At 41.9% G+C, this 144179-nt stretch overlaps 27 non-coding genes and 1 gene segment (V, D, J or C); 16 read left to right on the top strand and 12 right to left on the bottom strand.

The window, feature by feature from the left end:
* The first annotated feature begins 1962 nt into the window (after positions 1-1962).
* trnaw-cca (transfer RNA tryptophan (anticodon CCA)) lies at positions 1963-2034 on the top strand. The gene has a single exon. It is a non-coding gene; the product is annotated as a tRNA-Trp (tRNA).
* An 8096-nt stretch (positions 2035-10130) lies between these two features.
* On the top strand, positions 10131-10203 carry trnar-acg (transfer RNA arginine (anticodon ACG)). Its single transcript has one exon. It is a non-coding gene; the product is annotated as a tRNA-Arg (tRNA).
* A 570-nt stretch (positions 10204-10773) lies between these two features.
* On the top strand, positions 10774-10846 carry trnah-aug (transfer RNA histidin (anticodon AUG)). The gene has a single exon. It is a non-coding gene; the product is annotated as a tRNA-His (tRNA).
* A 14823-nt stretch (positions 10847-25669) lies between these two features.
* LOC132895744 (U5 spliceosomal RNA) lies at positions 25670-25784 on the top strand. Its single transcript, XR_009655826.1, has one exon. It is a non-coding gene; the product is annotated as a U5 spliceosomal RNA (small nuclear RNA).
* Positions 25785-25978: 194 nt separating this feature from the next.
* Positions 25979-26170, top strand: LOC132897772 (U2 spliceosomal RNA). Its single transcript, XR_009656376.1, has one exon. It is a non-coding gene; the product is annotated as a U2 spliceosomal RNA (small nuclear RNA).
* A 17690-nt stretch (positions 26171-43860) lies between these two features.
* Positions 43861-44309, bottom strand: LOC132886948 (T cell receptor alpha variable 19-like; the record flags this gene model as incomplete). The annotated part of the segment is given in 2 exon segments: positions 43861-44153; positions 44270-44309. Coding segments are annotated over 2 exon segments (333 nt in total), but the record flags the coding sequence as incomplete, so codon positions are not given.
* Positions 44310-59811: 15502 nt separating this feature from the next.
* On the bottom strand, positions 59812-59883 carry trnap-agg (transfer RNA proline (anticodon AGG)). The gene has a single exon. It is a non-coding gene; the product is annotated as a tRNA-Pro (tRNA).
* A 490-nt stretch (positions 59884-60373) lies between these two features.
* trnap-ugg (transfer RNA proline (anticodon UGG)) lies at positions 60374-60445 on the bottom strand. The gene has a single exon. It is a non-coding gene; the product is annotated as a tRNA-Pro (tRNA).
* A 942-nt stretch (positions 60446-61387) lies between these two features.
* LOC132896433 (U5 spliceosomal RNA) lies at positions 61388-61501 on the top strand. The gene has a single exon (XR_009656043.1). It is a non-coding gene; the product is annotated as a U5 spliceosomal RNA (small nuclear RNA).
* A 198-nt stretch (positions 61502-61699) lies between these two features.
* On the top strand, positions 61700-61886 carry LOC132897366 (U2 spliceosomal RNA). Its single transcript, XR_009656306.1, has one exon. It is a non-coding gene; the product is annotated as a U2 spliceosomal RNA (small nuclear RNA).
* Positions 61887-63364: 1478 nt separating this feature from the next.
* On the top strand, positions 63365-63479 carry LOC132895908 (U5 spliceosomal RNA). Its single transcript, XR_009655877.1, has one exon. It is a non-coding gene; the product is annotated as a U5 spliceosomal RNA (small nuclear RNA).
* A 2350-nt stretch (positions 63480-65829) lies between these two features.
* On the top strand, positions 65830-65902 carry trnat-ugu (transfer RNA threonine (anticodon UGU)). Its single transcript has one exon. It is a non-coding gene; the product is annotated as a tRNA-Thr (tRNA).
* Positions 65903-75424: 9522 nt separating this feature from the next.
* Positions 75425-75537, top strand: LOC132896152 (U5 spliceosomal RNA). Its single transcript, XR_009655949.1, has one exon. It is a non-coding gene; the product is annotated as a U5 spliceosomal RNA (small nuclear RNA).
* A 272-nt stretch (positions 75538-75809) lies between these two features.
* LOC132897233 (U2 spliceosomal RNA) lies at positions 75810-76001 on the bottom strand. Its single transcript, XR_009656287.1, has one exon. It is a non-coding gene; the product is annotated as a U2 spliceosomal RNA (small nuclear RNA).
* A 6274-nt stretch (positions 76002-82275) lies between these two features.
* On the bottom strand, positions 82276-82348 carry trnaf-gaa (transfer RNA phenylalanine (anticodon GAA)). Its single transcript has one exon. It is a non-coding gene; the product is annotated as a tRNA-Phe (tRNA).
* Positions 82349-94279: 11931 nt separating this feature from the next.
* On the top strand, positions 94280-94352 carry trnat-agu (transfer RNA threonine (anticodon AGU)). The gene has a single exon. It is a non-coding gene; the product is annotated as a tRNA-Thr (tRNA).
* Positions 94353-100555: 6203 nt separating this feature from the next.
* LOC132896312 (U1 spliceosomal RNA) lies at positions 100556-100719 on the bottom strand. The gene has a single exon (XR_009655997.1). It is a non-coding gene; the product is annotated as a U1 spliceosomal RNA (small nuclear RNA).
* A 2017-nt stretch (positions 100720-102736) lies between these two features.
* On the top strand, positions 102737-102851 carry LOC132896082 (U5 spliceosomal RNA). Its single transcript, XR_009655927.1, has one exon. It is a non-coding gene; the product is annotated as a U5 spliceosomal RNA (small nuclear RNA).
* A 191-nt stretch (positions 102852-103042) lies between these two features.
* Positions 103043-103225, top strand: LOC132898421 (U2 spliceosomal RNA). The gene has a single exon (XR_009656511.1). It is a non-coding gene; the product is annotated as a U2 spliceosomal RNA (small nuclear RNA).
* A 6315-nt stretch (positions 103226-109540) lies between these two features.
* trnam-cau (transfer RNA methionine (anticodon CAU)) lies at positions 109541-109612 on the bottom strand. Its single transcript has one exon. It is a non-coding gene; the product is annotated as a tRNA-Met (tRNA).
* A 2773-nt stretch (positions 109613-112385) lies between these two features.
* On the top strand, positions 112386-112458 carry trnat-agu (transfer RNA threonine (anticodon AGU)). Its single transcript has one exon. It is a non-coding gene; the product is annotated as a tRNA-Thr (tRNA).
* Positions 112459-117164: 4706 nt separating this feature from the next.
* On the bottom strand, positions 117165-117328 carry LOC132898494 (U1 spliceosomal RNA). The gene has a single exon (XR_009656538.1). It is a non-coding gene; the product is annotated as a U1 spliceosomal RNA (small nuclear RNA).
* A 1543-nt stretch (positions 117329-118871) lies between these two features.
* trnad-guc (transfer RNA aspartic acid (anticodon GUC)) lies at positions 118872-118943 on the bottom strand. Its single transcript has one exon. It is a non-coding gene; the product is annotated as a tRNA-Asp (tRNA).
* A 393-nt stretch (positions 118944-119336) lies between these two features.
* On the top strand, positions 119337-119451 carry LOC132899160 (U5 spliceosomal RNA). Its single transcript, XR_009656653.1, has one exon. It is a non-coding gene; the product is annotated as a U5 spliceosomal RNA (small nuclear RNA).
* Positions 119452-119639: 188 nt separating this feature from the next.
* Positions 119640-119829, top strand: LOC132898375 (U2 spliceosomal RNA). Its single transcript, XR_009656501.1, has one exon. It is a non-coding gene; the product is annotated as a U2 spliceosomal RNA (small nuclear RNA).
* A 7506-nt stretch (positions 119830-127335) lies between these two features.
* trnam-cau (transfer RNA methionine (anticodon CAU)) lies at positions 127336-127407 on the bottom strand. The gene has a single exon. It is a non-coding gene; the product is annotated as a tRNA-Met (tRNA).
* Positions 127408-129106: 1699 nt separating this feature from the next.
* Positions 129107-129299, bottom strand: LOC132897589 (U2 spliceosomal RNA). The gene has a single exon (XR_009656346.1). It is a non-coding gene; the product is annotated as a U2 spliceosomal RNA (small nuclear RNA).
* Positions 129300-129493: 194 nt separating this feature from the next.
* LOC132895635 (U5 spliceosomal RNA) lies at positions 129494-129608 on the bottom strand. Its single transcript, XR_009655794.1, has one exon. It is a non-coding gene; the product is annotated as a U5 spliceosomal RNA (small nuclear RNA).
* Positions 129609-144179: the final 14571 nt, after the last annotated feature.

Genomic DNA, 144179 nt, shown 5'->3' with positions numbered 1-144179 from the left:
ACTTTCAGGTTCAACTGATTGTACAGATGAGACCCTGGAAGAGAGTGAACCACTTCATGAGGAACAAAGCGAAAGAGAACATGCTTCAAGAACTGGTGACGAGTGCTTTGGTGACGATGAAACTTCTGAAACAGAGGATACAGATACGGAGAATATTTCTGATAGTGACATTTCTGAATTTTTAACATCTGAGAGTGATGACTTTACTGATCTTGACATTAGTGATTAAGGAGACAGTGCATATTCATAGTTAACAGATGGAATATCCCAAAAGAATGGTGTACTGAATACTCAACGGCCTTTGGACTTTTAATAGGACAGCAATGTTAGGGCTATTTTGTGCATAAGGTGTCCTATGATTACAAGAGCACTGAATAGATATTACCCACTTTTTGTTTTTTGTATCAGTTGAATCAACAGGTCGTGAGTATGGTTGAATCAACAGACTGCGGCAATAGCCCCAATCAGGGGCGTATCAAGCTTTCCAAAAGTGGGGGTGTTCTGGAATGGGGAAGCCATATCATTAGAAATCGGTTTATGGCTATATACACGCCTGGCGTGTACACTGTGATGTACTGTCAATGACCGATATGGAACTTTTTCATACCCATGGTCCATGGATGCAAATGAAAGGGAGGACAGCAGAAAGCCTATAAATCCAGTTGACTCCAGCCAAGTTCTGCATTTCATGCAGAGATCTATCATGTTGGGTTTTGGTGTTGTTACTGCCAGGGCTATGTAATTATTCAGTAAGTGAAGGCAAAAAGTATTGAGTGATAATTCTAGGTAACAGGATACTGTTCTATAACAGAGATGTCAGTATTGCTACCTACACTGGTATACACTGATATAAACAAAACCAAAAACTTCACATAGCCCAAGAAGTCATACACAGTGTATAGATCATACACCATCATGCATAACAGTTTGGACTGGGATCGCTTTGTGTGAGCAGGAGGCATGGCTAATCAGTTCATGTTGGAGAAGCGCAGCATCCTGGAAGGACCTCTTTAGTATAGCATTCAAGTAAGACGGGGCAGTTCCTGCTTTTAATGTCTTTAATTATTCAAACTCGTGTACAAAACTTGTTTGCATCATGCATTACATCAGGTTTAATGCATAAAATTTGAAAATGATGCCATAGACTACACATACAACAAACACTTAATGGCCAAATAACATTACTGTACAACAATTATTGAACATTCATTCGATTTGAAATGCCTTTAAATCTCAATTGAAAAACTCTTCTAAAAAGTGATAAACAGTAATAATGCATGAAAAGTAGACTTGGTACAAACACACACACTCGTAATAAAAAACTTGCCTCAACTGACTTTACAACTAGTAACTACTACTATTTAACATCACTGTCAACAAATCCTGACAACCTTACTTTACCCTGACACACTATTTGTGTTTGAAACAACCAAATGTGTTTTTTCTTTGCTCCTTATAAGAAACAAATTGTTGAGCAATCATTTGTCTGTCCAACAGGTCAAGTTTGTTCTTCTGAACATGACACACAGCTACACTATTAAGACGTGTTTGCTACTTCGCAGCCATGTTTTCAGCCATCTTAGAACAGATCATTCATACATTACTCACTTTTTAATATTATACAGACATTTAAGTGCACATGTCAAGCAAACCTATCCAAGTTGCTTTGGATAAAAGTGTCTGCTGCTACTAAGTATAATGTAATGGAACTTAACATTTTTGGATGACATAATCAAGAGCAGTAATATAATCAATGTAGGTTCATATAATCAATCAAGGTTTTGGAGGTTGTTGATATAGACATGCATCATTAAAATGGTGTACCCCTACTTCAAAAACAGAAAGTTAGCCACTCACAGGAGATTGAGGAGGACTCAATATGGTTCTACAAAATAGCTTAATTATCCCCAACGTGATCACACAAAAGCCTAAAAACATGTTCTACTTCTCCATGTACTCAGGGACTTTGTGGTGCAACGGTAGCGCGTCTGACTCCAGATCAGAAAGCTGCGTGTTCAAGTCACGTCAAGGTCAAGCTTATTTGGACCTTCTGGCAAGATGGCGTGCTGAGAAGTTGAGCCTTTGGTATGCTCTGCAAGCCTAGTCCCAAATTGCAACAAAATTAAAATATTCTCCCAACGTTTACCTCGTTTTTAGTCAGCCGAAGCCAGAAAAATGATGTTCGAGGAAGTTAAAGCCTCGGGAAGTGAAATAAAGTTGACGCTGGAAATAGGGGCCGAGGTGAGCCTAGCATCGGCTAACGAAGCTAACGTTAACGTTCGCCAAGAAGAAACAGAGGATATGGAGGCAACTTGCTCTGTGGTAAGAAGAAGACAACACAGCCCTCCATCCAATGTCACTGTCTCTGCTAAGAAACAGAAGGGAATGCCGAAACTACAGCCGGAATTCGTGTCTAATGTGGACGTCCTAGCTGCTATCCAGAACTTAACGGCATTAGTAGAGGACTTCGGTGCACAGCTAAAACAGAACAACATTATGATAGCTAATGTCGCAAAGGCAGCGGAGTTTAACGCTGCGAACATCAAAGAGGGACAAGAAAAGACTAAAGTGCTTGAAAATGCGGTGCGGGAGCTTCAGAAGGAGAATTTGGAGCTGAAAGAAAAAACTGAGGAATTGGAGCGATATCAAAGAAGATGGAACCTCCGTCTAAATGGGCTCCCCGAAACTGAGGGCGAGAATACCCGACAGGAGGTAGCAGAGCTAATAACAAGGATGATACCAGAATGGTCACACAAAATGGACATAATTCTGGACACTGTCCACAGACTGGGGAAACCGAAACCAGGAAAGACTCGTCAGATCATCTTACAATTCACCTCAAGAACCCACCGCGACGCACTTTGGAAACAAGCGAAGGACGACAGGGTGTGCGCCGAGAGGAAGGTACGCTTCAAAGAGGACCTCACCACAGCGGAACGAGATGCTCGCAATGCGCTCTGGCCAAAGATTGAAAGAGCGAGACAGCAGGGAATGAAGGCATTCTTCAGAGGACCCTTCGGATTCATCAACGGACAACGCATTCAGGAATAGGAAAGGTGATCGGGTATACCAGCTGACTACGATAAAATGTAAAGGGAGGAAAATGTTTATTAGGGGCGTTGCTGAAGTTAAAAACTTACCGTTACTTTTGACGGCAGGTGCTTGATTTAAAGCCACTAGAGTAGCCTGTTTGGCTCTTTTCTTTTATTTTTTTGTCCATCGTTCTTTTATTTATGTCGTTGTTTACCACAGAAGTTTCAGTTACATCTCTAAATGTAAGGGGTCTTAAAGACAACACAGAAAGGAAAGCTTTGTTTTTGTTTTGCAAAGGGCAGAAAAATACTTTCACGTTTATGCAGGAGACACATTCTATGAGGGAGGATGAAATGTTTTGGACACAACAATGGGGAGAAAAGATTTTTTTCAGTCATGGCACAGAACGGTCAGGAGGAGTGGCAATTTTGCTAAATAACTGTTCTGGGAAACACTTGTATGTGAAGGCAGATGAACATGGACATTGGTTGATTGCAGTGATGGACTTAGTAAGTAAGTAAGTAAGCTTAATTTGTATCGCACATTTAAACACAGCATGCACTGACCAAAGTGCTGTACAGAGTCAGTATTAAAAGACAAATGATCAAAAATAAAAATAAAAATAAATAAATAAAATAAAACTATAATGATAACAACAATAACAATAAGCTGATGGTTAGGGAAAGGCCAAGGAATAGAGATGGGTTTTTAGCCTAGATTTAAAGGCAGAGATGGAGGGAGCAGATCTAATGTCCGGTGGGAGCTGATTCCAGAGACGTGGAGCAGCAACAGAAAAAGCTCTGTCACTTCTCTGCTTCAGCCGCGAGCGAGGTACATGAAGAAGCCCTGTGTTAGAGGATCTTAGAGACCTTTGGACTGAGTGGGGCTGTAAAAGGTCATTGATGTAGGCTGGGGCCAGCCCACTGAGTGCTTTAAAAACAAATAATAAGACTTTAAATTGTATTCCGAAAAAGACTGGGAGCCAGTGCAAGGAGGCCAGAATGGGAGTGATGTGCTCACGTCTCCTGGTGCCAGTTAACAGACGTGCAGCTGCGTTTTGGACCAGCTGTAAACGTCTAAGTGAGGTTTGAGGGAGGCCAAGATAAAGGGAATTGCAGTAATCCAGTCGTGATGTGATAAAAGCATAGATGACTATTTCAAGATCGTTATGAGATAGGAAGGATTTGAGGCGGGAAATCACTCTGAGTTGGTAAAAACTATTTTTGAGTCACTTAAATGACTCAAGGCTCATTTTGCTGAATGTGTATGGGTACAACAACAGACAGAAGAATTTGGACTTGTTAAAAGACATGACAAACGAAATAGAGAGATGCAAACTATCTTACCAATGTGAAAATTTATTAATAGGAGGGGATCTTAATTTGGTAAATGATGAATGGTTGGATAGGTCTCCCCCAAGAGGCCATACTTATTCACCGAATAAGACATTTCAAGAATTCTGCCATTCAAATGCGCTACAAGACGCCTGGAGGCACTACAATGGTAACAAAGTACAATTTTCTTGGTTTCAACCAAATGGGAGTCATCTGTCTAGGTTGGATTACTGGTTCCTATCAGACCCTCTTTTAGGACTGGTGTCTGATGTAAGAATGTCAGCAGCTCCGTTAACAGATCATTCAGTTATCTCTCTGGTACTAAAACCCCCGAACCACAATTTCATTCTAAGGGTTATTGGAAATTCAACTCAGAGTTACTTTCATATGATTGTTACTGTACGGGTGTCAAGCAACTTATAAAAGAGGTTATGGATATGGAGGATTTTTCCTCATACATACTGAAATGGGAATTCTATAAGTATAAAATAAGACAATATTCAATCACTTACAGTAAAAATCTTAAAAAGTCTCAAAGACAAGAGGAACTGCAGCTCATTAAGGAGCTGAATGCCACATGCAACAAGCCCACACTTACAGATAATGATAAACAAACTCTATTGACTCTGCAGACAAAGTTGGATGATATGTATGCAAGAAAAGCCAAGGGTGCTTGTGTTAGATCTCGGGCTAGGTGGATAGAAGAGGGGGAAAAAAACTCAGCATATTTTTGTCGCCTTAAAAAAAACAGACAGCAAAGGAATGAAATACGACCTTTACTGATTGATAATAACCTATGCAAGGATCAAAGGGTTATTTCTAAAGAGATTCTAACCTTCTATAGCCAACTGTATACTTCCAAGTTCTCAGAGAACGAGACACTCACTTTCTTTGAAGGTATTAAACACCACATTCCACAAATTACAGAAGTATTCAGGGACACTTGTGATGGAGAGTTACAGATTCAAGAAATGGATGCAGTTATCAGTAAAATTAAAATTAACAAATCCCAGGGGGTTGATGGCTTAACTGCCAATTTCTACAAACATTTTTGGCCAGACGTGCACCATTTTCTTTTCCATACATTCCTTGAAATATTAAACAGCCACACACTTTCCCCATCCATGAAACAAGGTATTATAATACTAATTCCCAAACCAGGGAAAAATTCACTGGTTTTAGATAATAGAAGACCTATTACACTTCTCACAACAGACTACAAGATTTTAACTTATGTTTTTGCAAACCGTCTTAAAACAGGTATTGAACAATGTGTTAGTGAGTCTCAGTCAGGCTTTATGAAGAATAGATCTATTCATAATAACATCAGGTTAATTCTGGACATTATAGATTACAGTGATATGATAGAAAATGAAGGTTTTATACTGTTTATAGATTTTTTCAAAGCATTTGATACTTTAGAACATAACTTCCTCTTTCAGTCTCTTGAATACTTTGGTTTTGGGAATGGATTCTGTAATTTTGTCAAGACATGTTACAAGGACATAAATAGTGTGGTTGCTCGACCCAGCGGAACAACCACACATTTTCCAATTCAAGTAGGGGTAAGACAAGGCTGTCCTATTAGCCCATACCTATTTATCTTGGCAGTAGAAATGTTGGCTATTCATATTAAAAATTACACAGAACTAACAGCACTCCGTGTGCTTGATACAGATATAAGTCATAAGTCAATTAGCGGATGACACAACAATTTTTCTGAAGGATAAACATCAAATCCCAGTGGCGATTAAAGGGATTGAAATGTTCTCCAAAGCCTCAGGTTTATGCCTTAAAGGAACAGTCCACCGTACTTCCATAATGAAATATGCTCTTATCTGAATTGAGACGAGCTGCTCCGTACCTCTCCGAGCTTTGCGCGACCTCCCAGTCAGTCAGATGCAGTCAGACGCGCTGTCACTCCTGTTAGCAATGTAGCTAGGCTCAGTATGGCCAATGGTATTTTTTGGGGCTGTAGTTAGATGCGACCAAACTCTTCCATGTTTTTCCTGTTTACATAGGTTTATATGACCAGTGACATGAAACAAGTTCAGTTACACAAATTGAAACGTAGCGATTTTCTATGCTATGGAAAGTCCGCACTATAATGACAGGCGTACTAACACCTTTTGCGCGCTTCGGCAGTGCATTGATACGGAGCTCAGATATCAATGCACTGCCGAAGCGCATAGAAGGTGTTAGTACGCCTGTCATTATAGTGCGGACTTTCCATAGCATAGAAAATCGCTACGTTTCAATTTGTGTAACTGAACTTCTTTCATGTCACTGGTCATATAAACCTATGTAAACAGGAAAAACGCGGAAGAGTTTGGTCGCATCTAACTACAGCCCCAAAAAATACCATTGGCCATACTGAGCCTAGCTACATTGCTAACAGGAGTGACAGCGCATCTGACTGCGTCTGACTGACTGAGAGGTCGCGCAAAGCTCGGAGAGGTACGGAGCAGCTCGTCTCAATTCAGATAAGAGCATATTTCATTATGGAAGTACGGTGGACTGTTCCTTTAATATCACCAAATGTGAGCTCATGCCTATCAAACAATGTGAAGAGTTGGTCATTAATAGTATACCAGTTAAAAGGGAAATAAAATACTTGACAAACAGAGAAGAATCAAGCTTAATATAACAGACACCATTCAGAAAGGGAAAACGAGGCTGGATATATGGCAGCAAAGAGACTTGTCTGTTTTTGGCAGGGTGTACCTAACAAAAATGGAATTTTTATCTAGGTGCATCTATCCTTCACACTCCTTAGCCATCCCAAAAGATGAAATTAAAGCTGTTAATCAAGCTAATTTCAGCTTTATATGGAGGAATAAAACTCACTATTTACAGAAAGCATACATTGTCAAGGACTTTAAAGGGGGGGGGGGGGGGTTAAAAGTTATTGACTTTAATTGTTGAAATGGCATGATTAAACTTAACTGGATTAAGGAGTACTTGAAGAAGAGTGAAGCCTTTTGGTACTGTATACCCAGACTGATCTTTAGTAGAGTTGGTGGCTTGCCTTATCTCCTGTCATGTGACTTTGCCATTTCAAAATTACCAATCAAATTGTCAGACTTTCACCAGCAAGTTCTAATGTACTGGAAACTTATCTACAAGCACAATTTCACACCCCATTCTTCCTCTATTTTGAACAATAGATATGTTACGTTGAGTCGTAAATCCTTGTACATAAAAGAATGGAAAGAGAAGAATATTTGTTCCATATTGGATATTTTGGATGATGAAGGTAACATTTTTTCTTATAATACATTTTGTGTTAAGTATGGTTTTACCCCCCCGAAACGACAATTTCATAATGTCATTAAAGCTATCCCTGAAGGTTTTATTAAAACTATCCAAAACTATTTGAAATATGACAGTTTACAACCCAGGTTGCCTGATTTAATTGTGAAAGGTGTGCATCTACTAGATATTAAAAGTACAAACAAGTTTATAAGAGAATGCTTACGAGAAGAGTTTCACCTGGTGAGACCAATAAGAAATACAACTTCTTTTACTGAAAGCCAGTTAGTCTCACTCAGAACTAAATATTTGAAGTTCCCAATTCTACCAAAAGCAAAAGAGGTGCATTTTAAAACCATTAATAACGTATATCCATCAAAAGAATTGCTACACCACAGATTTAATATTGATTTAGAGCTATGTGTGTTCTGTAAGAAAGAAATAGATGCAACTGTACACATTTTCAGTGATTGTTTGGGAACACAAAGTTTTTGGGTTGCTGTGAAGAACTGGTTGGCAATATCTGGACCTAGACTTACAGCTGAAGAAATTCTTTTTGGCACCACAAGGGGAAACTCAGAAGAGAATTACATGGTGAATGTTGTTATAATTTTAGGTAAATTCTTTATTCATAAAACCAGATATCTAAAAACGTTCCCTCACTTTATAGTATTTAAAACAGAATTTAATACATACTGGAATTCACTTAATAAAATGACAAGTAAGAAAGCAACTGTCCTTAAAAATATTATCTGCAATTTTATCTAACAGCCCTTGTACATGTAGAAATGAAATTACTGTCCTATTTTTATTGTCTGTGGTAGTTGTGTTAGTACAAAGAGACTTGGCTATGTAGATGGCAGTGTTTTTTTTCTTTCTTTGTTCTTTTCTTTCTCTTTTTCTTTCTTTCTTTGTTTTGTGTTTGTCTTGTTTGTTTTATGTTTTTTGACTACATGTGAGATGTAAAGTTAAGTTCTTTAAAATACTCTTATATGAGCATGTAACATGTACTGGGTTATAATCTTAAGTGTACACATGCTTTGTATTGAGATTGAATTTCAATTAAAAAAAAAAAACCTTCTCCACGTACTCGATTGGAATACTAAATACTGGCCTCTAGTGGTGACACAAACAAGCCAGTTTTGGTGACTGAGCGAGTCAGCCAAGTTCGGGTGAGAAAAACTGTTTTGAGTCCGTTGCGTGGCTGTTTTTTGTCTAACGTTATGGCAATAGTTTACTTCCTTGTTACACATTTTATAGTAGCTGTATAATTTTCATAATGATGTCATTTTAATCTGACAAAAGTGCGGGGGATGAAATTGTGTTTCAACAAAAGTGGGGGGGATGAAACCAGGGCCGTTGACAGCTTTGGCTGGGCCCGGGACAAAATAATCTGAGTGGGCCCCCCCAAATAATCTGAGTGCCCCCCCCCCCACACACACATACGCGTGCACGCACATCGCCACACAGCAACCACCCACACCCAACCCCTCTTTTCACAGTCTCCATTCACTCCAACCCTTAAATAACAGGTATTCCAAGCCCATTATAACAGTCAACCATTTTATTTCAACATTTCAACATATTTTACAGTTTGAACATTTCCTTAGTCTGCAACTATTCAGGTGCGAAATGCAATGCGCCGAACTTTTGCTGTGGCAAAGTCGTCAATAAGGTCATTGAAGTCCAGCTTCTTTGCAAGTTTGCGCTCTATAGAGAGCATAGCCAGCCCATTGAGCCTCTCCTGTGACATGTTTGAGCGCAGGTAGTTGATGAACCAAAATGATTGTTTACGGGATGGAACTGGGCCTCAATGAGAACGGAGTTATGGCTTTCCCAAAATCTGAACATAGAAGCATCGCCACTAGTCACACACGGACTGGCCATTGGGAGTAGCGGGAGTTTTCCCAGTGGGCCGGTGGTTCAGCGTGGGCCGGCGGAGAAAAAAAAAAAAAACAGTTGCACGCTGGCCTTTAATATGATAAGCAATGTTAACAGTTTCTTTAAGAGGAAACTCTTAAAGCCCCGTGGCAGGCGAGGGCCTTTCTGTGTGGAGTTTGCATGTTCTTCCCGTGTCCGTGTGGGTTTCCCCCACAGTCCAAAGACATGCAGGTTAGGTTAACTGGTGACTCTAAATTGACCGTAGGTGTGAGTGTGAATGGTTGTCTGTGTCTATGTGTCAGCCCTGTGATGACCTGGCGACTTGTCCAGGGTGTACCCCACCTTTCGCCCGTAGTCAGCTGGGATAGGCTCCAGCTTGCCCGCAACCCTGTAGAACAGGATAAAGCGGCTAGAGATAATGAGATGAGTATTTGTTTTACTGGCAGCACTGTGACACATGTGCAGTTTTACATGTTCACCCCACATGGGTTCTTCAGTTTCTTCCCACCTCCAAAATAAACAAGACTGTAGGAAATTTGCTGGGATAAAATGTCCCTATGTGTGAATGAGCATGTGAAATGGTCTGTACATGGTGCTTTGTCAAGTTATAGTTATGCTAGCTAAGTTGTAGGGCCAGTGGCGCAATGGATAACGCGTCTGACTACGGATCAGAAGATTCTAGGTTCGACTCCTTGCTGGCTTGAGAACTTTAAAGGGTGGCATAGTGGTTAGCACTTTTGCCTTATAGCAAGAAGGTCCGGGTTCGAGTCCTGTGGCCGGCGAGGGCCTTTCTGTGTGGAGTTTGCATGTTCTCCCTGTGTCCGCGTGGGTTTTCTCCGGGTGTTCCGGTTTCCCCTGCAGTCCAAAGACATGCAGGTTAGGTTAACTGGTGACTCTAAATTGACCGTAGGTGTGAGTGTGAATGGTTGTCTGTGTCTATGTGTCAGCCCTGTGATGACCTGGTGACTTGTCCAGGGTGTACCCCGCCTTTCGCCCGTAGTCAGCTGGGATAGGCTCCAGCTTGCTCGCAACCCTGTAGAACAGGATAAAGCGGCTAGAGATAATGAGATGAGTATTTGTTTTACTGGCAGCACTGTGACACGTGCAGTTTTACATGTTCACCCCACATGGGTTCTTCAGTTTCTTCCCACCTCCAAAATAAACAAGACTGCAGGAAATTTGCTGGGATAAAATGTCCCTATGTGTGAATGAGCATGTGAAATGGTCTGTACATGGTGCTCTGTCAAGTTATAGTTATGGTAGTTAAGTTATAGGGCCAGTGGCGCAATGGATAACGCATCTGACTATGGATCAGAAGATTCTAGGTTCGACTCCTGGCTGGCTCGAAAACTTTAAAAGGTGGCTAGCACTTTTGCCTTACAGCAAGAAGGTTCTGGGTTCGAGCCCAGTGGTTGGTGTGGACCTTTCTGTGTGGAGTTTGCATGTTCTCCCTGTGTCTGCATGGGTTTCCTCCGGGTGTTCTGGTTTCCCCCACAGTTCAAAGACATGCAGTTAGGTTAACATGGGGCAGCCTTGGGTTGAAGTGCCCTTGAGCAAGGTACCTAACCCCTGGGTGCTGTCGTGTGGCTGCCCACTGCTCTAGGTGTGTGTGCGTGTGTTCACTGCTTCAGATGGGTTAAATGCAGAGGATGAATTTCACTGTGCTTGAAGTGTGCATGTGACAAATAAAGGTTTCTTCTTCAAAGTTAGCATATAAATAAATAATTGGTTTGAAAAATAAATTTTTGCATATGAATTCTGCTCCAAAATTCACTAAACTTTTCCACCATTATTAGATCGCAGTGATTTACAGGTTAGTGGTGCTGCATGCATCACGTTATGTGCACCAATGCCTTTTTCGTGTCCACATGGACTCCATACTATTCTCTGCAGTGGCGTCCGTTCTTGAAACCAATTATTTTGAAAGAGACAAAAAGGCTCTTCAAATTCGTCCTCAATCTTTGGTTGGCTGTCTGAGGATGATTTAGAACCTATAGCCACGGAGAAAGAGGTGGACAAATATACAAGCCAAGTTGCTCGTGAAGAAGAAGAGCAACAGGGGGGCAGCCAAGATGGCGTCAGTGTAATATGTGATTTGTGTAGCTCCGCAACATGATAAACGAAACCTAATGTGCTGAATTGCTAAATATGCTTAAGGGCTGATTAGAATGAACCTAATTGATAAACTAAATAGCTACTACAAGGACCTCGCTCAGAAACAATTTTTTAATCCTTGTTTTCTTTCATTTTATTCACGGTTATCCAACTAGTGCCTCAAGTTAACCATTCAGTGAACCTGCTAACTAAAGGAGAAGTGAACATATCACTATACAAACTAAACCGACAGGAGTTGGTAAGCATACTTGCGACTTTTTTCAGGTTATCCTTCAATATGGAAACAGAGGAAGATAGCTGGCTGTAATGCATTTCTATGCCAGAAAGTCTCTGAGTGAAAAGTTTGAACCAGATGGTTTACAAGACAAAAGGGAACAGTGGTTGGTGCCACTACTAGAAACTCTGAAACCATGACCAGCCAAAAGGTCGAAGACACGTGCCAGTGACGAGGATTATAAAGAGGCTGTGCCCATCTCGCTTTTGCTAATAATAATGGAAAGAATTGAAAAGATGCAAGAAGAATCTCTCAAACGGCTGCAGTCACTTGAGGCAAAGGTTAAAGATAAGACAAATTCCATTAAAAGTGTCACTGACGTCCCTGATTCTATGGGGAAACAGGTAGAAGATGTGACAAATCAAGTCATTGCCTTACAAAGTAAAGTCCACATCTTAGAAACAGAGAACAGTGTCCTCAGAAACAATGCAGTGACCTGGATGCCTATAAAAGAAGATGGAATCTATGAGTGTCTGGCATTACGGAGCAAGCAGGTGAGAAAGTGAAGAATATCATTGTTGACATTTTCAAACACGTCTCCCTGGACATTGTGAACCAGCTGGCTTACTCAGTGGACATTGCTCACAGATTAGGTCCCTGCTCTGCAGAGGTGCGCTCCAGCTGTTCCATCATAGTTCAATTCCTGTCACGAGCACACAGGGACATTGGCAGTGGCATTTCCAAAACCCAAGGGCTGTCCTGAGATCACTGAAATATGCACAACTCACAGCAAACCCAAGGAAGTGTGCAATTTGGTGGGTGGAAGTACAGTATCTGGGCTTTTCCCTAAATTGATAAGAAAGCAGTGGTTGTGGCCTGCTCAAGACCAAAAAGGGGGTGAGGCAGTTCCTGGGGCTGGCTGGCTATTACAGGAGGTTTTTCTTAATTTTTTGGACTTTACCAGCCTGCTGACTGAGCTCACTAAAAAGGGAGCACTAGAGCTTATCTAGTGAACAGATCACCTATGCAATGGAGGACGGATCAATGCAAACAGGCTTTTTCACAGATTGAAATATTGTTTCTCCAAGACCCTCAGTGTAAACATAAATACACAAACAAAACAAGCATTGATCTTAAAAAAAAGCACACACATACAATACCACACAAGCAGAAATAGTGCAGATTGTATTAGTGCAAATGGTAATAGTAACAGTGCAAAATGGCTAAGGATATGGGAGTATCTGCAATATGCAAATCATGATCCATTTACAAGATGAGTCGTGAGCAGATGTTGAGGTGAGGGAGTGTCATAAAGTGACAAGTGCTTTATTACTTGACAATACTACAGATGAATTGGAGTAACAGACTGAGTTATTTGGAGATAGGGGAGAGAGAGAGAATTCAGCATCCCGACAGCATGATATATAAAGCTGTTCGCCAGTCTGGTGGAGCTAGCTTGGAGGCTCTGGTACCTTTTTCCAGAAGGCAGAGGACTGAAGAAGGTGTGTGAAGGGTTAGTAGGTCTATGTTTTGGTTGTACATGGCTGCCTGCATCACTGTCCCAGTCTGTAATGTCAAAACAGTTCTGAAGTGCAGAAGTAGCACCTCTGGCTGCACACGTATCTCTTTCAGAACTGATTTGGTCACTTTCACCCTTGGCCTGTATGCTGGCTTTAGCATAACTGTGATGTGGTCAGAGAGTCCGAGGTGCGGGAGGGGGGCAGCCTTGTATGCTCCTTTGTTGTTAGTGAAAACAAGGTCCAGTGTATTATTTCCTCTTGTCGGGAAATCAACGTGTTTGTGTAGCTTGGGTAAAACAGACTTTGGATTGGCATAGTTAAAATCCCCAGCAAGAATAAGAAATCTATCTGGGTGGGCTGGCTCTTGCTCACTGATAGCTTGGTACAGTTCACTTAGTGCTGCCTCTCTGTTGCTGTTATTATTGTTGGGTGGAATGTATAAAGTTACAAACAAAATAGCTGTAAATTCCATCAGCAGGTAAAAAGTTCAGCACTTCATAATCATAAACTCCACCAGAGCTGAACAGTGTTTAGAAACCCCTATCATATCCCGACACTGAGCATTGCTTGGTCTTACCTCCCACTCCCCAGGCTCCGTCAGCTATGTGGCACATTAGCCAGTCTAGCTGTATGGCGGAGTCCGGGATGATGTTATTTAGCCATGTTTCTGTGAAAATACAAACACATTTTCTCATGTCACACTGGGTGGCTCTCAGAAGGTGTACATGGTCCATCTTATTGTCTATGGAACGAACATTGGCAAATATGATGGATGGTACTGCTGGTCTATTTGGATGAGTCGCTAGCCTAGCCCGTGTCCCTCTGCACTTTCCCATTTCCTGCTTCCTCTCATAATGCCTGCAGTGCCCCCTCTCCTGATAGGAAACAGTACTTGAAGTCAGTGATGTGATCTGGCAGACTAAGGCTCTAGAGATTTTGTTCTTGTGCTGCTTGTCAAGCTGTGTTCACTTGTTCTGCCAATATTCACCAGAAACTGCCAACTGTACTTGTGTCTTAACATATACAAACATGTAAACATAGATGAAGAAACATTTCAAAACACCATGTTATTGGGTTTGCGAGGGGCTGCTGCATCCATACATGCCGCCATCTTGAAACCATCTAATAACCATTAGATAAACCAACTTTTTTTTTGAGTGTGTTGCAGGCATTAAATTCTGAGTTTGTTTATATTTACAAAGTACAATTAAGTTGGTCAGTAAAATTGAAGAGTTCAGATGCAAAACCCCCTAAACGCCATCTATGTGAAAAATGAGTTAATGATGTTGTGTGAATCCTGTCTACATCTAGTATATCTCATCTCATCTCATCTTCTCTAGCCGCTTTATCCTTCTACAGGGTCGCAGGCAAGCTGGAGCCTATCCCAGCTGACTACGGGCGAAAGGCGGGGTACACCCTGGACAAGTCGCCAGGTCATCACAGGGCTGACACAGACACAGACAACCATTCACACTCACATTCACACCTACGGTCAATTTAGAGTCACCAGTTAACCTAACCTGCATGTCTTTGGACTGTGGGGGAAACCGGAGCACCCGGAGGAAACCCACGCGGACACGGGGAGAACATGCAAACTCCGCACAGAAAGGCCCTCGCCGGCCCCGGGGCTCGAACCCAGGACCTTCTTGCTGTGAGGCGACAGCGCTAACCGCTACACCACCGTGCCGCCCACATCTAGTATATGTAACTGAAATATTTTTGTAAAAAAATTACATAAAAACCACTCCCCATCTTGTCTAAAATATCGGTTTAGTATCAAAAACCTCTAAACGCCACTTCACTTTAGCAGCAAAAGCCTCTACTTTCAACAACCAATCAGAACGTGACCTGGACTCGCGTGCCATAACGTTTGTAAACAAAGTTTCGTCAGGAAAACTTTATTCACAGGAAGATTTTTGCGAAATGGCAGCTAATACTGACATGAATTACAATGGCATGAATGAACCTGTCCTCCAGACAGTGAATGGGCGGAGGAAACGTCGTGTTGTGGAAAATCATGGTCGCTATTTAGCGAAAATGAAGCGATATAGCGGCGAAAATGTTGAAAATGGAATAGTCTGCCATCACAACAGCTTGATGTGCGCCGCGGTAAGCTTAACTCAGATCAACCTGGCTTACTTCAAAAAACAGTTATACACGTCCAAAGATAAGGTTGAACAGGACGCTATACTTCTATCTCATTTGAATATTATGCTGGTTAAGCGGAGAAGAGAACAAGTTGATGACGAGGGGAAGAGACGACAAAGAGACGTGACCATCAAATTAATTATTATTATTTTAATAATAATTAAAATAATATTAATATTAATAATATTAATATTATTAATAATATATAATAATAATATAATATAAATAATATTATTTACCATAAAATCAAATTATTATTATTATTATTATTATTATTATTACAGTTATTGTGTCAATGTTGTTAATCTTACTAACTTAAACTTGCCCTTCTTGCCAGAATATTGCTTGTTGCATTTACTGTACATGTATTTGTGTTAAGATTTTCATGTTGTTTACACCAGGTTTTTATTGCACTTCAGTATTATTCCAATGTATTTTATTTGGTTTAGTACTTTGTATCATTTGCTTGGAGAGCAAAAGTCTGCTGATGTGAAGAAAATAAACCTATTGGCGTTGTTTAAACTGTGTGGATTTCGAATTTCTTAAATGTTGACATGACAGGCCTTTTGCCTTCATTTATGAAGAGGAGTGTTGGTATTTATTTAGGTATTGCTTAAAAACATGACACGATTATCTCATGATCATAGGTCCATTAACTTAGCTATGAATGTGCCAACCACACCACCATCACTATTACAACCACCCTATATGTGTGGCATACTAATTTTCAATGTTTCCAGTTGTATCTCTGGTGATTTTGTAACACTTACCCATGTCTGTAAGGAAAAAAATGGATTTAGAGGTTTTTGCACACAAAGAACCTATGGATTTAGCTGGTTTTGACGCAAAAGAAAGAAAATATTTGTTAAAAACAGTAATTTTGCTGAAGTAACATTTGTGAGATTAACACAGTGTTTTCCCTAACTAATAACCTTGTGATTTCAAATTAATCTAGGTTTCTATACTTAAATACAAAGGCCTGATAAAAAATGGCCTTTTTCTCAAAAAGTGGTCAAGTGGAGTTAGAGGGTTTTGCATCTGAACTCTTCAATTATTGAAAATCTCTTCTTTGTCCTTTTGTCAGTTAAATAAAGGTTCACATGAATTAACACATCACAGATATTTGTGTTAATTGCTTTTTGGAAAATATCTCAACTTTTCTGGAAATGGAGTTAGTATTAATCCTATTGGAGATTATAATTAGGGGGCGGGTCACTCTGTGTAATCATCTGACAAGGCTGTTCCTGATTCGCTGAGTGAATCTACAGCGCTGGGCTCATTCAGTTTGCCTAAAGCCTCATTTTATATCATTGTTTATTTTTCCTTTCTTCTTCTTTATGATGGTGCTGTTGTACTTGGCTTCACAAAAGTCCAAAATAGTAATCTTTAAAACATTTGTTAACCAAAATAAGACAATGTACTGATTTTTTTTTCTTTGAAAGACAGGAGGGCTTAGTCCTGCTCGTCCACAAGCTGCCGCTGGTGATTATACAGTTAAAGATTAGTGGGGAAAAAATTATCCTCGTCTTTCTCTCAATCTTCAACTGTCCAGTTTCAGTGAGTCTATTGCCACTGTTTCCTCAGATTCCGGTTCTTGACTGACAGGACTGGAACTTGATGTGGTTTTCTGCTGTTGTAGCTCATCCAACTTAATGTTAAATGTGTTGTGCAATTTGAGATGATTTTCTGCTCACCATAATTGTAAAATTTGGTTATTTGAATTGTCAGAGTGTAACACTTTGGCAGCTTGTGTAATTTCTAATAGCTGGAATACAGATATCACATTTCTGTATGTTGTATATATCAGATACTCACTGTGAATGTCTGAAATTCCTCGTGGTGTTTGCCATTCAGTGGGGCATAGTGGTGTTTTCTCTGTTTCAGATTAGGTCAGGAAAAAGTGTAGACATTCTCTTTTCATTTAATGTTTTGGTTTATGATTGTGCTGTTACTCACCTGAAAGCTTTTAGCATCAGCAGCTTGTTTCATTTCCCAATATATAACCAGAAAAAAATATATATCTGGTGTTTGTTCTAATTGATGTCTATTATGACCCTGTAATTATTGTTGAAATCATGTATGTTGTTTGACATGTCACCTGATATCAACAGTAAATATGCTCTGAGTAATGTAAAAACCCTGCCCCAATATGGTGGTGTGACTAACTGCCTCCTAAAGACATTTTACAGGGCCATGATACGTCATTAATTCTCTGTAGATACTGAAATACTGCATGAATGGAGGTAGATATAACATGTCTGCATAACTCTAAATAATTTACATTTAAGTCAGGTAATGTGGTTTCTTCACTGCTGTGGATGTTCATGCAGTGTTGGTTGTCCCCGTCTCTTTGTTTCTGTTTCCTTTGCAGCTGTGTGTAATCGAACCCAACCTCCTTGTATGGAGGCTGCTGTGGTTTTATTTTACACAATTCTCTGAAAGTGCTTCGAACATCCTTTACCAGATTTTAGTGTAACATAGATACAGTACATCCAATCAGATTTGGGCTCAAAAATATATTAAACAGACCTGCAAGAGACACACATAAAGAACACATTAAATCTCAGCCACAAGAAACAAACAAGAAGACAGAGTCATCTATATCCCCCGCCCTATACACCAACTATATACCAAGTTTCAAGATATTATTTGTCACAGTTTTCAAGTTCTGCTGCAGGAAACCAACCCTACCTCTTTACACAGACCTCAGCAGCCCTTGGCATTGGCCCACCAGACCTTTGGTCCAGGTGAGCTAAAAATTAAAATGTCTCACATTTCTTATTATACCTTATAAATTATACCTTATAAAACTAGACATGTTAAATAGTTTACTGTCTAAATTGCATTTTAATATGAGACCGGGAACATGTTCTGTTTAGTTGGTAAAGTTTGGCTCTTTGAATCCGCCATTACACGAACGCGTTCCTGGTAAGTTACTGTTCATTCAATTAAGTGACATCATATGCGAAACACTTGAAAGTTCGTGGCATTTCTGGCTTTGTCTGCTTTGCAAAGTCTAACAAGTTTTTAACAATTTTTTTTTTATTCTGCAACAAAACTAAAACCAAAGCATGCCTCCTCAGGGGTGTGTCCTTCAAGGCTGTTCAAGTGTAGCCAATTAAAAAAGCAGAATTTTGATCCATTGTAGCCCAAAGTCGGCAGGACACTTGCGAAACGAATGGGTTTGATTTGTACCAACGAAGAGAGGTAACTTCAAGCTGACAGGACGGTTTGGTGTTTGCTCCATACATTTTGAAAAAGATAAATTTGTCATGCAGATTCATATAGAAGGATTTGAGCAATGTCTGGTACGCGGAGCAGTTCCTACGATCTGGAAACAAAAGTCAGAAGCGCCATCCCAAAGAGCTCACCACACAGTAAGTGTCAAGCTTGCATTTAGCCTGTTGCTTGAATTTATGAGTTGTCCATCAGCATCGCCAGACCCATTTTACTGGGGCACGTGCCCCAATATATATCTGCTGTGCCCCAGTAAAATTTCCTGATCACATTTCAGAAACAGTAATGTATTTGGCACTGCGGAATCAGTTACTGCAATTACTGTCATTTTTTACTAAAACCCCGATGCTTTAGTTGAAGGAGAGGGTGTAAAGGCTGTTTGTGTTTGTGCCTGATGCAGTATTTGAAGAAGGAGGAGCTGCTTTTTGTACAACAGTAGATACAGATGATCCAGCTGTTTTGGCTATAGCACACACGGATGAAATGCCGAAAGGAGAAGAGAGAGGCTGTTGAGACAGTTTATTGTGTTTCCAGGCAGTATTTGACGGAAGATGGATATGATGTGTTAATAGTAGCTGAAGATACAGTATTAATTGAACAGCGCACATTTTGATCATGTTGTGAGAGAATCTCATTCAGAGCCTAAAAATACAGAAAAAGTTTTGTGTAGCTTCCAATAGTCTGAATGATCATGCTGCTCCACAATGTGAGTGGTAAGATGGCAGTCAGATGGTTTCACTCCAAACAGTGCTCTAAACATGATTTAGCGAGGCTAGTAGAGCTTTTGGCCACATTGCTTCTAAATTGTTGTAAACAACCCTAAAGATGCCGAGTGTCAAGCATTTGGGTGTAAAATAAACCTGATCACTGATCATTTTCTGTGACATGCTTTTGTTTTTATTCACGGAGAAATGAGATCTTTGTAGACGGCAAGAATCACACTGCAATGACAACAGGATTGTTTACTAGTATCTGTGTCAGTACTGAACATGTGTTATCGAGCCGAGTAGATTTAAGAAGAAGCCTTTATTTGTTACACGTACACTCAAGCACAGACTGAAGCACACAGTGAAATTTCTCCTGTGCATTTAACCCATCTGAAGCAGTGAACACACACAAGTGAGCATTGAGAACACAAACATACCCACAGCAGTGGCCAGCTATGCTACAGCACCAAGGAGCAGTTGGGGGTAAGGTGTCTTGCTCAGGGGCACCTGAGCCCAACCTCAGGCCATGGCTCCTATATACCTAACCACATGTCTTTGAACTGTGGGGGAAACCAGAGAACCTGGAGGAAACCCACACAGACACAGGGAGATCATGCAAACTCCACACAGAAAGGCCCCTGTCAGCCGCTGGGCTCAAACCAAGGACCTTCTTGCTGTGAGGAGATAGTGATAACCACTACACCACTGTGCCACCCTTAACATTGAAACGTTAAAAAATAATGTTAGGAACATGTAACATCACCTTGTTAACATGCATACCAAGTTTCAAATCTGGATCATGAATAGTTTTAGATATATGGTCCAGAAATGAACATTGCTCTGAGAAACTAAGTCAAAATAATTTTTTTATGTAAAAATTTGAAAAATACTTTTTTCAAAAATCCAAAATAGCAAAAGGCACCAGTTCACATGTTGCTTGATATGTATACTGGTTGATGTGTCTGACTACACTATACTATAACACTGGCCACTAGGCGGTGTGCATGACTGGTAATTACTGACACTGGCCACTAGGCAGTGTGCCAACTCATCTCATTATCTCTTGCCGCTTTATCCTGTTCTACAGGGTCACAGGCAAGCTGGAGCCTATCCCAGCTGACTATGGGCAAAAGGCAGGGTACACCCTGGACAAGTCACCAGGTCATCATAGGGCTGACACATAGATATAGACAACCATTCACACTCATGGTCAATTTAGAGTCACCAGTTAACCTAACCTGCATGTCTTTGTACTGCGGGGGAAACCGGAGCACCCGGCGGAAACCCACGTGGGCACAGAGAGAACATGCAAACTCTGCACAGAAAGGCCCTCGCCAGCCACAGGGCTCGAACCCGGATCTTCTTGCTGTGACGCAACAGCACTAACCACTACACGACCGTGCCGCCTAGGCAGTGTGTATGACTGGTAATTACTGACACCGGCTACTAGGCGGGGGCGGCACGGTGGTGTAGTGGTTAGCACTGTCACCTCACAGCAACAAGGTCCTGGCTTTGAGCCCAGCAGCCGATGCGGGCCTTTCTGTGTGGAGTTTGCATGCTCTCCTCATGTCTGCCTGGGTTTCCTTCGGGTGCTCTGGTTTCCCCCACAGTCCAAAGGCATGCAGGTTAGGTTAATTGGTAGCTCTAAATTGACCATAGGTGTGAATGGTTGTTTGTGTCTATGTGTGAGCCCTGCAATGACCTGGTGACTTGTCCATGGTGTACCCCGCCTCTCACCCATAGTCAGCTGGGATAGGCTCCAGCTTGCCTGTGACCCTGTAGAACAGGATAAGTGGCTACACATAATGGATGGAAGGGCTACTCGGAGGTGTGTATGACTGGTAATTACTAACATTGGTATGGTGGCAGGCACACACAGGACCGTAACCATCAGAAAACAACTTGATGGGTTTCTTTATGTATCCACACTCTATGCCTATGGGGCTCCACTCGCTTGGGTGCAGGAGCGCTGCTATTACGTGCATTGTTCATTTTGATAACCGTGTAATAAGGACCTGAAAAATATATTCATCTTTTATGAACAAACTCTAGAAAACTCTTTAATGGTCTTTCATAACACAATTTCTTAATATTAGTATGTTGATAATGACGATGTTGAGTGTTTTAAATATTTCCTCAATTGCACTTTTTTTAAAGAAACCTCAATTGCCTTTTCAAAGTCAAAGCTTGAAACCCCAGAGCTACATGCGCTGCATTCGGACGAGGAGTCCGTTCCCAGGAGGTTCTAATCCCACTAGGTCTTGATCCTGGGTTTTTGTACCAGGCAGGGTATTCATTGTATTATATTTTGTTTTCAAAATGATATTATTTTTCCAAGATGTTTTTTTTTTATTCTTATCTCAGCAATGTGCACGGTGGTGTAGTAGTTAGTGCTGTCACCTCACAGCAAGAAGGTCTGGTGTTCGAGCCCCGTGGCTGGCGAGGGCCTTTCTGTGTGGAGTTTGCATGTTCTCCCCGTGTCTACGTGGGTTTCCTCCGGGTGCTCCGGTTTCCCCCACAGTCCAAAGACATGCAGGTTAGGTTAACTGGTGACTCTAAATTGACCGTAGGTGTGAATGTGAGTGTGAATGGTTGTCTGTGTCTATATGTCAGCCCTGTGATGACCTGGCGACTTGTCCCGGGTGTACCCTGCCTTTCGCCCGTAGTCAGCTGGGATAGGCTCCAGCTTGCCTGCGACCCTGTAGAACAGGATAAAGCAGCTAGAGATAATGAGATGAGATGAGATCTCAGCAATGGTGAAATTGAATTTGTAAATAAAATCACTGCCCTGACTCTACTCATCAGGCCAGAGCTATTCTCTTTCTGTGTCTGTTTTGTACAACATAAGGAAACAGTATAGTAACTATAATGGTAAAGAAATAAAACAAAAGAGGCTGGCTATGATATAAGAAAATTCTACAACCCAGAAACAGATGGGAGCTCTGCTTTTAGGCAGTGCCTCAATCTATATACGGAGGCTCCAACTCTCCCGCCGCGGGCGGGAGATCTCCCGCTTTAGGGAACATTTAGAAAATCCTCCCGACCTCCCGCTGACAACATAAAAATCTCCCGCCCGCCCTTACTACACATGATTAGTTAAAAAAATATGTAACTTGATACGTTTATGTTGACAAAAATTAATAGTTGACTTTCTGCTTTTCATGTGTCTGACATTGTATGGGTGGACTCAAGTGTGTACCCCATGGTATATGCCGATTCCCCGGTCAGTACACTAATCGGTGTAACGGGGGGATTGGAGTGAATGCCGGAGGCATGCGCACGCAGATCAAGCACGCATATGAATGGAGTGGAATTTGGACGACCCTATATCTGATAAGGTTAGATCACCAGACCAGACGTCAGATTCTAATGAACTTGTCTGACTTTTTTTGTCTGATTTTTACTAACTTAGAAATAGAATATTATTAGAAGAACATCATCATCAGAGGGTCTACTATTGGCAATTTATAATAGTCATAATTGACATTAACATTGACTTTAGGCATATTAAAGTTTGGTCTATAGTCACTGGATTTATCTAGATCTGTTACTATTAATAAGATTTAATTGACACAAAATGTGGTGAATCATTCATTATACACACACACAGTGGGGCAAAAAAGTATTTAGTCAGTCACCAATTGTGCAAGTTCTCAGACTTAAAAAGATGAGAGAGGCCTGTAATTTTCATCATAGGTATACCACAACTATGAGAGACAACATGAGAAAAAAAAAATCCAGAAAATCACATTGTCTGATTTTTAAAGAATTTATTTGCAAATTATGGTGGAAAATAAGTATTTGGTCAATAACAAAAGTTCATCTCAATACTTTGTTATATACCCTTTGTTGGCAATGACAGAGGTCAAATGTTTTCTGTAAGTCTTCACAAGGTTTTCACACACTGTTGCTGGTATTTTGGCCCATTCCTCCATGCAGATCTCCTCTAGAGCAGTGATGTTTTGGGGCTGTTGCTGGGCAACACGGACTTTCAACTCCCTCCAAAGATTTTCTATGGGGTTGAGATCTGGAGACTGACTAGGCCACTCCAGGACCTTGAAATGCTTCTTACAAAGCCACTCCTTCGTTGCCCGGGCAGTGTGTTTGGGATCATTGTCATGCTGAAAGGACCCAGCCACGTTTCATCTTCAATGCCCTTGCTGATGGAAGGAGGTTTTCACTCAAAATCTCACAATACATGGCCCCATTCATTCTTTCCTTTACATGGATCAGTCGTCCTGGTCCCTTTGCAGAAAAACAGCCCCAAAGCATGATGTTTCCACCCCCATGCTTCACAGTAGGTATGGTGTTCTTTGGATGCAACTCAGCATTCTTTCTCCTCCAAACACGACAAGTTGAGTTTTTACCAAAAAGTTCTATTTTGGTTTCATCTGACCATATGACATTCTCCCAATCCTCTTCTGGATCATCCAAATGCTCTCGAGCAAACTTCAGATGGGCCTGGACATGTACTGGCTTAAGCAGGGGGACACGTCTGGCACTGCAGGATTTGAGTCCCTGGCGGCGTACTGTGTTACTGATGGTAGCCTTTGTTACTTTGGTCCCAGCTCTCTGCAGGTCATTCACTAGGAACCCCCCCTGTGGTTCTGGGATTTTTGCTTACCGTTCTTGTGATCATTTTGACCCCATGGGGTGAGATCTTGTGTGGAGCCCCAGATCGAGGGAGATCATCAGTGGTCTTGTATGTCTTCCATTTTCTAATAATTGCTCCCACAGTTGATTTCTTCACACCAAGCTGCTTACCTATTGCAGATTCAGTCTTCCCAGCCTGGTGCAGGTCTACAATTTTGTTTCTGGTGTCCTTTGACAGCTCTTTGGTCTTGGCCATAGTGGAGTTTGGAGTGTGACTGTTTGAGGTTGTGGACAGGTGTCTTTTATACTGATACCGAGTTCAAACAGGTGCCATTAATACAGGTAACGAGTGGAGGACAGAGGAGCCTCTTAAAGAAGTTGTTACAGGTCTGTGAGAGCCAGAAATCTTGCTTGTTTGTAGGTGACCAAATACTTGTTTTACCGAGGAATTTACTAATTAATTCATTAAAAATCCTATATGTGATTTCCTGGATTCTTGCCCCCATTTTGTCTCTCATAGTTGAGGTATACCTATGATGAAAATTACAGGCCTCTCTCATCTTAAGTGGGAGAACTTGCACAATTGGTGGCTGACTAAATACTTTTTTGCCCCACTGTATATGCTCAAGGGCACTTCAGCCCAACACCACCCCATGTTAACCCAACTACATGTCTTTGAACCATGGGGTTAACCAGAGCTGACACAGGGAGAACATGCACACTCCACACAGAAAGGCCCCCGCTGGGCTCAAACTCAGAACCTTCTTGCTGTGAGGCAACAGTGCGAACCACTACATCCCCCTGCTGCCCAAGTTAATACATTTTTAAAGTCTCCCCATCAGGGAATTGAACCCCCACCTTCTGCATGACAGGCATAGATACTGTCCACTATACTAACAAGGATGACACAATAGCCCTCATTAATCAATCTAACATAGAAACCAGCACAGATCAATGTGTAGAAATCACCATATGACAGGGTTCACGTGTGATTCATGAAACGTTTGTATCTTGCCAATCACAGCGTAAGAATGATTGATTGGGCATTGATAAATGTGGTGGGTGAAAACCATTGTCATTTAAATATCACAGTCCTAAATATTATCGGTTTAGAGGCCTTGCTCCTTGACTTTACGACATGGAGAGGTGTAATATGGTCAAGAAGAGAAACTTATCTGCCCTCAGAATAGAAGCTTTAACATCACAAATCCAATGGAATAAATTATTTCTATTTGGCAGCCTGAATAGTAGCATCACAGGAAGGCAGGAAAATGTGGTATGGAAAGCACTTACTGCTGGGGTCAACAGCGTTCCTGTCAATAATCAAACTCCAGCTGATGTTTTCATATTTAATTTATAGGCCTACATCCGTGATATTGGACAGATCGCACAGCACTCAACTGTTCCTTTTCAAAATTCAACACCACCACACCCTGCTTGCTTATCTATCTATCTATCTATCTATCTATCTATCTATCTTTCTTTCAAAAAAGTTCATTGGTCAGACATTTCTCTGTCTGTGTGCAATCGCTAGCAAAGCTGTAAAGGTGTAAGAGATTGGCCCAGGCCACCTTACCCTATACCAGCTTTCTGCACCTCCAATCCAGTGTCACTAACCTGATCCAGTGTTAAGTGTAGATCAGGTTTCTCTTCATTGACGCATGAATCTTTTGCCTTTTACTAAAGATTTCTGTGGAGAGAAATGTTAATGAGTTCAACATATTTTTGCAGGCTTTGCTCTGACATAGCTGAACATTTTTGGTCAACAAATGTTAGAACTATTGATCTTTATGCGTTGAAGCACTCGCCTCTCTCATACACCCCACAAGCCGATGTCTCTCTTCAAAAGGATCCAGCTGTTGGTGGCGGAGTCTACCTGTGTTTACCTTTCTGGATTTTAATATTTGGAAGTGGTATATTTAAAGCTATTGACTGCAGTAAATTATCACTTCTCAGCCTTTTGGTTCAGATCAAGTGTAGTAGGTGTTCTTATCAATTTAATATCTGATATGTTCTCTAAATAAGGATGCTATATCAAGCGATTTTTTTTTAGAATGGTTGGTTGGAATAGGGGCTTGTTCTTTTGGCTACAGCCATCAACATGATGTTATAGTACCTCCAGGAATGGTACCTTTGTTAAAAAAAGGTTTTTTTTCTTTATTTAACACACTCTTTTTAAATGAAATTGATGAATGGGTTTTTTAGAGTAGTGAGTTAAAATAGGAATTTGGTTCTTTTATTCTATATGCTCATGTGGTATTATACTAGATTTAGGAATAGTTACCTTATTTTAGAAAAGAAAGAAAAAAATCTTTATTTTACCTGCCCTAACTTTTTCCCTATTTTCTGGTTTTCTCCATGCTCAACAACACAGGTGTAGAATTGGGTGTGGGTGGTATGGGCGTGTCCCTACCAATATTTCTGATTGAAGAAAAAAATCCCGCCCCGTGCGCGGGACACAAAGGGTTACTGTAGGTTTCCACTGGGCGAAACACCACGCCCAATTCACTCATGAATATTCACTCTGGGGGCGTGGTCACAAAAACAGCAAGCCCATGTCAATTAGCAAGTGCGGTTGCAGTGCAGTGAGCGGTTGCTCGCAAGCAAACTGTCCTTGAGGAATGTAGCGTTAGATTAGCACGTAAAATGAATCCGTGAACAACAGTTCGGATTCAGTGTGTAAAAACGACAACAGATGAATATGACTGTTTTCTAAGTTTGTGTGGCATGTAAATAACAATCCGACAACAACTGGAGTTCATTAAGGTCACAAAGACATTATTAAATCATATCAGATTGTGCTAATGTTGGCTAATATTGCACTGAGTCTTGCTTGTGAAGTGCCTGCAAACTTTAGCAGCCCGCTAACCCTGAATTTAAAGCGCTTCAGTTAAGACCTGCAGAGCCCTGACCCAGTTCCTGTAACATGACACGTGCAAACAACAACAACCCGATGGTGATGTGGACATTGTTCGCGGCCCAGACACCTTTTAATCAAATCAAACATTTTCACGGAATCAGCAAAACAGCCTCCGCCTTCTTGATCAGAAATGTTTGGTTCCTCCGCCTCTCTTTTAAAAACTTTTTTAAGCGCGTACTGAATTGAAGAAACATATTTTACACAATTTCCCTCGACCAGAACACTATGTGCGATTCTGCAGAACCCTGTCCCTCCCTCCCCCCTCCACTCTGGGCTCAAGGACACAATAGAAGGGCAATAATATAACAACAACCAATCAGAATTCAGACACATTCTGTTGCCAAGTTAAATTATAACCTTCAACATATCAAAAAAGTTCTTGAGCATTCGTGCTATTTTACCGTTAGACCAATCACTATACACATAGTATACACTATACACACACCAATATTATGGTCTACCCATAATACTGAAATGTCATTATGTTGCAAGCATTTGACTTTGGTGCAGACCCAGCAAATTATTTCAAACTGAGCAAACACAAAAGAAGTTACTGTCGTGGAGATGAGAGACGGCTGAGGAACGAGACTAGCTATTTTTGAGTGGCTGCCCACTCAAAAAGTATTTTTTGCTCCTCCTACTCAAGCGAGTAGGACGCTTCTTTGCTTTGCTCCTGCTTTCTTGATCTTTATTTCTATACTTTACTTTCTCATTTAATTTCCACAATTTTTTTCATTTTATTTTTCATCTTTATAAGCTTTTAATTTAATTTTAATTTAATTTCCACTATTTTTTTTTTTTCATTTTATTTTTCATCTTTATAAGATAAGTTAGTTTTTAAAACAAAATGCCAGGGAGCAAAAAATCCTGCAGAAAATGCATGGAACTAGAACAGAGGATTTCTATTCTGGAATCAAAGATTGATGCTCTGCCAAAGACAGATGAATTAAAAGCGATATCTCAGGAAAGGAGTACAGAAACAGTGGCTGAGAATGCAGAGATTGCACTCCGACAGACCGATGGCATTGCAGATCAAGTGGATGAATTCATCAATCAAGCTGGGCAAAATGTGAGTACAGAAAACTGGCAAATGATGGGTGGCAAGCCCAAAAATAAAAACAGAAGAGTAATTACTTCAACACCAGCTCGTTCTACAAATTACAATAGGATCTACAATCCTATGGAAAATCCACAGCCCATAAGGCTTCAGAACAAATTTGAATGGCTCAGGGATGTGGAAGAGGATTTTTCAAGCGGACAAACACATCGTAAAAAGAGATCGTACCAAGATCGAAGAGCTGTGGGAAGAGGCAAAAAGCAGCTCGTAACACCACCTGATCCCACAACCCTTGTTCTTGGTGATTCCACTGTAAGACAATTAAAAGGTTATGGGATGATTATTTGTTGCCTTCCAAATGCATCCATCTCTGACACCAAAGACAGCATTTTGAAACTCATGTCCGAGCATAAAACTATTAAACGTATTGTTGTGCATGTGGGAGCAAATGATGTTTTCAGAGAACAGCTGTTTGTCCAAGATGATTTCAGAAAACTTTTTTCTGAGCTCTATAAGACTGGAATTCAATCTTTTATCAGTGGCCCACTTCCAGCGAGAGGAAGTTTTGCTTTTTCTCGACTCTTCAGTCTTAACACCTGGCTTGGAAAAAACTTGTTTTTCATTTGGTATGAACTTCATAGACAATTTTAACCTTTTCTGGAATCGCAGAGAATTTTACAAGCCAAATAGCACTGAACTCAGCTGGATTGGAGCCAAAGTCTTAGTAGACCATTACAGACTTGCAATCTTTTCTCAGCCAGCATTGAGGAAAACAGTTGATAAGATGTCGCAGACTGACATAGTTACAAAGCCTAAACAATCATCTTTGCAAGTCATCATCAAGGACACACAGACATCTGACCTGCAAGACTGCCAAGATTCAAAGACAGACTGCCAAAAATCAGAGGACTCCATTTCGCCATCTCTATCTTCTCCTTGGATGGATTTCCCAAATAGCATGAAAAAATTGCTCCCAATGGCTACACTCTCTTTTTCCAGCCCAAATCTGTCACGACAAGCAGTGTACCCAGTTCATCAAAATTGTGTTCACCCAGGACTTTCAGCTGGCTACAAATCTTTTTCACCATCCAAAAGATACATGTCATCTCCAATCCTTTCACCCTCAAACCAAATGGAACATTTAGAAAGTCTTGTTTGATGTACTCTGGGTCCCTGAAAATGGGTGTAGTTTTGAAAACCAGCTGGGACCCAATGTGCCTATGCCATTCTCTATTCCTGTGTTGATAAGAAATAGAAAACATAGAGCACATTTAACCCTGGGGGTAAACCAATCTAATCTCCTTCCTGTTTTAAAACAACATCAGAGTGCACAAGCAGATATTACTTCTAGACTTTCTGTAAAGCTAGCGCTTCTGAAGGTTAGATCACTTTTAAACAAGTCATTTTTAATTAATGATCTTATTTGCAAACACAATCTTGATTTTTTTGCTTCTAACTGAAACCAGGCTGGATCAAGCAAATAGTGCTACCACCCTTATTGAAGCAGCTCCCCCAAATTTTAATTTTTTGAATGTTACCCAACAAGGGAAAGGTGGAGGGATCGCAAATATATTCAAAGTCTCTTTTCAATGTAAACAATCCTCACTTGGTGATTTTACATCCTTTGAACACTTATGTGCACTTGTTACATGCTCTCCTAACATATTATTATTAACTATTTATAGGCCTCCGAGACATTCAGCCAAAGTCTTTCTTGAAGAGTTTGGTGAACTGTTGTCAGTCATTTGCTTAGAGTTTGATTGTCTTATTATATCTGGGGATTTTAACTTGCATGTAGATAATACTGATAACACTTATGCCAAAGAACTACTTGCAATTATTGACAACTTCAACCTAGTACAACATGTACAGGGGCCGACCCACTCTTGTGGTCATACTCTTGACCTCGTCATCACAAAGGGTCTTACTGTTTCTACTACTGTTGTTGACCTGGCCTTATCCGATAATTTCTGTGTTTTCTTTGATGTTTCTATGTCTCCTCACATTCAGAACAGCTCAACGACTATAGGTAGGAGAGTCATAAAAGATAACACATGTGCTCTCTTTGAGCAAGCTCTCTCTCAGAACTCAACCAAAATGTCAGACTCTGTAGATGATTTACTGGAAATTTTTAATTTAAATATGACCCAAATTATGGATGATATTGCTCCATTCAAAATCAAAAGAGTCAATGATAAGCAGAAAGCACCATGGAAGCAGTACCTGGCTGTTAAACTGCTAAAAAGAGAATGTAGAAAGACTGAAAGAAAATGGCACAAATCTAAACTTCACATCCATTATCAAATCCATAAAGAGATGCTTTGTAATTATAATTATGAAATTCGTAAAGCAAGACAGTCTTTCTTCTCCAACATCATCAGCAGGAATATGAACAATGCCCGTGTGCTATTTTCAACAGTAGGGAAGCTAACTAATCCCCCACCACAATTAGCACCTGAACTTCTCTCAGATAATAAATGCAATGAGTTTGCATCCTTTTTCAAAGGTAAAATTGATAAAATATGGCAGAATATTCCTCATAATATATCTCAGTTGCAAAAAATGTAAAAACTGCAATCACCAATGACAAAGATAGATAACTTCAACACAATATCAGAATTTTGTTTAATTGATTATGAGACTCTTGAAAAAGCTGTACAAAATCTCAGTTCCTCAACATCTGAATTGGACATTCTGCCCACCAACTTTTTTAAGTCTGTTCTTCATCTTATAATTACAGATGTGCTTCAAATTATAAATACATCCCTGGAGACTGGCGTTGTTCCTGTGTCCCTAAAAAAAGCCATTGTAAAGCCTCTTCTTAAAAAAAATAATCTGGATCCTTCAGTATTAAATAACTACAGGCCAATATCAAATTTACCATTCATTGGGAAAATCCTTGAAAAAATTGTCTTCAATCAATTAACTGCCTTCTTGATATCAAACAGCCGTTTTGATAATTTTCAGTCAGGATTTCGTGCCAATCATAGCACTGAAACAGCGCTGATTAAAGTTATAAATGACATACGTCTTAATACTGATGCAGGCAAAACATCGGTCCTGGTATTACTGGACCTCAGTGCAGCTTTTGATACTGTTGATCACAACATACTGCTATATCGACTTGAACACTGGGTTGGATTGACTGGTAAAGTTATCAATTGGTTAAATTCATACTTAAAAGATAGAAGCTTCTTTGTTACCCTGGGAATTTGTTCCTCAACGTCAATGTCCTTGACCTGTGGTGTGCCCCAGGGGTCGATTCTTGGACCATTACTTTTCAACCTTTATATGCTCCCACTTGGGCAAATTATCAATAACAATTCAATTTTGTATCACTGCTATGCAGATGACACCCAAATTTATTTTGCTCTATCACCTAGTGATTATGCCCCCCTTGAATGTCTCTACCAGTGTATCGATCAAATCAACAGCTGGATGTCACAAAATTTTCTTCAGCTGAACACAGATAAAACAGAAGTAATTGTATTTGGAAAAAAAGATGAAAGACTCAGGATTACCACTATTCTTGACACAAAAGGGATTAAAACTAAAGAAATGGTTAAAAATCTTGGTGTTTTCATTGACAGAGAGCTAAACTTTGACAGTCACATGAAAGCAATCACTAAAACGGCATTTTATCACCTAAAAAACATTTCCAAACTAAGAGGACTTATGTCAAAAAATGATCTGGAAAAACTAATACATGCCTTCATCTCTAGTAGGGTTGATTACTGCAATGGCCTTTTCACAGGCCTGCCAAAAAAGACCATCAAACGACTTCAGCTGGTTCAAAATGCAGTGGCTAGGGTTCTCACTCGAACAAAAAGAACAGAGCACATTACTCCAATTCTAAGGTCCCGTCACTGGCTTCCAGTAAGCTACAGAATTGACTTTAAAGCATTGCTGCTGGTGTACAAATCTCTAAATGGTACAGGGCCCAATTACCTCTCTGATATGTTGCAGCGGCCTAACCCAATCAGATCTACCAGATCGAAACAGAAAAATTTACTATTAAAACCAGTTGTTAAAACAAAGTATGGTGAAGCAGCTTTTAGCTACTATGCAGTACAGCTATGGAACCAACTGCCAGAGGACATTAAAAATGTTCCTGCTGTTGGCAGCTTCAAATCTAGGTTAAAGACCAAACTGTTTTCAGATGCTTTCTGTTAAATAATTAATATTGACTTCTTTACATTTTTTATAATCTTTACTTTCTCTGCATGTTTCAAATTTACTTTAACTTTAACTTTATTCTGTTTTATTCTGCTGGTTTCTTTTTTTTTCTTTTTCTCCTCCTATTTGAACTACTACTTCATTTTATTATTTTATTTCTACTATTGTTTAATTCTTATTATTTTCTTTTAATTCTTTTAATTAATTGTTTAATTCTTATAATATTATATATTAGAATAAGAATAAAATTATTTTATGTAATTTTATTCTCTATTGTTTACTGTTTTGTTTTTACTTCTGTAAAGCACATTGAACTGCCATTGTGTATGAAATGTGCTATATAAATAGACTTGCCTTGCCCATTTTCGTCCTGTCATGGCAGAGTGCCAGTGGCCTAATGGATAAGGCACTGACCTCTTAAGCCAGGGACTCTGGGTTTGAGTCCCATCTGTGGTGTGAGGTCAGCAGAGTGGCGCAGCGGGAGCATGCTGGGCCCATAACCCAGAGGCCGATGGATCGAAACCATCGTCTGCTAGCCTTTTTACTCCAACGTTTTCCAGAAGACAGCTATTGCAGGCTCCAGACCCACAGAAAGTGAGAGGTCAGCAGCGGGAGCGTGCCAGGCCTGGAGGTCGATGGATCGAAACCATCTTCTGCCGAGTCTACCAGCTTTTACTCCAATGTTTTCCGTGACCCAGTGATTGTGGATTCGAGACCCCTGTGGGGTGTGCAGAGTGGCGCACCTGAAGTGCACTGGGCCCAGAGCCCAGACAGTCTGCTGCTCTTTCTAGCCACTTTTCTTCCCAAAATTCCCAGCAGAGGCAATAAACGTCATCTGTCTGTCTTACTAGAAATTTGGTGGCTGGCCTCGAAAATTGTCCATCAGGAGGCCTGATTTTCAGTGCTCTGTCACTACTTTGCCATTTGTCAGTGCTTTGTAACCCAGAGGCCGATGGATTGAAACCATCCTCTGCTAGTTGGTGGCCTTTTTACTCCAACGTTTTCCAGAAGACAGCTATTGCAGGCTCTAGACCAGGGGTCTTCAATCCTATCCACAAAGGGCCAGTGTGGCTGCAGGCTTTCATTACAGCCAAATTAGAGGCTCACTTGATTGTTGATTGGAGACAAGGGTGAAATGATTAAACAAGTGAAATCAGGTGTAGCTCCTGCTTGGTTGGAATGAAAGCCTGCAGCCACACTGGCCCTTTGTGGATAGGATTGAAGACCCCTGCTCTAGACCCACAGAAAGTGAGAGGTCAGCAGCGGGAGCATGCCGGGCCCGGAGGTCGATGGATCGAAACCATCTTCTGCCGAGTCTGCCAGCTTTTACTCCAACGTTTTCCATGACCCAGTGATTTTGGGTTCGAGACCCGTGTGGGGTGTGCAGAGTGGCGCACCGGAAGCACGCTGGGCCCAGAGCCCAGACGCCAACACAGTCCGCTGCTCTTTCTAGCCACTTTTCTTCCCAAAATTCCCAGCAGAGGCAATAAACGTCATCTGTCTGTCTTACTAGAAATTTGGTGGCTGGCCTCGAAAATTGTCCATCAGGAGGCCTGATTTTCAGTGCTCTGTCACTACTTTGCCATTGGTCAGTGCTTTGTATCACGCAGACAGGCACATAGGCATTATGGGAGTGAAATAAGGCCCACCTCATCTACCAATTGTTGTCACAGTATGTTACCCATGTCTACGACTCACAGGTCAGAGCTCTTTGGGCAGAAAAGATCCTGCTCAGTGAATCAGGAAAAATCAGAGTGATTTCATGGTTTTCTAACTTTTTTCCACATGTTCTTCTTAAGCACAAGACATAAAACATAATTAATCAATTGCCCTGAATTGTACACGTACAGTCATTCATTTTCTGTACCCATGAGCTATGTCAGGGGTAACCCAGACACATTCACACCTCTGGGCTATTCAGAGTTTTGGCTTGACCTTCTGTAGGTCTTTGGACTGGGGCAGGAACCCAGTGCAAATCCTCACAGGCACGAAGAGAACATGCATGCTCCAGACATAAAGGCTGCCATTCACCCACTAGGCTCAAGCCCAGACCCTGCTCGGTGTGAGTTGACACTGCTAACCACCGCAACATTATGCGGCCTATGTAAATTCAGTACAAAGCTGTGCTTTCCAGTGTAAAATCGCCTGGCTACGAGTGGCAGTGTACGTGCTTCCAAAGAAAAGTCTTCTTATTTAAGTCGGGGTAAAATGCCTTGTAAGCAATTTGTGACTGGAAGGAGGACGTGCTGACATTAAAGCTGGACGTTGCAACCGTTTGACTTTTGTGCAGACCCGGCAAATTATTTCAAACTGAGCAAACACAAAAGAAGTTTCTGTCGCGGAGATGAGAGATGGCTGAGGAACGAGCCTAGCTATTTTTGAGTGGCTGCCCTTTTTCATCCTGTCATGCAAGAGCCCCAGTGGCCTAATGGATAAGGCACTGGCCTCCTAAGCCAGGGACTCTGGGTTCAAGTCCCATCTGTGGTGTGAGGTCAGCAGAGTGGCGCAGCGGGAGTGTGCTGGGCCCATAACTCAGAGGCCGATGGATCGAAACCATCCTCTGCTAGTTGGTGACCTTTTTACCCCAATGTTTTCCAGAAGACAGCTATTGCAGGCTCTAGACCCACAGAAAGTGAGAGGTCAGCAGCGGGAGCATGCCGGGCCCGGAGGTCGATGGATCGAAACCATCTTCTGCTGAGTCTGCCAGCTTTTACTCCAACATTTTCCGTGACCCAGGGATTGTGGGTTCGAGACCCGTGTGGGGTGTGCAGAGTGGCGCACCCGAAGCGCGCTGGGCCCAGAGCCCAGACACCGACACAGTCCGCTGCTCTTTCTAGCCACTTTTCTTCCCAAAATTCCCAGCAGAGGCAATAAACGTCATCTGTCTGTCTTACTAGAAATTTGGTGGCTGGCCTCGAAAATTGTCCATCAGGAGGCCTGATTTTCAGTGCTCTGTCACTATTGGCCATTGGTCAGTGCTTTGTATCATGCAGACAGGCACATAGGCATTATGGGAGTGAAATAAGGCCCACCTCATCTACCAATTGTTGTCACAGTATGTTACCCATGTCTATGACTCACAGGTCAGAGCTCTTTGGGCAGCAAAGATCCTGCTCAGTGAATCAGGAAAAATCAGAGTGATTTCATGGTTTTCTAACTTTTTTCCACATGTTCTTCTTAAGCACAAGACATAAAACGTAATTAATCAAGTGCCCTGAATTGTACACGTACAGTCGTTCATTTTCTGTACCCATGAGCTATCTCAGGGGTAACCCAGACACATTCACACCTCTGGGCTATTCAGAGTTTTGGCTTGACCTTCTGTAGGTCTTTGGACTGGGGCAGGAACCCGGTGCAAATCCTCACAGGCACGAAGAGAACATGCATGCTCCAGACATAAAGGCTGCCGTTCACCCACTAGGCTCAAGCCCAGACCCTGCTCGGTGTGAGTTGACACTGCTAATCACCGCAACATTATGCGGCCTATGTAAATTCAGTACAAAGCTGTGCTTTCCAGTGTAAAATCGCCTGGCTACGAGTGGCAGTGTACGTGCTTCCAAAGAAAAGTCTACTTACTTAAGTCGGGGTAAAATGCCTTGTAAGCAATTTGTGACTGGAAGGAGGACGTGCTGACATTAAAGCCGGACGTTGCAAGCGTTTGACTTTGGTGCAGACCCAGCAAATTATTTCAAACTGAGCAAACACAAAATAAGTTTCTGTTGCGGAGATGAGAGACGGCTGAGGAACGAGCCTAGCTATTTTTGAGTGGCTGCCCTTTTTCATCCTGTCAGGGCAGAGCCCCAGTGGCCGCAGCTATCAGGGATTGGACTGTATTCTTAACTGCTAACCATTCCTAACAAAATCCTAACTGTTCCTAATGAAGTCCTATTAAATCCTAACAAAGTCCAAACAATTCCTAATAAACTCCGAACTAAAGTTCTAACATCCTAACAACAGGGGCAAAAGAGCCAATCATATGCCTCCATCCAAGGGGCAAAAGAGCCAATGGCGTTCTTCACCACTCCCATGGCGACAAGACAGCCGATCACAGCTTGCAGGCCAGAGACGGCGGTTATTGTGAACAAGTTTATTCTGAGGCGATTTCTCTCGGTGGCATTTTCATCTTTCTCGACACTAATATCCGAATGACAAGTGTTTACAAGTAAGTACAATTCACCAAAATGACATAAATGAGTGAATTTAAGTTGCGTTGGTATATGACTTGTGATTTTGTTATAACTATAGCGATGTAAACAAAAGTTAGCGGTGTTTGATTAAGGTCGAGGTCTGTGATGTGATGCTGTGATGTTTAATAAGACCAGGAATATGTTGAATTTGTTATTGATAGAGAACAGGCGGTAGCCTCCTTAAATTTTGTCATAAAATAACTTTCTTTTTACCCGCGGCCAATTCGGAAGGCTACAGTAACAGTGTCAAGGTTTACAACTTAGCCTGAGAAATGGTGCTAGTTTTGTAAACGACATGACGAAACTTTGATGTGTCTCATAATGTTTTATAAGTAAGATGTTTTGTGATCTGGAGTCAGTAAAAACATTCATATTTGTAGGCTATTTTGGGGTGTAGGTTTACAATACGGCTCAGTGCATCCTGAGGTAACCCTTAACGAGACGATAGCTCCTGACTGAGGTGAAAATGCGGCACCTAAAGTAACCGGGGGCTACTAAAATCATTTTAAACACGGTCAGGTACATAGTAGTAGCAGTAATTTTATGAATACTAGTTGATCATTGATCAAACATTACACGAGTGTGTCGGATTGAAGTGTCTGGGATATAATGTAATACAATGTTGCAGGTTAGTGTCAATCGACCAAGACCTAGACTCGAATTCAGATTCATATGCTTTATTCAAGATTGAAAAAGATTAGATGTCTGAGGTATTGTTAAACACACTGTCACACAATGACGAGGAGGCTCGAGGATAAGGTTGACGTTAGTTTCTTGATGTAAACATTAGTTTACTTCAGGTACTGTCTAGAGACACATACACACAGGGTATTACTGTCCTACAGACAAGTGCATATCACTCCGCCTAAGGTAATATAGTCCCAAAACATATCACAACCCCCCCGTTTAGCTTATAGACCATACATTGCTGTGCAGCAACCATAAAGGATGAGCAAAAGCAAGACTTGTGTGTTAAATAATACTTACATGGCTAAGCTCTGTAATATGTTATTTAGTTTCATTTGATTTGAGGGAGTGTGTTCTGTGATGCGAGTTTACTTATCCTTTTACTTGCCAAGAGATATTCTGAATCCTATCAGTATCACTGGTGGTAGACGCTGAAATGTTTCAAGCCAGTAAGTAAGGGTCATTGTCAGGATTTATTCATTGAGTCCATGTTGCTTACAACAACTGTTGTCTAAAGATGTTCTTCTCTCATCCTCCTCTGCAGACATGCCAAAGTGCAGAAAACCGGATGCCCACTGGGCGGGTGTTATGACCCTTTATGCCCAGGGAAAATTCAAATTTTCAACTGGCCAGAGACCCGGGTGTAGACGATGGAGGTAAGTGATGGAGAGGATAAACAACTGCCCTCTGACCCCTGTCTTTGGCCAAGCGGTCAGAAGCATCGACATCTTTGGCAAAAAGATACCCTGCCACTGTGGATATCATAAGGTAAGTTACAACCCCCCCCCCCCCAAACCACACACACAAAACACACAGTACAGTGTTGCTCTCTCACACAGTAGTCATTGTCATTTTTTATGCAGAGAATGTGTTGTGTGGAATACTTGCTAAATTAATGCTTTTTTTCATAGTCAAGAAAACAGACAGAGGCACCAGCAGATCCACAGGTCGTACAGGACAGCAGTAGCAGTAGAGCTGCAGACACACCTAGGGCCAGTGAAACATCTGACAGTCAGGACAACTCAGCTTCTACCATGACATGTTCTCTTTGTGCTGAGAAGCTTTCACCGGACCAGTTCACACAGCACCTGTCTGACTACCATGCCCAGGAGCAGTGTGAGCACTGTGGTATGTAGGCCTGGGGTATTGTGGGACTTTCACAGCACCTTGAAAGATGTCATGGAGTGAAATCGGAGATGACGGATGTGCCCCTCCTCAGCCCCCAAGATGCTCCTGCACCAGCCTCCCTCCCCGCCAAGAAGATAACGCCTGATGCTCTAGCTCCTGCCCCTCCAACAGCACCTACAGCACCTACAACAGCTACAGTGGTGCTTGAAAGTTTGTGAACCATTTAGAATCTTCTATATTTCTGCATAAATATGACCTAAAACATCATCAGATTTTCACACAAGTCCTAAAAGTAGATAAAGAGAACCCAGTTAAACAAATGAGACAAAAAAATTATACTTGGTCATTTATTTATTGAGGAAAATGATCTAATATTACATATCTGTCAGTGGCAAAAGTATGTGAACCTCTAGGATTAGCAGTTAATTTGAAGGTGAAATTAGAGTCAGGTGTTTTCAATCAATGGGATGACAATCAGGTGTGAGTGGGCACCCTGTTTTATTTAAAGAACAGGGATCTATCAAAGTCTGATCTTCACAACACGTTTGTGGAAGTGTATCATGGCACGAACAGAGATTTCTGAGGACCTCAGAAAAAGCGTTGTTGATGCTCATCAGGCTGGAAAAAGTTACAAAACCATCTCTAAAGAGTTTGGACTCCACCAATCCACAGTCAGACAGATTGTGTACAAAAGGAGGAAATTCAAGACCATTGTTACCCTCCCCAGGAGTGATCAGCCAACAAAGATCACTCCAAGAGCAAGGCGTGTAATAGTCGGCGAGGTTACAAAGGACCCCAGGGTAACTTCTAAGCAACCGAAGGCCTCTCTCACATTGGCTAATGTTAATGTTCATGAGTCCACCATCAGGAGAACACTGAACAACAACAGTGTGCATGGCAGGGTTGCAAGGAGAAAGCCACTGCTCTCCAAAAAGAACATTGCTGCTCGTCTGCAGTTTGCTAAAGATCACATGGAGAAGCCAGAAGACTATTGGAAAAATGCTTTGTGGACAGATGAGACCAAAATAGAACTTTTTGGTTTAAATGAGAAGCGTTATGTTTGGAGAAAGGAAAACACTGCATTCCAGTATAAGAACCTTATCCCATCTGTGAAACATGGTGGTGGTAGTATCATGGTTTGGGCCTGTTTTACTGCATCTGGGCCAGGATGGCTTGCCATCATTGATGGAACAATGAATTCTGAATTATACCAGCAAATTCTAAAGGAAAATGTCAGGACATCTGTCCATGAACTGAATCTCAAGAGAGGGTGGGTCATGCAGCAAGACAATGACCCTAAGCACACAAGTCATTCTACCAAAGAATGGTTAAAGAAGAATAAAGTTAATGTTTTGGAATGGCCAAGTCAAAGTCCTGACTTTAATCCAATTGAAATATTGTGGAAGGACCTGAAGCGAGCAGTTCATGTGAGGAAACCCACCAACATCCCAGAGTTAAAGCTGATCTGTACAGAGGAATGGGCTAAAATTCCTCCAAGCCGGTGTGCAGGACTGATCAATGGTTACCGGAAACGTTTAGTTGCAGTTATTGCTGCACAATACTGAAATACTGAAAGCAAAGGTTCACATAGTTTTGCCACTCACAGATATGTAATATTGGATCATTTTCCTCAATAAATAAATGACCAAGTATAGTATTTTTGTCTCATTCATTTAACTGGGTTCTCTTTATCTACTTTTAGGACTTGTGTGAAAATCTGATGATGTTTTAGGCCATATTTATGCAGAAATATAGAAAATTCTCAAGGGTTCACAAACTTTCAAGCACCACTGTACAACAGCTCCTCCAGCATCTACAACAGCTACAACACCTGCAACAGCTACAACAGCTCCTCCAGCACCTCAGAGCCGCCGATGGCTTCTTCCTGCCTCTGCCTCTGCCCCTCCTCCAGCAGCACCACCTGAGTTCCACCTTCTGTACTCACCAAATGTAAGCCGGGCTAAGTTTTTACCCAAGCCATTCTTCAAAGTCATCAAGCCAGGTGACCTGGAGTGGATTGCCCATATCCTCTATGAGCCAAGTGGACAGCTGAGACAAGAAATCCGTGACAATTGGCACCACCCTCCAAACCCAGTGAGATCGTCATCACCTCCTAATCCTCACAATTATTTCAGGCAAAGGGTGTTTCTTTGGGCTCCGATGCATATGTGGGGTATTCCCCTGAAATGCATCAAATGCAATTCTAAGATGTACCACTCTGGGATATACCCCAAAGCGAGAGAGGTAATCGATGTCACTTCCAAATACTACATCATTGGATGTGAGTACCCTAGGTGCAGCAAGTGCAGCAACCTCACTCTCTGCCCTTGGAGCACTGACATTCTAGAACAGCTAGAACCATCGAAGCGCAACATATTCCCTGCTGTTCTCACAAAAAACTTTGCACTGGACAGGAAATGTGTAACACTTTTATGTCCTAGAACAGCGGGGAACAGCTCCAGTTACGTGCAGCAGGCCCTCCAAGAAACACACAGCGAGGAGTGGGCAAGGAGATGTTGTGATTATTTCACAGATTGTCAGCTATACAAGAAATCCTGCCTCAGCCAGCCCCAGGATGTTTATGTGCCGCCACCAGCCTTCCATCCCCTGCCCCTGGCCCAGTGGTTTGAGAAAGTGCATGCCAAGGATGTTGAGGGTCACATTGATGAGCTAAAAGGTGTCATCACCTCAACATTTGGCAGAATTTTGAAGTTGGACTCCACCAAAAAGGTAAATGTAAAACTATATCAGCTTTGAGTATTTCTTTTTTTTTGAGTTGGCTTTGAATACATGTGCTTATGAAGTATGCACTTTGTTATAATACAGATCATCAAAAAACTGGCTGGAGGGATTGAGGGCACAGCAACGTGGATGACGAATGTCACCAACGAATATGGTGAAGTCTTCAACTGTGTCCTCACAACTGGTGAGGGAGCTGGCCTAGATGACCGATGCCAAGGCATTGTCAGGCAGTACAGGGATGCCGGTGAGCCACAGCCAGATGTCATCTATGTGGACAGAGACTGTTGCAGCGACAGAGGTGGGTTACCCGTAATGTGTTTTTTGCCAGGATATTAATGACAGGCTGACTGCAAAGTATCTAATTATTTTTATGATCTTAATTATTCACTGTAAAAAAAAATCTATCATTTTAACAGGAAAACCCTGGCAGCTGGGGTGACCAGAAAATCCCTGTAAAAAATACAGCACCCCAGTGTAAACTTTACTGGTTTACAAAATTTAACAGTGATTTGAACAACAAATATATGTTTCGGGGTTTACAGTGCTGTTCTGTATGCATTTCACATAGTTTTACTGTAAATTTCACAGTCATTTTTTACAGTGTTTTTATGATCTTATGAATTTATGAAGGAGTGAGCTCTGTTCTGCACTGTTTTTGGCCATGGACCGTGCGTTTGGATGTGTTCCACTTCATGAGGCAGTTCACTGACGGTCTCACCACAGAACACCATCCACTGTATGGTACATTCTGTTCTAAATTGTCAAGCACAATTTTTGAGTGGGACAAGCAGGATGTCTGTCATCTGAAGGAGGCCAAGCAGGCAGAGCAAAAGAAGAAACATCCTGGCTATGAGCCAACAGATGCTCAGGTGTTGGCAACCATCAGCACAAGTGAGCTAGCGAGGCACTGCCGCAGGAGAACCCGGGGGGTAGAGGAGACTCGTGCACTCATCAAAAATCTGCTTGACTCCATGTGGCAGCTGGTGGACAGCACTGGACTGCACCTCATCAATCACGAGAGCATGCCTCGAGTGTGGGAGATACAGCAGAAACACCTTGCCTGCATCCAGGATCCACCAGGAGTGCAACTGTACACCAACATTGGGTCAGGGGTGGAGAAAGGGGACAAGACACTTGATGTCCTTAGATGCAGCAGAGGGTCTTCCTCTCTTGAAAGCTTTCACAAGCACCAGTGTGCATTCATTCCAGGCAAGTTTAATTTAAACCTTACATATAGTAGTACATTTTGTTATTGATTGTCATGTATTACATTGTCATAATGTCACAATGTGCTCACAATCGGTGATCTTTTTTTTTTTTGTCTTAACAGGTTGGAGATGCAATGCAAAACACACACAGATGTATATGCTTGAGGGTGTGTCGAGGTGGAATATCAACCGCTCAGCCCAAGCACTTGCCCTGACAGACACATCCAAGACAAAAATCTACTATGTCAGGTTGCTGTCCAATGTGAATATGCTGAGCAACAGTCTTGGGAAGGCCCCTCATTCCGGAGTTTGTCCCCCCCGGGAAACCTACTGGTAAGAAAAAACACTGCTGTTAGTGATGTCCAAAACTATGCTGTGACGAACCCCTGACTGCTCCCTGTGCGCTCTGGTGTGGCTGCCGACTGCTCTGAGTGTGTGCGTGTGTTCACTGCTTCAGATGGGTTAAATGCAGAGGATGAATTTCACTGTGCTTGAAGTGTGCCTGTGATGAATAAAGGTTTAAAAAAATAAATATTAACATAGGGTATATAAAATGCAATGTTAACCAACAAACAAAGGTTTAGGACAAATGTAAACACCTGTAACTGAATTCATGACACCTTTTCTAGTTATCTGTCCAAAGATACATGCTGTACATTTCTCTTAGCAGTAGGTCGCTAGTGAAGTCTGCTGAATGAGAGACTGAGTAATGAACCTTTAAGTGAATCACAACCGAGGCCTTGTTTATCATGGGTCATGTGGTTTTCTGCTCAACGATACAAAGCCTCAAAGCGGAGCTTCATCTGCCCCCTTATTCTTGATACGTGCTTCGAAGTCTCATTTCTCCATCACGATCTTTAAACAGTGATATCAATTAAAACTATGGTCAGGTTAAGGTAGGACAACAAATGCAAGTGTATGTTGATCTTTGTAGAGTTTATTAAATATATAGCTCAGTAACTGGCAAGGCAAGTCTAAAATGCCCATTATGAGTCTTGAAAGTATGTGTGTGTGTGTGTGTGTGTGTTTTGAATATATTATGAAGCCATTGACAACAATAACAAAAATCTACGAAATCATTGTACTTAGCAACCAAAAAGTGTGATCCTGAGTGTGAACATAGATTTGGAGCAGGAGACCGAGCCAAGACACCTCATCTCATCTCATTATTTCTAGCCGCTTTATCCTGTTCTACAGGGTCGCAGGCAAGCTGGAGCCTATCCCAGCTGACTACGGGCGAAAGGCGGGGTACACCCTGAACAAGTCGCCAGGTCATCACAGGGCTGACACATAGACGCAGACAACCATTCACACTCACATTCACACCTACGGTCAATTTAGAGTCACCAGTTAACCTAACCTGCATGTCTTTGGACTGTGGGGGAAACTGGAGCACCCGGAGGAAACCCACACAGACACGGCGAGAACATGCAAACTCCACACAGAAAGGCCCTCGCCGGCTACTGGGCTCGAACACGGACCTTCTTGCTGGGAGGCGACAGCGCTAACCACTACACCACCGTGCCGCCCTGAGCCAAGACACACTGAATATATATTTTATTGACTGATCTAACGCCCCATTTATTTATTTTAACTCATTATATCATTGATATTATATCATCTGGAATTATGTAACTTTGACAAGTGATCATCCTTCAATATAACATAACTGTGTGAAAGTTTTTGTACAGTGCAGTTGGATTTCCTGTCACTGTGGGCTGCAGAGCACAGTAGTATAGTGCAGAGTCTGATACAGCAGCAGAGGAGATGAGCAGATCCACTTGGTTATTCTTTTCATCAACTTCAGCAGAGAGACGTGGTGGGATTGAATCACTTTTATATCCACTTTGTGATATAAAAAGGAAGTCAGGTTTAGATTTTGGATATTGTCTGTACCAGTGCAGGTAGTTTCCTGTACCACTTGATTTGTAGCTGCAGGACAGAGTAACATCACTGCCTTCATCTATAATTGTATGAGTGAAAAGTGGCTTTATTGAATCTGCCATGGAGTCACCTGTCATAGAGAAGAGAACATGTACATTCTGATTTTTCTTCCCACCACAGAGATGAATAAATCACTAATTCAACGCTTAATATTTCTGCAATAATGAAAAGTCAAAGTTAACTCACCGAGTGAAAGCCACAGACACATGAATATAACAGTGAACATGATGAATGGTCTCAGCTGAGTGAAAGTATTCTTTCTGTACTATGATATGTTCACATCATAAAGGTTCATGAAGCTCCAGCCCACAGCACCACATGACAGTGTCACCATTGTTACTGACAGATTGTTGATTCTTACTGAAGCATCCTGGCTTTACATTCAGCCTCACATGGGGAACCTGTCTTCAACTCCGACTGTCAGCAGAATTCATATAATTATGAAAAATCAGTTATTCTGGTCTGTAAAAATATAATCAAATAAATAAATCATTAAATCTTTAAATTTCATGTTGCATTTGCTTTTAAAAGTGGTTTTGCTGCATTAGGGACTTTGGTCTTATCAGAAATTGCTGTGAATAAGTCATGATAAATAATTTAGTATAAAAGCTATTATTACTATTATTATAACGCAATTGATTTATTGACTTTGTAATAATGAAGCCTGTTATTTCACTGAGGTGAGGAACAAACCAGCTGCTGCTCTTGGTAATATTATGAAAGATGCCACCAAGCCATTAGCTTATAATCAAAGGCTCGAATTTAGCTTTTCCCTGCTATTAAAAAACACAACCTACATAGTTACTGTTATTACATTACTGCACCGACGGTTAATGGAAAAATAGTGAATTAAAGATTATTAAACTCACCTGGCACTGATGCTGCATGAAAAACTCACGAGTCTCTCGACAATCTGGTTTTCCCAGGGGCGTCAGAAGCATTTTTAATGTGGGGGGGACACACTGGTGGGGGGTCCTCCGGCAGAAAATTTTTAATTAATTAGATGCCATTTCCTGCATTCTGGTGTATTTTTAACAGGTTGTTAAACACCTAATTTTACCTACAAAAGTCACTTAATTCAATGACTATTTTAGAGACTCAACAATAAGTCCTCATTCAACTAGTCCATACATTCATCAGCCTGTTTTTAAACCCACCACTACGCCTAAGATAATGAGATGAATGTGACACAATTTATCACCAACAATGACTTTATGGGTGCATTTTACTTTTTATTTTGTGTTTTCTATTTAGTTTTAGATGTAACACAACATGCCACTGGGCCAAGCAATAGTGACACTCAACTGTATGTTTAAAAATAAGAATATTCATAATCTCACACAATGAACAGGCATGACATGGCATCATGCAAACTTCATAACAAAAAATCACACTGTGTCAAGCAACAGTGACACATAAAAAATAACTTCACACAATGAACAGGTGCAATTTTGTTCACCACCAACAGTGACTTTAGTGGGTGCATTTTACTTTTTTCCGATTTAGTGATACTCATAACAAAAATGGCATGGCATCATGCAGTCTTCATAACACAAAATTACACTGGGTCAAGCAATGACACATAAAAGATAACTTCACACAATGAACAAGTGCAGTTTTGTCAACCTACATGCAATGGTGGTACTACAGTAGCATTTACAGATTAGTATAACAAATAGATTTATAGATATAACTCCTTCTTACATTGGTGCCACCACAATTTCTACCACTTCATAACTTTTATCCCCCTTTCCTTCACAATCCACCTGGAATAACATCCATCTCTCTCCATCGCTTTCCTTTCTACTATTCCTTCCCCATACACTGATTTCCCATCTTACTTTCCAGAAAACTGGCAAAGACCAGACAAAACAAGGAATCAATAAATATCATCAGAGCAGACTTGACCTCATTCTTGGCATTACAGTAAGGCAGGCCTACTGGGTTTGAATGAAATGATAGCTAACATTAAGCTAGCTGATGTTAGGGTTTAGCTGGGATTCAAACCTGGTTCGTTGGTGTGATAATCCAGCAAACCCCCACTAGGCCACCAGGGGGATGACTCAAATGCAGAGGCGTGAGGCGGAAGTAGAAAAAGAATCAAAAGGTTTATTTAAACTATATACACTATATACAGGGCAAAACAAAAGACAAAAAAAACCAAAGAGTATAATCCAAAAGAAAAGCAAAGTGCAAAAATTCAAAAGCTAAGAAGATCATAAAACACAGTACAAAGGAAACTGGAGATAAACATAACAGCACAAAGACTCCGTGACAAGAGGACTGAACTCAGGGGTATAAATAGACAAACTAATTAAGGACACAGGTGAAGATAATTAGGCAATTAACACAAACACAAAACACAGGAACAGTGGCGGCCTCTAGAGGCCAAAATAAACACGACATGAAAAGGAAATAACAGCGGCCTCTAGAGGCCAAAACAGTCCTAGTCCTAACAGGACCCCCCCCTCTAGGAGCGTCTCCTGACGTTCCCAGGGCGATCCGGATGGGCCGAATGGAAGTCCCGACATAGTTCTTTATCAAGGACATCCCGAGCAGGAACCCAGCAGCGCTCCTCAGGACCATAGCCCTCCCAGTCCACCAGATATTGCAACCCGCCGCGGACCCGGCGGGAGTCAAGCAGGCGATTCACAGTGAACACAGTCTGACCCTGGAAGATGCGGGGGGGTGGGGGGTTCCTAGGGGCAGGGGCATACGTAGACGTCAGTACGGGCCGTAACAGGGAAACATGGAAAGTGGGGTTGATCCTCAGAGTCCGGGGCAACTGGAGCCGGTAGGAGACAGGGTTCACCCTGCGCACCACCTTGAAGGGGCCAATGTAGCGAGGAGCAAGCTTGCGGTTCTCCACCCGCAGTGGAAGGTCCTTAGTGGACAGCCAAACACGCTGCCCAGGGCGGAAAGCGTGTGCAGGTCTTCTATGGCGGTTGGCCTGAGTCTGGTTGGTTCTGGAGGTCTGTATGAGGGTCTTCCTGACCTTGCTCCAGGTCTTGCGACACCGTCTCACATATTGGTTGACCGAGGGCACCCCCGCGTCCTCCTCCTGGTCCGGGAACAGAGGTGGCTGGAACCCGAATTGGCACTGGAATGGCGACAGCTTGGTGGCCGATGACTGCAGGGTGTTGTGGGCGTACTCCGCCCATGGCAGCCAGGTGCTCCACGATGTCGGGTTATCCATAGCCAGGCCTCGCAGGGTGGTTTCCAGGTCCTGGTTGAGCCTCTCCGTCTGACCATTGGACTGTGGGTGAAACCCAGAGGAGAGGCTGGCAGTGGCTCCGATGACCTTGCAGAACCCGTGCCACACTCGGGAGGAGAACTGGGGCCCTCGGTCTGAGACGATGTCCTGTGGAAGACCAAAGACTCGGAAGACATGATTAAACAAAAGTTTCGCAGTTTCAAGAGCAGAGGGGAGTTTGCACAGTGGTATGAAGCGGCAGGCCTTGGAGAATCTGTCAACTAAGACCAAAATGACCGTGTTACCTTGTGACTCAGGAAGACCCGTGATAAAGTCGACTGCCACGTGGGACCAGGGACGCCGGGGAATGGTCAGAGGATGCAGGAGACCCTGGGGACGCTGTCGTGGGTTCTTGGTTCTGGTGCAAACCTCACAGGACAGGACAAATGACCTTACTTCCTTCTCCATGTTAGGCCACCAGAAGCGTCTTTTCAGGAAGTCCAGGGTCCTCCGAGCTCCCGGGTGGGCGGTGAGAGGGGAAGAGTGACCCCACTGGAGAACCTTGGCCCGGGCTTGATGTGGGACGTACAAGAGGCCTGGTGGCCCCATCCCAGGACCGGGGTCCTGGCGTTGGGCTCGTCGGACAGCCTCCTCAATACCCCAGCGGACAGGGGCCACAATCCGGGACACAGGGATAATAGGCCCGACTTCATTCTCCCTGTTAGTGGCAGAGAACAGTCTGGACAGTGCGTCAGGTTTGGTGTTCTTGGAGCCGGGGCGGTATGAGAGGGTGAAGTCAAACCGACTGAAAAACAGGGCCCACCTAGCCTGTCGAGGGTTCAGTCTCTTGGCTTGCTGGAGGTACTCCAGGTTCTTGTGGTCAGTCCAAACCAGGAATGGATGTTGTGCTCCCTCCAGCCAGTGCCTCCACTCCTCAAGGGCCAGTTTGACCGCTAGCAGTTCTCGATCCCCCACATCGTACCGGGACTCAGCAGGACTCAGGCGGTGGGAGAAGTAAGCGCAGGGGTGCAGCTTTCCTTCCGAACGTTGAGAGAGCACCGCGCCGACACCACTGTCCGAGGCGTCCACCTCCACGATGAATGGTTGGGAGGTGTCCGGGAGAACCAGAATGGGTGCCGTGCAGAAGCGGTCCTTGAGGTCTTTGAACGCCTTTTCTGCCTGAGGAGACCAGCCATAAGATCCACCTGTCCCTTTGGTGAGGTCTGACATGGGTGCTGCCACAGAACTGAAGTTCCTGATGAACTTGCGGTAGAAGTTAGCGAATCCTAAGAACCGCTGAACCTCCTTAACGGACTTGGGAGTAGGCCAATCCCGGACGGCCAGGGTCTTGGCAGGGTCCATTTGGAGTTGGCCTGTCCGTACAATAAATCCCAGAAAGGAGACCTCGGGAACATGAAATTCGCATTTCTGGGCCTTGGCGAACAGATTGTTCTGTAGCAGCCTCTGGAGAACCTGGCGGACATGGTGGCGGTGCTCCTGCACGGTCTTGGAAAAGATAAGGATGTCGTCGAGGTAGACAAAAACGTATAGGTTAATCATGTCCCTTAAGACGTCGTTGATTAGGGCCTGAAAAACAGCTGGTGCGTTGGTGAGTCCGAAGGGCATCACCTGGTATTCGTAGTGCCCAGACGGGGTGTTAAAGGCAGTCTTCCACTCGTCTCCCTGTCGGATACGGATGAGGTGGTATGCGTTCCGTAGGTCCAACTTGGTGAAGACGGTGGCGCCTTGGAGCAGGTCGAAAGCTGTGGACATCAGCGGAAGGGGATATCGGTTGCGCACAGTGATCTTATTCAGGCCCCTGTAATCAATACATGGTCGGAGCCCCCCATCCTTCTTGCCGACAAAGAAGAAGCCGGCTCCAGCAGGTGAAGTGGAGGGTCGAATAAACCCAGAGACCAGGGCATCTTTGAGGTATTCCTCCATGGCCTTGCGTTCTGGCTGAGAGAGTGAAAACAGTCTGCCACGAGGAGGGGTAGTCCCAGGGAGCAAGTCGATGGCACAGTCGTAGGCCCGGTGCGGAGGAAGAACGGCGGCCCTGCTCTTGCTGAATACCTCCTTGAGATCCCAGTACTCTGTGGGAACTTGAGATAACTCGGTGAGATCAGGGGGCTCGGCAGGAGACACAGGAGAGCTAGAGAGCAGACAAGAGGCATGGCATGCAGGGCCCCATTCCACAACCTGGCTTGTTACCCAGTCTATGCGAGGGTTGTGGCGAGTAAGCCAAGGAAGGCCTAGAATAACTGGGAACTCAGGTGAAGGAATCAGGTGCAGGGATATTTCTTCCTTGTGACCTTGAGACTGGAGGAAGACTGGAGAAGTAACTTGAGTGACTCTTCCATCACCTAACGCTTGGCCATCGAGGGCAGACACAGACAGTGGGACTTCAAGAGGTGCAGTCGGAATATTGATGCTTTGGGCGAAGTGAATATCCATAAAGTTCCCAGCCGCCCCTGAGTCTATCAAAGCTTGACAAGAGTGGACAGACTCACCCCAGGAGATGGAGACCGGGATGTAGATTCCTTGGCCAGGGAGTCCGGGAGAGAGGGTAGGCCCCGTCACAACCCTCCCTCGGCTGGACGGGGCGGTCCTTTTCCCAAGAGTTCGGGACATGATGCTCGGAAGTGACCAGGCTTGCCACAGTAGATGCAGCACTTGTCCCTCCTTCTGCGCTCCCTCTCAGATGCGGAGAGGCGAGTACGACCCACTTGCATGGGTTCTGGACAGTCACTGAAGGAGGTAGACGGTCTCCAGGTAGAGGTAGGGAGGCTGGGGGGGCTCAAGGCTTGATGGCGTTCTCTCATCCTGTTGTCCAGACGAATAGCATGTGAGATGAGGGTTTCGAGGTCACTTGGGCATCCAATAGAGGCCAGACCGTCCTTGATGGGGTCAGACAGACCATGGTGGAAGGCTGACACCAGGGCAGTCTCGTTCCATCCACTTACTGCTGCGAGTGTTCGGAACGAGATGGCGTAATCTGCGACGCTTCCTCCTTGCCGGATGGACATGAGCTTTCGGGCTGCGTCGGTACTGATGTCTGCCTGATCGAAGACCCGAAGCATCTCTTCAGAAAACAGCTGGAAATCAAAGCACTCAGGTCCCTGTCTTTGCCAGATAGCAGTAGCCCAGGCTCGCGCCTTACCAGCTAATAAGGTGATCACAAAGGCAATCTTGCGGCGATCCGTAGTGTAGGTGGTAGGCTGAAGCTCAAAGGTGAGTTGACACTGGGTAAGGAACTCTCGGCACTCACTGTGCTTGCCGTCATACCTCTGTGGTGCAGGAAGGCTGGGTTCGCGAGGTGAAGAAGGCAGCATTGCAGGAGGCACTGGAGCAGGAGTGGGAGCTGGATCGGGAGCAGGAACTGGATCAGGAGCAGGAGATGCAGGCAGAGATGTCAGCTGTGCCAGGGTTTTCCCAATTTGCTGAAGCAGTTCCTCGTGGCGAGCGAGGGCCTCACGTTGGCTGGTGAGCGTACGTCCATGAGCGTCCATGGTCGCTCCGAAGCGTGTCAAAGCTGCCATAATTCCCTGAAGGTTGGCCGGGTAGACAGTTGAAGCAGCCTCTGCTGAGTCGGTCATGACGGAGTCTTTCTGTTAGGGTTTTGCTGAGATTTGAACCTGGTTCGTTGGTGTGATAATCCAGCAAACCCCCACTAGGCCACCAGGGGGATGACTCAAATGCAGAGGCGTGAGGCGGAAGTAGAAAAAGAATCAAAAGGTTTATTTAAACTATATACACTATATACAGGGCAAAACAAAAGACAAAAAAAACCAAAGAGTATAATCCAAAAGAAAAGCAAAGTGCAAAAATTCAAAAGCTAAGAAGATCATAAAACACAGTACAAAGGAAACTGGAGATAAACATAACAGCACAAAGACTCCGTGACAAGAGGACTGAACTCAGGGGTATAAATAGACAAACTAATTAAGGACACAGGTGAAGATAATTAGGCAATTAACACAAACACAAAACACAGGAACAGTGGCGGCCTCTAGAGGCCAAAATAAACACGACATGAAAAGGAAATAACAGCGGCCTCTAGAGGCCAAAACAGTCCTAGTCCTAACAGCTGATACATCTAACATTGACTAGCCAGCTAACTGCACTAACATTTCCACTGGGACAAAAAACCCTGTCCTGTGGGGAAATTCTGACTGACTTTCCGCTTCTTTGTAAAGAATTTCCTCATGTCCATTGTGTCTGGGGACGGAGCAAATACTGCAAACAATTCATCATCAACCAAGAATACCCCATTAGGCTAAGCTTATTTCATTGTTTAGTTGAATATTAATTTAACGTGTCCTAGGGTTAATTTTGAGGGCATAGAACAGAAGAATAAGGTTTTAGCAAAAGCTAGACATTGTGAGGTTGCAATGGGGCTGACGTCACCTCCTCCACTCTTGAGCAGCTGCACCAACATTTCTGTGCTCGCGCTGAGATTCACTTCACTCGCGCGCGGTGAGTTGTTGTAGGTAACGCCCGGAAAACCCAGAGTGGATTTTCAGTGCTCTGTGTATTCTCTTATCGATCAAGTGGAATGGATTCTTTCACGAAGCAATAGAAACGGCGCTGGGTGAACTCATATTTTATGTTAAATGTGGGGGGGTCCAAACGAAGAATTATGAAATGTGAGGGGGACATGTCCCCTTCACATTCAATGGTGGCGACGCCCATGGGTTTTCCAGTTGCACTCAGTACAGTGTTGTATTGCTCCGCTTATTTTAACAGGCCATTGTTAGGGAAATAGTCTTCTTCCGCCGGTGGAAGAAGTCCCTTCTTGTTTACTGAAAAATGTGTATATTTTGGATAGAATTCGAAATATGACTTATCTGCAATGTATTCCCATTTTTCAATGTTGCCTTAAAGACACTGCAAACAGTTGTTTTTTTCTGTAGCTCCCATCCCCCATTCCCGCCTTATTTTTCTTCTCCTTTTTTCCAACTGATGACTTACAAACCCAAGTTCAATCAACACATACAAATCTGCGAAATTCTCAAATAGTCAACACAATGGATAGCAATAAGTTTTACTTTCTAAAACTCATAAATGTAACCCCCAGGGGGAGTACCAACCAGTACAGTTTACTATTAAATCTGAACATTAACCAAACCCACAAGCAGGGGATCCCAATGAAGGGAACAATAAAGGAGAGAGAGAGACTGGAGTATTAAAATAAACAATTTATTTTTTCAATAAAAATATAAATAAAACACACACACACATTCAGTCCTTGGGCTACACACCTTGAGGGCAACAACAATCAGAATGGACAGATCTTAATGTTTCAAACAGTTCAGCAGACAAGAAAACAATACAAAAATGCACAAATCACTGACTGTGGTTACACTGCATACCAATGGCCACACAAAGAAAAAGGAAAATAAATTTAAACAAACCAGTGAAGCAACGAAAACACAAAGTGGCCAAAACCAAAAATTGTTACCCTTCAACACTAACCCAAATGACCCACAACTTACACACCGCACACACATACACACACCATACACACAAGCATGCAAACACCCAGCCCACCGGTAGCGACTACCAAATACACACCGTGAGCCGACCTCTCACACGGACACACGGACACACGCACACACTTTAAACTAAAAATGGGGCACAGGAAAAACAGTGGCTGGGGTGGCGTAGAGTGCTCCACCTGCAAGGAAACATGGTTATAATATACCAAAATCAGGTTCACACGGCTGTCATTTTACAAACTTTGGTCACAGAGGCAGTCTGAACGGGGTAAGATGTTAAAACCTACACTACCTGTATGAATGTCAGCCACAACGTAGAATCAGGGGTTAGTCGGTCGCCTTCACAGCAAAGTTGATGCACTAGGTTTTGCGGTCCTCAGCCAATCACCAATGTTCACGCTACAATAAATTCATCCCGCATGAATGTAATGTATATAAACGCTCGACGCGTTAAAAAGAAAGAAAACCGGCACTTACGTTCTCTGGACACAGGCAGAGCACAACACGCCACAGGATTACGGCAGCACGAAGGATTACAGCAAATCACTAACGTGGATTTCTCTCCAAAGAGATGCAAAACACGAGGCCAGTGAGCAAGAGGCCAGCTCATAAGGAGGCAAACCGACCAAACGGAGATGGGGCACCACGACAGGCAGGCAAGGCAAACAAACCAGACAGAGGTGAAGCACGACGACAGGCAGACAAAGCCCCAAAAAATAACACGAGTGGGAAACGCTGCTACTCTTAAGGTGTCATGCCAATTGCCAGGGCACCTGATCTTAATTTCAACCACGTCCACTACGCTACACCACACCCATTAAAGGCACCTACTGCCAATCGAGCAACCCCTTGCCCATGTTACATAAAGTTGAGTTCAAAATCCAAAAATTGTCAGAGCTCTTTGTGTTAAAGAGAGGTAGTAAGTGGACATAACTAAATGAGGCTGCAATTTTTTTTTACAGTGTACGGTTATTCTGCAGTGCCAAATACATTACTGTTTCTGAAATGTGATCAGGAAATTTTACTGGATCACAGCAGATATATACTGGGGCATGTGCCCCAGTAAAATGGGTCTGGCGACGCCGATGGACAACTCATAAATTCAAGCAACAGGTTAAACGCAAGCTTGACCCTTCCTGTGCGGTGAGCTCTTTGGGATGGCACTTCTGACTTTTGTTTCCAGATTGTAGGAACTGCTCCACGTACCAGACATCAATCAAATCCTTCTATGTGAATCTGCCTCACAAATTTATCTTTTGCAAAATGTATGGAGCAGACACCAAACTGTCCTGTCAGCTTGAAGTTACCTCTCTTTGTTGGTACAAATCAAACCCATTCATTCTGCAAGTGTCCTGCTGACTTTGGGCTACAATGGATCAAAATTCTGCTTTTTTTCATCAGCTACACTTGAACGACACACCTCTTAAGTGTCAAAGGCTTAGATGAACACACTTTCCAAAGAAAAAGGCCGCACCTTGCATATAATGTCCTTTTATTGCACAAACGCGTTTCGGCGTGTGCCTTCCTCAGTGTGCAACAATGTAACCACAAAAACATTTTTAAATACCCACACCCATTACCACACCCCATTACAACAAACCAATGACAATGAAGTATTTAGACCATGTGTCAAAATAATCCTTCAATTGGAAAAATACATTCACAAAACATTACAAACATTATGTGCATATTTACAATTATGCAATGCAGTATAGCCATCAGTACATTATTACCTTCATAAAAAAACAAGTCAGGGATAGCTCTTCATTCATCCCATTCGGTATACACGTATTCAAATTAAAAATGTACCACGCCTCTCGCTGTAAGAGATGGTTCTCTCTATTTCCCCCTCGTGGAGACCTATAAACCATCTCTAGTCCCATAAATTTCAACATACTAGCGTCATGGCCAGCAGACTGGAAATGCCTTGCCACAGATGATTTTTCATCGTTTTTTCTTATTGAGCATTTATGTTCAAAAATTCTCGTTTTTAACTGTCTCTTCGTTTTACCCACATAAAGTATTCCACAAGGACAAGTCAAAAGATAAACGACAAAGGTAGACAAACAAGTAATTCTTCCCTTGACTTTATACGTTTTTCCTGTTTTAGAGTGCGTAAATTCTTTTTCTGTAAGCATAAAGTTACATGCTGCACAGTTAAAACATTTAAAATTACCTTGTGAAACACGTGGAGGAAAAGATAAAAACGGTTGAGTGAATGCAGGGAAGTGCGACCGCACTAGTTTATCACGCAGACTTGGCGCTCTTTTGTAACAACTGCGTGGTAGATCCTGAAAAGAATTACTAATATTTGGGTCACTCTGCAGAATATGCCAATGCCGTTGTACAATAGTTTTCAAATCATTTGAGATATGACCATACGTAGATACTAGAGTGACAGGAGGAATAATGTTAGAACGGTTATGTCTAGCACTATTAGTAAGTAGATCTGAGCGCTGAATATTGCGCACACGCTCTAAGCAATTGTCCAACAAGTGGCCCGCATATCCCCTGTCGCGGAATCTTTCGCACAATTCCCCTGCTTGTTGCTCAAATACTGCCTCGTTGTTACAAATCCTGCGCACTCTCAACAATTGACTATAAGGTAAACTACGTTTAAGAGAAGGTGGATGGTAACTCTGATAATGTAAAAAGGTGTTGCGATCAGTATCTTTACGGTATATTTCAGTATGCAAGACATTGTCAACCTTTTTTTGAACCTGTCTTCAACTCCGACTGTCAGCAGAATTCATGGAATTATGAAAAATTAATCATTCTAATCTGTAAAAATCTAATCAATACATTATTAAATGTTTAAATTCCCTGTTATATTTGTTTTATAAGTGGTTTTGCTGCATTAGGAGATTTGGGCTGATCTGAAATTGCTGTAAATAAGTATAAATCATGACAAATAATTTAGTATGACAAGTTATTATTATTATTACAATGTGATTGATTTATTTACTTTGTAATAATGAAGCCTGTTATTTCATTGAGGTGAGGAACAAACCAGCTGCTGCTCTTGGTAATATTATGAAAGATGTCTCCAAGCCATTAGGCCTTAAGAGGTGTGATGCATTTTGTGTGTGAAGTTTGCTGGATTGAGTGAAGGTTGCACAGAGAGAGAGAAAGAAACTGGGCGTTTTATTTATTTGTGTTTCTTATTTCCTCCTTCAATCCTCATTGGGGCCTTTGACAGACCTGAAGGGAGAAAGATCACGTCTCAGGTTCTGATCTAAAAATATTGGGACCTGAGAGAAGTGGTGCTTGTGAGTTCTTGCTGCTGAGGAAGGAGAAGTTTCTTCAAAACATGTTACACTTAAGTCTCTATCATCGAGCCTTTGACACCAACAAAAATACTTCAATTAAAGCTCTAAAGGATTCTTATAATGCTGTAAATATTTGTAAGTTCCTGGTTACATAGCACTAGGAAACTCAGGACAAGAACTCCATGAGATGTACATGGAAAAAGCATGAGGTTGAGAAAATTACAAGTTAAAAAAGACAAGAAGACAGAGTCATCTATATCCCTCACCCTATATACCAACTATATACCAAGTTTCAAGATATTATTTGTCACATTTTTCAAGTTCTGCTGCAGGAAACCAACCCTACCTCTTTATACTGACCTCAGCAGCCCATGGCATAAGCCCACCGGACCTTTGGTCCAGGTGAGCTAAAAATTAAAATTTCTCACATTTCTTCGTCTCAAAAGGCACATATACATTACTTAATCAACACATAAAGAAAAGAAAGAAAGCACAACTTTATTCATCATACACTTGTGAAATTTCCTCTCTGCATTTAACCCATCTGAAGCAGTGAACCCACACACATACCTAGAGCAGTGGGCAGCCATGCTAACAGCACCCGGGGAGCAGTTGGGAGTTAGGTGCCTCGCTCAAGGCCATCCCATATTAACCTAATCGCATGTCTTTGAACTGTGGGGGAACCCAGAGCACCCAGACACAGGGAGAGCATGCAAACTCCATACAGAAAGGCCCCCTCTGGCTGCAAACCCAGAACCTTCTTGCTGTGAGGCAACCATGCTAACCACTTATACCACCATGCCACCCAAAATTATGCCTACTCAGGTAGCTTTTTTTTTTTTTCTTGCCATGACCCAGATTCGAACCGGGGCTGCTGCGGCCACAACGCAGAGTACTAACCACTATACGATCATGGCAAACTACTCAGAGATGTACACAGATTAACTTTCAAGACCATACCACTCATAGTTTCCAAGTTCTGCTCTGGAAACAAAACCTCAGACTAACCTGAGAGACAGTCTGAAATTGTTTCTATGGAAACATGAAAAATTTAAATTTCTCAAATTTCTTAGTATGAAAAGGCACATCTGCATCACCTTGTTAATATGTATACCAAGTTTCAAATCCGTATCATGAATAGTTTTGGATATATGCTCCGGAAACAAACATTGCTCTTAGAAACTAAGTCAAAATCTATTTTTTATGTAAAAATTTGAAAAATACTTGAGAAAGTAGCCAGAATGTACAGTCCATTGACACACTGCATTATTTAAAATGTGTCCTTTTTTTGTGAGGCAAATAGTAATTATGATTATAAAATAAATTCATTGAAAGATGTGTAAAGTACTTTTATATAACAATAAATTGCTTAACAATTGTTGTAATAATAATTATAATTGTTAATTAATACTTAATTAAAATTATAATTATTATTACAACAATTGTTAAGCAATTTATTGTTATATAAAAGTACTTTGCACATTTTTCAATGAATTTATTTTATAATCATGATTTATTTCTTTAATATACATGTATTTATCAAAAGTGAGGTGATGTTGGGTGCGGGAGGTTTTTGCATGACCCAATAAAAATAACTTCAAAAAAGTAATATATGAGTAAAAGTTCACCAAATGCAACATCGGGAAAGTAGAAATTTTGAAAACACTTTCACAATCATAACCCCAGTGCAGGGTCTTCAAGGTTCTGCTGTGGCCCCAAGCTTCAGCAGCTGTGAAAGAGTTAAGGCTCCATGGCTCAGTGTTGCGAGCACTGATCTAGTAAACCTGGGATTGTGAGTTCAATTCTCACTGGGAGGAATGCTTTGAAGGTGGAAGGATGATCTAGGTAAAAGAGGGGATATTGAAAACACTGACACTGGAAAGTGCTGCTTATGACTTCTCATCACCTGAAGACCACTTTCTGCTGCTCAGAAGGGCCTCATAGGGACAGTTTGGAGATTGCTGAGGGTCTGAAGTTGTCTTTGGTGTGTAATTTCTGCAAAGCACTTTGCCCTCAAGTCTCCATCAATGCCCATTGTCAGGTAGTATTTGGAGGCTACTTTGCAAAATTTGCTAAGTCTTGCTTTTGGTAATAATATACAAGTTCAGATATGAATTCATAAATCTGGGCTTGTTGTAATGTTTGTAGGCTGCTGTTTCATAGTTAATTATGCAGGGGAACTTTGCGCATAAAAAGAGCCCTGAAACCACATATAGGGAATTGGTATAAAAGTATTACATAATTAATATGCAATTATTATATCCATAATAGGTGTTATTTGTGGCATGCAACCTTTTTACTCAGGTCAAAAGCAGGGTTCATACATTAGATACCCATTTAACCCTAAAAGGGCCTAAACTACTGAGTGGGATCAGTTAGAACCTCAGAGGTGGTGTGCTGCTCAGTCTATTCAACTGACATAACTTTCTGCTTTTCGGAGTTTGTTACTCTATAGATTCTTTATCTAAAAGTATGTTTGTTTCAAGATTGATGAAAAAAAGTGTTTAACAAGGTGACTGATTTTCTGTTGGGGTCCCATAACTGTGAGATTTGTTGCAAAAAATATTTCAGCAAGTTAGTCGCTTTGTTGTGTGTCTATCTTTGCCTGTCTGTACGTTTGCATGCTTGTGTTAGATGTCTGCCATAATTAAGAATATAACTCTTTCTTACAAATTGTAGATAACTAGTGAACCTGTTAGTTATAGAGTTACTGAAATGTCTGATGCTTATCTGTCCATGCACTCTCCATACAGAACAACAGACAGTCCAGCAGATACAGAGGAAACTGACATTGTCTAGTTGTGAAAGTGACATTGTTCCCTGTAGAACAGGATAAAGTGGCTAGAGATAATGAGATGAGAATAACTGCTTTTATCTTCATGTTTTGTGTTTGAATCCTTAGGCAAAGTGTTACTTCTTGATGTAGTTTGCACATAAAAAAAAACTGTGAGCAGCTTAGTAATAAATGTATCACAGAAATTTCTAAAATGAGAGATTGTGAGCTGAGTTCTGGAATGTAGATAAGCTATAAATATTCTCAAGTTCTGTAGCAATAGTGTAAAATATTTTAAAATCCGTAATGTGAGTGATGAGGTACGAACGTCCCAGCAGGCATTGAGCTTGGTGAGCCCTCATGGATGTGCCTGCAGCTGGATTGGTGCGAACACTGCGAGTTCATCAGGAAGTGGTGGAACCCAGAGCCTGGATTGCCATGGCCCATTACAGATGCTTGGGAGGGTTCGGATGTCCGGTCACAATCCGTCACATTCTGTGAGCCATTACCATGATGGTTGCGAAGAGTTTCCTCAACCAAGACTGAATCTAAAGACAGTTCAAAAAAAAAAAAAAAAAATCCACTTCCTTCCCAATGTGAGTTTCGAATTTTCGAATGAAAGACTGGGGTGAATAATCACTCCGAGGTCTTTTACTGCTACACGTGAAGAAACAGAAAGGCCATCCAGAGTGACTGTGGAAACAGAAAACTTACTTCGAGCTGCATGTGGTCCCAGGACAAGTACTTCCGTTTTGTCAGAGTTAAGCAGAAGCAAATTAATAAGCATCCAGTGCCTAATGTCCTTTACACATTCCTCAATTCAGGTGAAGAAAAAGGAACCCAAACCAATTTTTCATTTATTTGCCAACTTCACAGTGTATTCGAGCACATCACACAGGGCAAGGCAGGGATTTTCTGATGTCACTTTCATTAGACTCGCACTCCAGCGACATCCCTGACACCCCAGTCCAGATCAACCATTTAAGGTAAAGCCTGGGCTCGTCCGGGAGTTGAACCCAGGACCTCTCGCACCCTAAGCGAGAATCATACCCCTAGACCAACGAGCCAAACCATCCAAAGCAAAGGATAAATTAGGAAAAAAAATCCATCCGCTTCTTTCTCCGCGGCAAAAGGTTCGATGTCATCCTAATCCAAAGAGCCAACGATTGAGGACGAGTTCGAAGAGCCTTCGTGTCTTTTTCAAAAGTCTCGGTATCAAGAACGCACGCCACTGCAGAGAATAGGATACAGTCCGTGTGGAAACAAAAGAACGGACTGGCGCAAACGATGTCACGCGTGCAGCGCCGCCGACCTGTAAATCGCAGCGAACTAATAATGGCGGCCGAGCTTTGAGTGATTTTTGGAACAGAATTCAGATGCAAAAAAGCAGTTTTCCAAATCATTTTTTGATTTATCCGGCAACTTTACAGCGTATTTGAGCACGTCACACCTTCTGATGTAACTTTCATGAGATGAGCACTTGAAGAGCAATTCAGCCAAGTGAAATCCCTGATACCCCGGTCCAGATCGACCATTTAAGGATTTAAGGTAAAACTTGGGCTTGTCCGGGAGTTGAACCCGGGACCTCTCGCACCCAAAGCGAGAATCATACCCCTAGACCAACAAGCCAACCTACAACTCACGAAAAGGGGGGGGGAACACCACCGTCCACTTCTTTCCCAATGTGCAAAATTCACAGCTGTAATGCAGCCCCGGCTGTGTCATATATAATCACATACAGACCCAGTCTACAATAGAAACAATATAAGCAGCCGTTCGCCAATGAAAATACATTTCTAGAGAAAACAAATAGTGTTAGCTTAAAGTTTAGAGGCATCTATGATCTAATAATGATGCTCTCAATTTTATAAAATTAAACTTTGCCTTAGGATGTAGCACAAGCGAATATTTTTGCCTCGAGCCCCAGGAAAAAGTTGTCAATAATTATTTAGGTTTTCAGTCCAGTGATCAGAATATTTTTAAAGAAATATTGCTGCTGGCTCATCCAAGTTTAATGCTTCATTGAAATGTGCTTTGAGTTGTTTATTTGTATGTTGGTCACATTTGGCTTGTGTTTCTAAACTTATACTTTTGTAATGTCAGGGTTCAAAGCTCACACAGCTGCAGTCACGTGACCGCGCCTTTTGATATGACTTAGTGTTCCGACTGATTCACAAATCACAACAAAGGATAGAGGACAAGGACAGAGACTGAAGATCTTAATTCATTTACTTAAAGACAATAGAAATATTTACTAAATGAATGAATGGTGTGAGTAAGGCAATTAATCAGTAGTGTTAGACAGTGCAAGCATGTGATGATAGTGGAGTGAAGAGCTGTAACATGAAAGAAAAAACAAATACAAAACAAAGCTATAACAAATAACCAAACCCAAGCCAGCAGGTGATGAGCTCCAAGCCCCCGCCATTTCCCAAAGGCTCCTCCTTTTAAAGGAGATCCCAGGTGTTTCCGTAATGAGCTCCTCAGCCACAACTCCAAGCATCACAGCGGCAGCGCTGAGAGTCTCCCAGCCTCCAATCCAGTGTCACTAACCTGATCCAGTGTTCAGTGCAGCTCAGGTTTCTCTGCACTGACCGCAAATCTTTCACCTTTTACTAAACATTTCCGGGGAGAGGGATGTTAATGAGCTCAGCTTATTTTTGCAGGCTTTGCTCTGGTAGAGCTGGACATGTTTCATGGTCAAATGTTAGAAATATCGAACCTTTTGCATGGAACCCCCCAACACACACACACACACACACACCAAGCCGATGTCTCTCTTCAAAAGGATCCAGCTGTTGGGGGCGGAGTCTAGCTGTGTTTACCTTTCTGGAGTTTAATATTTGGAAGTGGTTTATTTAAAGCTGCTCACTATAAAATTTTATCGCTTCTCGGCCTTTTGGCTAAGATCAAGTGTAGTATTTTATCAGTTCAATATCTGATATGTTCTCTAAATGAGGAAGATATATTAAAGCAGATTTTTAGAACAGGGAGTTGGAATAAGGGCTTGCTCTTTCTGCTCCATGCATCAACCTGGTATTGCAGTATTTCCAAGAATGGTGCCCTTGTTTTAAAAAAAAGGGTAAACTTTTTTTTCTTAAATAGTTTAGTTTAATGTTTGTGTTTTCTTTGTAAAAGTAGATAATAGCAAAGAGCTACTGTAGAACTGGGGCTTGCTTTTTCTATTCCATGCATCTGCGTGATATTATAGTAGTCCTAGAAAGAGTTATTTTGTTTAAAAAGTTAAAAAAATATTTTTTTTTTTGTCTAGTCTCCTGTTTTCTGGTTTTCTCCATGTTTAACAAGCAACTGGACTGTTAGTCTGCAGTAATACTTTTTCATAAGACAGATCACATAACATCTACCTTCTGCTTTCTTTCTTTTTATTTACTTACTGGCTTATTTATTTCTCTGCCTGTTTGCAATGGCTAAGAAAGCTGTAAAGATGCAAGAGATTGGCCCAGGCCACCTTACCCTGGACCAGCTTTCTGGACTTCCAGTAGTGTTTTCACCAACATCACCAAAGCATGAAAGTTCTAGATGTGTACCATATTAGAGGTTTTGATTTCTGTAAACAGTGTTTCTATTTCACTCTAGAAAAAAAAAATCACAATTTTTATCATGGTATTGGTTAAAGAGACTTACAATAAAAAGACAGAAACTGCAAGAAAATATGTAGAAAGCCTAGAGCCCAGTGTAAGAGTCTACTATCTGGGGAAACTGCAGTTAATCAACAGCCTGGAACCATATGAAATGGGAAAGAAACCGAGTGAAAACAACGTGTTACTGCCGGCTGTAACATACCCAAACATCAACTATTTTTTTTTTTTTTTGCCAAGTCCATACACTGCTGAGGATCTGAAGTGTTTCAAGGGACTAGAAGCCTAGAACCAGATGTGCTGTGACTGGGTCAGGGAATGAAAAGCACGGAAATTTGGTGACAAATGTCTGGTGAAAGCAAAGGTGTGTACTGTGTACATTACATGTACAGTGATATACTGTAGGTCATGCGTGCACATCCCCTGTGGGCCTACCTCAGCTGACAGCAGATGGCTGAATGTGATTTTTAACTTTAGCTTACTCTCAAGAGAACATACAGAAGCACCATCACAGCTAGACAGGAGAAATATGGTGTTATGTTTAATTTTAAGACATAGATCAAAACTTAAAAAAAAAAAAACCTCATACCTGATACAAAGTGAACTGAACACACTCTTATGTTGTGCGGATTTTTGTCGGTCAGATCCTGGTTTAGTTTGGCAAGCCAGAGACGACGACACTCCTCTGACAATTTTCTGTTTTCCTCCCCCTGATTTTCAATTATTTTAGGTAATCGGTGGAAGTGCAGATGTTTCTCGCAATCTGAGCGATTGTGGCAACCCAAAACTGTGCAGTAATTCACCATTATTTGGTTTGTTTATTGAAACATTCACAAAGATTGCTTTGTTGTTGATGTGTCCAATGACTCCAATATGGCCGACTTCCGGTTTGATGACGTCATGTGAAAACACTCTATACAGTTTCACTAGCCTGATCCAGTGTTAAGTGTAGCTCAGGTTTCTCTTCATTGATGCATAAATCTTTCACCTTTTACTAAAGATTTCTGTGGAGAGGAATGTTAATGAGATCAACTTATTTTTGCAGGCTTTGCTCTGATAGAGCTGTAAATTTTTGGTGGGCAATTGTTAGAAATATCAAGCTTTTTGCATGGACCCCCCCCCCCCCCCCCCCCCCCACACACACACACACACAAAAGCCCCTTTCACCATATTTTTTTTTTATATGACTTTGATCTATAGCTGTCAAAGGCCTCTGCCTTAAAACCGATTACCGCTGTGACGTCACACACTCAGGGCTGGCTGGCTCAGCGGGGCAGCTCAAATGCCAACTTTGTGGTCAATTTTAACTCTCAAAAAATATATATTTTTATTCCCATTTATGCAGCAAACAAGGGTCAAGGACGGAGATATTATCCACTCAGAAATGTATTTAAAAATAAAGGTTCTGCGTATCTCATTTAAGCATGTTAGAGTTTTTTTTTTTTTTTAAATTAACATGAAAACATCTAGGGGGCGGCACGGTGGTGTAGTGGTTAGCGCTGTCGCCTCACAGCAAGAAGGTCCTGGGTTCAAGCCCCGGGGCCGGCGAGGGCCTTTCTGTGTGGAGTTTGCATGTTCTCCCCATGTCCGCGTGGGTTTCCTCCGGGTGCTCCGGTTTCCCCCACAGTCCAAAGACATGCAGGTTAGGTTAACTGGTGACTCTAAATTGACCGTAGGTGTGAATGGTTGTCTGTGTCTATGTGTCAGCCCTGTGATGACCTGGCGACTTGTCCAGGGTGTACCCCGCCTTTCGCCCGTAGTCAGCTGGGATAGGCTCCAGCTTGCCTGCGACCCTGTAGAAGGATAAAGCGGCTTGAGATAATGAGATGAGATGAAAACATCTACAGAAGTAAAGTTGTGCAATCTGAAACAGTGCAGGAAGTTTTAAGTTTTTTAGACAAAAAAAAAAAACACAGTCATGGTGTATTAGTCAAGGATTTTACTATTTTAGAATTGCAAAACTGTCTTCAAGGTTTTAAACAAGGAAAGTCTCCAGGAGCGGTTGGACTCCCTCTGGAATTTTATCAAACCATTTGGGATGTTTTAGCAAATGACATTTTGACTGATTTTAAAGAATTTGAAAGATTGACTCGACTTCCAGACAGTTTCAGGATAGGGATAGTTGCTTTACTGTGCAAAAAAGGTGACAAGACAGACTTGAGGAACGGGAGACCAATCATCCTTTTAAATTTTGATTGTAAGCTTTTTAGCAAACTATCACGACGTATGTCAACAGTTTTAGAAGACGTGATCCACCCGGATCAAGCCTGTGCCATCCTCCTGAGGAAGCTCACGGACAGCCGAGTGCTTGTTCGAGACGCCATCTGTTTTGCGAGGGACATAAACTTTCAGCTATTAGTTATAAATTTAGACTTTGAGAAAGCCTTTGATCGGGTCTCACACCAGTATCTTTTTCAGGTACTGGAAAAGATGGGTTTTCCAGGGAGGTTTAAAGAGTGGGTGGGTCTGCTGTATCAAGATATTTGCAGCAGAATTTTGGTAAATGGGCACTTCACAAAAGTGATTGATGTTCGCTCTGGTGTCCACCAGGGGTGCCCATTATCTCCACTCCTGTTCATAGCCTGTATTGAGCTGCTGGTGCAGATCTTGAGAAAGGACAAAAAAGTTTTCTCCAAAGCCTGCCATACAGTCACAGTTTGCGACCACGAGCTTGCCATTTTATTCACCGACAATCCACAGAGAAGTTTTTCAATTGTTCTTTGCAAATGCTTAACCTGGAATAGAACAAAGGTTGTATTCAGTCACGTGACTTTTGCTTGCGAGTTTAATTCCAGTAAAGTGGTGGTCAGACAAACTGATTTGGCTGCTGGCATGTAAAGAGTTAGTGAAACTGTCTCTGATTCTTGCTTTTTGTAGGCGTCTTTGTGGTGATTGCTAAGATGCTTCAAGTTTTAATATTGGGTGTAAACAAACCATAGCTGCTGGATTCTCAATCTTCCCTGCCCTTCTCATTCAGTAAACAATATGTTTTTTTTAATTATTTTTATTCTCATCTCATTATCTCTAGCCGCTTTATCCTGTTCTACAGAATCACAGGCAAGCTGGAGCCTATCCCAGCTGACTACAGGCAAAAGGCGGAGTACACCCTGGACAAGTCGCCAGGTCATCACAGGGCTGACACATAGATACAGACAACCATTCACACTCACGGTAAATTTAGAGTCACCAGTTAACCTAACCTGCATGTCTTTGGGGGAATCCGGAGCACCCGGAGGAAACCCACACAGACACAGGAAGAACATGCAAACTCCGCACAGAAAGGCCCTCACCGGCCACGGGGCTCGAACCCGGACCTTCTTGCTGTGAGGCAACAGCGCTAACTACTACACCATTGTCGTCGCGCCAATCATTTTGAGTAATTTTGCATGGATCAATAGAGAGGTACTTGTTTAAGGCTCCATAGCTCAGTGGTTAGAGCACTGGTCTTGTAAACCAGGAGTGGTGAGTTCAATTCTCACTGGGGCCTTTGACCTACCTTCTGAAGGTAGAGAATTGTGCCTGAAAAAAAGTGGTGCCTTATCATTTGTTGCTTGAGAGCTCTCACTGTTTCTTCAAGTCAGTTCTACATCAGTGAGTGAGTTGATATCAATGAAAAGACTGCAGCTAAAACTCTAAGGATTCTTATCATGCTGCACATATTTGTAAGTTCCTGGTTACACAATTGCAGTTTTGGACTATATAGCGCTTGGAAACTTGGGGCAAGAAGTCTATGAGATATGCATGGAAAAAGCAAGAGGTTGAGAAAATTACATTAAAAAAAAAGAACCAAAAACACTGGTTAGATTTTTTTGGTTGTAGTTCTCATCACCTGAAAACCACTGGCTGCTGCTCAGTGTGTTTAGCCAGAATGTACAGCCCACAGCCCACTCTATGATTGACACACCACATTATTTAAAATGTGTGTCCATTTTTTGTGAGGCAAATAGTAAACAGAAGCTAACTGCAGCTAGGAACTAAAGTTGTGAGTGATGTTATAGCAGTTTCTGTGGGCTCTATTGAGGATTGGCACAGGAGCTTCAAGGTTCTGCTGTGGCCCTAATCTTCAGCCACTGTGAAAGAGTCAAGGCTCAGTAGTAAGAGCACTGGTCTCATAAACTAGAGATTGTGAGTTCGATCCTTGCTGGGGCCTGTAAGGGACGCTTTGAATGTAGAAAGGTGATCCAGACAAAAGAGGGGATATTGAGAAGGTGAGCAAGTGCTGCTCATGATTTCACATCACCTGAAGACCATTCTCTGCTGGTGAGAATGTCTCCATTTGGACAGTTTAAAGATCAGTGTTATTACTGTGGATGAGACTGAGGGCTTGAAGGTGTCTTTGGTGTGCAATTTATGCAGAACACTTTGCACTCAAGTCTCCATCAATGCACAGTTGATAACATCAACAATGGACCATGTGATGATGGCTGGCGAGAAGATGTGTTTGGACAGCATGCAGTCATCTTATCAGGGAAGTTCACTCTTTTTAATCAGCTGCCTTTTTTCTTTAGTTCTGAAAAAAAAAATACTGAGGTCTGGACCTCAGTGACCGCATAGCTGGTGACGGACATAATTTTAATACAGCCTAATTCCCAATAAAGCTGTTCTCATTTACATTTTTTTTTCTGTTTCTGTTATCAGGCAATGGAACGAGTATGAAATAGTGACTAAAACATGGCCTATTAAAACAACATGTTCACCAGCAGTCACACCCAAGCCATTTTCACGCTGCTGCTCTGCACTGAGAAAATTCCTATTTTATAACCTCAGTGTCATCTGACAAAATCAGCATGCACATAATTTTAAAGAAAACAACCGTGCAGTGATAATTACTATATTTACATATAAAATGATTACTCAGAGAGAAAGCTTGAAGAGACAAGGTGTTTTCCTTATTTTTTCTCTCCCACAGTGCACAGCCTCTGTCTGCCTGGGAAACCAACCACAAGAAGGATGTTTCGCTTTCAGTCAGGGATGATTCGGCCTCATCTGCCCTGTAGTGAATAAACCTTTTAATCCTCTGGAGACAAAGATATCGTCTTTTGAAAGTAGCTAAGATTTGTCCAAAAACACAAGATTTGTCATTAGTCGCTTTTTTTTTATTTAAAAAAAGTTACTAAGTTGGCAATAACGCTTCGAGAACTGACTGTTCACTTGTTGCCTAATATTTCCCACTTCTTGTCAGGTGCCATTGTAACGAGATAATCAATGTAATTCACTTCACCTGCCAGTGGTGTTAATGTTATGGCTGATCGGTGAATATAAATGTACTATGTATGTATGACTGAAGAACAGATCGAGCCTGTATAATTGTGTAAAGTGTTATTTATATAATGACAGAAGTCTATATCTCTGGGGTGTGTGTGCAGGATCCTAGTACTTGGCCCACAGTAAGATAACGGACTATGCCATCTTGTGTAGAAAGGAGAAAGATTTTAACACACCAAGGCTATCTATCTATCTATCTATCTATCTATCTATCTATCTATCTTCTTTCACTCATCCCTTTCACTTTGCCCCATTTTGCACAGATAAAAATGGTTGCTGGGAATAAGAAGTCTTTTTTGTGGACCTTTCTGGAAAGCTTTCTAGCTCATGTAGATGAGCAGATTATTAAGTATTCTGTTAGCAGGATGGGAGGGAACATGCATAAAGTGGGTAGTTTTTTTAAAATTCATATTTTCTGGTAGCCTGGCAAGCCAGACTAAATGTGAATATTTAGTCTGGCCTCGATCCGTAGACATTTCCGACGGGGGGGGTAGGGACAACCCGCTGTCTTTCAAACTGTCTCTGTGAGTATAGGCCAACACTCTGACCAATCAGTGCAACAGTGACTGTGACGTAGTCAGAGCGACAGAAAGCAGTGGGGGAGACCTTGAAATAAATAATTTTTCAAAATGCCTATTAATTAATAAACAGGTTCTAGATATTAAGAAGTTTGGAGATAATGACCACAAGTTTGGAGTCTGTACCACATACTTAACATACACTCTTATTTTTTTCGTGTTTTTCAAGGGTTTGCTTAAACTGTTTTTGAGTTTTTATTTTTATTTAGTGGTGTTTGGTGAAATAATTTCCTTTAAATTTAAAATAACGGGAAAATAAGAAACAATCAAAAAGTAATGTTTCAAAGCTGTTTATTAATTCTTCATACTGCACAAACTAGCCCCATCCTTTTGGCTACGAGCGGAGCCAGCTGGTAGATCAGACTTTTGCCATAGCCGGTCGGCAAAACAGCGAAAACGTCCTTCTTGAAAAGGAATGAGCGAAGAGCCTCTTCCTGCTCATGTTTCAACGAAAACTCCAAGTCTAATTCTTCTAAAACTGATTCCAAAGGGGAGTCAAACTAGCGCTGTTCACTAGCCGTAGCCATCTTTCCTGCTGTGCTTTCTCCAGCATCGCACAGCCTTGTCGTCACTCCTGCAAAAGCCCGCCCAAAGAATCCAAACAAAAACCTTGCGTTATGATTGGCACGATTTGATGCCCGGGGTGTTTTTGTTTATATGGTGCGAGGCTAGACCCATTCGCTAGGCAAAAATATTTTTGGCCGCTAGGCGGATGCGTCTAGTTTACTAGGCTAATTTTCTGGTAAAGATCCTCAACTGAGGTAAGAGAAACTCTGATGATGGTTCCAGTGGTTTTCATTATGTGTTCTAGCGGCTTGTGCTTTGACACAGAATGCAGTTTTTCAGAGAAGATACTCACAGAGCTGCACAGGATGCTGTCTACGGTTCCCCTAAATGTATTGAAGCTCGGAGGGGTGAGGTTTGCTCTCCTGTCTCTGCAGAAAAGTGAGACACGGTTGGGATTTTCTGGCACAGATAAGATCCTCTGTCATGTGCACCCCAAGACTGTCTCCATGATCACACTAGCAGAAGAGCACAGATTGATCAGCGTGGGACTGTGAGTCCTACTGGGGTCAAAAATCATCTCTTTTGTTTTCCTCCATGGACTGTTGCTTCTACTGTAATCCTCTGACCCACTTCACCTTCTCTCTGTATGTTGGCTCATACAATTTAATGACAATAAAATACAATTAAATTCAGTTTTACCTGGAGAATGCTTTTAACCATGGACAAAGGTGGGGTTTACATTAGACCGTATCAGCGGATCATCAGATTAACGTTTTTAAAACGATTAGCGTGCACACAGCAACGCCAATACACGATTTGAGTGCACACAGCAACGCCAATACACGGATACGCTCAGCTCCGCAGGCATCCTGCGCTCCAAATCACTCCGCCCTGAACAGCGAGTGCCCTCTGGAGGGTGCGCACTCCGGCCCTGCGCAGCTCACAGAGCGCGCGAGTGAAGCGCACGAGCAGTGATTCGGGACTGAGCCGCTGTGTGTGTTATCCTAGTGCATATCGGGTATGCGCGTCACTTACCACTTGCAAGTGGAAGGATGGCAAGCCTAAAGGCAATCATAACTACACAATGGGCAGTATTTGCATCAGTATTTTCAGTATTTTCATACTTTTATACTCTTTAATGAAAGGTGATACAAGGCGGAAGTCCGCGCCGTTTTTCAGCAGTCGCGTCACATGACCAACGCCAGCGAATCAGGAAGGTGGATGTCACAGTGACGTTGTCCAATGACGACGCCAGCTAGAGCTCAGCACAGCGTATCCGCGTATCCGTGTATTCTCAATGTTTACACAGCACCGGACCAGACACGATCTGGATTAAATACGTGGACCCTGGCGGATTCCCGTTTCCCGGCGTTTCCAGGCGTTTTAATGTAAACGGACAGTGCATCCGCGAAGAAAACGAGACAGATACGGTCTAATGTAAACTTGGCCAAAGTGAGAAATAAAGTCTGTGTTAACATCATAGGATAGAAAGGAGGGAGAGAGTGAAGAGAGGGATCTCTCTTGACCAGAGCACGTGTGTATGAGTGTGTGAGCGAGTGAATGAGATTAGTAAAGCTGAAAAGGAGCCCAAAGTGAGAAATAAAGTCTGTGTTAACATCATTTCCCGCCTACAGCACTCCAGTATTCCACTAATGTCAGAGACTTACATTATTACTTTTATTATTATTATTACAGAAAAGATTAACTAAACACAATTAGAGTGGCGGCCTAACAGTTCCTATGCAGAGAATTGTCACTCACTCAATTTTTTGTTTGTTTGCTTGTTTTTCTCACCATCCTGTGTAACCTGTAGAGACTGGTGTGTGTGAAAATCCCAGAAGATCAGCAGTTTCTGAAATACTCAAACCAGCCTTTCTGGCACCAACAACCATGCCATGATCAAAATCACAGACATCACACTTTTTCTTCATTCTGATGTTTGATGTGAACATTACCTGAAGCTCTTGCCCTGTATCTGTATGATTTTTTTTTTTTTTTTGTATTATGCTGCTGCCACATAATTGGCTGATGAGATCATTTCAAGAATGTGCAGGTGTACCGGTGTTCCTAATAAAGTGGACAGTGAGTGTATAGGACATTTAGTGTGACCAGTCCACCTAAATGCATGTTTGAAAGTTTGAATCACAGAATAAACTGAAAAAAAACAGTGCTTGATGAAAGTTTCGAGTCATCATCCCCTAATCACAATTTTGTTTTACATGATATACATGACCCATATTCATCAAAGTTCAGTGTAATCAAATCATGCAGTGGAAAAAAGGAAAAGCAAATTCCACTGGAAATTTTCTTATTTTTCTATTTCATTTTTTTTTTTTTTTTTTGTATCTGTATGATCAAAGTCAAATCTGTTCATACATATATACCTACATCAACACATGAGCAAATTAATGAGTGAGTGAATGAACAAATGAAAATTAATTACAGTAGGTTATGGGGAAACCCAGAAAAGAGTTCATTAGTTTTATTCCAGTAGTGCACACCAGCAAAACCTGACACAATGGATCTGGAAGTGTCATTAAAATATTTTGGAGAATGAAACATGTAGGTTTGTGAATTCACTGTGATTAATGTGGAGTTGTTGCATTTACATATCTCTCATTATTATTCTGTTCTATTTCCTCCAGGTGCATGTGTTACCACAAATGCTGTTTGTGTCTGCGGTTAACTGACAAGTTGGTAAAGGGAGTATCTTTAATCTGTGGTTTTAGAAGCTTCATGTATACCATTTGTATGTTTTTGTACAGCCTTTCATTGACTCTGTATTACTGTGCTACTTGAAGAGCACAGTGATAGAGCGCAGAATCTGAGAGCTTTAGACCTCTGATAGTAAGTTCAGTGGAGTCTCTGGTTGTTTTTGACTCTAATTGGCGATCATCAGGAGTGGTCTGGTAGGTTCTTGACCTCGCACCTTTATCCAGTAAATACTGTGGTGCGCTGTTTGGATATTGTTTGTACCAGTAAAGATAAATGTCTTCACTGCTTGACTCATATGAACATTTCAGAGTAACAGTGTCTGTTTCGTTCCTGACAATGTTGGCAGCTTCATCTGTCGGCCAAATTTTGTCTGCAAAACTGCCTGTTGTAAAAGAGAATATAAATAAATAAATCAGTGAAGTATTTTTTTAAACCAAATACAGACTTAAGAAATTACTAGATGAAAACAAATGTGTATTAATTAATACAATGATTTAGCAGTTAAAATGTATTGTAATAATTAATGATTGTACTAATTAATGTAATGATGAGCTGATGAAGGTTAATTACCTGTAGCGACAGTGAGAATCAGTGGGATGTATCTCACTGTGTACAGTAAATTGTATGGTTGAGCCATTTCTGAACTCTGTGAGGACTCTGTATAATAGTGCTGTATGTGCTGAACTTTCCACATGAGGGAACACATCTGTAAGAAGTGCACACCCAGGAAGTGCTGCTGTCGAACACTGTATGGACTTCTTATTGGCTCATTAATATCAATAAATAAAGTTTAAATTAAATCTGACTTCAGCCTAATCTGACCGAGTTTGGAGAAGGCCGTCTGTTTGAGTTTTGTGTCACTGTGAGCTCCAGGGTGCAGGACGACAGTGCAGAGTCTGATACTGCAGCAGGATTACAAAGCTGGAGTAACAATCCATTCATTAAAACAAATATTAAATGGGGATAATATAGTTCATGATGTATGTTAATTCTGTTAATGTACATGTTTTGCTGAATTTTGTGATAATATTGTTGACTAATATGAGCCACTATAATATATTCATTTATTCATTCATTCATTCATTTTCTATACCACTTATTCATTGCAGGTGTCGGGTGAGCTGGAGCCAATACCAGCTGACAGTGGAGGGGTATACCTTTGACAGATTGCCAATCTATCATGGGGCTAACACAGAGAAACAGCCATTCACACTCACATTCACACTTATGGGCAAGTTAGAGTCCCCAGTTGACCTAATCTGCATGTCTTTGTACTGTGGGAGGAAACTGGAGCACCCAGAGGAAACCCACGCAGGCACGGGGAAAACATGCAAACTCCAAACGGAAAGGTTCAAACCCATAACCTACTTGCTGTGAAGTAACAGTACTAACCACTGCACCACCATGCCACCCCATAATATATTTATTTTGATAGAATAAACAAAAAGTCATAAGTATAGATTCCGATAAAGAATTACAGCAAAAGATCGCTCGACAAAGTATTGACTTTTTTTTTTTGGGGGGGGGGGGGGGGGGGGGGACCTATGTACACTCCAGATTTCTGTTTTTTTTAAACTTAATTATTGTTTGTGCCAACAATTTTCACCTTTAATGTGGTAGGCATGTTGTGCTAATCAAATGGTGCTAACCCTCCAAAAATCCATTTTAATTCCATCTTGTAATGCAATAAAACAGGACAAACACCAGGGGGATGAATACTTTTGCAAGACACTGCATCTGAGAGCTCTTTTCTATTTAACAAGGCTTTGTGTTTACTGAATTCGATAGTGTGGCAGCGGAGGCGTGGCCAAGCATCAGTTTATGCATGGAGGGTGGGGTCAGGGAAGGTGAGTGGCCACGTCATTACACCTGTTGTCAGTGTGTGTGTGTGTGTGTGTGTGTTTGTTGCAGGGATGGCGAAGCATAAAATGAGGGGATGAGCAGAGAAGGGGAGCTCTCTCGACCAGAAAACGTGTGCATTGTGTGTGACTGCATGAGATTAAAGCTAAAAAGCAAAGAAAATAGGAAAAATAAAGTGTGTGTGAACATCAACTCCCACCTGCTGTGCTTCTGTGCTCCAGCCACATCAGGGACTGTTACAGATTGCTTGTTAGCTGCTAACTTGTGCTGCCAGTTCTTCTTCTTCAGACGTCAGATCAATAGGAGGAACAGACAGCTGCCTGAGAAAGCTGACTGCTAACATCAGCGTACTGGATCAAGTGCTATTTTATAACCTGTTAAATAATGAGGGTGGAAACCATCGTGTTAAATTATGAATCTCAAACTATTTCTTCATATTAAGGTCTGAACATTGTGTTACATCGTCATAGGAAGTGTAACTTTCCCCCCATTGATTGCTCAAAGAAAGCATTACCAAAGATGATGGTTGTAGATATTCAAAGCAAATAAATATCAAACTTTGTGAACTCAGACAGAAAACTGTATTTGAATGAAACAGGTAAACAGCTCTCCCTCCTGAGGGGAAAAAAATCAGTCTGCACTTTTTGTACAGTGTGTTTGAGTTTTGTGTCCCTGTGGGCTCCATGGCGCAGTAGTACAGTGCAGAGTCTGATACTGCAGCAGGAAAGATCTCCACAGCTACTTTCTTTTCCTTTTTACGAAGTCTGATAGACAGTCTTGGGTCAGGTTGTTTAGCTTCAGTGACATAATTTGAAGATATAATAATCATCAGAAGAAACTCTGGTCCTGATTGAGGCTTTTGTCGTTACCAGTGGAGATCTCTAGCCGAGTCATCATATGTGCAGGTCAGTGTGGTTTTGCTGCCCTCAGCTGAAGATATAATGGTTTGGTCTGGTGTGATGCTGCTGTCAACAGCATCTGCAGTAAAGACATTGCAACAACGTAAACATTTCTATTTTCATTATTTAAGGACTTCTTTTTTGAAAACCAACTAAATCATCATGTTTAGGTGTCAGTACAAAAATCTCTAGCATCCACCTGAAGTTTGTGTATAATATAAATGACTTACCAAAGGTTTTAATGACTAAAAAAACAAAGAATAGTAACATGATTGCTGTGTCTCTCTTGCAGTCGATATAAATGGCAGTAACTCTGTGTAACTGTCTAAACTGCATCTCACCACATCTCGCTCCACCTACTTTCACAGCCATATCAATTCTGGCATCAGTCTCTCAGTGAATAATCTTGTACATTCTGCCATCTTTTAATTAGAAATTAAAAAGATGGAGTCATAATTATTTAAATCAAATCATTAAAACAAACATTGAATGTAGATAATACAGTTAATCATGTGTGATAATTCCACATGTTGCTGAATGTTCTGATAATATTACACAGTTCATGAGTATAAGGACCTTCTGTAGTTTATGTAGCAGACAGTGCGATAATTTTCTTCTCTATGGAACATTATAGGCTCATTAATGCTACACATGCATTGAACTAATAAACAGTTAATTAATTCAAATATACAGTAACTGTTTATTTTCACTTTATTTAACAAATGTATTTCATTACATATCAATGGAATTACATGGAATTTCCTAAGGCATGACATGCATCACTCACAAACAAACAAACAAATGGCAACATATCAAATGCTGAAACTGAGGGTTTTTTACATTTTTTTATTAAGTATACAGTATATATGCCCCTTTTGAATTTAGTGCCAGCAATTCCCTGGTTTTCTCCATGCTCAACAAGTAACTGGAACGTTAGTCTGCAGTAATTCTTTCCCCTACTTTTTCCTTAGACAGATCACACAACACTCAACTGTTCCTTTTCAACATTCAACACCCCCTACTTATTTATTAATCAAAAACACTTGTTGGTCAGACATTTCTCTGTCTGTGTGCAATGGCTAATAAAGCTGTAAAGGTGGAAGAGATTGGCCCAGGCCACCTTACCCTATACCAGCTTTCTGCACCTCCAATCCAGTGTCACTAACCTGATCCAGTGTTAAGTGCAGCTCAGGTTTCTCTTCATTGACGCATAAATCTTTCTGCTTTTACTAAAGATTTCCGTGGAGAGGAACGTTATTAGTTCAACTTATTTTTGCAGGCTTTACTCTGGCAGAGCTGTATATTTTTGGTGCTCAAATGTTAGAAATATCGAGCTTTTTACATGGAAACACACCCCCGCACCCATGATGTCTCTCTCCAAAAGGATTCAGCTGTAATTTTTGGAACAATAGAACTGTTATAATACCATGTTGATGCATGGAAGGGAAGGAGTAAGCCCCTATTCCAGCTCTCTACTCTAAAAAATACATTTAATACATTATCATCATTTAGACAAGATATCAAACATTAAATTGGTACACCAAAAAAAAAAGTTTTCCTGTGTTTTGGAAATAAGTGCACCATTCCTGGAGGTACTACAATAGCAGGTTGATGTGTGGAGCAGAAGAAGCAAGCCCCTATTCCAGCTCCCTGTTCTAAACATCTGTTTAATATAACATCCTCATTTAGAGAACATATCAGATATTAAACTGATAAAAACAGATACTACACTTGATCTTAGCCAAAAGTGCTAAGAAGGTTAACATGCTTCTAGTCTGGTGACACCAATACAGATTTTCTTTAGCTAAATGTGGCAGCTTCACACGTAATGTAAGGCAATCAACAGAATGATACTCTCACTGTGACACTAACAAATCAGTAAATTATTGATGCTTATCATGATACAAGGTCGATCTACTGGTAACAATGAACCAAAAATATATGATGAGTGAGCAATGACTGTGAGTCTGGTAGCAACTGCTGGATGTGAATTGCAGGTCAAAATGTCCGCACTGCTCCGTGACTGGTTGGACAGCATCACGTGGTTATCACTGCTGCTGACTCGCGTGCAATGGTAAATGTTACTAAGCCAATGGGAAACTGTTACTAAGCCACAGAAACTTGCAAAAAAAATCCAATTGGTTGTCTACATCAAAAAACGTTCATGAAGTTCTTTAAGCGCATATCCAACCTGTTGATTGCTTTCACAATTTCTGTTGATTGCTTTCACAATCTTTTCCTTTGTGTTGCAGTAAAAGTTATACCGTGACAATGCATTAAACACCTACAATAAATAAATGAAGTAGACGTAGGTTAGGGTGTAATTTCGTAGGATTACAGAAGATGTTTTCTGACATTAAAGTAGGCTACGTTAAGTTTTTTTCCTTTTCGTAGGCGCAAATGGAAAGGAAAATGCTTAACATATACTGCGTCCATAATATTTGGTTTTGGTTTTTTGATTTTTTGAGTGATGTGAGTATGTATGACTAGAAATGTCCACGAGAAGTTTGGTGATGATTGATCGCTGTGTTCGGACATAACGCTATGTTAAGCCTTTTACTTTCTTGGCCTATAGACGTCAATGGATAAATAGCTTAATGCTGACATCTTGGATTCTATTAGGACTTCGGCTTTGATTTTTTGGCAGCTGTCAGTGTAGGTAAAAAGGGGTTTCTGAGCGAAATTTGGCGATGATTGATGGATGTTTTCTGACATTAAAGTACGTTAAGCTTTTTCTCTATAGTGGGCGCCTATGTAGAGAAAAAAGTTTCATGTTGACTGCGTCCACAAAAATGGGATTTCAGCTTTGATGTTCATAGAGATGGGAGACGGTATGAGTAGAGATGTGCAGGAGAAGTTTGATACTGATTGGTCGCCGTTATATGACATTAACCTACGTTAAGCGTTTTCCTCCCCATAGACGCCTATGTAAACGAAAAAGCTTAACGCAGACTACGTCCATAATATTTGGATTTCTGTTTTGATATTTAGTGTGGTCGTAGTGTGTATGACAAGAGATGTTCATGAGAAGTTTGGTGATGGAGTCACTTTGGAGTCTACTTGGTAAGATATACAGAAGGAACTCAGGTTTAGAGTTTGGATATTGTCTGTACCGGTACAGGGTGGCCACTGTGCCACTGAATTTTTTGTAGTTGCAGGACAGAGTAGCATCACTGCCTTCATCTATAACTATACGAGTGAAACGTGGCTCAATTGAATCTGCCATGGAGTCACCTGTCATAGAGAAGAGAGCATAATGTTTTTAACCTTTACACAATCAAACCAGAACTACACAAGTCAGACCCACATTCTGATTTTTCTTCCCAGCACACAGACGAATAAATCACTAATTCAACACTTAATATTTCTGCAATAACAAAAAAGTCAAAGTTAACTCACCGAGTGAAAGCCACAGACACATGAATATAACAGTGAACATGATGAATGGTCTCAGCTGAGTGAAAGTATTCTTTCTGTACTATGATATGTTCACATCATAAAGGTTCATGAAGCTCCAGCCCACAGCACCACATGACAGTGTCACCATTGTTACTGACAGATTGTTGATTCTTACTGAAGCATCCTGGCTTTACATTCAGCCTCACATGGGGAACCTGTCTTCAACCCCGACTGTCAGCAGAATTCATGGAATTATGAAAAATCAATCATTCTAATCTCATCTCATTATCTCTAGCCGCTTTATCCTTCTACAGGGTCGCAGGCAAGCTGGAGCCTATCCCAGCTGACTACGGGCGAAAGGCGGGGTACACCCTGGACAAGTCGCCAGGTCATCACAGGGCTGACACATAGACACAGACAACCATTCACACTCACATTCACACCTACGGTCAATTTAGAGTCACCAGTTAACCTAACCTGCATGTCTTTGGACTGTGGGGGAAACCGGAGCACCCGGAGGAAACCCACGCGGACACGGGGAGAACATGCAAACTCCGCACAGAAAGGCCCTCGCCGGCCATGGGGCTCGAACCCAGGACCTTCTTGCTGTGAGGCGACAGCGCTAACCACTACACCACCGTGCCGCCATCATTCTAATCTGTAAAAATATAATCTAATCAATACATTATTAAATGTTTAAATTTCCTGTTATATATGTTTTATAAGTAGTTTTACTGCATTCGGGGCTTTGGCCTGATCTGAAATTGCTGTGAATAAATGCCATGATAAAAAAAAATAGTATAACAAGTTATTGCTATTGTTATTATAATATGATTGATTTATGGAATTTGTAATAACAAAGCCTGTTATTTCACTGAGGTGAGGAACAAACCAGCTGCTGCTCTTGGTCATACTATGAAAGATTCCAGCAAGCCATGAGGTCTTAAGGAGAGAGAGAGAGAGACTCTGACTGGATGTTTTATTTCCTTTGTGTTTCTTATTTCTTCCCTGTAGCCTAGTGTGCTGCCTGGCCTACCTGTCTTTCTTTCTTTAAATATTAATTAATTAATTAATTAATTAATTTGCCTCATATAATTTAAATATGGGGCGGCACGGTGGTGTAGTGGTTAGCGCTGTCACCTCACAGCAAGCAGGTCTGGGTTCGAGCCCCGTGGCCGACGAGGGCCTTTCTGTGCGGAGTTTGCATGTTCTCCCCGTGTCCGCGTGGGTTTCCTCCGGGTGCTCCGGTTTCCCCCACAGCCCAAAGACATGCAGTTAGGTTAACTGGTGACTCTAAATTGACCGTAGGTGTGAATGTGAGTGTGAATGGTTGTCTGTGTCTATGTGTCAGCCCTGTGATGACCTGGCGACTTGTCCAGGGTGTACCCCGCCTTTCGCCCGTAGTCAGCTGGGATAGGCTCCAGCTTGCCTGCGACCCTGTAGAAGGATAAAGCGGCTAGAGATAATGAGATGAGATGAGAATTTAAATATGATTGTTCTGCTTTAAAAACCAGGAAACTAAAACAAAAAACATCTCTTGATTGCTAGTTATCATTTTAACATGAAACTGTGGAAGCAAAATAGAACATTTACATTATCCAGTCACAAACACCACCAGTGCCACCATTACAAGTGAACCTGTCCAGAGCCCATTTTATTCACTGTATCTGTAATGTGCTTGTCCATGCTGGAGACAAATATATTACACATCACACATTATTAACAAATTGTATTTATAGTCTGACTGCAATTTCAATTTTCTTTATGAATTCAGAGAAACAAGTCATTTTGTTGATGATGAGTTGAGAATTATACTATTCAGCTTGATCGAATAATCAGAATCAAAACTAGAACACAACTGCAATAAGATCTCACATCTCTGGGGCAGCCACGGCCTAAAGGTTAGAGAAGGTCACCAATTTGATTCCCTGGACAAGCAGGAAAATGTGTAGGTGGGAAGCGTGAATGAACAGCACTTTCCCTTCCCTCTACATCCATGGCTGAAGTGCCCTTGAGCAAGGCACCGAACCCTCAATTAATCCCCGGGCGCTGTAGCGCAGCTGCCCACTGCTATGGGGATGTTGTGTGTTCACTGTGCACTTGTGTGCGTGTGTGTGTGTTTGTTCACTGCTTCACATGGGTTAAATGCAGAGAAAGAATTTCACTATGCTCGAATGTATATGTGACAAATAAAGGCCTCTTTTCTTTATCTGTACAATCTCAGTGTATTTTTTCAATGTATTACATATAAAAGTACTCTGTATGATTGAAGAGAGTGTATATTATTGTGAAAAGCAGTATTCATAATCAAAGAAGTCGAAATCTCTCAGGGACGTGAGCAGGGTCCTTGCGTTTGGGCCACAATAAGATAACTGACGATCCCATCTTGTGGAGAAAGAGAAAAGACTTTTACACACCAAGGATTTTTTTGTTTGGTTGGTTTTATTTTGTTTCCTTGAAATGAACAATGTCCCAGTTTACCCTGAAAAATGTGTTGCTGCGAAAATGAAGTTTTTTTTTTTTTTTTTATTGACAAATCATTACAGCAAATAGCTGAACTTGACAAAAAACCCTGAACTCGTACAGAGCCTCAGCTACATCACTCAAGTTCAGAACTGGTCTCAACCACACACCCTGTAGACCTTTCTGTAAAGCTTTCTATCTAATTGTTCATGGTGTGCTACAGTGGTACAGCTGCACAGGATGCTCTCTGTTGATCCCATGAATGGAATGAATGTACTAAGGGGACAGTCCCACCTGGAAATTAAGACATTGCAGGGATTTATTTTGGCCCAGATGAGATCCTCAGTGATGTGCAACCCAAAACTCGTAGAATCCCATGATCATGTGAGCAGACAAACATTAACCACAGTGGGGCCTCCTGAGGTCAAAAATAAGATCTTCTGTTATGTCCAGGTGTTGTTGCTTCTACACGAGTCCTCAAACTGCCCGCCTTCTCTCTGTATGTAAACTCATCATTTTGCTGACGAGGCTCAACACTGTCGTGCCATCAGCAAGCTTGAAATCATGAATCGAGATGTGCATTGCAGCAGAGTTGTGTATCACACTGTAAGCCCGGATAAGTTGAGTTTACTTAAAAAATTTGAGGAAAGTGGTTGCCTTAAAAAAATTAAGTAATGTATAATCAAAACTTGAGTGAATTAAACTTAAATGCTTGATGGGAATGGAATTGCTATTTTAAGTACAACACACTAGATACCAAGTTGATTTAACTTAAAATCTTTTGCTAAACCAATTGCTTTGTATAATCATTAAATGTAACATATTAAGTTCATTACACTAAATGCCAAGTTGGTTTAATGCAATATAAATAGCAATATTAACTTTAATGAACAAAAAAGAAAACAAATGTACATTCTTTTTCTCTTTTATTTTACTGTAGATAGCACATTTACAAAAAAAAAGGAGCAGAAAAAAAAACAATCAAATCCTGGATTCACAAGACTGACAGCATGGCGTTCATCTTTCTTAATGGCAGGACTGAGAAAATATGCATATACTATATAAGATTTTCACTGACAGAAATATTTACTTTCAGAGAGAGAGGGAGAGAGAGACAGGAGGGCAGAGAGAGAGAGGATGGAAAAGGTAAGCAATAGTGATGAACTGACACACCAAAAACCTACTTAACCAAATAACATGTCCAAATAAATCCAAACAGTGATAGACCAACGGACCCTCGCCTTCCTTCCTCTCTCCTTCTGCCTTGTGCTGCGCAGCGTGGAATACCGCGTTTTCTGTGCTGTCGGTCGGGTGTTCACTGCAGCTAACAGCTAGTGAGCGCTTAGCTAATAGAGGAAGAATGTCAATTCTAACGTTAGCTACTTAATCGTACAATATATAATGATTAAACCTATAATATGGTTGTGCTGTATACTTACATTATCCGAAAAGTTTTCAAAAGTGTCCCATTCCAAATCCAGAGAGCTCTCCACAGTGACAAAAGCAACTTAGCCAACAGATGAAAATGACGTGAAATTGGTAAAATACCACCTGTAACTGTAAAACACGCGATTTCCACTGCTCTTAAAGTTAAAACAAACATTCCCACCGACAGTCAGGATCCAAAATACTAAGTTCAGAGAAGAAACGTTGGCTGAAGCTCACTCTGAATTTTACCAAACCTCACGTAACTGCTGCTGATCTGTGAAAGTTAAAATGGCGGCTTCACAACTCTGCGCAGATTAAAAAAGAGGTGTGATCATGACTAAAACTTAGAATTTTAAGGCCATTCAACTTAAACTTATTAACACTTTTGACTATGTGTACAAATTAGTAGAATATACTTAATATTTTTTAGTAATGCAATCAAACTTAAATTTTTACGTACATTGTATTAAAACATTTAATTAAATACAAAGTCCGGGCTTACAGTGTATGTGAATCTGCCTCACAAATTTATCTTTTGCAAAACGTATGGAGCAGACACCAAACTGTCCTGTCGGCTTGAAGTTACCTCTCTTTGTTGGTACAAATCAAACCCATTCATTCTGCAAGTGGCCTGCTGACTTTGGGCTACAATGGATCAAAATTCTGCTTTTTTTCATCAGCTACACTTGAACAGCCTTGAAGGACACACCTCTTAAGTGTCAAAGGTTTAGATGAACACACCCCAGTGCCGAAACCCGGGATTGAACCAGGGACCTTTAGATCTTCAGTCTAACACTCTCCCTACTGAGCTATTTCGGCAAGATCATGCCACCATCTGAGCAGTCACATCACCGATATAAACATGAGTAGTTGCTAAATCCAATCGGTAAGGTCACATGGTGTTCCTTTTGAACCAAAATCTAATGAAATATAAAGTGTTTAAAATAATAGATCGTATCATCTGGAAGCATGACATATGTAATGTGGTAATTGATTAATGAAACTCTTTTATGTTGTTGGCAATTTGTTTTATTCCAAGCATGTTTTTAATTAAATGAACAAATGTTCACATGAGAGAATGAGCAAATAATAAGCTAAATAATGAGGTAAATGTGTTCTCTGTGCTCGCTCATTTCACTGTTACCCCCCAATCATGCAGTCTTGATTATTTCACTGTTATCCACAGTGTCAAGTGGGTAATGATCTCCCTTATAAGTGCACACACGCACACAGAGAGAGAGAGAGAGAGAGGTTTTGATCTGTGTGTAGTGTATAAAATAGATTGTGAAATAAAAAAACTGAATAAAGAATAGGAAGATTTTAATTATATATATATATATATATATATATATATGATCAAAATCTTTGTCTCTCTCACACACACACACACACAATGTTAGATGTGCAGGAGAGATGGCATGAGGTTGTTGCAGTGCAGGTCGAGGACAAAGCTGTGCACTGGTGTCGGCTCTACTCTCCCGTTTGCTGCCCTGTGTTTGGTCTGTCTGGAGTCCTGGGGGCGGTGATGTGACCCATCGGTGGTTGCTGTGTCTGTATGGGGCCCCTGTCTGCTTCGCCGGTGGGATGATGGGGTTTTTGCACTATCTTTTACTGTTCTTTTGTATTGTGATCATTGTGTAGGTTTTGTCATTGCTCTTTTCTTTCTATTGTCCCTGTTGTTCTAATTTTTGTATCCCCTTGTTTCTTATGCGGTCTGTCATTCATGTGGGAATTTTTTTTTACTTTTTTGTATGTCACATAGTTCTGTGTGTGTTCCATATTTTTTTTCAAAGTTTTGGTGTCTCCAGTATTGTTCTGCAGTGTAGAAAATGGTAATAGAAAAAAAACTGATACAAATCACTGATACTGTATAAATCACTTAAAGATTTAATTTGCACTTTTGAAAATCTACCTATTCATTTGGTTCATTGCACATCTTGTGTTCATTGTTTGTGCACTGTTGTCTTTGTCTATTGTCTTTGTTTTGTTGTGCTGTATAGCTTTTGTGTTGGTATAATTAAAAAGCATAGATTGTCAAAAAAAAAACATGAAAAAAGAATATAAACCCCAAATATCCAAACTCGCTTTTAACAGAAGTCATCAAGGAATCACTGAACATTTTTGTGAAACAGTATTTTTTCATTGAAAAACTGTCATTAAATATAAGAAGTACATTAAAAGGATGACTTAAAATCCAACAATCAAGACAATGATGGAATCAGTTTTCATGCTCTCATTATGTTAAAGAAGAGTATTGCTTATGGATCCTCTCAGAAATGAAAGTTCGTATGAACAGAACTGGTAACTGGTGCCAATGTTCGGCTGTTACCAATGTTGCTGAAAGATTTTCTCCCATCGTTTAGTCTTTGTTTGCAGAACTATTTTTACAAGCCTTGAGACATATTGAAGCATTTAAGAATAATTCACAAATAAACAGTTTATTATAAAAAGAGGAAACACTGAAAGTAGATTGCACAGAAGCATGACAATTTTCTCATTTTTAAGTAAATATATAAAAGGTATAAGATTATATTATGTGTAATAGCTGTTCCTAGTTGTACTGTGTATCCACCAGACTAATATATATCAGAAATTCTCAATAATGACTTCATTTCACTAAAACACACCTCACTGTGTAAAATCACTGTGGATTACAAAAAGCTAACACACAAATATCATTGTAAAATTCAGACTCTGCAGGATCTTGACTTTAGAAAGTGGGATGTATATGAATTTATTGAAAACTTGTTTAGTGCTTTTAGCAAGGATATAGCGACTCATAGCAACTATTTACAACCATGGTGAGCAGAAAAGCAGCTCAGCAATCAACAGCAGAAGACCACACTGGGTTCCACTCCTGCAGCCAAGAACAGGAATCTTCAAATCAAGAACAAGTTCCTATTACACTGGCAAGTGAGTGTATATTTTTATTGACCTCTCAAACCATCCATTGATTTATTTTTAACTGATTATATCATTGATATTATATCATCCGGAATTGTGTAACCTTAGCAGTTGATCAGCCTTCAGTATAATATAACTGTGTGAAAGTTTTTGTACAGTGCAGTTGGATTTCCTGTCACTGTGGGCTGCAGAGCACAGTAGTATAGTGCAGAGTCTGATACAGCAGCAGAGGAGATGAGCAGATCCACTTGGTTATTCTTTTCATCAACTTCAGCAGAGAGACGTGGTGGGATTGAATCACTTTTATGTCCACTTTGGGATATAAAAAAAGGAACTCCAGTTTAGATTTTGTCTGTCCCATTGCAGGTAGCTTCCTGTACCACTTGATTTGTAGCTGCAGGACAGAGTAACATCACTGCCTTCATCTATAACTGTATGTGTGAAAAGTGGCTTTATTGAAGCTGCCATGGAGTCACCTGTCATGGAGAAGAGAGCATGCACATTCTCATTTTTCTGACCACCACACAGAAGAATAAATCACTAATTCAACACTTAATATTTCTGCAGTGACAAAAAAAGGTCAAAGTTAACTCACCGAGTGAAAGCCACAGACACATGAATATAACAGTGAACATGATGAATGGTCTCAGCTGAGTGAAAGTATTCTTTCTGTACTATGATATGTTCACATATGGTTGTCTGTGTCTATGTGTCAGCCCTGTGATGACCTGGCGACTTGTCCAGGGTGTACCCCGCCTTTCGCCCGTAGTCAGCTGGGATAGGCTCCAGCTTGCCTGCGACCCTGTAGAAGGATAAAGCGGCTAGAGATAATGAGATGAGATGAGATATGTTCACATCATAAAGGTTCATGAAGCTCCAGCCCACAGCACCACATGACAGTGTCACCATTGTTACTGACAGATTGTTGATTCTTACTGAAGCATCCTGGCTTTGCATTCAGCCTCACATGGGGAACCTGTCTTCAACTCCGACTGTCAGCAGAATTCATGGAATTATGAAAAATTAATCATTCTAATCTGTAAAAATCTAATCAATACATTATTAAATGTTTAAATTCCCTGTTATATTTGTTTTATAAGTGGTTTTGCTGCATTAGGAGATTTGGGCTGATCTGAAATTGCTGTAAATAAGTATAAATCATGACAAATAATTTAGTATGACAAGTTATTATTATTATTACAATGTGATTGATTTATTTACTTTGTAATAATGAAGCCTGTTATTTCACTGAGGTGAGGAACAAACCAGCTGCTGCTCTTGGTAATATTATGAAAGATGTCTCCAAGCCATTAGGCCTTAAGAGGTGTGATGCATTTTGTGTGTGAAGTTTGCTGGATTGAGTGAAGGTTGCACAGAGAGAGAGAAAGAAACTGGGCGTTTTATTTATTTGTGTTTCTTATTTCCTCCTTCAATCCTCATTGGGGCCTTTGACAGACCTGAAGGGAGAGAGATCATGTCTCACGTTCTGATCTAAAAATATTGGGACCTGAGAGAAGTGGTGCTTGTGAGTTCTTGCTGCTGAGGAAGGAGAAGTTTCTTCAAAACATGTTACACTTAAGTCTCTATCATCGAGCCTTTGACACCAACAAAAATACTTCAATTAAAGCTCTAAAGGATTCTTATAATGCTGTAAATATTTGTAAGTTCCTGGTTACATACGGTAGCACTAGGAAACTCGGGACAAGAACTCCATGAGATGTACATGGAAAAAGCATGAGGGTGAGAAAATTACAAGTTAAAAAAGACAAGAAGACAGAGTCATCTATATCCCTCACCCTATATACCAACTATATACCAAGTTTCAAGACATTATTTGTCACATTTTTCAAATCCTGCTGCAGGAAACCAACCCTACCTCTTTATACTGACCTCAGCAGCCCATGGCATAAGCTCACCAGACCTTTGGTCCAGGTGAGCTAAAAATTAAAATTTCTCACATTTCTTAGTATCAAAAGGCACATATACATTACTTAATCAACAAGAAAAGAAAGAAAGCACAACTTTATTCATCACGCACTTGTGAAATTTCCTCTCTGCATTTAACCCATCTGAAGCAGTGAACCCACACACGCGTGAGCAATGAGCACACACACATACGGTACCTAGAGCAGTGGGCAGCCATGCTAACAGCACCCGGGGAGCAGTTGGGAGTTAGGTGCCTTGCTCAAGCCCATCCCATATTAACCTAATCGCATGTCTTTGAACTGTGGGGGAAACCAGAGCACCCAGACACAGGGAGAGCATGCAAACTCCATACAGAAAGGCCCCCTCTGGCTGCAAACCCAGAACCTTCTTGCTGTGAGGCAACCATGCTAACCACTTACACCACCATGCCACCCAAAATTATGCCTATTCAGGTAGGTCTTTTTTTTTTGCCATGACTCAGATTCAAACCAGGATTGCTGCTGCCACAACGCAGAGTACTAACCACTATACGATCATGGCAAACTACTCAGAGATGGGCATATACTAACTTTCAAGAGCATACCACTCATAGTTTTCAAGTTCTGCTTTGAAAACAAAACCTCAGACTAACCTGAGAGACTAAGTCTGAAATTGTTTCCATAGAAACATGAAAAATTTACATTTCTCAAATTTCTTAGTATGAAAAGGCACATCTACATCACCTTGTTAATATGTATACCAAGTTTCAAATCTGTATCATGAATAGTTTTGGATATATGCTCCGGAAACAAACATTGCTCTTAGAAACTAAGTCAAAATCTTTTATGTAAAAAATTTGAAAAATACTTGAGAAAGTAGCCAGAATCTACAGTCCACAGCCCACTCTACGATTGACACACTGCATTATTTAAAATGTGTGTCCTTTTTTTGTGAGGCAAATAGTAAACAGAAGCGAACTGCAGTTAGGAACTAAAGTTGTGAGTGATGTTACAGCAGTTTCTGTGGGCTGTTTTGGGGGATCAGCACAGGGGCTTCAAGGTTCTGCTGTTTTTGCTCAAAAGAAAAACTGAGAAAGTGAAAGGCTTCCAGACTTTGGCCACTTTTGGCCACTTGAAACCTATGGTAGCTCGGTTAGGCCTCTGTTTATAACATCCTGGGAAAGACCTGCAACATATAATCAAAAAATGTCAGAATAAATGAATAATATTGTTTTTTATTACCTCTGCCAATAATAATAACAATTCATTACATTTATATAGCTATTTACAAGGCACCAAAAGCACTTTACAGTGGAAGGGGACCTGACTAACTAACACCAATGCCTAGCACCCGTCTGAGTGATGCACCGCAAATATTATGCAGTATTTTGCTCACCACACACCAGCTTGGGGTGGAGAATGGTGAATGAGCCAATGGCAGCAGCCATTTTTCCAAGAAGTCGCAGGGTAAGCACAGGTGTTATTAATGACAGCCAATAAGATTCCAATTCAGTGTAGCAGAATCAGATCCTTATTGGATGTCATAAATAACACCTGTGCTTACCCTGTGACTTCTTGAAAAATGTCTGCTGTGAAATAGGCCTATTTCAGTCAAGTTTTCAAATGTCACACCTCCTCATCTCATGATCCATGCTTGGCCCTGGTCCCTGGCCTGACCTCTGACACTGATTATCTGTGGGTTGTTTTCCCAGATTTTTCTGCAAAATTGAGAGAATATTCTGCACCGCTGCTGTGGCAGCCTTGTCAGCAGGGGTAGACTCCTGCAAGAGTGTGAAATTAGCCATGCTGGTATTACAGCTGTGACAAGTTTTTTTATAGTATTTAATTACAAAGCGACTTGTTTGCAAAACATTGTAAAACATTACAGTAAGGCCTGCAGTTTCACTGGGACATCAATACATTTCCTTCCATTTTGATTAAATTAACAGAGTCATAAGCAGTCCATGCCCTGCCTTAACGTTACCTCGGATTGCATCCTGAGGGGTACTGGCTTGTGAGGTCTTCCCTGAAAAATACGTCATATCACGTTAGAATAACTATCGATAGATGATTGAAATGTCTCTAGCAGAACTTGAACTATGGGTGCCATGTATATGTATGTTCGTTAACTTATAGGGCAAACTATCTTTTAAAAGAAAACAGAACATGTACAAGTTAAGGAGAAGTGTGCTGCGTTCACGTTCATGCACAAGTACTTGGGCTACTAGCATAGCCTAGCAATGAGATGCCCACTAATGAAACACTAACGAAAAAAAAAAATGCCCATACTCCCTGACAAACACTGCAATCTATCATACTGACAAACAACTCTCTCACTCTTACACACAAATACACACCCACAAACAAAACCATCCACAGCTCTGCCAGTTAGACCACCAAAATAAGATTTATGTCAAAGACCCTCTGCTTCAACCCTCTCTCGGTCAACGTGTTTAACGTTAGCAAGACAGTTATTATATTGGGTATTATATTGAGCTAAGTCTAACATTTGACTTGCCATGAAACACCTGCATAATGTGTACTACTGCAACACATGCAACACATTTGTCCCGTACTTACACTTTGTTGAATTAATTCAATATCATAGTCGCCACTGAAGTCCACTCAATCCTTGTTTACCATCAATGGATTGGTCACTCGTCAAACAGTCCGCCAAAATCCGAGTAGGAAATGGCCGCAACAGCTTCCGGGGGAATCGCTGAGCGTAGCTGTCAGTCAAACACAAGTTAGCCAATGGGAATGCATTCCTGGACAGCCCACCCACCCGTGAAGTTTGTGCCAAAACTGCAAGCAAAAAGTCAGGGAGCGCAAATGAGAAAGCTGGAATCGTAACCAAAATAAATTACGTCAAACAAAACTGAGAAAGACGCGGAACAAAAATAAAAGTTTTCTGAAGAGTAATAGACTGATATTTTGCACGATTACACGAATAATTTGTTTGCCAGTCAATTTACTTTTTTTTTTTACTTTTTTTTTTTTTTTGAATTTTGATTTATCGTTTTTGTTGATATTTCAAAAGTATTGTATGAACATTTTGGCACAAAATCGATTCCATACGAGCCAAAGATGCATGTGCCACTGGAGGTACAGTCCCTCAGGCCCTCAGCCTGCACCTCTGGTTCTCGGGCCCTAATAGTATTCCTTACGGTTGCAATGTGGATTCAATCGGGTCCTTGCACCGCAACAATGAACTGCTATAATTCCTAAATGGTTAAAAGAATATTTTTGTTAAATGCCTTGAATTAAAGCCAAACAAAACCCAAAAAGTAAACTCCTTTTTACTGACAGATAATATCCATACAAGACATATTTGAGTGTTCACTTGTTCATATTTGTACCTGTATACTGTGTACAGATTTTATTTTAAAAGGAAAACAGTGTTCCTGTGCACCGCCATCTTCCTCTCTCCAAGGTTCAAATGTCACATTCTGAGGACAAATCGTGACGTCACCGACTCCAAACCACTGAGCTCTCCGTAAAAATCTGGAGCGTTCATAGCCTATTGAGGTATTTCACCTGACGTCACAGGGTCACGTGACGCCCCGGTGTCCGCCATTTTGAACGTCAAGCTACATACTAACGCTGCAGACAGACAGGGAGAACCAGCTTGAAAAAAAACGTGTTACAGACACCTAGAATAGATTAATTTGTCAGTAAGCACTCTATAAATAACCATGGTGTTTGCTTGTTGTGCTGTGGGCTGCCACAACAGACAGGGACAGCGTGCAGGACGCTCCTTTTACTGGTTTCTAGTGATGGGAATTTCGGCTCTTTTTCGGGAGCCGGCTCTTTTGGCTCTTCTTACTATAAGGAGCCGGCTCTTTCGGCTCCCAAACGGCTCCTGAGATTTTATTTTTGATTTAATTGCTGCAATTAACTAGTTAATTAATTACATTATTATTTATATTTTATCAATAGGATGTTTTCCATTTTATTTTTTAGTTTTTGTAGCCGCGGCACGGTGGTGTAGTGGTTAGCGCTGTCGCCTCACAGCAAGAAGGTCCTGGGTTTGAGCCCTGGGGCCAGCGAGGGCCTTTCTGTGCGGAGTTTGCATGTTGTGTCCGTGTGGGTTTCCTCCGGGTGCTCTGGTTTCCCCCACAGTCCAAAGACATGCAGGTTAGGTTAACTGGTGACTCTAAATTGACTGTAGATGTGAGTGTGAATGGTTGTCTGTGTCTATGTGTCAGCCCTGTAATGACCTGGCGACTTGTCCAGGGTGTACCCCGCCTTTCGCCCGTAGTCAGCTGGGATAGGCTCCAGCTTGCCTCCGACCCTGTAGAACAGGATAAAGCGGCTAGAGATAATGAATGAATGAGTTTTTGTAGCCATTGTAAAGCTTTGTAAAGTATAGCAGTGTAACAATGTTCTAGCTATAGAAATAAAACTTACTTACCAATTAATAAATTATTTTCTCACAAACATAATGCAAAACTGTTATATTACCAATATAAAATACACAGCTGATTTTCCCCTCCTCAGGTGCCTCACAGACTCCTCTCCCCTGCGCTCCACAGCTTTAAGCATTACACCAATTTTCGTATTTTCGCAGCTGTGAATGACATCAACCCCCCCAACCAAAAAAAGTAGGCGTACACCATGCTACTTTTTTTCCTTTGAATGGTAATAGACAACACAAAGACGCAATCGGACAACAACTTTTTTTGTGAAAGTCTCTCTCTCTCTGAGGCACCTAAGGACAAAAAACTAATTCGGCTCCCCAACTCGGCTCCCACCGAAGAGCCGGCTCCCGTTGTTCACTTCAAAGTGCCAGCTCTTTGAACTGGATCGTTCGCGACCGACACATCACTACCGGTTTCCTACTGACCTAGACAAGAGGGCCAAATGGATTGCAGCTGTGAAGAGACAGGATTGGGAGCCAACAGAGTACTCCAGACTTTGCAGTGATCATTTCATTTCAGGTTAGTTTATCAGTTAATGCAATTTTGATAAAATATATAGCAAAAAGTAAATGGGTCAGTGTTTGTTAACCCATCTGAGCAGTGAAACAAGGCAGTGTTAATTTGTCTAGGTTTGCATGTAGCAGACATCAGACATAAAACGCAATAACAAAGGCTAGAAAGAAACGGGACACAGAAATAAATAAACAGGGCTCCATACCAAGGCTGGGTACAGTGTTTGTGATAAAAGACAGATCCAATTTAACACGAATCACAGCTTACTTTCTTGTTAAAATGTGCAAAGGTCTCCACCATCTCATACCGCCTTGCACTGAAGGACTTAAGCGTGCCGTCCAAAATGGCTGCGTCACGTGACTTGGTAACGTGGGTGAAATACCTCAATTCCCTGCTGTTGAGATGAGTGAAGCCATCTGGCTGCCATCTTACCACTCACATCGATAGTGTGTGATCATTTGGCTTCTGTGTTAAACTGTCATGTCTGATCAAATTTGCCCCAAGTAAAGTATCTCCTGACTTTTTTCCTTTCATTACCTCTTCTTATTTTCTCAATTTTACCCACATTCCTTACATATCTTTATAGCGCTCCCCTTCACTGTTATTGTTCAGGGTTTTTTTCCTTTTCCAGTTCAGTCTCTGATCATTATTTTGAGCGGCTCTTTTACTACTATAATTATTTTTACAGAGATTATTTCAGTTTTTCTTTGTACAGGAAATCATATATTGGACGCCATCCGGGAAATAAGCCATTGGCCGGGAAATATGACCAACCCTGATTTAAGAGTACTTATCAATATACTTGGACTCAATTTAAACTAAAATCATGTTAAAACAGACAATCATGCCCATTTTGTCAATTTGTGCAAGTAGGTGTGACGTGTGTAGATGATCGACATTGTCATTTGTGCTTAGCCTGAGGTAAATGACAATAACTGCTGACCAAACTAGAACAACAACATCTCTTTTTATTTGCATCCCTCATTGCCATTTCTGCCTAAGGCTATGGTCCTTCTTTCATTTAGGCTACTGAGGCTAATTTACTCAGTTCATTCTTCTTTTTGAGTTTGAGCCGTTGAGCTTGAGTTCTCACATTCAATATCAAACATGTCTAGACTTTGGCTTTGATCTAGTCTGGGACATTTCCATCAAAAATCTGACACAGTTACAGTGTTCATCCCAGATATCACTGTCAGATTTTCAACAAAAACAGACAAAACGATAAGACAGATTTTCTGTTATTTTGCTCTTGCAAACCATCATAAAATGCTGTAGGTGGGTCCACGCAAATGGCACTGCACACACACATAAAAATGATCACACACTATCAATACTCACAGGTGAAATGTCTGTCCACAACCTTTGACTTGACAGTTTGTACAGTTCACTGCTGCACATGCAGGCATTTTTCTTGCAATTTTTCTCACCAACTACATCAATAACTTGACCAGTTTTGTGTAGCTTCCAGTAGCCTAAATGACCATTCTGCTCAACGATGTGAGTGGTAAGATGGCGGTCAGATGGTTTCACTCTGATGAGCCTCTGAGCTTTCCAGATTTTTATGTAGAGATCAGTGCTCCAAACATGATTTACTGAGGCTAGTGGAGCTCTTGGACACATTGCTTCTAAATTGTTGTTAACAACCCTAAAGATACCACGTGTCAAGCATTTGGGTGTAAAATAAACCGGATCATTGATAATTTTATGTGACATGCTTTTGTTTTTATTCATGGAGAAAAGAGATCTTTTTAGATGGCAAGAATCACACTGCTATGGCAACAGGATTGTTTACTAGTATCTGTGTCAGTACTGAACATGCGTTATCTAGCCAAGTAGATTTAAGAAGAAGAAGCCTTTATTTGTTTCACATACACTCAAGCACCGACTGAATCACACAGTGAAATTTCTCCTCTGCATTTAACCCATCTGAAGCAGTGAACACACACAAGTGAGCAATGAGCACACACACACACCCACAGCAGTGGCAGCTATGCTACAGCGCCCAGGGAGCAGTTGGGGGTAAGGTGCCTTGCTGAGGGGCACCTCAGCCCATGGCTCCTATATACCTAACCACATCTTTGAACTGTGGGGGAAACTAGAGCACCCGGAGGAAGCCCACACAGACACAGGGAGATCATGCAAACTCCACACAGAAAGGCCCCTGTCAGCCGCTGGGCTCAAACCCAGGACCTTCTTGCTGTGAGGAGACAGTGATAACCACTACAACACTGTGCCACCCTAAACGTTGATATGTCAAAAAATTAGGAACCCGTAACATCACCTTGTTAACATGCATACCAAGTTTCAAATCTGGATCATGAATAGTTTTGGATATATGCTCCGGAAACGAACATTGCTCTGAGAAACTAAGTCAAAATATATTTATGTAAAATTTTGAAAAATACTTTTTTCAAAAATCCAAAATAGCAAAAGGCAGCAGTTCACATGTTGCTTGATATGTATACAAAGTTTCATGAAGATATCTTCAGTAGTTTTAAAGATATGGCCCGGAAATGAAAATGTGACCGGCCGGACAGCCGGCCGGACAGAACCCATTTCTATATCCTGCGCCAAAATTCATTTGGGCAGCCGATCAAAAAAGAACCAAAAATACTGGTTGATTTTTTTTGGGTTGCAGTTCTCATCACCTGAAAACCACTGGCTGCTACTGAGGATGGCCCCACATGAAGAGCCTGGAGATCAGTGAGGTCACTCATGGTGCTTATGGTTTGTCTCTTGAGGTCTTGGCCTGTCCAGTGTTTTTGTTAACTCAGATGAGAAAGTAGCCAGAATGTACAGTCCACAGCCCACTCTACGACTGACGCACTGCATTATTTAAAATGAGTGTCCATTTTTTGCGAGGCAAATAGTAAACAGAAGCTAACTGCAGCTAGGAACTAAAGCTGTGAGTGACTTTACAGCAGTTTCTGGGGGCTGTTTTGGGGATCAGCGCAGGGTCTTCAAGGTTCTGCTGTTGCTCCAATCTTCAGCAACTGTGAAAGAGTTAAGGCTCCATAGCTCAGTGGTGAGAGCACTGGTTTAGTAAACCGGGGGTCATGAGTTCAATTCTCACTGGAGCCTATAAAGAGTTAGTGCAACTGTCTCTGAGTCTTACTTTTGCTGGACGCTACCAGTTTTAGTATCGGGTGTAAACAAACCACAGCTAATGGATTCTCAATCCTCCCTGCCCTTCTCTTTCAGTAAACGATGTTTTTTCTCATCATCTCTAGCCGCTTTATCCTTCTACAGGGTCGCAGGCAAGCTGGAGCCTATCCCAGCTGACTACGGGCGAAAGGCGGGGTACACCCTGGACAAGTCGCCAGGTCATCACAGGGCTGACACATAGACACAGACAACCATTCACACCTATGGTCAATTTAGAGTCACCAGTTAACCTAACCTGCATGTCTTTGGACTGTGGGGGAAACCGGAGCACCCGGGGGAAACCCACGCAGACACGGGGAGAACATGCAAACTCCACACAGAAAGGCCCTCGCCGGCCCCGGGGCTCGAACCCAGGACCTTCTTGCTGTGAGGCGACAGCGCTAACCACTACACCACCGTGCCGCCCCACAATGTTTTTTTTTTTAAATTATTAAAACAGAGAAAATGCAGTGAGAAGGTACATTCCAATATCCATGTAGGTAAACCTAGGCCAAAAATGGACATCATCACTCCAATCATTTCGAGCAATTTTGCACACATCATAAATAAGCTAACTTCTGTCTGTATCTATCCTTTGCTTCTCTCTGACTTAGATTATCCAAGCAATCTGGTAGTAAAGCTTTTCTAGCGGTAGCTTTCTTCGAACTGCAGACATCTGACATCTTCAATATTGCTTGCCTTCAGTATGTAAACAAAGTTCGCTTGTCCCCCAGGATAATGGCAGTAACGGTTGCTAATGTAAGTGTGAGATCAGTGCAAGGGGTCTGTTGCAAATTTTGACAATGTGGCACAAAGTTATAGAAGGGAACTTCTTTATAATCTCACTATCTGGTGTGACCCTGATGAGGATGGGTTCTCTTTTGAGTCTGCTTGCTCGGCTATCGTCTCCAAATCATCCTCAAACAAAAAAACAAAGATTGAGGACGAATTTGAAGCGCTTTCGTGTCTTTTTCAAAAGAATCGGTATCAAGAATTCATGTCACTGAGGAGAATATTATAGAGTCCGTGTGGAAACAAAAGAAGGTACTGGTGCAAATAACATCAAGCGTGCAGTGCCGCCAAGCTGTAAATCGCTGCGATCTAATAATGGCGGGCAAGCTTTTAGTGATTTTTGGAACAGGATTCAGATGCAAAAAAGCATTTTTTGAACCAATTTTTTCTTTATTCGCAAACTTTACAGTGTAATTGAGCACATCACACACAGAAAACCAGGTACAGTATTTTCTGATGTACCTTTCATGAAACAAGCACTTTCAGAACGATGCAGCCAAGAGAAATCCATGTCGCCAGCAGTTCAGGTCGACCATTGAAGGTATCCATTAAATTAGCTAACTCAATTTTCTGATATTTACCTAAAAGCTAAAAACACAGAAAACAGCTACAACTTAGTAAATGAAGATACAATATGACAGAACTACAAACAAAAAGATCTGAACTTCAGCAAATGGATGCATGAATTTTTCGACTAGCATCCTGTCTGTCAGTGTTAGCTAACGCTACTTATGTCATCTGCTGCACTAGTATATTTTGCCTGAGAAAGTTTCTCAACTAAAGACAAAATAAACAAAAGAACCACGACTTACCTCTGTCTACTTTGCTAAGGCATCGTGTTTAGCACATAGTTACAACTTCATACGACACAAATCCTCATAAAATATAAAGTATGACGGACTGATAGAAAACAGTGTCGCCAATTTCTCGAGCTGAAGTCCATTAACGTTAACATTAAACGTATGATGATGCTGTGTGACGTCACGCATTCTCGCAGCGCATGCGCATTCAATGATAATTCCAATGAAAATGTTTTTTTTTTTAATTGATGGGTGTAATTCACTTTAGCTTATTTTTTGTTGTCTAAATCATTATTGATGAACTCTCATATTGATGGTGTTTTTAGAATAGATGAAAATGAATAAAAGTATTATATTATAATAAACACTGAAGCAGAGGGAGCTCAGCTCCTGCTGGCTGTACTGCCGAGGCGAGGAGGCGGAACTGAGCTCCGGAGGGCTCCGGCCTAATTTAATCTCTGGGTTCAGAACCTGAAAAGTCGGTCCCCTTCTGGATAGAAGTTTTGTTTTTTGTTTTTTTCCTGGTGCGAACCGTGATGACATCAGAGGGCGTGTTTTTAGTTTAGGATAAGTTTCTACATCTTCTTATGATTACTAGTTGGTCTGTGCTCGTATTTTGGAAGTAAGCAAATATCTGCTATGTCTGCAAGTCTTATGAAGACAAGGAGGCTCAGGCACCAAAGCACAGTGTGTGGAGAAAATGTACCTGGTTCCGCATGTTGCTGGTGTTTTCGTTCTGCTCGCACGGCTTTCTGACCACCAGGGAAGAAATAACAGAACAAAGCTTGCGGACAAGCAATGCGATCCACCATCTCCGGACTACTGTTTACTTCTGTTGTGCACTGTGCAATGCCTTCTGTCGATGACGCATTCTTGATGACAAATTTCTGTTGAAAACTCATGGAGACCAGGGGTGTCACTAGGCCTTTTTTTTTTTTTTTTTTTTTTTTTTTTTTACTGGGGCACGTGCCCCAGTCACGGTGGTGTAGTGGTTAGCGCTGTCGCCTCACAGCAAGAAGGTCCTGGGTTCGAGCCCCGGGGCCGGCGAGGGCCTTTCTGTGCGGAGCTTGCATGTTCTCCCCGTGTCTGCGTGGGGGTGCTCCGGTTTCCCCCACAGTCCAAAGACATGCAGGTTAGGTTAAATGGTGACTCTAAATTGACCGTAGGTGTGAATGGTTGTCTGTGTCTATGTGTCAGCCCTGTGATGACCTGGTGACTTGTCCAGGGTGTGCCCCGCCTTTCGCCCATAGTCAGCTGGGATAGGCTCCAGCTTGCCTGCGACCCTGTAGAGGGATAAAGCGGCTAGAGATAATGAGATGAGATGAGACGTGCCCCAGTAAGAAAATGTTGAAAGATTTTTGTAACAAACTAGTTTCTTTGGCGGATCATTTATCTACTGTAAGTTGTAGGACAGAGTGTGTTTCAAACTTCTATCGCCTCTTCTTTCTAACTAATTTTCTGATTGGTCTGGGAGATTCTCACTGTAAACATAGTGTGCGTGCGGCGTGCCATGAGTCCATTTAGCCTACTGGAGAGATTAGTCTACTCTTTGGATGAGTCAGAGAACGGGCTCTGGATGAGTTAAGGTAGCGCGAAGTTTTTGCAACAAAACTAAGCAAACCATATTCTAACAAACCCATTAAACTACATCGAATTAAACGATATTAAATTACTTTTCCAGATGGATATCAGACAATTCTTCTCACGAAGCAGAGACGGGGCAGGGAAACAGTGACAGATGAGGAGGAGGGTGAGAGAGGTAAGATTAAGGTTGTAGGCTATGTGCTCCCCGATAGCAGAGGGTCGTTGAAACGACGTAGAGTTTTGGTCAGAATGGTCGGTTTCCGTCGTACGTCAGAAAATCAACGTTGAAACGGCGCCGTGAAACGTCGATTTCTCCGCCGTCTGAGAGGGTCAATTTATCACCGTTGAATCAACGTGGGTAAAGGTTGATCTGTCGACCATCAGAGAAGGTTGAATATACGACGTTGAACCATCGTCACTTTTGCCGGCCAGTTTTCAACATTGGTAGGATGAGCAACTAATTCTGGCCTGTAGCCAGGGGGGATCGGAGTTTGTTCGATCCCCCCCCGCGACACCGCGCCCCGGACACACACGCCTCAAGATTACTCAAGATTTATTCATTTGTTCATGTCCGATGAATATACATTGATTCACATTTAAATTTACAATATCAAATCCAGACTAATCAAAAAAGAAAAGTAGACTAAGTGAGGACGAGTTAGAAAAACGGGTTCATTTCTCCTATGTTTATGTTTACACGTTTTGTTCAGACTGCTTTACACCCCAATCCAGTGGGTGGCGGTAATGCCCCCATTAGACCCCTTTCACTGACGTCACCCGAAACCGGAAGTAAACAAACCCTGCGCCACATTGGAAGACCAACAAACTCGTGATTTGGGGGAAATAAAGGCAGCGCGCGGTATGTGAACCCACGAGGCACTTGGTTCATCAAAATCTACAATGGTAAACTTTAGTGCTGTGTTAGGGTTCTAACAAAGCTGATGGGAAAGGTGAAAAGAAGTCTTTCTACAGAATACCAGCTGTGATTGAGACACAAGGGGAGCAAACCAAGGAGCTTTCTGCCAGGAGACAGAGAGGATTTAGCTGCTTTATGCAGAGCGGATCTGAATACTTCAAGTCTATTTTGTTACTGGTAAGTCACTAGGCTAGAGTGTTGTAGAACATTTTTTTAAATGTTTACTGAATAAAAATATCCTTAATTTTATAAATATTCTCTACTCTATATTTCATTTCTTTCTTTTGTTTTAATTTTCCTCCCTCCATCCCTCTTTGGATTTTAAATATAGTTTTTCCCCATGTCCAAATAATGAGGTAGGGTGGCATTTAGAAACCCATAGCCTACTGCTGACTTTCTTTATCAATGCTGCATCAAATTAATTTTGGTTATGTTTTTCTGTTTCCATGTACAGGTGTCTGCGCCGCAGGAGGAATAGGCCACAATTATAAATAAATCATAAAATGTTTCTAAGAACTTGTTCAAGTGTGTTCTGTTCCTTATAAATGTTAAAAGTTATGCCTCATTAGATAGCTCGACAAACATTAGGAGAGGTGCATTGTTGCATGCATTTTTATATCCTGTTGTACATTAAACAGGACGTAGCCTACGCACATTGATATAAATTAAGTTTCACTTTCATGGTTGAAGTATGCATGTGTGTGTTCATCCTAGGCAAGAGCCCCGATGCTTTATTGTTAGCTAGTTTAATTTAGCCTGTTTTGCTTAATTTGTAGCCTTCCTGTTGTACATAAAACAGGAAGTAAAGTTGGATGAATCATCGCCGAAAATTCAACTATAAATCGACCGAAATACGTAGTTGAATAAAGGGTGAAAGGGGGTCTATTCTCTGTCGACCACCAGCCACTTTTCAACGTCGTTTCAACGGAAACTCGTATGAGCAAAGCGGTGTTGAATCAACGTCGGTGATCGACGGTGATTCGACGGCGTATAGGTCGAAGAACATGCCGATGATTCCACGTCGAATCAACGACCCTCTGCTATCTGGGGCTAGTCAGTCATAACTAACCAGCTAAGTTCGTGAATCGTAAGAGTTGAGGTGACACGTTTAGCATCAGCATGCATTAAAAGCCCAAATGCCAACAATAATTTTTTTGGGGACTGGGATGTGTTTTCCGTCGAGTTGACCTATTCCTCGCATAACTTCATCCACGAGAGCATGAGAATTATCCACTTTGCATAGGTTGGGGACAGGAACGTTAAGGTGCATTGTGCGGGGGGGGCATTTTGTGTGTGTGTTGGGGGGGGTGCAGTGCCCCAGTAAAGCTTAATTCCTAGTGACGCCCCTGATCGAGACCCTTGCTCGTGCCAAGGTTCCCAGAAGCCTGACCTAAACCCGTTCAAGAACACGTTCCCTGGTGGTCGGAAAGCCGTGCGAGCAGAGCGAAAATAACAGCAACATGCGGAGCCAGCTACATTTTCTCCACATGTTGCACTTTGGTCCCTGAGCCCACTTGTCTTCATAAGACTTCAAACACATCGTGCAACTTGCACTCCAGCGCACAATGTCAGGGGAGGGCAAAGAAGGAAGAAAGGAGATAGATAGATAGAAAAGCCACCAGCTCTATTTTTGACTCCATCAGGGTTATGGGAAAGAGGAGAGAGCAGGAACGCATTCCCCCACTTTCAGAAATTATGCAGTCGATATTCCCGCATTTGAGGAATTCGCAAAGGTCTGCACGACCCTGGTGAAATTTCCTCCGTCAACGGTGCATCCTCAACAACCATTTTCTGCTCAAAACTCATGGAAACCCTAGCTGGGTGCTAAGGATAAAAGAAGCCTGAACAAAACCTGTTTTCTCACGCTCAGAAACACAGCAATACACAGAACCAGAGAGATTTTTTCCATATTACCCTTAAGAGCATCACCCTTCTAGCTCCACAAAGATTTAAAGCAGCTAGTAACTCTTGATATAAAACATCTGAACACAAAGAAAAACTTCAGAAAGACAAACAGCTCTATCATTGACTCCCACAGAATTAGCCAAAAGAGGAGAGCGTGAACGCAGTCCCCCACTACCATAAATTATGCAGTTGAGATTCCTGCATTTGAGGAATTCACAAAGGTCAGCACAACCTGAGTGCAATAGCTGGGCCTCACTTTGGGCAAACCACCTCCTTGATCATGGTATTGCCCCTGCCAGGTAAGTATGAACTTCTTTGCCTGGCTGAGATGTAACCCTGCAAGGGTGTAGGCCGCTCCATGAGGGCAGGCAAAGCGTCCGAGCAGGGTTTTGCTTAATTTTTGGCCCCTCCTCTTCCAAGTCAGCACAAGACACTGGTGGTGATTTCATGTGCGCTCCCTCTACTGGTCAGACAAGATATGGACCCGACAAGACTTTGCACCGACCGACACGTAGCCCTTTTCCACCAACAGGGAACGGGTTCCGTTCTGGTTCGCGCACCAAAGTTTGATCCGTTCAGAGCATTTTGGTCAAAAATCCATTGGGTCGGACAGTGGTTAAATTGGCTTTTGTAAGGAGGGGGAGCTCTTCTTCACTCACAGTGGTCAATATCTCTCAAAACATTTTTATTTATCGCACCATCAGTTTAATACATATTTTATCAGCTTATGGCCTAGTTATTTATATCTCACATCAATGCACATATTGGTAACTTATTACGCCTACGTTTCACCATCAATCTACACTGTAATTTGTAAAACCTATTCACAATATACACCACCAATTCACATATTAGCAATAGTATTTACATCTCATCAATCTACACTATTATTTGCATTACTTGTTTACATCTCACACCATCAATTCACATATTAACAATAGTTCTTTACATTTCACACCATAAATCTACATCAATCAAATCAATTGTTTGCTAAACTTACTTACATGTCACAACATCAAACCACATATCAGCAATAGCCAGTCATTCCAATTTAATTTACAACTTTCCAAATAAGACTTAGATCAAGTTTCTCCTGCCTTTCCTGTCTCTGTCTACATGCTCCCGGGGAGACTCCCAGAGCGTCCGGGAAACTAGGGATGTCTGAATTGTTTAATTTTGTTATTTAGTCTAGTCTTAGTACCCCACAGCAACCTCATAACTTTGACCAACCAAAGCAACATTGGATTGGGGGTCGAGCGCGCGAGCCAATGGAAAAATCCAGGCTGCCAGTTCTCACTATCATGAGGGAGGTTTGCTAAGGCTCCATGCGAAAAGATATGTTAGCGGGCATCCATTAAATCAGCTAACTCAATTTTCTGATATTTACCTAAAAGCTAAAAACACAGAAAACTTTTTTTGTCTGACTTTTACTCGACTTAGAAATAGAATATTAGAAGAACATCATCAGAGGGTCTACCATTGGCAATTCATAATAGTCATAATCGACATTGACTTTAGGCATATTAAAGTATGGTCTATAGTCACTGGATTTATCTAGATCTGTTACTATTAATAAGATTTAATTGACACAAAATGTGGTCATTCATATATATACACAAACATTTTATATATGCATACATTCAAGGGCACTTCAGCCCAACACCACCCCATGTTAACCGAACTACATGTCTTTGAACTGTGGGGTTAACCAGAGCTGACACAGGGAGAACACGCAAACTCCACACAGAAAGGCCCCCGCCAGCCACTGGGCTCAAACCCAGAACCTTCTTGCTGTGCGAACCACTCCGTCCCCCTGCTGCGCAAGTTAATAAATTTTTAAAGTCTCTCCGTCGGGGAATCGAACCCCGGTTTTCCGCGTGACAGGCAGAAATACTGCCCACTATACTAACGAGGATGACGCAATAGCTCTCATTTATCAATAAAAAATGTGGTATGGAAAGCACTTACTGCTGGGGTCAACAGCGCTCCTGTCAATAATCAAACTCCAGCTGATGTTTTCATATTTAATTTATAGGCCTACATCCGTGATATTGGACAGATCACACAACACTCAACTGTTCCTTTTCAAAATTCAACACCCCTACCCCGCTTGCTTATCTATCTATCTATCTATCTATCTATCTATCTATCTATCTATCGATCGATCTTTCTTTCAAAAAAGCTCGTTGGTCAGACATTTCTCTGCCTGTGTGCAATGGCTAATAAAGCTGTAAAGGTGTAAGAGATTGGCTCAGGCCACCTTACCCTCTACCAGCTTTCTGCACCTCCAATCCAGTGTCACTAACCTGATCCAGTGTTAAGTGCAGCTCAGGTTTCTCTTCATTGATGCATAACTCTTTCACCTTTTACTAAAGATTTCTGTGGAGAGAAATGTTAATGAGCTCAGTATATTTTTATAGGCTTTGCTCTGGCAGAGCTGAACATTTTTAGTCAACGAGTGTTAGAACTATTGATCTTTTTGCATGAAAGCATCTCTCACACACCCCAAAAGGTGATGTCTCTCTTCAAAAGGATCCAGCTGTTGGGGGCGGAGTCTAACTGTGTTTACCTTCCTGGAGATTAATATGTGGAAGTGGTATATTTAAAGCCATTAGCTGCAGTAAGTTATCATTTCTTCGCATTTCAATCAGGATCAAGTGTAGTATCTATTCTAATCAATTTGATTTGTTCTCTGAATGGGAGCGTTATATTAAGCAGATTTTTTTTTTTAAGTAAGGAGTTGGGATAGGAGTTTGCTCTTTCGGCTCCATATACCAATCTGATATTGTAGCATGTCTTATGGTCTAGGAAATAAGTTTTTTTTTCTTATTTAACGCGCTTTTTAAATGAAATTGTAAAATAGGTTTTTTTTTTAGAGTAGAGAATAAAAAATAGGAATTTGGTTCTTTAATTTTGTACTCTCATATGGTATTATAATAGAGTTAGGAATGGTTACTTTATTTTAAAAAAGAAAGAATAAGACTTAAAAGACTCGTATGTCAGAATGCTGTTCATAGACTTTAGCTCAGCATTCAACACAATCATTCCTCAGCAGCTCATTCACAAACTGGACCAGCTGGGACTCAACACCTCCCTGTGCAACTGGCTGCTGGACTTCCTGACGGGGAGACCACATACGGTACATGTTCGCCTTATGTGGTAACCTCGCATGATTTATTGTACACAGCTAATTACATTTTATACATGCATACGCTGTCTTTTGTTGGCAACGGTCGGGCAGAATAGCAGCGTGAATCCCTTAGTCAGGGGCGGGGCAGCCGCCCGGGGCGGCATCGCGGGGGGGCGAAAAAAAAAAAAACAGTCCCACCCCCCAAAAAAAGGTCCCCCCCAAAAAAACCCCGAAAAAAAAAAAAAAAAAACAAGACGGGCGTGTGTGTGTGTGTGTGTGAACATTTTGGATGGGGAAGCCCAATATACCCTTTTCACTGACGTCACCAGAAACCGGAAGTAAACAAACCCTGCGCCATATTGGAAGACCAAAAACTCGTGATTAGGGGGAAATAACGGCAGCGCGCGGAATTTAAACCCACGAGGCACTTGATTCATCAAAAACCTACAATGGTAAACTTTTGTGCTGTGTTAGGGTTCTAACAAAGCTGATGGGAAAGGTGAAAAGAAGTCTTTCTACAGAATACCAGCTGTGATTGAGACACAAGCAAACCAAGGAGCTTTCTGCCAGGAGACAGAGAATAAGTGCATTACTGAGTGTCTCTGAGCAAAGGAGAGCCTGAACGTTGCAACCTCCCTATTGGCTGTTTATTGGCTGTTTGTAAAAATGTATCAGTTGTTGCCCTTCCCACGGGAATCATCGCGGGCTCGAGAGACGAGACCTGACGAGTTAGTTCGTTGGTAGCAGAACAAAATGTCTGGACACAAATCGGGTTTTCAGAAAAGGAAAGAAAATAAACGGAGGGTTGAAAATACAAAAAAGGAGGCAGAAAATGCAAAACGAGTTTTAAGGTAGGACAAATGGTTAGTTTTCTGAGGCAGCCCGCCGTGGCTGCCTGCAGGCTTATTTATTATCGCCCATTTAGTTAAAATAGTTGATATAAAATGTTTATAGTTATAGTTATGTGATGGTTGTCCTGATTTAGACTGGTGTGTTTTTTTTTTGGGGGGGGGGTGCGCGATGTTGCACCCGGGTCCAGATTAGGGCAGAACCGGCCCTGGCTACATTTCAGGTGTAGTTTGTTTTATGAATGTATGTACTTGCATAGATGTGTACTTGGTCTTCCAATATGGCGCTTAACAAAATCTTGCGGCGCGGTGACGTCATGCGGTAGCCCTCTATACCAAAGTTGCGCAGGTGACGTCATCAGTGTGTGTGTGTGCCTAACTTGTCGTAGCCCCATAATATGCACAATCCCGCCAGCGGAACGTTGTACTAGTCATCAAAAATACTTTTCTGCCATAGTACTACCAGCAGGGGGTTTCGCCCGGGGAGTAAATCACTCTAGGATCGCCACTGCCCTTAGTATAAGCTCTAGGTTTTGCCTTTGGTCTGCATGTTAGCGAGTTAGGGACCCATCTGCATGACACGTGACTTCAAGCCGCTAGTTCCCCCCCCGGACATCACTCCGCTCAGAGACGGACTCTGCTCTCGGGTTTGCAGATGGTGCTCCACTGGTCAGTTTTATAGTAGGCCTATATATAGTGAGTGTTGTGTTCGTGCCTTATTACAAGTAATTGTTCTTAAGCTAAATGGTAAATTCCTAGACTAATTTTTGTGCTTACAGCATGCTAAGCGGAGATTTAGCAATCAGCATTGGGCGGTGTAATGTTATATCTGGTGCATTTCTTTCCTCGGTTTGGTGAAATCCAATTGGAATGTTAATATCTTCGAATGTACCAGAGCCATTCTGTGATTACCTAAATCAAACATGTCAATATCACGTTGAGAGTGAATGAAGCCAGTTCATGGCGAAACTTCTTTAGCGTCCTTGACCACGCTTTGGTCATTTTCGGTCTGAACATACAATTGATTGTTTTGAGTAACTGTACGTGTACACCAGAAACGACCAAAGCGACCAAGTAGCTGAGGTCGTTGAAGAAGTTTCACCATGAATTCGCTCTGGACGTGATATTGACATGTTTGATTTAGCTAATCACAGAACGGCTCTGGCTTGTCAGCCTGGGACATTCGAAGATATGGACATTCCAATTGGTTTTCGCTGAACCGTGTCATAGTTCATTACATAATATTAACTGACTTTTAACTTCTGAAATTCGCTCTGGTCGCCCATTTCGCTTCGCCCCCGGGGAATTCGCTTTGGTCGCTGAGTTCGCCGGCCCTCCATAGAGAAATAATAACTTCCGTCGCTTTGGTCGTTTCTGGTGTACAGTAATGCGGCTATACTCCGACTTACAGACATGCTGTATGTGTCAAGTGTTAACTGGATACTTTCCCCAAACAATAATTCTGCCTGGTTAAAAATCCGATAGGGTGACTTTGCACTATTCTCCGCCCAATGTATGGCTTGCATGTTTTGAAAAAGATGGTAAATTAGTGTCTAAAATGAGTTGTCGAAAATAAACTGCTTTGCTCACAACAGGAATATGGATGTCATGGAAAAATTAGACAGTGTGGCCATCAACATCTTAAAAGGTAAGAATGATAATGCTTGAATGTAAATTAAGTTAATGTGGTGTAGCTTTACTCATCTGTGTACCTGCTAATTTCATTTAAAATTAATGTTCATTACAATTATAGCTCTGTATGTTAAAACATGAGTTGTGTTTACCCACTTTTTTTGCAGTAAAATGCCTAGGTTCTTGATGAGCTTCGACGAATAGTTGCGAAGGACAACATGCACTACGTGAAAGAGCTGAGGGAGCGTTGGGCAGACTTCAGAACCAAACTCACCTTTTATGGCGTCTACAAGAAGGCACTGAAGCCCCCGCTGGGACTTCCTGCTGGTAAGGGTTTGGAATCCTTCTGAAATGGACAATTTCATGATGATGGCTTGTCACTGTTTATTGTTGAGTAATTGTGAGTAATTCAAATTACTTCCCCCCCCCCCGTAGATGAGCAAGCCATCTAATCATCTCACTGCCAGCTATGTTCCCTTCCGGTTACCCCGCACCAAAGAAGATGGCATCTCTATCAGAGGCACTCATTCATGTTCTACCGGTAAATAAAATTTATTCCATAACCTTCTGCAACTTTCTATTTGTTATTTCTATTTGCAGGTTTGAGTTAATCCAGTATGTGTCTGGAGGAGGTTGGATTTAAGTAATACTGTGTGTTAATGTTCAGCCCACAGAGGACCCAGGCGTATACCTAAGAAGACGGCCACTCGCCACACCGTTTGTCCTAGTGGGAGAGGGAGACTGCTTTTTCTGTGCTGGAAATGCTCCTGTCACATCATTCCCTAGGAGCGGTCTTGGGGAATCCATCCTATACATCATGGCGTACTACTACGCTTTTCATATGACGTACCCGAAATGTGTGGCATCTGTTCTTTCGATCCTTCAGACCGAGGTCTTGGGTGATAAGATTCATGAGAAAGACCAAACCACGGCCTTTAAATGTGCCAAAGCTGACTGGTAGGCCTTTCTTAGCTAGTGCATGTGAGTGAGGTGTGCGTGCCTGAGACATTCATTGTGTGAAACAGAACAAAGTTTTATTTTTGTGTTCATTGAAGGCCCTCTTCTAATTCCTTGCTGCCCCATAGCCTGCTATGCCTCTCATGCCAACTTGTGTTTTGCAGCATTTTGTTGATATAATAAAAATAAAAATGCAGATCTGAAGTTCTTGTCCAGTCTATTTTTCCCCTACATTCATCACACCTAAACAGGAAATTTATTCTAGATAAGAAAATAAGTATTCTAGCTAAGAAAAACAAACTTGTTTTGAGCCTTTAAATAAGCTGGAATCAAGCACATTTGCCTTGTTTTTAAGCCTATTAAATTCTAATTTTGAGCAATATTTGCTCAGATGAAATTGGTTTCTAAGCAATAATTACTGAAAATCAGAAGAAATGGCTTAGAATAAGAGAGAAAATCTTAACAAGTAAAATAAAAACTAGCTTTTTATGCTTAATTTAAGATTTTTGGTATGCTTACTACTTGCATATTTTTTTCTTGTTTTAAGAAATCTTACCAAGTCCCATTATCTTGCTGCACTGGCAGATTATTTTTGCTTAAAATAAGTGATTTTCCCCCGAAACACTATATATTTTTCTTATTTTTTTAGAGGGCATTTTTTGCAGTGTTGGGCCTCAAATACAGAAGCAATGGCACTTAGGCATGTGTCCCCAGGGTAGGCCTGCAGCGTTGGTGGTATAGTGGCTGGCATAGCTACCTTCCAAGCAGTTGACTTGGGTTCGATTCCGGGCCAAAGGCAGATAGTGTGGTGAGGCACTTGGGAGGAAACAGCAGGAACGGATCGGGAGGTGACTGAGGGCTGCTCCTTCTGCTTTCCGCTCGCATTGCATGTAATCGAATAGCATCAGTTTGCGCAAACCTGGGCGTGTTTGAAGGACACGGGCACCTGCGTGTTTTTCTTTCGTTGGTGACAAGCTACTTTGCCTGTTTTCCACAAACGGAGAACTGCACAGTCACGGCTTTAGAGTTAATAAGCAAACGTGTCTGAATGTTGGCTGGCAAATACTCGTTGATACATGATGAAGCATTCCAGAGTCAGTGCCACTTTGCAGCGTTCTGATGCCGTTTGCAGCCCTGTTGACCTGACCTCACTCTGTAAACGAGCAACCAAGTGGTATTTGAGAACACCACCTCCTTGTGACCAATTGCAATGTCCATGCTTCCACAGTCCTTCCACTTTCCACGAGCAATGTACTGTAAGTAGTTGTTTGCAGGTTTGAATGACATCAGTTTGCCCCTGCGCACGGTCGACCCATGAAGCCGTGAACAACACAGGCTCCTGTGTGTTTTCCTTTCGTTGGCAACAAGCGACAGGTGTATGTTTGTCCACAAACAGAGAACTGGAGAGTCACTGTGTAAGATTTGTTCAGTAAATGTGTCCATACCTTGGCTGGTGAAAAGCAAACACTTGCTTCTGTAGTTGGCACGGTCAGAGCAGAGATCACAGCTCAGCAGTCGCTCAAAAAATGAATAAATAAATAAACCAACCCACTGCTGTTTCTGCCCGGTTTTGAACCAAGGACTTTTCACGGGTGAGACGAATGTGATAACCACTACACTACAGAAACCTCAGCTCTTGGGCTGATCAGCTGTTGCCTGGGCCTCAAATACAGAAGCAATGGCACTTAGGCATGTGTCCCCAGGGTAGGTCTGCAGCGTTGGTGGTATAGTGGCTGGCATAGCTGCCTTCCCGGCCAGGCGAGGGGCATAATGGACTGTAAGAAAGGGGGAAGAAAAGAAAAAAGAAAAATAAGAAAATGGGGGAAAGAAGGGGGAAAAGAAGAGAAAAAGAGGAAAAAATAGTGTCAAGTGTCTTGTCCCCTTTCTCCACCCCTGACCCAATGTTGGTGTACAGTTGCACTCCTGGTGGATCCTGGATGCAGGCAAGGTGTTTCTGCTGTATCTCCCACACTCGAGGCATGCTCTTGTGATTGATGAGGTGCAGTCCAGTGCTGTCCACCAGCTGCCACATGGAGTCAAGCAGACTTTTGATGAGTGCACGGGTCTCTTCTACCCCTCGGGTTCTCCTGCGGCAGTGCCTCGCTAGCTCACTTGTGCTGATGGTTGCCAACACCTGAGCATCTGTTGGCTCATAGCCAGGATGTTTCTTCTTCAGCTCTGCCTGCTTGGCCTCCTTCAGATGACAGATATCCTGCTTGTCCCACTCAAAAATTGTGCTTGACAATTTAGAACAGAACGTACCATACAGTGGATGGTGTTCTGTGGTGAGACCGTCAGCGAACCGCCTCATGAAGTGGAACACATCCAAACGCACAGTGGAGGTCCACAGCCGAAACCATCCTTGGGATACACTTCCTCAAACCACTGGGCCAGGGGCAGGGGATGGAAGGCTGGTGGCGGCGCACAAACATCCTGGGGCTGGCTGAGGCAGGATTTCTTGTGTAGCTGACAATCTGTTAAATAATCAGAACATCTCCTTGCCCACTCCTCACCTGCAATAGCGGTCTTCTGGAAAACATTGGAGTAAAAAGACCACCAGCTAGCAGAGGATGGTTTCGATCCATCGGCCTCTGGGTTATGGGCCCAGCACGCTCCCGCTGCGCCACTCTGCTGACCTCATACACCCGATGGGACTCAAACCCACAGTCCCTGGCTTAGGAGACCAGTGCCTTATCCATTAGGCTACTGGGGCTCTGCCACAACCTGACGAAAAAGGGCAGCCACTCAAAAATAGCTAGGCTCGTTCCTCAGCCGTCTCTCATCTCCGTGACAGAAACTTCTTTTGTGTTTGCTCAGTTTGAAATAATTTGCTGGGTCTGCACCAAAGTCAAACGCTTGCAACATCCGACTTTAATGTCAGCACGTCCTCATTCCAGTCACAAATTGCTCACAAGGCATTTTACCCCGACTTAAGTAAGTAGACTTTTCTTTGGAAGCATGTACACTGCCAGTCGTAGCCAACCAATTTTACACTGGAAAGCACAGCTTTGTACTGAATTTACATAGGCCGCATAATGTTGCGGTGGTTAGCAGTGTCAACTCACACCGAGCAGGGTCTGGGCTTGAGCCTAGTGGGTGACCGGCAGCCTTTATGCCTGGAGCATGCATGCTCTCTTCGTGCCTGTGAGGATTGGCACCGGGTGCTCCAGGTTCCTGCCCCAGTCTCTAGACCTAGAGAAGGTCAAGCGAAAACTCTGAATAGCCCAGAGGTGTTAATGTGTCTGGGTTACCCCTGAGATAGCTCATGGGTACAGAAAATGAATGACTGTATGTGTACAATTCAGGGCACTTGATTAATTACGTTTTATGTCTTGTGCTTAAGAAGAACATGTGGAAAAAAGTTAGAAAACCATGAAATCACTCTGATTTTTCCTGATTCACTGACCAGGATCTTTGCTACCCAAAGAGCTCTGATCTGTGAGTCGTACACATGGGTAACATACTGTGACAACAATTGGTAGATGCGGTGGGCCTTTTTTCACTCCCATAATGCCTATGTGCCTGTCTGCGTGATACAAAGCACTGACCAATGGCAAACTAGTGACAGAGCACTGAAAATCAAGCCTCCTGATGGACAATTTTTGAGGCCAGCCACTAAATTTCTAGTAAGACAGATAGATGACGTTTATTGCCTCTGCTGGGAATTTTGGGAAGAAAAGTGGCTAGAAAGAGCAGCGGACTGTGTCGGTGTCTGGGCTCTGGGCCCAGCGCGCTTCCGGTGCGCCACTCTGCACACCCCACACGGGTCTCAAACCCACAATCACTGGGTCACGGAAAACGTTGGAGTAAAATTTGGCAGACTCGACAGAAGATGGTTTCGATCCATCGACCTCCGGGCCCGGCACACTCCCGCTGCTGACCTCTCACTTTCTGTGGGTCTGGAGCCTGCAATAGCTGTCTTCTGGAAAACGTTGGAGTAAAAAGACCACCAGCTAGCAGAGGATGGTTTCGATCCATGGGCCTCTGGGTTATGGGCCCAGCACGCTCCCACTGCGCCACTCTGCTGACCACACATCCCAGATGGGACTCGAACCCATAGTTCCTGGCTTAGGAGACCAGTGCCATTATCATTGTTAATTATCATTCAAATTTTAGGTAAATTATTTTAATTTGCATCTTATACGGATTTTATAAGGGAAATACGGATTTTGGAGGTTGGTTATACAGGTTTGATTGACCAAAGGTTGACATGTATGTTAATGGATAATTAACATCCAAACATGAAGAGGAAAGGAGAATCTTTACCAGTTTCTTCTCTCAGTTAGTGTTGCTGTTGCTCTGCCCCTTCTCTCTCAGCTCTCTTTTTCTTGCATCCACCAACAAAAAAGAATGAAGACATTTCTGCAGAATCAATTAATAAATAAAATGTGATTTTTTTTTTTTTAAATCAGAAAGAAATTATCCTTGGGGCATCATCTGTATATCTGGAGCATGCAAGTCTCACCTGTGTGTGAGAAACACTGCGAGGCTTTCAGTGGATCATTACTGTGCTACAACTTCAAGAACAATTTTAAAGGCTATATGGTGGCAACGAATATATTTTGCACATAATTATTGTTAATGAAGTAAATTATTTAAAAAAAAGCAAAGTTTTAACTAATCATTAGTATTTTTAAGAAGTTAGAGGTGAGGATTAGTATTTAGGTCTAAATCCAAATTAAACATTAACAGTTTATAATCAGGACAAAAATGATGGTTGATCATCCGAAAGCGAATTGACATACAGGCAGTTAGAATGTGCATGTGAACATATAAAGAGCTCCATCTTGTGAGAAAAGCACGGTTCTGGTCCAGTCATGTGTAGTGCTTTTTGTACAGTGTAGTTGGGTTTCCTGTCACTGTGGGCCCCAGAGCGCAGTAGTACAGTGCAGAGTCTGTCGCTGCAGCAGAGGAGATGAACAGATCCACTTTCTTACTCGTTTTATCAAGTTTTATGGAAAATTGTGAACGAGGCAGTTGAGCCTTGGTGACACTTTCAGTGACTTCATCAAACAGCATCAGAAAATCTGGTCTTGATCCAGGCTTTTGTTGATACCAGTGGACATGCCAAACTGATCCAGTATATGTGCAGGACAGTGTGGTGAGGTCACTCATGGTGCTAATGGTTTGTCTCTTGAGGTCTTGGCCTGTCCAGTGTTTTTGTTAGCTCAGATGAGAAAGTAGCCAGAATGCACAGCCCACAGCCCACTCTACAATTGACACACTGCATTATTTAAAATGCGTGTCCATTTTTTGCGAGACAAATAGTAAACAGAAGCTAACTGCAGCTAGGAACTAAAGTTGTGAGTGACGTTACAGCAGTTTCTGGGGGCTGTTTTGGGGCTCAGTGCAGGGTCTTCAAGGTTCTGCTGTTCCCCCAATCTTCAGGAGCTGCAAAAGCGTTAAGGCTCCATAGCTCAGTGGTGAGAGCACTGGTCTAGTAAACCAGGGGTTGTGAGTTCAATTCTCACTGGAGCCTGTAAAGAGTTAGTGAAACTGTCTCTGAATCTTACTTTTGTTGGCTAGTACGCTACCAGTTTTCATATCAGGTGTAAACAAACCACAGCTGATGGATTCTCAATCCTCCCTGCCCTTCTCTTTCAGTAAATGATAAGTTTTTTTTAAAAAATTATTAAAACAGAGAAAATGCAGTGAGAAGGTACATTCCAACATCCATGTAGGTAAACCTAGGCCAAAAATGGACATCGTCACTCCAATAATTTCAAGCAATTTTGCACACATCCTAAGCATCTCATCTCATCTCATTATCTCCAGCCGCTCCATCCTTCTACAGGGTCGCAGGCAAGCTGGAGCCCATCCCAGCTGACTACGGGCGAAAGGCGGGGTACACCCTGGACAAGTCGCCAGGTCATCACAGGGCTGACACATAGACACAGACAACCATTCACACTCACATTCACGCCTACGGTCAATTTAGAGTCACCAGTTAACCTAACCTGCATGTCTTTGGACTGTGGGGGAAACCAGAGCACCCGGAGGAAACCCACGCGGACACGGGGAGAACATGCAAACTCCACACAGAAAGGCCCTCGTCGGCCCCGGGGCTCGAACCCAGGACCTTCTTGCTGTGAGGCGACAGCGCTAACCACTACACCACCGTGCCGCCCCATCATAAGCATAAATAAGCTAAATTCTGTCTGTATCTATCCTTTGCTTCTCTCTGACTTAGCTTATCCAAGCAATCTGGTAGTACAGCTTTTCTAGTGGTAGCTTTCTTCGAACTGCAGACATCTGACATCTTCAATATTGTTTGCCTTCAGTATGTAAACAAAGTTCACTTGTCCCCCAGGATAAGGGCAGTAATGGTTGCTAATGTAAGTGTGACATCAGTGCAAGGGGTCTGTTGCAAATTTTGACAATGTGGCACAAAGTCAGAGAAGGGAACTTCTTTATAATCTCACTATCTGGTGTGACCCAGATGAGGATGGGTTCTATTTTGAGTCTGCTTGCTCAGCTATCGTCTCCAAATCATCCTCAAACAAAAAAACAAAGATTGAGGACGAATTTGAAGAGCTTTTGTGTCTTTTTCAAAAGAATCGGTATCAAGAATTCACGCCACTGAGGAGAATATTAGAGTCCGTGTGGAAACAAAAGAAGGTACTGGTGCAAATAAGATCAAGCGTGCAGCGCCGCCAAGCTGCAAATCGCTGTGATCTAATAATGGCGGGCAAGCTTTTAGTGATTTTTGGAACAGGATTCAGATGCAAAAAAGCATTTTTTGAACCATTTTTTTCTTTAGTCGCCAACTTTCCAGTGTAATTGAGCACAGCACACACAGAAAACCAGGTACAGTATTTTCTGATGCACCTTTCATGAAACGATGGAGCCAAGAGAAATCCATGTCGCCAGCAGTTCAGGTCGACCATTTAAGGCATCCATTAAATTAGCTAACTCAATTTTCTGATATTTACCTAAAAGCTAAAAACACAGAAAACAGCTACAACTTAGTAAATGAAGATAAAATATGACAGAACTACAGACAAAAAGATCTGAACTTCAGCAAATGGATGCATGAATTTTTCAACTAGCATTGTGTCTGTCAGTGTTAGCTAACGCTACTTATGTCATCTGCTGCACTAGTATATTTTGCCTGAGAAAGTTTCTCAACTAAAGACAAAATAAACAAAAGAACCACGACTTACCTCTGTCTACTTTGCTAAGGCATCGTGTTTAGCAGATAGTTACAACTTCATACGACACAAATCCTCATAAAATATAAAGTATGACGGACTGATAGAAAACAGTGGCACCAATTTCTCGAGCTGAAGTCCATTAACATTAAACGTATGATGATGCTGTGTGATGTCACGCATTCTCACAGCGCATGCGCATTCAATGATAATTCCAATGAAAATGTTTTTTTTTTTAATTGATGGGTGTAATTCACTTTAGCTTATTTTTTGTTGTCTAAATCATTATTGATGAACTCTCATATTGATGGTGTTTTTAGAATAGATGAAAATGAATAAAAGTATTATATTATAATAAACACTGAAGCAGAGGGAGCTCAGCTCCTGCTGGCTGTACTGCCGAGGCGAGGAGGCGGAGCTGAGCTCCGGAGGTCCCCGGCCTAATTTAATCTCTGGGTTCGGAACCTGAAAAGTTGGTCCCCTTCCGGATAGAAGTTTTGTTTTTTTTTGTTTTTTCCTGGTGCGAACCGTGACGACATCAGAGGGCGTGTTTTTAGTTTAGGATAAGTTTCTACATCTTCTTATGATTACTAGTTGGTCTGTGCTTGTATTTTGGAAGAAAGCAAATATCTGCTATGTCTGCAAGTCTTATGAAGACAAGGAGGCTCAGGCACCAAAGCGCAGTGTGTGGAGAAAATGTACCTGGCTCCGCATGTTGCTGGTGTTTTTGTTCTGCTCGCACAGCTTTCTGACCACCAGGGAAGAAATAACAGAACAAAGCTTGCGGGCAAGCAATGCGATCCACCATCTCCGGACTACTGTTTACTTCTGCTGTGCACTGTGCAATGCCTTCTGTCGATGACGCATTCTTGATGCATTCACGTGCCCCAGTAAAAATCAGCTGTGCCCCAGTAAGAAAATGTTGAAAGATTTTTGTAACAAACTAGTTTCTTTGGCGGATCATTTATCTACTGTAAGTTGTAGGACAGAGTGTGTTTCAAACTTCTATTGCCTCTTCTTTCTAACTAATTTTCTGATTGGTCTGGGAGATTCTCACTGTAAACATAGCGTGCGTGCGGCGTGCCATGAGTCCATTTAGCCTACTAGAGAGATGAGTCTACTCTTTGGATGAGTCAGAGAACGGGCTCTGGATGAGTTAAGGTAGCGCGAAGTTTTTGCAACAAAACTAAGCAAACCATATTCTAACAAACCCATTAAACTACATCGAATTAAACGATATTAAATTACTTTTCCAGATGGATATCAGACAATTCTTCTCACGAAGCAGAGACGGGGCAGGGAAACAGTGACAGATGAGGAGGAGGGTGAGAGAGGTAAGATTAAGGTTGTAGGCTATGTGCTAGTCAGTCATAACTAACCAGCTAAGTTCGTGAATCGTAAGAGTTGAGGTGACACGTTTAGCATCAGCATGCATTAAAAGCCCAAATGCCAACAATAATTTTTTTGGGGACTGGGATGTGTTTTCCGTCGAGTTGACCTATTCCTCGCATAACTTCATCCACGAGAGCATGAGAATTATCCACTTTGCATAGTTTGGGGACAGGAACGTTAAGGTGCATTGTGCGGGGGGCATTTTGTGTGTGTGTTGGGGAGGGGGGGTGCAGTGCCCCAGTAAAGCTTAATTCCTAGTGACGCCCCTGATCGAGACCCTTGCTCATGCCAAGGTTCCCAGAAGCCTGACCTAAACCCGTTCAAGAACACGTTCCCTGGTGGTCGGAAAGCTGTGCGAGCAGAGCGAAAATAACAGCAACATGCGGAGCCAGCTACATTTTCTCCACATGTTGCACTTTGGTCCCTGAGCCCACTTGTCTTCATAAGACTTCAAACACATCGTGCAACTTGCACTCCAGCGCACAACGTCAGGGGAGGGCAAAGAAGGAAGGAAGGAAGGAAATAGATAGATAGATAGATAGATAGATAGATAGATAGATAGATAGATAGATAGAAAAGCCACCAGCTCTATTTTTGACTCTGTCAGGATTATGGGAAAGAGGAGAGAGCAGGAACGCATTCCCCCACTTTCAGAAATTATGCAGTCGATATTCCTGCATTTGAGGAATTCGCAAAGGTCTGCATGACCCTGGTGAAATTCCCTCCGTCAACGGTGCATCCTCAACAACCATTTTCTGCTCAAAACTCGTGGAAGCCCTAGCTGGGTGCTAAGGATAAAAGAAGCCTGAACAAAACCTGTTTTCTCACGCTCAGAAACACAGCAATACACAGAACCAGAGAGATTTTTTCCACGTTACCCTTAAGGCAGCTGGGCCATAGAAGGTTCACGCTGCACGCTGCATGCTGCACACTACACGCTACACGCGTGTAAAGAAAAGTGGACAAACGTAGCATGACTTGCTCTGGGCCATAGAACGGCGTTCACATTGCACGCTGCACGCTGCACACTTCACGCGTGAAGCGTGAAATGAACATGCACACTTTTTTCTAGGCGTGAAGATGGAAATTCCAGTCAATGCATGCGGTCACCGCCGCGCCAGCCAATCAGAACGGGTCTAGGGAGATAACTCTATGCTTTCAGGGGAAAACTTCAGAAAAAATATAATTGAATGGTATAATTGAAAAATAGTTCTTCATCGGGATTGTCAAGCAGATTATAGAATGTTCGGTGAAATTCACCACGGGTTTCTCTCAGAAGGAAGTGTTCTCGGCTCCAAATTCTGTTCCTTTTTCTCTTCCTCTGTCTCAGTAAAAGCAGAATGAGGCAATCGTCGTCATCCGAAGAGTCCATATTGTTGGTTACTCGGTCAAAGTAGAACAGACGCAACATGTGAACATCCAAGCATGAAGTTTAATGGCCCAGGGTCCAGTTCTTCATGTGAACGTGTAGCGTGTAGCATGCAGCATGAACCTTCTATGGCCCAGCTGCCTAAGAGCATAACCCTTCTAGCTCCTCAAAGATTTAAAGCAGCTAGTAGCTCTTGATATAAAACATCTGAACACAAACAAAGACTTCAGAAAGACAAACAGCTCTATCTTTGACTCCCACAGAATTAGGCAGAAGGGGAGAGCACGAACGCAGTCCCCCACTACCAAAAATTATGCAGTTGAGATTCCTGTATTTGAGGAATTCACAAAGGTCAACACAGCCTGAGTGCAATGGCTGGGCCTCACTTTGGGCAAACCACCTTCTTGATCATGGTATTGCCCCTGCCAGGTAAGTATGAGCTTCTTTGCCTGGCTGAGATGTAACCCTGCAAGGGTGTAGGCCGCTCCGTGAGGGCAGGCAACGCGTCCGAGCAGGGTTTTGCATAATTTTTGGCCCCTCCTCTTCCAAGTCAGCACAAGACACTGGTGGTGATTTCATGTGCGCTCCCTCTACTGGTCAGACAAGATATGGACCCGACAAGACTTTGCACCGACCGACATGTAGCCCTTTTCCACCAACAGGGAACGGGTTCCCTTCTGGTTCACGCACCAAAGTTTGATCCGTTCAGAGCATTTTGTTCAAAAATCCATTGGGTCGGACAGTGGTTAAATTGGCTTTTGTAAGGAGGGAGAGCTCTTCTTCACTCACAGTGTTCAATATCTCTCAAAACATTTTTATTTATCGCACCATCAGTTTAATACATATTTTATCAGCTTATGGCCTAGTTATTTATATCTCACATCAATGCACATATTGGTAACTTATTACGCCTACGTTTCACCATCAATCTACACTGTAATTTGTAAAACCTATTCACAATATACACCACCAATTCACATATTAGCAATAGTATTTACATCTCATCAATCTACACTATTATTTGCATTACTTGTTTACATCTCACACCATCAATTCACATATTAACAATAGTTCTTTACATTTCACACCATAAATCTACATCAATCAAATCAATTGTTTGCTACACTTACTGACATGTCACAACATCAAACCACATATCAGCAATAGCCAGTCATTCCAATTTAATTTACAACTTTCCAAATAAGACTTAGATCAAGTTTCTCCTGCCTTTCCTGTCTCTGTCTACATGCTCCCGGGGAGACTCCCAGAGCGTCTGGGAGACTAGGGATGTCTGAATCATTTAATTTTGTTATTTAGTCTAGTCTTAGTACCCCACAGCAACCTCATAACTTTGACCGACCAAAGCAACATTGGATTGGGGGTCGAGCGCGCGAGCCAATGGAAAAATCCAGGCTGCCAGTTCTCACTATCACGAGGGAGGTTTGCTAAGGCTCCATGCGCAAAGATATGTTTGCGGGCATCCATTAAATTAGCTAACTCAATTTTCTGATATTTACCTAAAAGCTAAAAACACAGAAAACTTTTTTTTGTCTGACTTTTACTCAACTTAGAAATAGAATATTAGAAGAACATCATCAGAGGGTCTACCATTGGCAATTCATAATAGTCATAATCGACATTGACTTTAGTCATATTAAAGTATGGCCTATGGATTTATCTAGATCTGTTACTATTAATAAGATTTAATTGACACAAAATGTGGTCATTCATATATATATATATATATATACACACAAACATTTTATATATGCATACACTCAAGGGCACTTCAGCCCAACACCACCCCACGTTAACCGAACTACATGTCTTTGAACTGTGGGGTTAACCAGAGCTGACACAGGGAGAACACGCAAACTCACCACAGAAAGGCCCCCACCAGCCGCTGGGCTCAAACCCAGAACCTTCTTGCAGTGCGAACCACTCCATCCCCCTGCTGCGCAAGTTAATAAATTTTAAAGCCTCCCCGTCGGGGAATCGAACCCCGGTCTTCCGCGTGACAGGCGGAGATACTGTCCACTATATTAACGAGGATGACGTAATCACTCTCATTTATCAATAAAAAATGTGGTATGGAAAGCACTTACTGCTGGGGTCAACAGCGTTCCTGTCAATAATCAAACTCCAGCTGATGTTTTCATATTTAATTTATAGGCCTACATCCGTGATATTGGACAGATCACACAACACACAACTGTTCCTTTTCAGAATTCAACAGCCCCACCCCGCTTACTTATCTATCTGTCTATCTATCGATCGATCGATCGATCTTTCTTTCAAAAAAGCTCGTTGGTCAGACATTTCTCTGCCTGTGTGCAATGGCTACTAAAGCTGTAAAGGTGTAAGAGATTGGCCCAGGCCACCTTACCCTATACCAGCTTTCTGCACCTCCAATCCAGTGTCACTAACCTGATCCAGTGTTAAGTGCAGCTCAGGTTTCTCTTCATTGACGCATAAATCTTTCGCCTTTTACTAAAGATTTCCATGGAGAGAAATGTTAATGAGCTTAGTATATTTTTGTAGGCTTTGTTCTGGCAGAGCTGAACATTTTTAGTCAACGAATATTAGAACTATTGATCTTTTTGCATTAAAGCATCTCCCACATGCCCCACAAAGCGATGTCTCTCTTCAAAAGGATCCAGCTGTTGGGGGCGGAGTCTAGCTGTGTTTACCTTCCTGGAGTTTAATATGTGGAAATGGTATATTTAAAGCCATTAGCTACAGTAAGTTATTGTTTCTCCGCATTTCAATCAGGATCAAGTGTAGTATCTATTCTAATCAATTTGATTTGTTCTTTAAACGGGAGCGTTATATCGAGTAGATTTTTTTTTAAAGTAAGGAGCTGGGATAGGAGTTTGCTCTTTCGGCTCCATATACTAATCTGATATTGTAGCATGTCGTATGGTCTAGGAAATAAGTTTTTTATTCTTATTTAACGCGCTTTTTAAATGAAATTGAAAAAAGGGTTTTTTTTTAGAGAATAAAAAATAGGAATTTGGTCCTTTTATTTTGTACTCTCATATGGTATTATAATAGATTTAGGAATGGTTACTTTATTTTAAAAAAGAATAAGACTCAAAAGACTCGTATGTCAGAATGCTGTTCATAGATTTTAGCTCAGCATTCAACACAATCATTCCTCAGCAGCTCATTCACAAACTGGACCAGCTGGGACTCAACACCTCCCTGTGCAACTGGCTGCTGGACTTCCTGACGGGGAGACCACATACGGTACATGTTCGCCTTATGTGGTAACCTCGCATGATTTATTGTACACAGCTAATTACATTTTATACATGTATACGCTGTCTTTTGTTGGCAACGGTCGGGCAGAATAGCAGCGTGAATCCCTTAGTCAGGGGTGGTCCTGGGGGCGGGCCAACCGGGCAGCCGCCCGGGGCGGCATCGCGGGGGGACGAAAAAAAAAAACGGTCCCCCCCCCCCAAAAAAAAAGGTCCCCACAAAAAAAACCCCGAAAAAAAAAAAACCAAGACGGGCGTGTGTGTGTGTGTGAACATTTTGGATGGGGAAGCCCAATATACCCTTTTCACTGACGTCACCGGAAACCGGAAGTAAACAAACCCTGCGCCATATTGGAAGACCAACAAACTCGTGATTAGGCGGAAATAACGGCAGCGCGCGGAATTTAAACCCACGAGGCACTTGATTCATCATAAACCTACAATGGTAAACTTTTGTGCTGTGTTAGGGTGTTCCAACAAAGCTGATGGGAAAGGTGAAAAGAAGTCTTTCTACAGAATACCAGCTGTGATTGAGACACAAGCAAACCAAGGAGCTTTCTGCCAGGAGACAGAGAATAAGTGCATTACTGAGTGTCTCTGAGCAAAGGAGAGCCTGAACGTTGCAGCCTCCCTATTGGCTGTTTATTGGTTGTTTGTAAAAATGTATCAATTGTTGCCCCTCCCACGGGAATCATCGCGGACTCGAGAGACGAGACCTGACGAGTTAGTTCGTTGGCAGCAGAACAAAATGTCTGGACACAAATCGGGTTTTCAGAAAAGGAAAGAAAATAAAGGGAGGGTCGAAAATACAAAAAAGGAGGCAGAAAATGCAAAACGAGTTTTAAGGTAGGACAAATGGTTAGTTTTCTGAGGCAGCCCGCCGTGGCTGCCTGCAGGCTTATTTATTATAGCCCATTTAGTTAAAATAGTTGATATAAAATGTTTATAGTTATAGTTATGTGATGGTTGTCCTGATTTAGACTGGTGGTTTTTTTTTTGGGGGGGGGGTTGCGCGATGTTGCACCCGGGTCCAGATTAGGGCAGAACCGGCCCTGGCTACATTTCAGGTGTAGTTTGTTTTATGAATGTATGTACTTGCATAGATGTGTACTTGGTCTTCCAATATGGCGCTTAACAAAATCTCGCGGCGCGGTGATGTCATGCGGTAGCCCTCTATACCAAAGTTGCGCAGGTGACGTCATCAGTGTGTGTGTGTGCCTAACTTGTCGTAGCCCCATAATATGCACAATCCCGCCAGCGGAACGTTGTACTAGTCATCAAAAATGCTTTACTGCCATAGTACTACCAGCAAGGGGTTTCGCCCGGGGAGTAAATCACTCGAGGATCGCCACTGCCCTTAGTATAAGCTCTAGGTTTTGCCTTTGGTCTGCATGTTAGCGAGTTAGGGACCCATCTGCATGACACGTGACTTCAAGCCGCTAGTTCCCCCCCCCCGGACATCACTCCACTCAGAGACGGACTCTGCTCTCGGGTTTGCAGATGGTGCTCCACTGGTCAGTTTTATAGTAGGCCTATATATAGTGAGTGTTGTGTTCGTGCCTTATTACAAGTAATTGTTCTTAAGCTAAATGGTAAATTCCTAGACTAATTTTTGTGCTTACAGCATGCTAAGCAGAGATTTAGCAATCAGCATTGGGCGGTGTAATGTTATATCTGGTGCATTTCTTTCCTCGGTTTGGTGAAATCCAATTGGAATGTTAATATCTTCGAATGTACCAGAGCCATTCTGTGATTACCTAAATCAAACATGTCAATATCACGTTGAGAGCGAATGAAGCCAGTTCATGGCGAAACTTCTTTAGCGTCCTTGACCACGCTTTGGTCGTTTTCGGTCTGAACATAAAATTGATTGTTTTGAGTAACTGTACGTGTACACCAGAAACGACCAAAGCGACCAAGTAGCTGAGGTCGTTGAAGAAGTTTCACCATGAATTCGCTCTGGACGTGATATTGACATGTTTGATTTAGCTAATCACAGAACGGCTCTGGCTTGTCAGCCTGGGACATTCGAAGATATGGACATTCCAATTGGTTTTCGCTGAACCGTGTCATAGTTCATTACATAATATTAACTGACTTTTAACTTCTGAAATTCGCTCTGGTCGCTCATTTCGCTTCGCCCCCGGGGAATTCGCTTTGGTCGCTGAGTTCGCCGGCCCTCCATAGAGAAATAATAACTTCCGTCGCTTTGGTCGTTTCTGGTGTACAGTAATGCGGCTATACTCCGACTTACAGACATGCTGTATGTGTCAAGTGTTAATTGGATACTTTCCCCAAACAATAATTCTGCCTGGTTAAAAATCCGATAGGGTGACTTTGCACTATTCTCCGCCCAATGTATGGCTTGCATGTTTTGAAAAAGATGGTAAATTAGTGTCTAAAATGAGTTGTCGAAAATAAACTGCTTTGCTCACAACAGGAATATGGATGTCATGGAAAAATTAGACAGTGTGGCCATCAACATCTTAAAAGGTAAGAATGATAATGCTTGAATGTAAATTAAGTTAATGTGGTGTAGCTTTACTCATCTGTGTACCTGCTAATTTCATTTAAAATTAATGTTCATTACAATTATAGCTCTGTATGTTAAAACATGAGTTGTGTTTACCCACTTTTTTTGCAATAAAATGCCTAGGTTCTTGATGAGCTGCGACGAATAGTTGCGAAGGACAACATGCACTACGTGAAAGAGCTGAGGGAGCGTTGGGCAGACTTCAGAACCAAACTCACCTTTTATGGTGTCTACAAGAAGGCACTGAAGCCCCCGCTGGGACTTCCTGCTGGTAAGGGTTTGAAATCCTTCTGAAATGGCCAATTTCATGATGATGGCTTGTCACTGTTTATTGTTGAGTAATTGTGAGTAATTCAAATTACTTCCCCCCCGTAGATGAGCAAGCCATCTAATCATCTCACTGCCAGCTATGTTCCCTTCCGGTTACCCCGCACCAAAGAAGATGGCATCTCTATCAGAGGCACTCATTCATGTTCTACCGGTAAATAAAATTTATTCCATAACCTTCTGCAACTTTCTATTTGTTATTTCTATTTGCAGGTTTGAGTTAATCCAGTATGTGTCTGGAGGAGGTTGGATTTAAGTAATACTGTGTGTTAATGTTCAGCCCACAGAGGACCCAGGCGTATACCTAAGAAGACGGCCACTCGCCACACCGTTTGTCCTAGTGGGAGAGGGAGACTGCTTTTTCTGCGCTGGAAATGCTCCTGTCACATCATTCCCTAGGAGCAGTCTTGGGGAATCCGTCCTATACATCATGGCGTACTACTACGCTTTTCATATGACATACCCGAAATGTGTGGCATCTGTTCTTTCGATCCTTCAGACCGAGGTCTTGGGTGATAAGATTCATGAGAAAGACCAAACCACAGCCTTTAAATGTGCCAAAGCTGACTGGTAGGCCTTTCTTAGCTAGTGCATGTGAGTGAGGTGTGCGTGCCTGAGACATTCATTGTGTGAAACAGAACAAAGTTTTATTTTTGTGTTCATTGAAGGCCCTCTTCTAATTCCTTGCTGCCCCATAGCCTGCTATGCCTCTCATGCCAACTTGTGTTTTGCAGCATTTTGTTGATATAATAAAAATAAAAATGCAGATCTGAAGTTCTTGTCCAGTCTATTTTTCCCCTACATTCATCACACCTAAACAGGAAATTTATTCTAGCTAAGAAAAACCAATTTGTTTTGAGCCTTTAAATAAGCTGGAATCAAGCACATTTGCCTTGTTTTTAAGCCTATTAAATTCTAATTTTGAGCAATATTTGCTCAGATGAAATTGATTTCTAAGCAATAATTACTGAAAATCAGAAGAAATGGCTTATAATAAGAGAGAAAATCTTAACAAGTAAAATAAAAACTAGCTTTTTATGCTTAATTTAAGATTTTTGGTATGCTTACTACTTGCATATTTTTTTCTTGTTTTAAGAAATCTTACCAAGTCCCATTATCTTGCTGCACTGGCAGATTATTTTGCTTAAAATAAGTGATTTCCCCCCTAAAACACTATATATTTTTCTTATTTTTTTAGAGGGCATTTTTTGCAGTGCTGGGCCTCAAATACAGAAGCAATGGCACTTAGGCATGTGTCCCCAGGGTAGGCATGCAGCGTTGGTGGTATAGTGGCTGGCATAGCTGCCTTCCCGGCCAGGTGAGGGGCATAATGGACTGTAAGAAGGGGGGAAGAAAAGAAAAATAAGAAAATGGGGGAAAGAAAGGGGAAAAGAAGAGAAAAAGAGGAAAAAATAGTGTCAAGTGTCTTGTCCCCTTTCTCCACCCCTGACCCAATGTTGGTGTACAGTTGCACTCCTGGTGGATCCTGGATGCAGGCAAGGTGTTTCTGCTGTATCTCCCACACTCGAGGCATGCTCTTGTGATTGATGAGGTGCAGTCCAGTGCTGTCCACCAGCTGCCACATGGAGTCAAGCAGACTTTTGATGAGTGCATGGGTCTCTTCTACCCCTCGGGTTCTCCTGCGGCAGTGCCTCACTAGCTCACTTGTGCTGATGGTTGCCAACACCTGAGCATCTGTTGGCTCATAGCCAGGATGTTTCTTCTTCAGCTCTGCCTGCTTGGCCTCCTTCAGATGACAGATATCCTGCTTGTCCCACTCAAAAATTGTGCTTGACAATTTAGAACAGAACGTACCATCCAGTGGATGGTGTTCTGTGGTGAGACCGTCAGCGAACCGCCTCATGAAGTGGAACACATCCAAATGCACAGTGGAGGTCCACGGCCGAAACCATCCTTGGCATGCACTTCCTCAAACCACAGGGGCAGGGGATGGAAGGCTGGTGGCGGCGCACAAACATCCTGGGGCTGGCTGATGCAGGATTTCTTGTGTAGCTGACAATCTGTTAAATAATCAGAACATCTCCTTGCCCACTCCTCGCCTGCAATAGCTGTCTTCTGGAAAACATTGGAGTAAAAAGATCACCAGCTAGCAGAGAATGGTTTCGATCCATCTGCCTCTGGGTTATGGGCCCAGCACGCTCCCGCTGCGCCACTCTGCTGACCTCACATGCCAGGTGGGACTCAAACCCACAGTCCCTGGCTTAGGAGACCAGTGCCTTATCCATTAGGCTACTGGGGCTCTGCCATGACCAGACGAAAAAGGGCAGCCACTCAAAAATAGCTAGGCTCGTTCCTCGGCCGTCTCTCATCTCCGTGACAGAAACTTCTTTTGTGTTTGCTCAGTTTGAAATAATTTGCTGGGTCTGCACCAAAGTCAAACGCTTGCAACGTCCGGCTTTAATGTCAGCACGTCCTCATTCCAGTCACAAATTGCTCACAAGGCATTTTACCCCGACTTAAGTAAGTAGACTTTTCTTTGGAAGCATGTACACTGCCAGTCGTAGCCAAGCAATTTTACACTGGAAAGCACAGCTTTGTACTGAATTTACATAGGCCGCATAATGTTGCGGTGGTTAGCAGTGTCAACTCACACCGAGCAGGGTCTGGGCTTGAGCCTAGTGGGTGACCGGCAGCCTTTATGCCTGGAGCATGCATGCTCTCTTCGTGCCTGTGAGGATTGGCACCGGGTGCTCCGGGTTCCTGCCCCAGTCCCTAGACCTAGAGAAGGTCAAGCGAAGACTCTGAATAGCCCAGAGGTGTTAATGTGTCTGGGTTACCCCTGAGATAGCTCATGGGTACAGAAAATGAACGACTGTATGTGTACAATTCAGGGCACTTGATTAATTACATTTTATGTCTTGTGCTTAAGAAGAACATGTGGAAAAAAGTTAGAAAACCATGAAATCACTCTGATTTTTCCTGATTCACTGACCAGGATCTTTGCTACCCAAAGAGCTCTGATCTGTGAGTCGTACACATGGGTAACATACTGTGACAACAATTGGTAGATGCGGTGGGCCTTATTTCACTCCCATAATGCCTATTTGCCTGTCTGCGTGATACAAAGCACTGACCAATGGCAAACTAGTGACAGAGCACTGAAAATCAGGCCTCCTGATGGACAATTTTCGAGGCTAGCCACCAAATTTCTAGTAAGACAGATAAGGGGTGTTCACACGGCAACTTTTACTCCGGTGTAGCACCGGGGCTGCCCCGGTAGAGCGTTCACACGGTACAAAGTTATAGCGGTGTAGCCCCTGAAAGCTGCTTAAACCGGTGCAAATCTAACCCTGCTCGGGAGGTGGTTTAAGAAATTTACTCCGGAGTAAATGCTAGTTTGCGGGGCAGCACCGATATAAAATGGGACGTCTGAACGCTACTGGGGTAGACTCGCTACGTGTGAGGAGAGTTGATTACATAAGGGTATTGGATAATTTGCATCCTGGTATTTTGCGCTTCCAAAATGGCGAATATCAACAACAACAGAACTGCGTGTCTTCCAGTGTTGCCAGATTTGGCAGTTTTAAGTGCATTTTGGCGGATTTGAACATATTTCGGGCTGGAAAACGTCAGCAATATCTGGCAACACTGGTGTCTTCATCCACGTTGTTTTCCCGGCGCTTGGTGATGCCATGACAACCGGGAAAAAGAATTACATTTTCACGCATGCGCATATTTCATTTCCGCATTATTACTATCGGAAATGATAGTAATAATGATAGGAAATGATAGTAATAAAAGGAAATATCAAAACTTTATTACTATCAAAGGAAATGATAGTAATAAAGTTTTTGCTACTATAACACGGTCGCAGAAACTGACGTGTGACCGCAAGTGGGGCTGCACCGGTGCTAACATGCTTCTCTCTAGTAAGCAGGGTTGTGACGTGTGAACGCTGCGCAAAATTTACACCGGTGTAAGATATATCGCAACAAAATACATCGGTGCAGCATCGATGCAAATATGTGCCGTGTGAACACCCTAATAGATGACGTTTATTGCCTCTGCTGGGAATTTTGGGAAGAAAAGTGGCTAGAAAGAGCAGCGGACTGTGTCGGCGTCTGGGCTCTGGGCCCAGCGCGCTTCCGGTGTGCCACTCTGCACACCCCACACGGGTCTCGAACCCACAATCACTGGGTCACGGAAAACGTTGGAGTAAAATTTGGCAGACTCGACAGAAGATGGTTTCGATCCATCAACCTCCGGGCCCGGCACACTCCCGCTGCTGACCTCTCACTTTCTGTGGGTCTGGAGCCTGCAATAGCTGCCTTCTGGAAAACGTTGGAGTAAAAAGATCATCAGCTAGCAGAGGATGGTTTCGATCCATCGGCCTCTGGGTTATGGGCCCAGCACGCTCCCGCTGCGCCACTCTGCTGACCTCAAACCCCCGGTGGGACTCGAACCCGTAGTCCCTGGCTTAGGAGACCAGTGCCTTATCCATTAGGCCACTGGGGCTCTGTCACAACAGGACGAAAAAGGGCAGCCACTCAAAAATAGCTAGGTTCGTTCCTCGGCCGTCTCTCATCTCTGCGACAGAAACTTCTTTTGTGTTTGCTCAGTTTGAAATAATTTGCTGGGTCTGCCCCAAAGTCAAACGCTTGCAACGTAATGACATTTCAGTATTATGGGTAGACCATAATATTGGTCTCACGGTAAAATAGCTCGTGCTATTTTACCGTTAGACCATTCACTATACACTATGTGTATAGTGATTGGTCGAACGGTAAAATAGCATGAGCACTCGAGAACTTTTTTGATATGTTGGAAGGTTATAATTTTACTTGGCAACAGAATGTATCTGAATTCTGATTGGTTGTTGTTACGAACAATAGTGACGCGTGCTGTGCACTGCATCACTAATAATAACTAGAGACAACAGTTCCCCTGGGGTAAACTGTGAGAGTGATGCAGCGCGCTTAGCCAGGTTTTGTGAAGACACGCCAAAGGGCGGGCGAACGGTTCAAAAGCTACAAGCAGAAAGTGTATATTATTGCCCTTCTGTTGTGTCCTTGAGCCCAGAGCGGAGGGAGGGACAGGGTTCTGCTGAAGCGCACATAGTGTTCTGGTCGAGGGAAATTGAGTAAAATGTGTTTCTTCAATTCAGAACATGCTTAAAAAAAGTTTTCAAAAGAGAGGCGGAGGAACCAAACATTTCTGATCAAGATGGCGGAGGCTGTTTTGCTGATTCCGTGAAAATGTTTGATTTGATTAAAAGGTGTCTGGGCCGCGAACAATGTCCACATCACCATCGGGTTGTTGTTGTTGTTGTTTACATGTGTCATGTTACAGGAACTTGGTCAGGGCTCTGCAGGTCTTAACTGAAGTGCTTCAAATTCAGGGTTAGCGGGCTGCTAAAGTTTGCAGGCACTTCACAAACAAGACTCGGTGCAATATTAGCCAACATTAGCACAATCTGATATGATTTAATAATGTCTTTGTGACCTTAATGAACTCCAGTTTTTGTCGGATTGTTATTTACAGGCCACATAAACTTAGAAAACAGTCATATTCGCATGTTGTCGTTTTTACACACTGAATCCGAACTGTTGTTAACTGATTCATTTTACAAGCTAATCTAACACTACATTCCTCAAGGACAGTTTGCTCGCGAGCAGCCGCTCACTGCACTGCAACCGCACTTGCTAATTGACATGGGCTTGCTGTTTTCGTGACTACGCCCCCAGAGTGAATATTCATGAGTGAATTGGGCGTGGTGTTTCGCCCAATGGAAACCTACAGTAACCCTTTGTGTCCCGCGCATGGGGCGGGATTTTTTTCTTCAATCAGAAATATTAGTAGGGACACGCCCATACCACCCACACCCAATTCTACACCTGTGTTGTTGAACATGGAGAAAACCAGAAAATAAGGAAAAAGTTAGGGCAGGTAAAATAAAGATTTTTTTCTTTCTTTTCTAAAATAAGGTAACTATTCCTAAATCCACTATAATACCACATGAGCATATAGAATAAAAGAACCAAATTCCTATTTTAACTCACTACTCTAAAAAACCTATTCATCAATTTCATTTAAAAAGAGTGTGTTAAATAAAGAAAAAAATACTTTTTTTTGAACAAAGGTACCATTCCTGGAGGTACTATAACATCATGTTGATGGCTGTAGCCAAAAGAACAAGCCCCTATTCCAACCAACCATTCTAAAAAAAAATTTGCTTGATATAATATCCTTATTTAGAGAACATATCAGATATTAAACTGATAAGAACACCTACTACACTTGATCTTAACCAAAAGGCTGAGAAGTGATAATTTACTGCAGTCAATAGCTTTAAATATACCACTTCCAAATATTAAAATCCAGAAAGGTAAACACAGGTAGACTCCGCCACCAACAGCTGGATCATTTTGAAGAGAGACATCGGCTTGTGGGGTGTGTGAGAGAGGCGAGTGCTTCAACGCAAAAAGATCAATAGTTCTAACATTTGTTGACCAAAAATGTTCAGCTCCGTCAGAGCAAAGCCTGCAAAAATATGTTGAACTCATTAACATTTCTCTCCACAGAAATCTTTAGTAAAAGGCAAAAGATTCATGCGTCAATGAAGAGAAACCTGAGCTGCACTTAACACTGGATCAGGTTAGTGACACTGGATTGGAGGTGCAAAAAGCTGGTATAGGGTAAGGTGTCCTGGGCCAATCTCTCACACCTTTACAGCTTTGCTAGCGATTGCACACAGGCAGAGAAATGTCTGACCAACAAACTTTTTTTGAAAGAAAGAAAGATAGATAGATAGATAGATAGATAGATAGATAAGCAAGCGGGGTGGGGGGTGATGAATTTTGAAAAGGAACAGTTGAGTGCTGTGTGATCTGTCCAATATCACGGAAGTAGGCCTATAAATTAAATATGAAAACATCAGCTGGAGTTTGATTATTGACAGGAACGCTGTTGACCACAGCAGTAAGTGCTTTCCATACCACATTTTCCTGCCTTCCTGTGATGCTACTATTCAGGCTGCCAAATAGAAATAATTTATTCCACTGGATTTGTGATGTTAAAGCTTCTATTCTGAGGGCAGATAAGTTTCTCTTCTTGACCATATTACATGAGGAAATATTTAAAACACTCAACATCGTCATTATCAACATACTAATATTAAGAAATTGTGTTATGAAAGACCATTAAAGAGTTTTCTAGAGTTTGTTCGTAAAAGATGAGCATATTTTTCAGGTCCTTATTACACGGTTATCAAAATGAATAATGCACGTAATAGCTGCGCTCCTGCACCCAAAAGCGAGTGGAGCCCCATAGGCATAGAGTGTGGATACATAAAGAAACCCATCAAGTTGTTTTCTGATGGTTACGGTCCTGTGTGTGTCTGCCACCATACCAATGTTAGTAATTACCAGTCATACACACTGCCGAGTAGCCCTTTCATCCATTATCTGTCGCCACTTATCCTGTTCTACAGGGTCACAGGCAAGCTGGAGCCTATCCCAGCTGACTATGGGTGAGAGGCGGGGTACACCCTGGACAAGTCACCAGGTCATTGCAGGGCTCACACATAGACACAAACAACCATTCACACCTATGGTCAATTTAGAGCCACCAATTAACCTAACCTGCATGCCTTTGGACTGTGGGGGAAACCAGAACACCCGAAGGAAACCCAGGCAGACACGAGGAAAGCATGCAAACTCGACACAGAAAGGCCCGCATCGGCCGCTGGGCTCAAAGCCAGGACCTTGTTGCTGTGAGGTGACAGTGCTAACCACTACACCACCGTGCCGCCCCCGCCTAGTAGCCAGCATCAGTAATTACCAGTCATACACACTGCCTAGGCGGCACGGTGATGTAGTGGTTAGTGCTGTCACAGTAAGAAGATCCGGGTTCGAGCCCCGTGGCTGGCGAGGGCCTTTCTGTGTGGAGTTTGCATGTTCTCTCTGTGTCCGTGTGGGTTTCCTCCGAGTGCTCCGGTTTCCCCCACAGTCCAAAGACATGCAGGTTAGGTTAAATGGTGACACTAAATTGACTGTGAATGGTTGTCTGTGTCTATGTGTCAGCCCTGTGATGACCTGGTGACTTGTCCAGGGTGTACCCAGCCTTTTGCCCGTAGTCAGCTGGGATAGGCTCCAGCTTGCCTGCAACCCTGTAGAATAGGATAAAGGGGCAAGAGATAATGAGATGAGATGAGATGACACACCGCCTAGTGGCCAGTGTCAGTAATTACCAGTCATACACACCGCCTAGTGGCCAGTGTTATAGTATAGTATCGTGTAGTCAGACACATCAACCAGTATACATATCAAGCCACGGGCGCAGATAGAGGGGGGGACGGGGGGGATTCGTCCCACCCAGATTTAAATTCACCTCGTTCGGTCCCCCCCACTTATAGGGAGGAAAAAACATCTGTGCTGTCTTTCTTTGCATAAGGCAAACCTCACGGAAAAATCAAAGGACTAATTACCATTCGGTTTATTGAGGTGCACGGCAGTACAGACATAGCTGCAACTGCGCAGACTGCACAGGTTGCGAGCTCGGCTTGGTTGCTATGGTTACCCACAACAAGTTTGACAGGCATATCGGGGACAGCGCCTCCTAGTTCAGGACCCCAACATGGCATGATGAAGGGTGCCAAAAGCCAGAAAACGATTGCATCGTTTTAAAAAAAAAAAAAAACGACTGTAAGTAAACTGTGCCTTACTTTATCATATCACCTTGCAATTTTTTGATAGTCTGTTCAAAGTAATGTCGGAGTGAAAGTAAAATCGTACGGAGTAGAGATGCCTTTCTGGTAGCCTCCTTCTTTCGGTGGTAGCCTGTAGATACAGTGCTCAGAAGGCAGTTTTAATGTTTAATCTGGCGTTCCCTGCCATAATTTCAGTGAGCATATTGTTTCATAAGGAAACTTTGCGAAGAGTTGTTGACTGACTGCCGCTCACGCAACACACAGGCATAGTTAGAAAGTCAGGATGCACTGGTTTACACTTTACACACACACACGTAGCCCAGCCTCTCGCTATGGTTAACAGTTGGAACTTAGCGGTTTTAAAACTAGTTTTGCAGTTTCTGTGCGTGATGATAATGTGTAAACTTTGGATTTCCATAGGCTATGTTAAAATGTTATCATTGCCCTGGCCTGCAGGTAGTTCCTGGTGATGGCAGTGAGGGAGGTGAAATAACATGTATACACACTACCGTTCAAAAGTTTGGGGTCACCCAGACAATTTTGTGTTTTCCATGAAAAGTCACACTTTTATTTACCACCATAAGTTGTAAAATGAATAGAAAATATAGTCAAGACATTTTTCTGGACATTTTGAGCATTTAATCGACCCCACAAATGTGATGCTCCAGAAACTCAATCTGCTCAAAGGAAGGTCAGTTTTATAGCTTCTCTAAAGAGCTAAACTGTTTTCAGCTGTGCTAACATGATTGTACAAGGGTTTTCTAATCATCCATTAGCCTTCTGAGGCAATGAGCAAACACATTGTACCATTAGAACACTGGAGTGAGAGTTGCTGGAAATGGGCCTCTATACACCTATGGAGATATTGCACCAAAAACCAGACATTTGCAGCTAGAATAGTCATTTACCACATTAGCAATGTATAGAGTGGATTTCTGATTAGTTTAAAGTGATCTTCATTGAAAAGAACAGTGCTTTTCTTTCAAAAATAAGGACATTTCAAAGTGACCCCAAACTTTTGAACGGTAGTGTGTATATATATGTGTGTGTGTGTATATATATATATATATATATATATATATATATATATATATATATATATATATATATATATATATATACACACACACACACACACATATATATATATATATATATATATATATATATATATATATATATATACACACAAAATGGAATCATTTGCTGACAGCTCAGTCCCCCCCAGTTCAAAAATCCTATCTGCGCCCCTGTATCAAGCAACATGTGAGCTGGTGCCTTTTGCTATTTTGGATTTTTGAAAAAAAGTATTTTTTAATTTTTACATAAAAAATTGATTTTGACTTAGTTTCTCAGAGCAATGTTTGTTTCTGGACCATATATCTAAAACTATTCATGATCCAGATTTGAAACTTGGTATGCATGTTAACAAGGTGATGTTACATGTTCCTAACATTTTTTTTTAATGTTTCACCCTTACCCCCAACTGCTCCTTGGGTGCTGTAGCATAGCTGGCCACTGCTGTGGGTATGTTTGTGTTCTCAATGCTCACGTGTGTGTTCACTGCTTCAGATGGGTTAAATGCAGAGGAGAAATTTCACTATGTGCTTCAGTCTGTGCTTGAGTGTACATGTAACAAATAAAGGCTTCTTCTTCTTCTTAAATCTACTCGGCTCGATAACACATGTTCAGTACTGACACAGATACTAGTAAACAATCCTGTTGTCATCGCAGTGTGATTCTTGCCGTCTACAAAGATCTCGTTTCTCCGTGAATAAAAACAAAAGCATGTCACATAAGATGATCAGTGATCAGGTTTATTTTACACCCAAATGCTTGACACTCGGCATCTTTCGGGTTGTTAACAACAATTTAGAAGCAATGTGGCCACGAGCTCCACTAGCCTCGCTAAATCATGTTTAGAGCACTGTTTGGAGTGAAACCATCTGACCGCCATCTTACCACTCACATTGTGGAGCAGCATGCTCATTCAGACTACTGGAAGCTACACAAAACTTTTTCTGTATTTTTAGGCTCTGAATGAGATTCTCTCACAACATGATCAAAATGTGCGCTGTTCAATTAATACTGTATCTTCAGCTACTATTAACACATCATATCCATCTTCCATCAAATACTGCCTGGAAACACAATAAACTCTCTCAACAACCTCTCTCTTCTCCTTTCAGCATTTCATCCGCGTGTGCTATAGCCAAAACAGCTGGAGCATCTGTATCTACTGTTGTACAAAAAGCAGCTCCTCCTTCTTTAAATACTGCATCAGGCACAAACACAAACAGGCTTTACACCCTCTCCTTCAACTAAAGCATCGGGGTTTTAGTAAAAAATGACAGTAATTGCTGTAACTGATTCCGCAGTGCCAAATACATTACTGTTTCTGAAATGTGATCAGGAAGTTTTACAGGGGCACAGCAGATATATATTGGGGCACGTGCTCCAGTAAAATGGGTCTGGCGATGCTGATGGACAACTCATAAATTCAAGCAACAGTCTAAATGCAAGCTTGACACTTACTGTGCGGTGAGCTCTTTGGGATGGCGCTTCTGACTTTTGTTTCCAGATCGTAGGAACTGCTCCGCATACCAGACATCGCTCAAATCCTTCTATATGAATCTGCATGACAAATTTATCTTTTTCAAAATGTATGGAGCAAACACCAAACCGTCCTGTTGGCTTGAAGTTACCTCTCTTTGTCAGTACAAATCAAACCCATTCGTTTCGCAAATGTCCTGCCGACTTTGGGCTACAATGGATCAAAATTCTGATTTTTTAATCGGCTACCCTTGAACAGCCCTGAAGGACACAACCCTGAGGAGGCATGCTTTGCTTTTAGTTTTGTTGCAGAATAAAAAAAAAAAAATTGTTAAAAACGTGTTACACTTTGCAAAGCAGATGAAGCCAGAAATGCCACAAACTTTCAAGTGTTTCGCATATGACGTCACTTCATTGAATGAACAGTAATTTACCAGGAATGCGTTCGTGTAATGGCGGACTCAAAGAGCCAAACCTTACCAACTAAACAGAACATGTTCCCGGTCTCGTATTAAAATGCAATTTAGACGGTAAACTATTTAACATGTGTAGTTTTATAAGGTATAATTTATAAGGTATAATAAGAAATGTGAGAAATTTAAATTTTTAGCTCACCTGGACCAAAGGTCTGGTGGGCTTATGCCATGGGCTGCTGAGGTCAGTGTAAAGAGGTAGGGTTGGTTTCCTGCAGCAGAACTTGAAAACTGTGACAAATAATATCTTGAAACTTGGTATATAGTTGGTAAATAGGGCGGGGGATATAGATAACTCTGTCTTCTTGTTTGTTTCTTGTGGCTGAGATTTAATGTGTTCTTTATGTGTGTCTCTTGCAGGTCTGTTTAATATATTTTTGAGCCCAAATCTCATTGGATGTACTGTATCTATGTTACACTAAAATCTGGTAAAGGATGTTCGAAGCACTTTCAGAGAATTGTGTAAAATAAAACCACCGCGGCCTCCACACAAGGAGGTTGGGTTTGATTACACACAGCTGCAAAGGAAACAGAAACAAAGAGACGGGACAACCAACACTGCATGAAAATCCACAGCAGTGAAGAAACCACATTACCTGACTTAAATGTAAATTATTTAGAGTTATGCAGACATGTTATATCTACCTCCATTCATGCAGTATTTCAGTATCTACAGAGAATTAATGAAGTATCATGGCCCTGTAAAATGTCTTTAGGAGGCAGTTAGTCACACCACCATATTGGGGCAGGGTTTTTACATTACTCAGAGCATATTTACTGTTGATATCAGGTGACATGTCAAACAACATACATGATTTCAACAATATTTACAGGGTCATAATAGACATTAATTAGAACAAACACCAGATATATTTTTTTCTGGTTATATATTGGGAAATGAAACAAGCTGCTGATGCTAAAAGCTTTCAGGTGAGTAACAGCACAATCATAAACCAAAACATTAAATGAAAAGAGAATGTCTGCACTTTTTCCTGACCTAATCTGAAACAGAGAAAATGCCACTATGCCCCACTGAATGGCAAACACCACGAGGAATTTCAGACATTCACAGTGAGTATCTGATATATACAATATACAGAAATGTGATATCTGTATTCCAGCTGTTAGAAATTACACAAGCTGCCAAAGTGTTACACTCTGACAATTCAAATAACCAAATTTTACAATCATGGTGAGCAGAAAACCATCTCAAAATGCACAACACATCGAACATTAAGTTGGATGAGCTACAACAGCAGAAAACCACATCAAGTTCCAGTCCTGTCAGCCAAGAACCGGAATCTGAGGATACAATGGCGATAGACTCACTGAAACTGGACAGTTGAAGATTTAGAGAAAGACGAGGAGAATTTTTTCCCCACTAATCTTCAACTGTATAATCACCAGCGGCAGCTTGTGGACTAGCAGGACTAAGCCCTCCTGTCTTTCAAAGAAAAAAAAATCAGTATAATATTTCATTTTTTGGCTTCTACATTGTCTTATTTTGGTTAACAAATGTTTTAAAGATTACTATTTTGGACTTTTGTGAAGCCAAGTACAACAGCACCATCATAAAGAAGAAGAAACGAAAAAACAAGCAATGATATAAAATGAGGCTTTGAGCAAACTGAATGAGCCCAGCGCTGTAGATTCACTCAGCGAATCAGGAACAGCCTTGTCAGATGATTACACAGAGTGACCCGCCCCCTAGTTATAATCTCCATATGGACTAATACTAACCCCATTTCCAGAAAAGTTGAGATATTTTGCAAAAAGCAATTAAAACAAATATCTGTGATGTGTTAATTCATGTGAACCTTTATTTAACTGACAAAAAGACAAAGAAGAGATTTTCAATAATTTTACTGACCATCTTAATTGTATTTTGTAAATATAAAAAAAACCTCAGAATTTGATGCCTGCAACACACTCAAAAAAAGTTGGTTTATCTAATGGTTATTAGATGGTTTCAAGATGGCGGCATGTATGGATGCAGCAGCCCCTCGCAAACCCAATAACATGGTGTTTTGAAATGTTTCTTCATCTATGTCTACATGTTTGTATATGTTAAGACACAAATACAGTCGCCAGTTTTTGGTGAATATTGGCAGAACAAGTGAACACAGCTTGACAAGCAGCACAAGAACAAAATCTCTAGAACCTCAGCCTACTCTGCCAGATCACAACATCACTGACTTCAAGTACTGTTTCCTATCAGGAGAGGGGGCACTGCAGGCATTGTGAGAGGAAGCAGGAAAGGGGAAAGTGCAGAGGGACACGGGCTAGGCTAGCGGCTCATCCAAATAGACCGGCAGTACCATCCATCATATTCGCCAATGGTCACTCCATAGACAATAAGCTGGACCATGTACACCTTCTGAGAGCCACCCAGTGCGACACGAGAAAATGTGTTTGTATTTTCACAGAAACATGGCTAAATAACACCATCCCGGACTCCGCCATACAGCTAGACTGGCTAATGTGCCACATAGCTGACGGAGCCTGTGGAGTGGGAGGTAAGACCAAGCAATGCTCGGTGTCAGGATATGATAGTGGTTTCTAAACACTGTTCAGCTCTGGTGGAGTTTATGATCATGAAGTGCTGAACTTTTTACCTGCTGATGGAATTTACAGCTATTTTGTTAGTAACTGTATACATTCCACCCAGCACTAATAACAGCAACAGAGAGGCAGCACTAAGTGAACTGTACCAAGCTATCAGTGAGCAAGAGCCAGCCCGCCCAGATAGATTTCTTATTCTTGCTGGGGATTTTAACTATGCCAATCCAAAGTCTGTTTTACCCAAGCTACACAAACATGTTGATTTCCCGACAAGAGGAAATAATACACTGGACCTTGTTTTCACTAACAACAAAGGAGCATACAAGGCTGCCCCCGTCCCCCACCTCGGACTCTCTGACCACATCACAGTTATGCTAAAGCCAGCATACAGGCCAAGGGTGAAAGTGACCGAATCAGTTCTGAAAGAGATACACGTACGTGTGCAGCCAGAAGGTGCTACTTCTGCACTTCAGAACTGTTTTGACATTACAGACTGGGACAGTGATGCAGGCAGCCATGTACAACCAAAACATCGACCTACTAACCCTTCACACACCTTCTTCAGTCCCCTGCCTTCTGGAAAAAGGTACCAGAGCCTCCAAGCTAGCTCCACCAGACTGGCGAACAGCTTTATATACCATGCTGTCAGGATGCTGAATTCTCTCTCTCTCCCCTATCTCCAAATAACTCAGTCTGTTACTCCAATTCATCTGTAGTATTGTCAAGTAATAAAGCACTTGTCACTTTACACTGTAAAATATAATAAGTTGACTTTACTTAAAAAAAATATGCAAAGTCGTTGCCTCAAAAAAAGTCATTTATGTTGATTTAGATAAATTAGATTGGGTTAACTTATTTTTTGTGAGTTTGCAGTACTCAAATTAACTTAGATTAGTTTGATTACATTAACTTATTTATTTTGAGTTTGCAGTACTCACATAAACTTATATTAATTTGATTACATTAACTTATTTATTGTGAGTTTGCAGTACTCATCTTATATAATTTTGATTACATTAACTTATTTATTTTAAGTTTACAGTACTCAAATCAATGGCTTTCAGATATCTTTTTTCATAAATTTAACTTAATATTCATGAATTCCATTGATTTGAGTACTGTAAACTTAAAATAAATAAGTTAATGTAATCAAAATTATATAAGATGAGTACTGCAACTCACAATAAATAAGTTAATGTAATCAAATTAATATAAGTTTATGTGAGTACTGCAAACTCAAAATAAATAAGTTAATGTAATCAAACTAATCTAAGTTAATTTGAGTACTGCAAACTCACAAAAAATAAGTTAACCCAATCTAATTTATCTAAATCAACATAAATGACTTTTTTTGAGGCAACGACTTTGCATATTTTTTTTAAGTAAAGTCAACTTATTATATTTTACAGTGTATGACACTTCCTCGCCTCAACATCTGCTCACGACTCATCCTGTAAATGGATCATGATTTGCATATTGCAGATGCTCCCATATCCTTTAGGGTTGCCACATCTGAGTTGTAAAAAACCGGGACACATCGGTCGGCGGCCGCGCCTGCGCGCACGTACAAGCGCGGGGGTTGAGGGCTGCGGACACGCACATCTACGATGCCTTATGCCTTATGTGAATGTTCACGTTTAAAAATAAAACAGTTCAACTGGTGCAGTTAGGCGTTTAGTTAAAATTCATTTTGTCTTCTTAACCCTTAAATGGGCACTACCACAAATATTATTACAAAAAATAATTTCATATAGGAATGATCTTATTTGGACGCCAGTATTTTTTTTTTTAACAAATATTTAATAGTAGGCTAACAGCCCCCTGAAGAGTCTCTCCTCCCATTCCGTTTCCAAATCAAAATAATACAAATATAATCAATATAATTTCTCTCAGTCTGCTTCGTTGTTGTTTTAGCCTTTTCTCTGGAGAACTGAACTTTAAAAGTTAGACTACCGTATCATACCAAATAGCCCTAATCCTTTGTTTTAATCACAAGAGAGAGGTGCTATGTTATTGGGACAACTGATTTATTCATTTCTCACGCCAGTGTTCAGGCATTCTTTTTTGATATATTTAATGATTTATTTAATGATTCATTTATTGATGAAATTGGCCCAGGCTTTAGAACCAGCCTTTATCAGAATCAGAACATAGGAAGTAGACAGCCAGCCTACTCGCGCACCGACCAAGGGAACTCTCACCTATTGTTCGGTATTACGGTATTCCAGTATCTTTGATTTCGCGCGGCCGCCGTTGTATTGACCACGATCACCTAGCAACGGCGACTGGCTGCGTGCGCAAACATTCGGTGAGGCCACACAAGTAGCTGCCTACAATATGCCCGCTTACGTGAAAACTATTAATATGTTAAGTGGCTGCGAGAAACATTAATGATTTGTGTTTATTTCAATGGGGGATAATGTGAGGAAGTAAAAAACCGGGACAAAACGTGTCCCGGGAAGGTTATTCCATTTTCCTGGACATTTTCCATTTTCCACAAAAAAACCGGGACAATCCCGGAAAAACCTGGACGTGTGGCAACACTAAGTCCTTAGCCATTTTGCAATGTTACTATTACCATTTGCACTAATACAATTTGCGCTGTTTCTGCTTGTGTGGTATTGTGTGTGTGTGCTTTTTTTTTAATTAATGCTTGTTTGGTTTGTGTATTTATGTCTACACTGAGGGTCTTGGAGAAACAATATTCCAATCTGTGAAAAAGCCCGTTTGCATGGCTCCGTCCTCCATTGCACAGTTGCTCTGTTCACTAGCTGAGCTCTAGTGCTCCCTTTTTAGTGAGCTCAGTCAGCAGGCTGGTAAAGTCAAAAAAATTAGGAAAAACCTCCTGTAATAGCCAGCCAGCCCCAGGAACTGCCTCACCCCTTTTTGGTCTTGAGTCTTGGGCAGGCCACAATCGCTGCATTCTTATCAATTTAGGGACGCACCTGCCCATGACCCAAGTGAAAGCCCAGATACTGTACTTCCACCCACCAAATTGCACACTTCCTTGGGTTTGTTGTGAGTTGTGCATATTTCAGTGATCTCAGGACTGCCCATGGGTTTTGGAAATGCCACTGCCAATGTCCCTGTGTGCTCGTGACAGGAATTGGACTACTGTATGATGCAATGGCTGGAGCGCACCTCTGCAGAGCAGGGACCTAATCTGTGAGCAATGTCCACTGAGTAAGCCAGCTGGTCCACGATGTCCAGGGAGACGTGTTCGAAAATGTCAGCAATGATATTCTTCACTTTCTCACCTGCTTGCTCCGGAATGCCAGACACTCATAGGTTCCATCTTCTTTTATAGGCATCCAGGTCACTGCATTGTTTCTGAGGACACTGTTCTCTTTTTCTAAGATGTGGACTTTACTTTGTAAGGCGACGACTTTATTTGTCACGTCTTCTACCTGTTTCCCCATAGAATCAAGGACGTCGGTGACACTTTTAATGGAATTTGTATTATCTTTAACCATTGCCTCAAGTGACTGCAGCTGTTTGAGAGATTCTTCTTGCATCTTTTCAATTCTTTCCATTATTTTTAGCAAAAGCAAGATGGGCACAGCCTCTTTATAATCCTCGTCACTGGCACGTGTCTTTGACTTTTTGGCTGGTCGTGGTTTCGGACTTTCTGGTAGTGGCACCAAACACTGTTCCATTCTGTCTTGTAAAGCATCTGGTTCAAACTTTTCACTCAGAGACTTTCTGGCATAGAAATGCATTACAGCGCAGCTATCGTCCTCTGTTTCCATATTGATGGATAACCTGAAAAAATAGCAAGTATGCTTACCAACTCCTGTCGGTTTAGTTTGTATAGTGTTATGTTCACTTCTCCTTTAGTTAGCAGGTTCACTGAATGGTTAACTCAAGGCGCTAGCTGGATAACAGTGAATAGAATGAAAGAAAACAAGGATTAAAATTTTTTTTCTGAGTGAGGTCCTTGTAGTAGCTGTTTAGTTTATCAATTAGGTTCATTCTAATCAGCCCTTAAGCATAATTTAGCAATTCAGCACACTAGGTTTCGTTCATCATGTTGCGGAGCTCCACAAATCACATATTACATTGATGCCATCTTGGCTGCCCCCCTGTTGCTCTTCTTCTTCATGAGCAACTTGGCTTGTATATTTGTCCACCTCTTTCTCCGTGGCTATAGGTTCTAAATCATCCTCAGACAACCAACCAAAGATTGAGGATGAATTTGAAGAGCCTTTTTGTCTCTTTCAAAAGAATTGGTTTCAAGAATGGACGCCACTGCAGAGAATAGTATAGAGTCCATGTGGACACAAAAAAAGGCATTGGTGCACATGACATCATGCATGCAGCACCGCTAACCTGTAAATCGCTGCGATCTAATAATGGCGGACAAGCTTTTAGTGATTTTTGGAGCAGAATTCATATGCATAAATGTATTTTTGAACCAATTTTTTATTTATACGCTAACTTAGAAGAAGAAGAAGCCTTTATTTGTCACATGTACACTTCAAGCACAGTGAAATTCATCCTCTGCATTTAACCCATCTGAAGCAGTGAACACACACACCCAGAGCAGTGGGCAGCCACACTACAGCACCCAGGGACCTTGCTCAAGGGCACTTCAGCCCAAGGCCACCCCACATTCACCTAACTGCATGTCTTTGGGGGAAACCAGAGCACCTCCAGGAAACCCACACAGACATGGGGAGAACATGCTCTACACAGAAAGGCCCCCACCAGCCACTGAACCCAGAACCTTCTTTCTGTGAGGCAACGGTGCGAACCACTACACCACCGTGCCGCCCTTTAAATTTTTCAAGCCAGCCAGGAGTCGAACCTAGACTCTTCTAAGCCGTAGTCAGACGCATTATCCATTGTGCCACTGGCCCTATAACTTTACAGCCTATTTGAGCACCTCACACACAGAAAGCCAGAGATTTTATGATGTAATTTTCATGAGACTAGCACTTTAAGAACGATGCAGCCAGCGTTCCTTTAATTTTTTTTTCTAACAGGTGAACAATTTAAGGTCAACCCTGGACTTATCCAGGATTTCAACCTTGGACCTCTCACAAGCGAAGTGAAAATCATACCAGACAAAGCCAGACGACTCACACAAAAGTGCTTATGTGCTACTGGAATTTCATTATATCTTTCAAAGGTTTGACTTTTCGTGTCTGCAGGATCCTGCTCAACATTTGAGATGGTTGCATGAGATGTGCGGAGGAAAGCAGGTTCATGTTACTTTTGCTTTCTTCAGAAAATCTCTATGGCTAACCTGACCAAAGTGCCAGGCTCATTGGTATGGCAGTTACAGCACATACTCAACTGTAGTGACGGGCACTCCATCACACCTTACACATGCTATTTGTCTTGTGATACGCCAAACTCATACGCAAGGTGTATTTTGAAGAAAGGTTTAACCGCAGCCTAGCCAAAGTTAAAATCAACATTTTGTGATTTGATGTATCCAATGCCTCCAATATGGCTGACTTCGAGTTTGATGACGACATGTGAAAGTACTCTATTTTTGAGTGATTCAAGCAACTCAAGATACATTTTATAGTTGATTAAAGTAAAGTTACTTTCAAAATGAAGCACAGTTAGATTAATTGTGGTGTAAGTGGTTAGTACAGTTGCCTCATAGTAAGAAGGTTCTGGGTTTGCGGCTGGTGGGGGCCCTTCTGTGTGGGTTTTGCATGTTCTGTATGGGTTCTCAGGGTGCTCTGGCTTCCCCCACAGTTCAAAGACATGCACTTAGGTTAATATGGGATGGCTGTGGGCTGAGGTGCCCTTGAGCGAGGCACCTAACTCCCAACTGCTCCCTGGGTGCTGTTAGCATGGCTGCCCACTGCTCTGTGTGTGTGCTCATTGCTCAGGTTTGTGTTCACTGCTTCGGATGGGTTAACTGCAGAGAGGAATTTCACAAGTGTGTGATGAATAAAGTTGTTCTTCTTAATTCAAAGAAGAGCACTGATTTTGAAGAGATTCATAAGTGCTTCTCTTTGAGGCAGTCTCATCTGTGTATTTGAATTTTGCGTCTCCTGTGAGCACTGCAATGTTTCTCTGGCTGTTACCCTAATTGTAGCACATTTAGTGTAGTTTGAATGTAAGTGCTTACAAGTTGTCTTCTAGAAGCCTTTGTTTGTAGCATCTGAGCTAACATGTCCAGGTTGTCTCAACTGCATGCTCATCAGATTCACATAGAAGGATTTGAGCGATGTCTGGTATGCAGAGCAGTTCCTAAATGAAAATGAAATTGCCATATTAAACAAACAAAGCAAACAAGCAAAAGAAAAAAAAAAAACTAGTAGGACGCTTGGAGGTTTCTGTAGTGAAGCCCCAGGAGAATGATACAAAAAAATAACTTGGCACAGGAATCTTTACCACATAAGTCAAAGAAATGCTCACAATCATTCTATTCAGATCCTCCCTAATCAGACATATCAATATCAGACAGATATTTCTAAGGAATACAGTGGATTACTGCATAATTTCCTCCATGTTGCAAGACAACACTGAGAACATGATTAAAATGGTAAATACATTTATACATTTTTGAATAATATAAATATATAATATTAATAATAATGTAAATATTTTAAATCACGTAGGTCATGTGGAAAATGGAAATTAATCATGGAAAAAAGCAACCTTTGTTTGTGAAATGAAAAGTAATGTGAAAATCTGTCTGTCACACTGCACTTGTACTGCATTGTTTTAGGCTACTAATTTCCAACACAGCAGATGGACTACATGTGACAAATGTCAAAGTCCCTCCTGCAACAGCATCTGGTCTTCTCAGGCAGTCTCCTGTCCCAGTACTAACCAGCTCTTGAGGCACATGAGTGCAGTACCGATCTCTGTTTCACTAGCCCTTGGCCTCTCACCTATTAGCCAGGGCAGTGTTTCTCAAACTTTTTCAGACCAAGGACCACTTTA

The sequence above is a fragment of the Neoarius graeffei genome, chromosome 1, assembly GCF_027579695.1.
Source record: "Neoarius graeffei isolate fNeoGra1 chromosome 1, fNeoGra1.pri, whole genome shotgun sequence".
In the NCBI taxonomy this organism is placed as follows: Eukaryota; Metazoa; Chordata; class Actinopteri; order Siluriformes; family Ariidae; genus Neoarius; species Neoarius graeffei.
Note: the sequence above shows the minus strand (reverse complement) of the source record. Positions and strands in the feature narration are given on the sequence as shown.